The sequence below is a fragment of the Oncorhynchus clarkii genome, chromosome 16 (genome assembly GCF_045791955.1).
Source record: "Oncorhynchus clarkii lewisi isolate Uvic-CL-2024 chromosome 16, UVic_Ocla_1.0, whole genome shotgun sequence".
Taxonomy (NCBI): Eukaryota; Metazoa; Chordata; class Actinopteri; order Salmoniformes; family Salmonidae; genus Oncorhynchus; species Oncorhynchus clarkii.
Window position 1 is genome coordinate 54,853,737 of NC_092162.1, and position 142,494 is coordinate 54,996,230.

Consider the following 142,494-nt stretch of genomic DNA (forward strand, 5'->3'; position numbering starts at 1 on the left):
AAGTGGGACACAATCATGAAGTGGAACGACATTTATTGGATATTTCAAACTTTTCTAACAAATCAAAAACTGAAAAATTGGGCGTGCAAAATTATTCAGCCCCCTTAAGTTAATACTTTGTAGCGCCACCTTTTGCTGTGATTACAGCTGTAAGTCGCTTGGGGTATGTCTCTATCAGTTTTGCACATCGAGAGACTGACATTTTTTCCCATTCCTCCTTGCAAAACAGCTCGAGCTCAGTGAGGTTGGATGGAGAGCATTTGTGAACAGCAGTTTTCAGTTCTTTCCACAGATTCTCGATTGGATTCAGGTCTGGACTTTGACTTGGCCATTCTAACACCTGGATATGTTTACTTTTGAACCATTCCATTGTAGATTTTGCTTTATGTTTTGGATCATTGTCTTGTTGGAAGACAAATCTCCGTCCCAGTCTCAGGTCTTTTGCAGACTCCATCAGGTTTTCTTCCAGAATGGTCCTGTATTTGGCTCCATCCATCTTCCCATCAATTTTAACCATCTTCCCTGTCACTGCTGAAGAAAAGCAGGCCCAAACCATGATGCTGCCACCACCATGTTTGACAGTGGGGATGGTGTGTTCAGCTGTGTTGCTTTTACGCCAAACATAACGTTTTGCATTGTTGCCAAAAAGTTCAATTTTGGTTTCATCTGACCAGAGCACCTTCTTCCACATGTTTGGTGTGTCTCCCAGGTGGCTTGTGGCAAACTTTAAACAACACTTTTTATGGATATCTTTAAGAAATGGCTTTCTTCTTGCCACTCTTCCATAAAGGCCAGATTTGTGCAATATACGACTGATTGTTGTCCTATGGACAGAGTCTCCCACCTCAGCTGTAGATCTCTGCAGTTCATCCAGAGTGATCATGGGCCTCTTGGCTGCATCTCTGATCAGTCTTCTCCTTGTATGAGCTGAAAGTTTAGAGGGACGGCCAGGTCTTGGTAGATTTGCAGTGGTCTGATACTCCTTCCATTTCAATATTATCGCTTGCACAGTGCTCCTTGGGATGTTTAAAGCTTGGGAAATCTTTTTGTATCCAAATCCGGCTTTAAACTTCTTCACAACAGTATCTCGGACCTGCCTGGTGTGTTCCTTGTTCTTCATGATGCTCTCTGCGCTTTTAACGGACCTCTGAGACTATCACAGTGCAGGTGCATTTATACGGAGACTTGATTACACACAGGTGGATTGTATTTATCATCATTAGTCATTTAGGTCAACATTGGATCATTCAGAGATCCTCACTGAACTTCTGGAGAGAGTTTGCTGCACTGAAAGTAAAGGGGCTGAATAATTTTGCACGCCCAATTTTTCAGTTTTTGATTTGTTAAAAAAGTTTGAAATATCCAATAAATGTCGTTCCACTTCATGATTGTGTCCCACTTGTTGTTGATTCTTCACAACAAAAATACAGTTTTATATCTTTATGTTTGAAGCCTGAAATGTGGCAAAAGGTCGCAAAGTTCAAGGGGGCCGAATACTTTCGCAAGGCACTGTATGTACCATTCATCACAACACATGAAGTTCCCTTCCAGGAAATGAAAGTTATTTGAATTTGAACTGAATGGAACTATAATTAGAATGTACATAGAGACTTAAGACTGTTTCAACTTTCATCCTTGTTGCGTAGCCATAGTCACTGTTATTCTGTTCTGTATCCTGGCTGAGAGCAGCTCTCTGAATGACTGGAGCAATGGAAAGGGTGCTATGGAACTGTATATCATGTGCAACATTGTATGGAAACATTGTGTACTGGAAGACATGGAGACCCGCACACTGTTGAAAAAAAAAAAAAAAAAACTAAGGCTTGTTTATTTAAACATCATGGTGCCCAAAAAATTAAGAAAGTTCATAAATGAAAGGTGAAAACCAAACACCAACATTTCGGCCTCAGGCCATCATTAGTATAAATCATCATCACACACACCTGGCTTCTATTTCAAGGATCATTTTATATGTCATATGATCAAGCAAGAAAACACATCAGAAAATCGATGAATCTGGACCTAGTAGCCTCCAGAGTGCCACAGTGGTCTAAGGCACTGTAAATCAAATCAAATTTGATTTGTCACTTGCGACAAATCCAACCATGTAGACCTAACCGTGAAATGTTTACTTACAGGCCCTTAACCAACATTGCAGTTCAAGAAATACAGTTAATAAAAGATTTACTAAATAAACTATAGTAAAAAAAAAAATCTAATCAATGAAAATGTAACACAAGAAATGTACATAACAATAACGAGTCTATATACAGGGGGTACCAGTACAGAGTCAATGTGCAGGGTTACAGGTTAATCAAGGTCATTTGTAAAGTGACTGTGCATAAATAATAGACAGTGAGTAGCAGCAGTGTAAAAACAAAGGGGGAGGACTAACTTCAATAGTCCAGATGGCCATTTGATTAGTTGTTCAGCAGTTTTATGGCCTGGGGGTAGAAGCTGTTAAGGAGCCTTTTGGTCCTAGACTTGGCGCTCCGGTACAGCTTGCCGTGCAGTAGCAGAGAGAACAGTCTATGACTTGGGTGACTGTAGTCTTTGACCATTTTTTGGGCCTTCCTCTGACTCCGCCTAGTATATAGATCCTGGATGTCAGGAAGCTTGGCCGCAGTGATGTACAGGACCGTACACACTATCCTCTGTAGCGCCTTACAATCAGATGCCGAGCATTTGCCTTAACAGGCGGTGATGCAACCGGTCAGGATGCTCTCGATGGTGCAGCTGTAGAACTTTTTGAGGATCTGTGGACTCATGTCAAATATTTTCATTCTCCTGAGGGGGAAAAGGTGTTGTCATGCCCTCTTCACAACTGTCTTGGTGTGTTTGGACCATGATAGTTTGTTGGTGATGTGTCCATGATCAGCTCCTTTGTCTTGCTCACATTGAGAGAGAGGTTGTTGTCCTTGCACCACACTGCCAGGTCTCTGACCTCCTCCTTATAGGCTGTCTCATTGTTGTTGGTGATCAGGCCTATCATTGTTGTGTCGTCAGCAAATCTAATGATGGTGTTGGAGTTATGCTTGGCCACGCAGTCATGGGTGAACAGGGAGTGCCGCCCCAGTGTTGAGGATCAGCGTGGCAGATGTGATGTTGCCTACCCTCACCACCTGGGGGCGGCCCGTCAGGAAGTCCAGGATCCAATTGCAGAGTGAGGTGTTTAGTCCCAGGGTCTTTAGCATAGTGATGAGCTTTGTGGGCACTATGGTGTTGAACGCTGAGCTGTAGTCAATGAACAGCATTCTCACATAGGTGTTCCTTTTGTCCAGGTGGGAAAGGGCAGTGTGGAGTGCTACTGAGCTTTCGTCATCTGTGGATCTGTTGGGGCGGTATGCGAATTGGAGTGGGTCTAGGGTATCTTGCATGATGGTGTTGATGTGAACCATGATCAGCCTTTCAAAGCACTTCATGGCTAATGACGTGAGTGCTATGGGGCGGTAATCATTTAGGCAGGTTACCTTCGCTTTCTTGGGCACAGGGACTATGGTGGTCTGTAGGTATTACAGACTCGGGCAGGGAGAGGTTGAAAATGTCAGTGAAGACACTTGCCAGTTGGTCCACAAATGCTTTAAGTACACGTCCTGGTAATCCGTCTGGCCCTGCGGCTTTGGGAATGTTGACCTGTTTAAAGGTCTTGCTCACATCGGCTACAGAGAGTGTGATCACACGGTCTTCCGGAACAGCTGGTGCTCTCATGCATTTTTCAGCGTTGCTTAACTCCAAGCGAGCAAAAAAGGCATTTAGCTCGTCTGGTAGGCTCGTGTCACTGGGCAGCTCGTGGCTGGGTTTCCCTTTGTAGTCCGTAATAGTTTTCAAGCCCTGCCACATCAGATGAGCATCAGAGCCGGTGTAGTAGGATTCGATCTTAGTCCTGTATTGATGCTTTGCTTGTTTGATGCTTCATCTGAGGGCATAGCGGGATTTCTTATAAGCATCCAGATTAGTGTCCCGCTCCTTGAAAGCGGAAGCTCTAGCCTTTAGCTCGGTGCAGATGTTGCCTGTAATCCATGGCTTCTGGTTGGGAAATGTATGTACGGTCACTGTGGGAACGATGTTGTTGATGCACTTATTGATGAAGCCGGTGACAGAGGTGGTATACTCCTCAATACCATTGGATAAATCCCGGAACATTTTCCAGTCTAAGCTAGTAAAACAGTCTGTAGCGTAGCATCCGCGTCATCTGACCACTTCCATATTGAGCGAGTCAGTGGTACTTCCTGATTCACTTTTTGCTTGTAAGCAGGAATCAGGAGGATAGAATTATGGTCAGATTTGCCAATTGGTGTCACGTCCTAACCTTAGTTCCTTTTTGTCAATCGTTGTCTCTGATTGAGAACCATACTTAGCCAGCCTGTTTTCCCACTATGGGTTGTGGGTAGTTGTTTTCCGTTTCAGTTTTTGCACCATACGGGACTGTTTCGATTTTTATTTATTCTCTTGTTCTTTTGTATTTAGTGTTCATTTAATTAAAGGAAATATGAACAGGTACCACGCTGCGCTTTGGTCTACTCCTTCTTCCTCAGACGAACATAGTTACAATTGGAGGGCGAGGGAGAGCTTTGTATGCTTCTCTGTGTGTGGAGTAAAAGTGCTCAAGAGTTTATTTTCCTCTGGTTGCACATGTGACATGCTGGTATAAATTGGGTAAAAAGGATTTAAGTTTGACTGCATTAAAGTCCCCCAGCCACTAGGTGCGCTGCTTCCGGATGAGCATTTTCTTGTTTTCTTATGGCCTTATACAGCTCGTTGAGTGCGGTCTTAGTGCCAGCATCGGTTTGTGGTGGTAAATAGACGGCTTCGAATAATATAGTTGAGAACTCTCTTGGTAGATGTGGTGTAGTCTACAGCTTATCAGGAGTTATTCTACCTCAGGTGAGCAATACCTCGAGACTTGTTTAATATTAGACATCGCACACCAGCAGTTTTTGGAAAATAGACACACACACCTGCCCCTCATCTTACCAGATGTAGCTGCTCTGTCCTGCCTAAACACTGAGAAGCCAGCCAGCCCTATATTTTCCTTGTCGTCGTTCAGCCAAGTCTCGGTGAAACATAAGACATTACAGTTTTTAATGTCCCGTTGGTAGGATAGTCTTAATCGTAGATCATCCAGTTTGTTTTCCAATGATTGCATGTTGGCCAATAATACCGAGGGTAGTGGTGCTTTACCTACTCCTCTGCAAATTTTTACAAGGCACCGCACCCTCCTCCCCCTTTTTCTCTGTCTTTTCTTCACGCTGATGACGGGGATTTGGGCCTTGTCTTGACAAAGCAGTGTATCCTTCGCGTCGGACTCATTAAAGAAAATATCTTTGTCCAGTTCGAGGTGAGTAACCACTGTTCTGATGTCTAGAAGCTCTTTATGGTCGTATTAGACAGTAGCAGCAACATTATGTAAAAAATGAGTTACAAACAATGCGAAAAAACAAACAAAATAGCACAGTCCCCTCCAAAGCCTTGCAGTGCTAGACGCATTCCTACAGACCCGGGTTCGATTCCGGGCTGTGTCACAGCTGACCAAGACTGGGAGACCATGAGGAGGAGCACAATTGGCCCAATGTCGTCCGGGTTAGGGGAGGGTTTGGCCGGCCGGGATGTCTTTGTCCAATTGCGCTCTAGTGACTCCTGTGGTGGGCCGGGCGCATACATACTGACACGGTCGCCAGTTGTACGGTGTTTCCTCCGACACATTGGTGCAGCTGGCTTCCGGGTTAAGCGAGCAGTGTGTCAAGAAGCAGTGCAGCTTGGCAGGGTCGTGTTTCAGAGGACGCATGGGTCTCGACCTTCGCCTCTCCCGGGTCCATACGGGAGTTGAAGCGATGGGACAAGACAACTACCAATTGGATATCACAAAATTGAGGAGAAAAAGGGGCAAAAATATATATATATAAAAAAAACATTATAAATATTAATATCTGTACCTAGTAGAATAGAATGCATGATCTAGATCATATACAAAAGCGGACAGAGAAATATCATCAACTATTGCTTTTACATATACCATATGAACAATGTGTACTGTACACTGTGTGACATGTGCTCCCTATCTCCCACACTCTCTCTCTCTCTTTCTATTGCCCTTTCTCTCTTTTATCCACACTCTCTGTCTGATTCTACCTGGTTGTAAAGATGCTCCTATATGAATGTTCTGAAGATAACCAACACAATTTCACTTTCTCACTTCTCTCATTAATTATATAGACCTGCTCAGCTTTGATGCATCAAAGGTGGGAAAGGTACAGTAATGGGAAATCAACCAAGGTCCTCTTCTAAGAGACTCTAAGTAGATGACTGTCCCAGAGTAGCGGTGCTTTAACAAAAGCACCCTCACAGTAGTGGAGAGAGCTCTCAATGCTGCAGAGCAGAGAGGGATGGAGAGTGGAACAGCTCTGTGTTGTAATGTGAGCGTCCACTCAACTCTCACTCAGCTGCTCTCAACCTTCAGTACAGCAGCACCACTTCAGTCAGGTGCAGTCTTAGTATTTATTAGGATCCCCATTAGCTGTTGCCATGGACAGACCTCTCCCCATCATAGCTTCTGTTGCGTCATGACATGTTTTGACCATGTCAGTTTACAATCTCGGGAAGGGTTTTCTAAACTCGGCCCTGCGGCCTCCCAGAGGTGCACATTTTGTATCGATGATGAGTAGATTATTTGAATCAGCTATGTAGAGCTAGGGCAAACAGCAAAGCATGTACCCGTGGGAGGTCCCAGGACCAACTTTGGGAAACCCTGATCTTGGGTTACACCAAGCAGTTTAGTCTTTTCAACTTGTTCAATTGCCACATTAGTTTAGCGAATGATTTATTGCAAATACAATGATTTTAGTTTTTGATATATTTAGGACTAGCTTCTTACTTGCCACCCATTCTAAAACTGAGTGTAGCTCTTTTTTAAGTGTAGCAGTGATTTCACTTGCTGTGGTAGATGACGTGTATAGTGTTGAGTCATCCCAGGGGTACACACAGGCTTTACTCAATGCCAGTGGCAGGTCATTAGTAAAAATGTAAAAAAGTAAGGGGCCAGGACAGCTATAAGTAACTCATGATCTGTGATATGGCAGAGGATACTACTAGCCTACCTGGTTTAAATAAAAGTTAAATTATTATTATTATTATTTTAATTCTCAATTTACAGTATGTTTGCCAATAACCTGTGCAGCCAAACTTACTTGCCATTTTGCCTCGTCCGTCTGTAACATACCATTTATTTTATTCCTCATCAATCCAACTGGAAGAAACTATTTCATAAACACGTCAAGTGCGGAAAAAGGTTGCTCCTCATTACAAACAACAGACCAGCAAATATTATTTACATCTTCAACATAGGAATCACTACCCAACCCCTTGTATGATCTCGTATACACAATTTTAGGCCCAACTTAGTTTTTTCTAGATTATGCCTACTATATTATGATCACTACACCCGATGGGTGTGGATACAGCTTTAGAGCAGATTTCTGCAGCATTAGTAAAGATGTGATCAATACAGGTGGATGATTTCTTTCCTGTGCTATTTGTATATACCCTGGTAGGTTGACTGATGACATGAACCAGAATGTAGGCAGTGGTTACAGTTTGAATATTTTTCTTGAGTTGACAGCTTGATGAAAACCAGTCAATATTTAGGTCACCCAGAAAATACACCTCTGTCTTAATATCACATTTCAAGCATTTCACACATATTATCAAAATCCAGAATTTTTGCACTCGTGGTCTACAGCAAGTTCCCACAAGAGTAGGCTTTAGGTGAGGCAGGTAAACCTATGGCCATATTATTTTAAAGGTATATGACTCTGAATATATACAGCAACACCTCCCCCATTGTCGTTCCTGACTTGTCTCTAGATTTTATAACCATATGTTGGTACCACTGTATCATAGCAATTATCTAAGTGAGATTCAGCGATAACCAGAATATATGAATGTTATCTGATGTTATCTACAATTTACTGATTTCATTAACCTTGTTTCTAAGGCTACATACAGCGCCTTCAGAAAGTATTCAGACCCCTTCCCTTTTCTACATTATTTTAAGTTACATCGTTATTTGAAATTTGATTGAATTGTTTTTTTCCCTCATCAATCTACACACAATACCCCATAATGACTAAGCAAAAACTTTTTTATTTTTTATATTTAAAACAGAAATATCACATTTACATAAGTATACAGACCCTTTACTCAGTACTTTGTTGAAGCATCTTTGGCAGCAATTATGCTCTCAAGGTCTGTCAGGTTGGATGGGGAGTGTTCCTGCACAGCTATTTTCAGGTCTCTCCAGAGATGTTTGATCAGGTTCAAGTCTGGGCTCTGTCTGAGCTTCTCAAGGACATTCAGAGACTTGTCCTGAAGCCACTCCTGCTTTGTGTTAGCTGTGTGCTTTGGGTCGTTGTCCTTTTGGAAGGTGAACCTTCACCCCAGTCTGAGGTCCTGAGCGCTCTGGAGTAGGTTTTCATCAACGATCTCTCTGTACTTTGCTTCGTTCATCTTTGCCTCAATCTTGACTAGTCTCCCAGTCCCTGCCGCTGAAAAACATCCCCACAGCATGATGCTGCCATCCCCATGCTTAACCGTAGGGATGGTGCCAGGTTCCTTCCAGACGTGACACTTGGCATTCAGGTCAAAGAGTTTAATCTTGGTTTCATCAAACCAGGGAATCTTGTTACTTGTGGTCTGAGAGTCTTTAGGTGCCTTTTTGCAAACTCCAAGCGGGCTGTCTTTTACTGAGGAGTGGCTTCCGTCTGGCCACTCTACCATAAAGGTCTGATTGGTGGAGTGCTGCAGAGATGGTTGTCCTTCTGGAAGGTTCTCCCATCTCCACAGACAAACTCTAGAACTCTGTCAGAGTCACCATCGGGTTCTTAGTAACCTCCCTGACCAAGGCCCTTCTCCCCGGATTGTTCAGTTTGGCCGGGCGGCCAGCTCCAGGAAGAGTTTGGTTGTTCCAAACTTCTTTCATTTAAGAAAGACGGAGGCCACTGTGTTCTTGGGGACCTTCAATGCTGCAGACATTTTTTGGTACCTATCCCCAGATCTGTGCCTCGACACAATCCTGTCTCGGAGCTCTACAGACAATTCCTTCGACCTCATGGTTTGTTTTTTTGCTCTGACATGCCGCATAACTGTGAGACCTTATATACACAGGTCTGTACATTTCCAAATCATGTCCAATCAATTGAATTTACCACAGATGGACTCCAATCAAGTTGTAGAAACATCTCAAGGATGATCAATGGAAACAGGATGCACCTGAACTCAATTTTGAGTATCATAGCAAAGGTTCTGAATACTTATATAAATAAGTTATTTCTGTTATTTATATATGTTTTATACAAAAGTTTCTACAAACCTGTTTTCGCGATGTCATTATTGGGTATTGTGTGTAGATTGTATTTATTTAATACATTTTATAATGTAACAAAATGTGGAAAAAGTCAAGGGGTCTGAATACATTCCGAAGGCACTGCATGTTGATATGGGCTTGTACACCTGAAGGACAACATTCTCCAGGTATAGCAAACATACATGATCCACACACACACACACACACACACACACACACACACACACACACACGGCTATTAATGGGGGAGCAAAAGGTACTTGGCTTGGTTCTGAGGAGCCCCTGAGAAACACATGAGTCATTCCATTAACAGGGGGCACATCTACCCAATCTATCTCCTCTGCTGATTAACTGCAGTGTGGTGGGTGTGAAGGAGCGGGTATCTATGGAGAGGCATCACACACATGGGCAATCTTTTAGGAAGAGATTAGCTGACATTGCATCGCCATCTGATGGTCATAGAGGAAAAATGCAATCCATCACCACTTAGGCCTGTGTCAATGAACAGCAGTAGACTACCATAAGACCATTTTATAAACAGAAAGTATTACATCAAACCAGAGAATATTAAAGTGAATTGTAAATCTGCCAATCCAGTCATCATTTGCAGAGTAAAATAACATTGCTATTAGTCTGTCAGGAAGATCAAATCATGAATTATATCATCTCATGAAAATGATCTTATTTGGTGTGACAAATGAGCAGGTAATTAAACACACGCAACATCTTTCACATGAACCTTTACCTTTTGGAGCTGCTATGAATGATCACTGAAGGATGCCTAGCCTAGGGACAAGATGGCGGGTATGCCCAAATGTTTGTCGGATTAGGAGATGGAGTCAGGGGAACCCATAGAGGTTGGTAAGAAGGCGGGCAGGGAAAAAAAGGAAAAAAGTGGAACATATTATGAGTAAATATGGAGTGCTGCAGAAGGAAATTGAATTTGACGAGAGTGAGGATGAAATTAACTGCTGTGGCAGGTGTGGTGGAGACCGCTGAGTTTGAGCCTCCTCCCGATGGTGATAAATATGTTTTTTGCCCAGTGGGACTAAGATATTTGAAGAGAATGGATCCATGTCTTCTGGCTGATCCATATGTGTTGTCAGGTTGTGTGGAGAAGAGGTTGGGGAATGTTGGGTCGGTGAAAGTGACTCGAAGTGAAATCGTGTAGATTTTTTGCATTTCTGCTGTACAGAGGGAGTGTGCGCTCTGCATTACTCGACCTGGGAAAATAACTGTGAATTGCTTTCCTCTCCGGAGCAGGGCAACACTGAAAGGAGTGATAACTGAAGTGGTGTTAAGTGTTGAAAAGGTTCAACTAAAGTTGAAGATTCCCTGTGTCTGTGACGCCCTACGTTTGGTGCGAAGTAGAACCGGTGGGGAGCGTGGCGAAACAGAGGAGTCATTGTCAGTCCTTTAGAGTTTTAATTCAGAGTCTCTACCAGACAAAGTCATGTTAGGATATAGTATATCAGTTATCCTGTTAGAGCTTTTATGCTGAATCCCCTGCTCTGTTTCAGGTGCAACATTTAGAGCCAATTTATGCTTGATCTGAAAATGTGGTCGGTGGCGCCAATGGATGATGCAATTGCGGCAAATTGAGCTCTGTACAGCATCGCGGTGCATGTGCCTCTCAAATTGTACATGATTGGTTGACGGTAGGTGAAGTCGGAAGGTCCTGTGTAAACACAAACTCACTTCCTTGACAATTTCCTTCACAAAAGCTCTGCACTGCTCGGTGAAGCGCAATAAGTATGAATGCACTGACTTATGCAGAGGCCATATCACCATAAATGCTGCATTTACAGGCAATGCAGACTTTTTATGGGCAATGCAGACTTCTTACAGGCAATGCAGACTTCTTACAGGCAATGCAGACTTCTTACAGGCAATGCAGACTTCTTACGGGCAATGCAGACTTCGGATTGACCATGCAGCTTATTTTATGGTCATGTTGCAGCTGTGTGAAGGAGGGAGATTACAAGATGTGGGAAGTGTGTAGGGGGGCATGGGACAGAGGATTGTGTATTTCGATGGATAAAGTAGTGTGTGTAAACTGTAGGGGTGCGAGATAGGCAGGTTGAAGTTGCCAGAGTCAGAATAGTGGAGAGGGTGTCATATGCTGAGGCAGTGAAGAAAGTGGAGGAGGATGGGTCAAATGTGAGGGATCCTGAGAGGATCCCAGTGAGAAGTAGATTTGTGCCAGCACAGAAGGATAGGCCAACGAGTGATATATGTTTCATTAAGGTTGGCTTCTTACCGTTCATAGCATTGGTTATCTACTGTACCACAGAAATGGAACGTCAATTATAGAGAATAGATGTTGTGGTGGCAGCTGCAGAGAAGTATTTGGGTACACAAGATTTGACCAGAAGAGTTACAGGGTGTGTTAAGGAGTGGTGTCCGCCCTCCCATGCCGTTGGCATGGTGCAGGAGCAAATAGAGTCAAAGTATTGGAATGATGTAGTGGTAGTACATGGGTGTATGAGATTTTACTGCAAAGAGTTAATGGGGTGGTGATTTTTATTTCATTAAATAGTGATATATACAGTACCAGTCCAAAGTGTGGACACACCTACTCATTCAAGGGTTTTTCTTTATTCTATTATTGTAGAATAATAGTGAAGACATCAAAACTATGAAATAACACATACGGAATCATGTAGCCACCAAAAAAGTGTTTAAACAAATCAAAATATATTTTTGATTCTTCAAAAAGAAACTCTTTACCCTGATGACAGCTTTGCACACACTTGGTATTCTCTCAACCAGATTCACCTGGAATGATTTTCTTGAAGGAGTTCCCACCAATTCTGAGCACTTGTTGGCTGATTTTCCTTCACTCTACGGTCCCACTCTTCCCAACTCACACTTCCTGGAGGTGTGTTGGGTCATTGTCCTGTTGAAAAACAACTGATAGTCCCACTAAGCGCAAACCAGAGGGGATGGTGAATCGCTGCAGAATGCTGTGGTACCCATGCTGGTTAAGTGTGCCTTGAATTATAAATTAATCACAGACAGTGTCACCAGTAAAGCATCCCCACACCATCACACCTCCTCCAATCTTCACGGTGGGAATCACACATGCAGAGATCATCCGTTCACCTACTCTGCATCTCACAAAGACACGGCGGTTGGAACCAAAAATCTCAAATTTGGACTCATCAGACCAATGGACAGATTTCCACCAGTCTAATATCCATTGTTCGTGTTTCTTGGCCGAAGCAAGTCTGTTCTTCTTATTGGTGTCCTTTAGTAGTGGTTTCTTTGCAGCAATTTGACCATGAAAGCCTGATCACACAGTCTCCTCTGAACAGTTGATGTTGAGATGTGTCTGTTACTTGAACTGTGTGAAGCATTTATGTGGGCTGCAATCGGAGGTGCAGTTAACTCTAATGAACTTATCCTCTGCTACAGAGGTAAATCTCGGTCTTCCTTTCCTGTGGTGGTCCTCATGAGAGCCAGTTTCATCATAGCGCTTGATATTTTTTGCAACTGCACTTGAATAAACGTTCAAAATTTTCCAGATTGACTGACCTTCATGTCTTAAAGTAATGATGGACTGTCGTTTCTCTTTGCTTATTTAGTCACATGCGCCAAATACAACAGGTATTTTGCTTGTAAGCAGGAATCAGGACCTTATAGTGAAATGCTTACATATGAGCCCCTAACCAACAGTGCAGTAAAAAAAAAGAAAGAATAAGAAATAAAAGTAACAAGTATTTAAAGAGCAGCAGTAAAATAACAATACCGAGACTATATACAAGGGGGCTCCGGTACAGAGTCAATGTGCGGGGCCAACAGTTAGTCGAGGTAATTGAGGTACTATGTACATGTAGGTAGAGTTATTAAAGTGACTATGCATAGATGATAACAACAGAGAGTAGCAGCGGTGTAAAAGAGCATCGCAAATAGTCTGGGTAGCCATTTGATTAGATGTTCAGGAGTCTTATGGCTTGGGGGTAGAAGCTGTTTAGGACCTAGACTTGGCCTCTTGGACCTAGACTTGGCGCTCTGGTACCACTTGTCATGCAGTAGCAGAGAGAACATTCTATGACTAGGGTGACTGGAGTCTTTGACAGTTTTTAGGGCCTACCTCTGACACCGCCTGGTATAGAGGTACTGGATGGCAGGAATATTTGCCCCAGTGGTGTACTGGGCCGTATGCACTACCCGATGAATCTGAGGACCCATGCCAAATCTTTTCAGTCTCCTGAGGGGGAATGTGTTTTGTCGTGCCCTCTTCACGACTGTCTTGGTGTGTTTGGTCCATGATAGTTTGTTGGTGATGTGGACACCAAGGAAATTGAAGCCCTCAACCTGCTCCACTACAGCCCTGTCGATGAGATTGGGGGCGTGCTCGGTCCTCCTTTTCCTGTAGCCCACAATCATCTCCTTTGTCTTGATCACATTGTGGGAGAGGTTATCCTGGAACCACACGGCCAGGTCTCTGACCTCCTCCCTATAGGCTGTCTCATTGTTGTTGGTGATCAGACCGACCACTGTTGTGTCGTCAGCAAACTTAATGATGGTGTTGGAGTCATACCTGGCCATGCAGTCATGGGTGAACAAGGAGTACAGGAGCAGACTGAGCATGCACCCCTGAGGGGACCCCGTGTTGAGAATCAGCATGGCAGATGTGTTTTTACCCACCCTTACCACCTGGGGTTGGCCCGTCAGGAATCCAGGATCCAGATGCAGAATGAGGTGTTTCGTCCCAGGGTGCTTAGCTTATTGATGAGTTTTGAGAGCACTATAGTGTTGAACGCTGAGCTGTAGTCAATGAATAGCATTCTCACATAGATGTTCCTTTTGTCCAGGTGGGAAAGGGCAATGTGGAGTGCGATTGAGATTGCATCATCTGTGGATCTGTTAGGGCGATATGCAAATTGGAGTGGGTCTAGGGTTTCTGGGATGATGGTGTTGATGTAAGCCATGACCAGCCTTTCAAAGCACTTCATGGCTACATACGTGAGTGCTACGGGTCAGTAGTCATTTAGGCAGGTTACCTTAGTGTTATTGGGTACAAGGACTATGGTGGTCTGCTTGAAATATGTTGGTATTACAGACTCAGTCAGGGCAGGTTGAAAATGTCAGTGAAGACACTTGCCAGTTGGTAGCACATGATCGGAGTATACGTCCTGGTAATCGATCTGGCCCTGCGGCCTTGTGAATGTTGACCTGTTTAAAGGTCTTACTGACATCGGCTACGAGAGCGTGATCACACAGTCATCCAGAACAGCTAGTGCTCTCATGCATGCTTCAGTGTTACTTGCCTCGAAGCGAGCATAGAAGTAATTTAGCTTGTCTGGTAGGTTAGTGTCACTGGGCAGCTTGTGACTGTGCTTCCCTTTGTAGTCTGTAATAGTTTGCAAGCCCTGACACATCTGACGAGCGTCAGAGTCGATGTAGTAGGATACAATCTTAATCCTGTATTGACACTTTGCCTGTTTGATGGTTCGTCTGAGGGCATAGCAGGATTTCTTATAAGCATCCGGGTTAGAGTCCCGCTCCTTGAAAGCGGCAGCTCTACCGTTTAGCTCAGTGCGGATGTTTTCTGTAATCCATTGCTTCTGTTTGGGGTATGTACGTACGGTCCTTATGTGGATGATGTCATCGATGCACTTATTGATGAAGCCAGTGACTGATGTGGTGTACTCCTCAATGCTGTCAGAAGAATCCTGGAACATATTCCAGTCTGTGCTAGCAAAACAGTCCTGTAGCTTAGCATCTGCGTCATCTGACCACTTCTTTTATTGACCGAGTCACTGATGCTTCCTGCTTTAGTTTTTGCAAGCAGGAATCAGGAGGATATAATTATGGTCAGATTTGCCAAATGGAGGGTGAGGGAGAGCGTTGTATATGTCTCTGTGTGTGGAGTAAAGGTGGTCTAGAGGTTTATTTTCATCTGGTTGCACAATTAACATGCTGGTAGAAATGAGGTAAAACAGATTTAAGTTTCCCTGCCTTAAAGTCCACGGCCACTAGGACTTATACAGCTCATTGAGTGCAGACTTAGTGCCAGCATAGGTTTGCGGTGGTAAATAGAGAGCTACGAAAAATATAGACAAAAACTCTCTTGGTAAATAGTGTGGTCTGCAGGTTATCATGAGGTACTCTTCCTCAGGCGAGCAAAACCTTGAGACTACCATAATATTAGATTTCGTGCACCAGCTGCTGTTTACAAATATACACAGACCGCCACCCCTTGTCTTACCGGAGGTAGCTGTTCTATCTTGCCGATACAGCGTAAATCCCGACTAGCAAGATTTTATCCATGTCGACGTTCAGCCACGACTCTGTGAAACATAAGATATTATAGTTTTTAATTTCTCATTGGTAGGTTATTTGTGATCGTAGCGCCTCTATTTTGTTATCCAATGATTGTACATTGGCTAACAGGACTGATGGTAGAGGCAGATTACCCACTCGCCGTCGGATCCTTACAAGGCACCCAAACCTACGTCCTCGATATCTCCCTCTCTTTCTCATGCGAATGACAGGGATGTGGGCCTTATTGGGTGTCTGAAGTAAATCTTTCGCTTCCGACTCGTTAAAGAAAAAAACGTTGTCCAATACGAGGTGTGTAGTTGCGGATTAGGAGACAGCAGCTTGCAATTAAATATTAGGTCAACCTACAGGGACATGCGGTGTCTCCTCCTGCAAAAGCGATTTTACAGGCATGCTGGGAACATGAGTGAGGACAGAACACAAGCTTTGGGTGGATGGGTAATACTCAGACGAGGGAGATGGGACTGTATGGAAGGGAGTGTAGTTCAACAGTAGCTATTCCTGTAAACCCACCATGGCTACTCTTGCCTCCAGTAGTTGATCTAAAAGTGTTGGAGAGACTACGGAAAGATAGGGAGGGTGTTGATCCATCTGATTTTTTAAATAGACGTTTGGATTCTGTGTATCAGGATTTTGTGGCCCTTTACACAGATAATTAAGAAGATTCAAGGACATGGCGTACTAGGTAAGCATTTGTAGTGCAGGAATGTGGGGTGGCAATCAGGAAACATATTCCAAATCATCTGGCTGTAGATACGGCGGAGCTGATGGCCACACTGTTGGCCTTCCAGTGGGCGGAGAAAGTCAAGCCAGACAGAGTAGTTATTTGCTCTGATTCATGTGCAGTGTTGATGAGTCTGCAGTCCTTTAGCTCATGATGTACTAAAAACCCATGGCAGGATTAGACGAATGGGTATACAGAGAAGAGTTACTTGGGTCCCAGCCCATGTGGGAGTGGAGGGGAACGAGGCAGTTGAAGTACTGTACTGGCTAAACAAGCACTTAGTCATGCGGATGTTGATGTTGTCGTTTCAATGAGCAAAGCAGAGGCAAAAAGCCTAATATGGACAGTGAGTGTACAGAGATGGCAAGAGCTGTGGAATAGAGATACCAATCTCAGACATTTATTTCAAGTACAGAAGAAAGTCGGGGAGGACAGTAGGAATGGACAGAAAAAAAGGAGACTATTTTTACAAAAATGAAGGGTCAGACACAGCCGGTTGAATAAGACTTTGTGATAGGAAAGCATCCAACAGGAAAGTGATTATTACCAGAAAACAGAGATAGTGGAGCATGTATTGATACAGTACGGGCAGCATGAGAGGGAAAGAGAGAGGTTGAGAACAAAATATTTGAGTCTGTATTTTTTAAGAGAAATTGGGCTGGCAGGTAGGATTTAGTTTCTCCCTCCAGTGCAGTAGGTGACGGCAATGAACCATAATTGTGGATGCCAACCGCCGATAAACCCCACCGAAGAAGAAGAAGAAGAAGGAAATTCCGGTCAACTTTCAGAGTTTCGCGCGCGTTCGAATGTCAAACAAAGAACTGCGGGTACATTCAGCTATCAACATTTTCGATTAAATCAATACATTTGCATAACTTCAGAAATGACAACTGCTGATTACGACCAGGCTTCTCTACCGGACTTATTGCCTCTGTACTACCGCCGACTTTTCCCTTTCTCTCAATACCACCGGTGGCTGAACTATGGAGGAGGTGAGTACAGTAAGCTAGCTACTGCTAGCCTCTACGCTTCCGAGTGGGAAGTTCTCTCTCCCCACTCGAACAGTTATTTTATTCAGAATGTTCAAAACTATCGGTTGGTTGTCAGTTAACGTTATGTTGCTAGAAATGAGACAAACATCAACAGCAAAGTTTTTTTTAACGGCAGTACCAGCAAAGGACAGTATAATATGAATATAGGCTAAAACTCTAGTGTAGGTAGCAGAATCGCTGGAGTAACTATTTTATTGGACGTATCAAGAGAAGTGGGAGGATCAGGCGTAACATGGTTTCTCCACAGGTAGAGAATCGCGGTCCAAACACGTAAAAGAAACACCCTATCCCCTCAGCCCCCAAATTAAATGGGCACTTCTGATGACGTCTCATGACTTCTGAAGAATATACACTTGCAGGGCAAGGGAGGAAATAATCATTTTTAAATGGACCACCCTTAGCCTGAAATTCGTCACTTGTTCATCCCGCGATGATTGTGTTTTCAGCCACCGTAAACTTGTGGGTGCTTTATATGCGCTGCAGTCAATTGAGTGCATGTCTACGTATATTAAATATATAATTATTAATATATGCCTACAGTATGATAGGTAGCAAATTAATTAGCTAACTAACGTTAGCCTGCCTAGCTGGAACTTCTGAAGGAAACATTTGTATTTCTACAATTTCCAAAAGATACCCAAACAAAAATATTTAGTTTGTACATAGTAGCGAAATTTCTAACTTATTTGCATTCGTTGTTACTTACACTTGTATGTTGATTTCTCCATTGATGTTTTTAATTTTTCGCTGGCTTTTCTTAGCGGATGTACAATCTTCGCGAATTGAATTATGGGGCGTTTCAGACCAGGAGTGAACATAATTGGTAACTCGCAAAGCCGACTAAAAACGAGGGCTGATGGGCTTACGTTGCCAACTTCCCTTGCTTGACTAATCATTTGGACCCCCCTCCAAGGTGGTGAGGTGGATTACGCCAAGGGCATAAGGCGAGGGTAAGTGGACAAGGGTGTCTCTTAAGTGTTTGGACCGCAGTGGGAGTAGATGGATTTTGTTCCAAAAACTATAATCTGTTATGAAAGGGAAAGGGGGATACCTAGTCAGTTGTACAACTGAATGCATTCAACTGAAATGTGTCTACAGCATTTAACCCAACCCCTCTGAATCAGAGAGATGTGGGGGGGCTGCCATAATCCATATAAATTTAGGAAATGTATTAAAAAAATACTAAATTGATATCACATTTACATAAGTATTCAGACCCTTTACTCAGTACTTTGTTTAAGCACCTTCGGCATCGAGTGTAATTGGGTATGACGCTACAAGCTTGGCACACCTGTATTTGGGGAGTCTCTCCAATTCTTCTCTGCAGATCCTCTCGAGCTCTGTTAGGTTGTTGATTGGGAGCGTTGCTGCACAGCTATTTTCAGGTCTCTCCAGAAATGTTGGATCGGGTTCAAGTCTGGGCTCTGGCTGGGCCACTCAAGGACATTCAGAGACTTGTCCCGAAGCCACTCCTAAGTTGTCCTGGCTGTGTGCTTAGGGTCGTTGTCCTGTTGGAAGGTGAACCTTCGCCCCCAGTCTGGGGTCCTGAGCGCTCTGGAGGAGGTTTTCATCAAGGATCTCTCTGTACTTTGCTTCGTTCATCTTTCCCTCGATCCTGATTAGTCTCCCAGTCCCTGCCACTGGAAACATCCCCACAGCATGCTGTCACCACCATGCTTCACCATAGGGATGGTGCCAGGTTTCCTCCAGATGTGACGTTTGGCATTCGGGCTTCATCAGACCAGAGAATCTTGTTTCTCATGGTCTGAGATTCCTTTAGGTGCCTTTTGGCAAACTCCAAGCGGGCTGCTGTGCATTTTACTGAGGAGTGGCTTCTGTCTGGCCACTCTACCATAAATGCCTGATTTGGTGGAGTGCAACAGAGATGGTTGTCCTCCTGGAAGATTCTCGCATCTCCACAGAAGAACTCTGGAGCTCTGTCAGAGTGACCATCGGGTTCTTGGTCACCTCCCTGACCAAGGCCCGTCTCCCCTGATTTCTCTGTTTGGCCAGGCGGCCAGCTCGAGGAAGAGTCCTGGTGGTTCCAAACTTCTTCCGTTTAAGAATGATGCAGGCCACGGTGTTCTTGGGGATCGTCAATGCTGCAGACATTTTTTGGTACTCTCCCCAGATCTGTACCTCGACACAGTCCTGTTTCGGGGCTCTACTGACAATTCCTTTGACCTCATGGCTTGTTTTTTGACATGCCGCATAACTGTGGGACCTATAATTGACCGCTCTGTGCCTTTCCAAATCATGTCTATTCAATTTAATAAAAAAAGTGCTGTTTGAATGAATATTTACGCGCCTGCTTCTGCCTACCACCGCTCAGTCAGATACACGCTAGATAATATCTAGTAATATCATCAACCATGTATAGATAACTAGTGATTGTGATTGTTTTTTATAAGATACGTTTAATGCTATCTAGCAACTTACCTTTGCCTGTTACGCGAATGCAGTAAGCCGTCTCCTTGTGGAGTGCAACGAGAGAGAGGCAGGTCGTTATTGCGTTGGACTAGTTAACTGTAAGGTTGCAAGATTGGCTTCCCCGAGCTGACAAGGTGAAAATCTGTCGTTCTGCCCCTGAACAAGGCAGTTAACCCACAGTTCCTAGGCCGTCATTGAAAATAATGTGTTCTTAACTGACTTGCTCGTTAAATAAAGGTATAAAAACAAAACAATTTTTTTTAAACAAATCGGTGCCCAAAAATAACGATTTCCGGTTGTTAAGAGAACTTGAAATCGGCCCTAATTAATCGGCCATTCTGATTAATCGGTCGACCTCTACTCCACATGCTTAATTACATCACTTTTGTTTTGAGCCGCGTTCACAGTTGGCTTTGAACAGGGCACCTTCCAAAACAAATGCAATCAACTTTCACCCAGTGCAAAACACGCCTAATAGAATCTCCTCACTAGATTACTGGGGATATTTTGTCTCAAATTTCCAACAGCATAGGGCATTGTAAGGATTTTAACAGCTTTGCAGACAATGACATTGTGCCCCATGCCTCTGGCATTTTTTGACTGAAACAGTTTTGCCCCTCCAACAACACACTTGCTATCTAGTTCACAACCAGTCAAGTTTAATGGTTGAGGACAACTTCTTTTGCAACCCCTCAGTGACAAAGAACTACTTCCAGAATCGAGAGTTCTCCTTCACGTTGAAGGATGACATCTACGTACGATATCAGTCGTTCAGCACACAGAACGAGCTGGAGAAGGAGATGCAGAAGATGAACCCGTACAAGATTGACATTGGAGCAGTCTACAGTCACAGGGTGAGGATCCATTACCCACTGTCTGGATCTGACCACCACTTACTCACATACTCTTGTTCTCTTCTCCCTTTATCTCTCTCTCTCACACACACACACCTCTCTCTTGTCACTCAAGTGTCCATTCTATTTTTTTTCTTCTGCCACCCTCAGCCCAATCAGCACAACACAGTCAAGTCTGGATCCTTCCAGGCTCTGGAGAAGGAGCTGGTGTTTGATATTGATATGACAGACTATGATGACGTCAGAAGCTGTTGCAGGTACTTGATCACATTAGCCAGAAAGTGTCTGTAGTTCAACCATCTTTATGATTGTAAAGTTGTGGAGTATGTTTGAATGTACAACAGATTATAATTTGGAGATGATAATTTTTGAAGTTTTGGGGATCTGGGACCGTTCATCAGCTGTCTTGTCTTGCAGTGGTGCAGACATCTGCCCAAAGTGCTGGACTCTGATGACCATTGCCATCCGTATATTGGACCGAGCCCTTCGAGGTGAGTCAGAAAAACGGTTAATTTTCACAGGATTAAAAGAGGTTCAAGACAAGAGCTCAATCTTTCTATTGGTCATTTTACAAAATTGTCTGATGTTGATTAATTTTCATTGTTACCTGTGTTTGTTGATTTTTTTCTGGGGTGCTCCAGATGACTTCGGTTTCCGGCACTGCCTGTGGGTGTACTCTGGCAGGAGAGGGGTGCATTGCTGGGTGTGTGACGAGGCCGCCCGGAAGCTCTCTGTGGCGGCACGCTCTGCTGTGGCTGAGTACTTGAGTCTGGTCAAGGTAAGACCACTTCTCATGACATCATAACCCACTCTAGGCTAAAAGAGGTTTCCAACAATCAAGGGTTATACTCTTCTTGGCTATATTTTAATGGATTAGTAGACTCAATCACATGCAATATTTGATAGAGGTGATGCGGGAGCCTTACATTTATCGACTTCTGTTCATTTGAGTCAAGAAGTTCTGAGCAAAGAAATGCTAACAATCATAAGATCAACATCATCAAAGTGATATCAACACTGGAGATTGTCACACAAAAATTATATTCTTCAGGGTGGAGATGAGACGGTGAGGAAAGTTGTGCTGTCAGACCCAATTCATCCATTCATCACGTAAGATCACGTTTCAGAGCCATACTTGTATCCTTGTTAGCTGTTGTGGGTTCTACTAGTTGAGAAAAGGACCATTAGTTTAAGTTGTTGTTTAACTGTTAAAGGGCAGAATCATGTTGAATTTTGACTGACAAGTTGACCTCTAACCCTCATCTCCCCTCCAGGGAATCCCTGACTGTGGTGGAGCACTACTTCTCCCAGTACGCTCTGCTGGGACAGGACATACTGGGTAGCAAAGAGGCTGTAGACAAAGTGCTGGCTCTTTTACCTGAAGATATCCTTTTCCTCTGTGCCACTTTTCATATGAAATGTGGCGTGCATACAGTACATACACTCAGTGGCCAGTTTATTAGGTACCCCACCCAGTTCAAGAAAATAGATCGCTCCTACAGACGATGAGTCACATGGCCATGGCTTGCTATATAAAGCTGGCAGACAGGCATCGAGGCATTGTTACTGTTCGGTTGAACGTTAGAATGGGCTAAACGAGTGACCTAAGCGACTTTGAGCGAGGTATGATCGTCAGTGCAGGTTCCAGTGTCTCAGAAACGGCCGGCCTCCTGGGCTTTTCACGCATGTCAGTGTAGGCTTTGCCAAGAATGGTGCGGATATCATTTATTTATTCATTTTAAATTTTCCTGTTCCGACAGGTGCATGATAATGGCCCATTCTAAATACAAACACATTTTGCACATATTATTTAGTATATGTGAAGACAAGATTAATTTGAAAAAAGTGTAAATGGTGAGGATATTATCACTTGTGAATGATGCACAGCGCATGCATTTTTCAGCAACTTTTTAAAATCATAATCTCATACATCATGTTGCCTAGCCCATAGGCCTATATCTTTTGCTAACGTTTATATCACAACTAAAGTGGCCAAATAATGCCAAACGTAGCCTATAGGCAGTGGCGTGAAGTACTGAAGTAAATATACTTGAAGTACTACTTAAGTAGTTTTTTTAGGGTATCTGTACTTTACTATTTATATACTGAAAATAAATATCAACGCAACATACTACAATTTCAAAGATTTTGCTGAGTTACAGTTCATATAAGGAAATTAGTCAATTTAAATACTTTCATTAGGCCCTAAATCTATGGATTTCACATGACTGGACAGGGGCACAGCCATGGGTGGATCTGGGAGGGCATAGGCCCCACCCACTTGGGAGCCAGGCCCAGCCAATCAGGATGAGTTTTTCCCCACAAAAATACTTTATTACAGACATTAAAAACTCCTCAGCACTCCCCCTCAGACGATCCTGGAGGTGAAGAAGCCGGATGTGGAGGTCCTGGGCTGGCGTGGTTACATGTGGTCTGTGGTTGAGTCCAGTTGGACGTACTGCCAAATTCTATAAAACGGCTTATGATAGAGAAATTAACATTACATCTCTGGCTACAGCTCTGGTGGACATTCCTGCAGTCAGCATGCAAATTGCAAGCTCCCACAACTTGAGACGTTGTGTGACAAAACCTCACATTTTAGTGGCCTTTTATTTTCCCCAGCACAAGGTCCACCTGTGTAATCATCATGCTGTTTAATCAGCTTCTTGATATGCCCACCTGTCAAGTGGATCTTGGCAAAGGAGAAATGCTCAGTAACAGGAATGTAAATACGTTTGTGCACAAAATTAGAGAGAGAAAAGCTTTTGGTGCGAATGGAACATTTCTGGGCTTCTATTTCAACTCATGAAACATGGGACCAACACTTAACATGTTGAGTTTATATTTTTGTTCAGTATAAAACCAAATACTTTTTTAATTTTACTCAAGTATTTTACTGGGTGACTTTTACTTGAGTGATTTCCTATTAGGGTATCTTTTTACTTTTACTCAAGTATGACAATTGGGTACTTTTTCCACCACTGCCTACTGGCCCAAGACCCCTGGAACATGTTTGGAAAGCCCATAGTCTACAGAACCTAGTGAAACTAGACCCAGTCATTGCGCAATTGAGTGTGAAAACACTTTTTTTTTTCAATTGTATTGTTCTTACCATAGCCTCAGAAAGTAAGGGCGCTGAGGGTGCTGCATCGCCCCCTTAAAAAAAATCTGAATTTATATATACATACTGGAAGTCGGAATTTCACATACACCTTAGCCAAATGCATTTAAACTCAGTTTTTCACAATTCCTGACATTTAATCCTAGTAAAAATTCCCTGTTTTAGGTCAGTTAAGATCACCACTTTATTTTAAGAATGTGAAATGTCAGAATACTAGTAGAGAGAATGATTTATTTCAGCTTTTATTTATTTCATCACATTCCCAGTGGGTCAGAAGTTTACATACACTCAATTAGTATTTGGTAGCATTGCCTTTAAATTGTTTAACTTGGGTCAAACGTTTTGGTTAGCCTTCCACAAGCTTCCCTCAATAAGTTGGGGCCCATTCCTCTTGACAGAGATGGTGTAACTGAGTCAGGTTTGTAGACTTCCTTGTTCGCACACGCTTTTTCAGTTCTGCCCACAAATGTTCTATAGGATTGAGGTCAGGGCTTTGTGATGGCCACTCCAATACCTTGACTTTCTTGTCCTTAAGCCATTTTTTCCGCAACTTTGGAAGTATGCTTGGGGTCATTGTCCATTTGGAAGACCTATTTGCGACCAAGCTTTAACTTCCTGACTGATGTCTTGAGATGTTGCTTCAATATATCCACATAATTTCTCTTCCTCAAGATGCCATCTATTTTGTGAAGTGCACCAGTCCCTTCTGCAGCAATGCACCCCCACAACATGATGCTGCCACCCCCGTGCTACACAGTTGGTATGGTGTTCTTTGGCTTGCAAACATCCCCCTTTTTCCTCCAAACATAACAATGGTCATTATGGCCAAACAGTTCTATTTTTGTTTCATCTGACCAGAGGACATTTCTCCAAAAAGTATGATTTTTGTCCCCATGTGCAGTTGCAAACCGTAGTCTGGCTTTTTTATGGCATCTTTGGAGCAGTGGCTTCTTCCTTGCTGAGCGGCCTTTCAGGTTATGTCGATATAGGACTTGTTTTACTGTGGATATAGATACTTTTTTTTCCCGCACCAAAGCACGGTCATCTTTAGGCGACAGAACGCGTCTCATTCCTGAGCGGTATGACTGCTGTGTGGTCCCATGGTGTTTATACTTGCGTACTATTGTTTGTACAGATGAACGTGGTACCTTCAGGCGTTTGGAAATTGCTCCCAAGGATGAACAAGACTGGAGGTCTACAATTTTGTTTCTGAGGTCTTGGCTGATTTCTTTTGATTTTCCCATGATGTCAAGCAAAGAGGCACTGAGTTTGAAGGTAGGCCTTGAAATACATCCACAGGTACACCTCCAATTGACTCAAATGATGTCAATTAGCCTATCAGAAGCTTCTAAAGCCATGACATTTTCTGGAATTTTCCAAGCTGTTTAAAGGCACAGTCAACTAAGTGTATATAAACTTCTGATCCACTGGAATTGTGATACAGTGAATTATAAGTGAAATAATATGTCTGTAAAAAATTGCTTGTCATGCACAAAGTAATGTCCTAACTGACTTGCCAAAACTATAGCTTGTTAACAAGAAATTTGGAGTGATTGAAAAACGGGTTTTAATGACTCCAACCTAAGTGAATATAAACTTCCGTCTTCAACCTTATGTATGTATATATTTTATTTCCCAAAAGTTGTGCCCTGGGCCTTTACTAGTCCTGTATTTTGCAACCCCCCCTCTGAAATGGACTACATTTTCTTCATATGTTTCTTTAGACCCGTCTAAAATAAATTATGTATTTACTGTGATGGTGTAGGCTATATTAAATTGATTTATTAGACTTTTAAAAATGTAGATGTTTTAAAGGTCCACATCAGTGGCTTGGAGGCTATGCGTTGAAGCCAGAGATTATAAACATGTTTATTTTAATTAACGGTTACTGTAAGACTGGCAGTTACTTGAATGACAATCACCTACTGACAAAATGTCATGACCGCCACAGCCTTCGGTGCGACAAACAAAAAACATCCAGTCAGTGGCAGTCCTGTGGGCGAAAACAGCTCGTTGATTTAGGTTCTAAGAGTGGCAATAATCGTTCAACTTAACAGGTGGGCCACAAACCGGCAAAGGATGGCACAGTACAACAGTGGTGTGCAGAATGGCATCTCGGAACGCGCAATTTGTCAATCCCTGTCACAGATGGGCTGACGAAGCGGCTCTAGTGGGCACCCGATCACCAACACTGGACATTTGAGGAGTGGAAAAACATTACCTGGGCCAACGAATCACGGTCCTTGTTGCATCATGCTGATCGCAGACTCAGGATTTGTCCATGGCCCCATCCTGCCTAGTGTCAACAGTACAGGCTGGTGGTGTAATGTTGTGGGGAATGTTGTCCTGGCACACGTTAGGTACCTTGATACCAATTGAGCAATGTTTCCATTCCCCAAAGAATTTCAGATGTTCTGGAGGCAAAGGGGGGGTCCAACCCGGTACTAGATGGGTATACCTAAAAACTGGCCAACAGTGTTCTGTGTGTCACAGTTTAGCAGGTTTTGTGATATATCATTACATGTTGAGGGAGAACATGCCTATCCTTAGCGGAGACTTCACATGTCAGAAAGAAGCTGCTGCAGTACTTCCAGACTGAAAAGAACCCTGTGATGCGCTGGGATACACTCAGAAGTATGGCCCAAGACAAACGCGTAGGTGGCCATGATCACACAACACTGCAATAAAGAGTGACATAAGCCCTGTTTGAACACAGTACAACAATGTGGTGATGTCAATGGCAGCCAAGCATGCCCTTATGAAAACTGCTTTTTTCAACCAGACGACTGCCAAGAAGGGCCACTACTTTGAGATGGAGATCATGCTTCAGTACTGTTACCCTCGGCTGGATGTTAACGTCAGTAAAGGAGTCAACCACTTGCTGAAGAGCCCCTTCAGCGTCCATCCCAAAACAGGTGAGGAGAAACTCATGAAGTGCAAGACTAACACGTTGAACCATGACAAACATTTAACCCAAATGTTGCCTGTGAGAGAAACAGTCAGGATGCTTCTCATCCAATTGAGGGAGATAATCTTTGGATGTCAGCCCAACACGCAACACCTTTCCTCTCTATGTTCCTTACCTCCCCACAGGGCGCATCTCTGTTCCTATTGACCTGAGAGAACTGGATCGCTTTGACCCCTTTGAAGTGCCCACTATCAGGTAAGCCCACAGTCAGTTTGTCATAATAACTTTGTAAAGAGCTTTTCAAAAATGGTATTCCCAAAGGGCTAAACAGAAGGTTTGTGTTGCGTCTGTAGTGTTCTCTGTTGGTTTTCTCACCGATCCTGTTGTTATATCTCCTTGTAGTCTGATCTGTGAGGAGCTGGATCAGCCCAAGACTGAAGAGGAGCAGGAGGACACCATGGAGAATGAGAATAAAAAAGAAGCAGGAGAGCGGCGGAAGATGAGAGGTAATTCAAAGAGACCAGTGCAATTCATTACTAAGGGAGCCAAGGGATCTGATATGCGTTTGTTCATTGCACGTTGATTTGACTAACAAAAGCTTATTGGTTTCAGATTACAAACGAACAAGCTTGGCAAAGTATGTGAAACTGTTTGATAATTTCTTGGAGGGGATGGCTCACTCAAGGAAAGGGGAGGTTCTTAAAAACAGTGGTGAGTGTAATTTAAATCCTTAGTGGAAGAAGACAATTGTTAGCATGGACATTTCTAAAAGATTTGATGATCATGGCCTTATTTCTCAATTTCTTTTCAGATCTTCAAAAGGACTTCTAACCCTGTGCGGTGTCCAACAATAGTTGTCTAATCTTAAACAAGCATGTCATATTAGTTGTTAATCTGACATTTAAAAGATGAACACACATTACATATGCACTGTAAGCAAATGGTTTCAGTCTGAGAATTGTCATGCAAATATATTACTCTATGAATGATTGAAAATATCAGTTGTGCAAACTTTTATATGGCTTATTGTTTTCTCATTAAACTGACTTTGTCCTACAGTTTGTCAACCTATTTTGTGTCTTAGTATTGCTGTAGTGGAGACCAACTGGATCTAGTCAGTTCCATCATGGCACGTGCCTTGCCTAATAAATCCAACTGATACCAATCGAGTCTGAAACAAAGCACTGCAAAAACTTGGAAAGTTTCCACACAAGCCAGAATGTATAATACAATGATATTTGAATTTACTTTACCAGTTGTTTGTGAGATTGGGCCTTCAGTGGGTTGAAATCTGATACAAAGTATCCTACAGGAAAGTTATTTCCCTGACTTTTTATTTCTATCACCTGGCACATGCGCCAAATCATGAAAACACCTGCAAGACTTTGGTTAGTATGTGTGCATCGTGTTTATGTACTACCATCTTGTGCATGTGCATTAGGCCTCAAGCAAACAAATATTGATTGCCACACACAGAGACTTGTGTTTTGATGTCTGTTTATTGCCTGTGGATATTTTCTCAAATTTCAACCCACTGGAGGACCAACCCCACATGCAATCGGCAGAGTAAGATCCAATTTAAGTTCTTATATAAGACGATTCTTTGCCATGAGAGTCGAAGACAAGGTCAGAAGCATTCCCCCCCCTTAGTATATATACTCCAGCTATATTATGCAGTTCATTTAACTGTCAGAATGAAACTTTTGATAGGCCTATGTACCAGTGCCTATAACTAAAATCATTAATACCATCCAAATCAAATTTTATTGGTCGCATACACACACTATATATACAAAAGCATGTGGACACCCCTTCAAGTTAGTGGAGACAGCTATTTCGCCACACCTGTGGCTAAAAGGTGTATAACATTTAACACACCGCCATGCGATCTCCATAGACAAACATTGGCAGTAGAATGGCCTTCACTGAAGCGCTCAGTGACTTTCAACATGCCACCTTTCCAACGACGTCAGTTTGTCAAATTGCTGCCCTGGTCAACTGTAAGTGATGTTATTGTGAAGTGGAAATGTCTGGGAGCAACAACGACTATGCCGTTTAGTGGTAGGCCACAGAAACGGACCCCTGAGTGCTGAAGCGTCTAGCGCTTAAAAATCGTCTGTCCTCGGTTGCAACACACTACCGAGATCCAAACTGTCTAAAAGCAATATCGGCACAACGACTGTTTGTCGGGAGCCTCATGAAATGTATTTCAATGGCCGAGCCGCCGCATACAAGCCTATTCCTAGCGTCGGCTGGAGTGGTGTAAAGTTTGCTGCCATTGGACTCTGGAGCAGTGGAAAGGCGTTCTCTGGAGTGTTGAATCACGCATCGCCATCTAGCAGTCCAATGGCCGAATCTGGGTTTGGCGGATGCCAGGAGAACGCTACCTGCCCCAATGCATAGCGCCAACTGTAAAGCTTGGTGGAGGAGGCAGAATGGTCTGGGACTTTTTTTCATGGTTTTGGCTAGGCCCCTTAGTTTGAGTGAAGGGAAATATTAATGCTACAGCATACAATGACTTTCTAGACGATTCTGTGCTTCCAACTTTGTGGCAACAATTTGGGGAAGGTCCTTTCCTGTTTCAGCATGATAATGCCCCCATGCACAAAGCGAGGGCTGTACAGAAATGGTTTGTCGAGATCGGTGTTAAAGAACTTGACTGGCCTGCACAGAGCACTGACCCCATCGAACACCTTTGGCATGAATTATAACACTAACTGCGAGCCAGGCCTAATCGCCCAACATCAGTGCCCGACCTCACTAATGCTCTGAATGGAAGCAAGTCCCTGCAGCAATGGTCCAACATCTAGTGGAAAGCTTTATAGCAGCAAAGGGGGGGACCAGCTCCACATTAATGCCAACATCTAGTGGAGGCTGTTATAGCAGCAAAGGGGGACCAGCTCCACATTAATGCCAATGATTTTGTAATGAGATGTTTTTCTACTTTTGGTCATGTACTGTATTTAGCAGATGTTATTGCAGGTGTAGTGAAGTCCTTGTGTTCCTAGCTCCAACAGTGCAGTAATATCTAGCAATACACACATCTAAAAGTAAAATAATGGAATTAAGGTATATAGAAATATTAGGACGAACAATGTCGGAGTCCGGAGTATGTATTTTGTGTGTGTTGTGTGTGTATATACACTACCAGTCAAAAGTTTAGACACACCTACTCAAGGGATTTTCTTTATTTTTTTTACTATTTTCTACATTGTAGAATAATAGTGAAGACAAAACTATGAAATAACACATGGAATCATTTAGTAACCAAAGAAGTGTTAAACAAATAAAAATATATTTTATATATGAGATTATTCAAAGTAGCCACCTTAATGACAGCTTTGCACACACTTGGCTTTGCACACACTTGGCATTATCTCAACCAACTTCAAGAGGTAGTCCGCTCGAATGCATTTCAATTAAGGTGTGCCTTGTTAAAAGTTAATTTGTGGAATTCCTTTCCTCAATGCGTGTGAGCAAATCAGTTGTTTGGTGACAAGGTAGCGGTGGTATACAGAAGATTGCCCTATTTGGTAAAAGACTAGGTCCATATTATGGCAAGAACAGCTCAAATAAGCAAAGATAAACAACAATCCATTATTACTTTAAGACATGAAGGTCAGTCAATCTGTAAAACATAAAGAATTGTTAAAGTTTCTTCAAGTGCAGTCACAAAAACCAAGCGCTATGATGAAACTGGCTCTCATGAGGACCGCCACAGGAAAGGAAGATCCAGAGTTACCTATGCTGCAGAGGATAAGTTCATTAGAGTGACCAGCCCAGATAAATGCTTATTTGCATAAGAATTCAATCCATTGATCATCTTTGAGATGTTTCTACAACTTGATTGGAGTTCACCTGTGGTAAATTCAATTGATTGGACATGATTTGGAAAGGCACACGTCTGTCCACATAAGGTCCCACAGTTGACAGTGCATGTCAGAGTAAAAACAAAGCTATGAGGTCGAAGGAATTGGCCATAGAGCTCCGAGACAGGATTGTGTCGAGGCAAACATCTGAGGAAGAGTACCAAAACATTTCTGCAGCATTGGCGGACCCCAAGAACGCTGTGGCCTCCATTTTTAAATGGAAGCGGTTTGGAACCACCAAGACTAGGCCTAACTGAACAATCGGGGGAGAAGGTCTTTGGTCAGGGAGGTGACCAAGAACCCGATGGTCACTCTGACAGATTTCCAGAGCTCCTCTGTGGAGATGGGAGAACCTTCCAGAAGGACAGCCATCACTGCAGCACTCCATCAATCAGGCCTTTCCACCAATCAGACGGAAGCCACTCCTCAGTAAAAGACAATTAAAAAAAATATATATATTAATCTTTTATTTAACAAGGTAGGCTAGTTGAGAACAAGTTCTCATTTACTAATGCGACCTGGCCAAGATAAAGCATAGCAGTGCGACACAAACAACACAGAGTTACTCATGGAATAAACAAACATACAGTCAATAATACAATAGAAAAAGTCTATATACAATGTGCTCAAATAAGGGAGGTAAGGCAATAAATAGGCCATAGTGGCAAAATAATTTACAATATAGCAATTAAACACTGGAGTGATAGATGTGCAAATGGAGATACTGGGGTGCAAAGGAGCAAAATAAATAACAGTATGGGGATGAGGTAGTTGGATGGGCTATGTACAGATGGCTTTGTGCAGTGATCTGTGAGCTGCTCTGACAGCAGGTGCTTAAAGCTAGTAAGGGAGATGTGAGTCTCCAGCTTCAGTGATTTTTGTTGTTGTTGTTGCAGTTCGTTCCAGTCATTGGCAGCAGAGAACTGTAATGAAAGGCGGCCGAAGGAGGAATTGGCTTTGGGGGTGACCAGTGAGATATACCTGCTGTGGTGGGTGCTAGGGGTGGGTGCTGCTATGGTGATCAATGAGCTGAGATAAGGCGAGACTTTACCTAGCAAAGACTTAGAGGACAAGGAGCTAATGGTTTTGGCGACGAATATGAAGCGAGGGCCAGCCATCGAGCGCATACAGGTCGCAGTGGTGGATAGTATATGGGGCTTTGGTGACAAAACGGATGGCACTGTGATAGACTGCATCCAATTTGCTGAGTAGAGTGTTGGAGGCTATTTTGTAAAGGACATCGCCGAAGTCAAGGATCGGTAGGATAGTCAGTTTTACGAGGGTATGTTTGGCAGCATGAGTGAAGGATGCTTTGTTGCGAAATAGGAAGCCAATTCTAGATTTAATTTTGGATTAGAGGTGTTTAATGTGAGTCTGGAAGGAGAGTTTACAGTCTATCCAGACACCTAGTTATTTGTAGTTGTCCACATATTCTAAGTCAGAACCGTCCAGAGTAGTGATGCTGGATGGGCGGGCAGGTGCGGGCAGCGATCGGTTGAAGAGCATGCATTTAGTTTTACTTGCATTTAAGAGCAGTTAGAGGCACCGGAAGGAGAGTTGTATGGTATATTTAACACAGGTTAGTTAACACAGTGTCCAACGAAGGGCCAGAAGTATACAGAATGGTATCGTTTGCGTAGAGGTGGATCAGAGAATCACCAGCAGCAAGAGCGACATCATTGATGTATACAGAGTAAAGAGTCGGCCCGAGGATTGAACCCTGTGGCACACCCATAGAGACTGCCAGAGGTCCGGACAACAGGCCCTCCGATTTGACACACTGAACTCTGCCTGAGAAGTAGATGGTGAACCAGGCGAGGCAGTCGTTTGAGAAACCAAGGCTGTTTAGTCTGCTGATAAGCATGTGGTGACTGACAGAGTTGAAAGCCTTGGCCAGGTCGATGAAGATGGCTGCACAGTATTGTCTCTTATCGATGGCGGTTATGATATCGTTTAGGACCTTGAGCGTTGCTGACGTGCACCCATGACCAGCTCGTAAACCAGATTGCGTAGAGGAGAAGGAACGGTGGGATTCGAAATGTTCGGTGATCTGTTTGTTAAGTTAGCTTTTGAAGACCTTAGAAAGGCAGGGTAGGATAGATATAGGTCTGTAGCAGTTTGGGTCTAGAGTGTCTCCCCCTTGGAAGAGGGGGGTGATGCGGCAGCTTTCGAATCTTTTGAGATCTCAGACGATACGAAAGAGAGGTTGAACAGGCTAGTAATAGGGGTTGCAAAAATGTTGGTGGATAAATGTAGAAAAAAGGGTCCAGATTGTCTAGCCCAGCTGATTTGTATGGGTCCAGATGTTGCTGTTCTTTCAGAACATCAACTATCTGGATTTGGGTGAAGGAGAAATGGGGAGGCTTGGGCAAGTTGCTGTGGGGGGCGCAGGGCTGTTGACCAGGGTAGGGGTAGCCAGGTGGAAAGCATGGCCAGCCGTAGAAAAATGCTTTTGAAATTCTCAATTATTGTGGATTTATCGGTGGTGACAGTGTTTCCTAGCCTCTGAAGTTGGGAGGAGGTGCTCTTATTCTCCATGGACTTTACAGTGTCCCAGAACTTTTTTGAGTTTGTGCTACAGGATGCAAATGTATGTTTGAAAAAGCTAGTCTTTGCTTTCCTAACTGTGTATATTGGTTCCTAACTTCCCTGAAAAGTTGTATATCGTGGGGGCTATTCGATGCTAATGCAGTACGCCACAGGATGTTTTTGTGCTGGTCAAGGGCAGTCAGGTCTGGAGTGAACCAAGGGCTATATCTGTTCCTGGTTCTACATTTTTTGAATGGGGCATGCTTATTTAAGATGGTGAGGAAAGCACTTTTAAAGAATAACCAGGCATCCTCTACTGACAAAATGAGGTCAATATTCTTCCAGGATACCAGGGCCAGATCGATTAGAAAGTGATGGCCCACTTGGAGTTTGCCAAATGGCACCTAAAGAACTCAGACCATGAGAAACAAGATTCTCTGGTCTGACGAAACCAAGATTGAACTCTTTGGCCTGAATGCCAAGCGTCACGTCTGGATGAAACCTGGCACCACCCCTACGGGGAAGCATGTTAGTGGGGATGTTTTTTAGTGGCAGCGACTGGGCGACTAGTTCGGATTGAGGGAAAGATGAATGGAGCAAAGTACAGCGAAATCCTTGATGAAAACCTACTCCAGAGCGCGCAGGACCTCAGACTGGGGCAAAGGTTCACCTTCCAACAGGGCAACGACCCTAAGTACTCAGGCAAAATAAATCAGGAGTGGCTTTTGCGACAAGTATCTGGATGTCCTTGAGTGGCCCAGCCAGAGCCCGGACTTGAACCTGAGGAATATCTCTGGAGAGACCTGATAATTGCTGTGCAGTGACACTCCCCATCCAACCTGACAGCTTGAGAGGATCTGCAGAGCAGAATGGGAGACTCCACAAATACAGGTGTGCCAAGCTTGTAGTGTCATACCTAACGAGACTCGAGGCTGTAGTCGCTGCCGAAGGTGCTTCAACAAAGTACTGAGTAAAGGGACTAACTAGTTATGTAAATGTATGTTGTGTCTTTACTATCATTAACTCAAGACTTATAGTTTTTATCAAAGATTCTCTGTAATTAGTATTACGCGATTAGACTGATTAATCATATAACCGTAATTACTAGGAAGTCGGGGCACCAAGGAAAATTATTCAGATTACAAAGTTATCATTTCCTAAAATAACTTTTCAGATATTTTATCTGATCAATTAGTCTTCGAATTAATGAATTATTTACTACCTCACGTTAGTCTCATTCCAAACATCATTCCAACATAAATTGTTGGTTATCTGCACGAACCCAGTCTTCACTATGAGTCATCCATACATCAATGGTCTTAAATTATTTATTTATTACTAACTAAGTAATTCACAGAAATGCATAAACATACAGAAAATATGGTTACAAGAAATTATAGGAGAATGTGCCCTAGTGGGCTAAACCGGCATGGCGGCTTGTTAGACAAAAGGGGGAGTGGGGGTCGACTAAGAAGTCACTACAGAGTGATAATTATAACAACTGAAATGCTAGTCCTTTGCACATGAACGCTCACTCATTCGGGAACAATTGCACTCAATATATATATTTACGCTCAGTGTGTCGTCTTGATCGCTGGTGAAAAGTTTGTTTCTTTTGTAGAATTGTCCATCTCTCTCCCTCTCTCTCTCTCTGTCGTGGTTATAGTGTATAGTTCAGAGTGATATTCATTTGCTTCGTTATAGTGTGGATGTTTCGGAGGTTGTCGTGCTTCGCGTTCAATGATACCAAATTCCTAGCTGCAGACTAGTAATTAATATCAAAGACTTGTCTTATTCTGTCGGTATCGATAGTAGTTTAACCACATGGTATGGTTAAAAGATTCAGCAATGGTCAACAACCTTTGTCTCCTCCTAATGGAGAAAAACATGGTATGGTGATAATTTCTCAAAGTTGGGTTTTATTCGGAATGGCAGAAAAGGGCTGTCCCAGGACGCCTGACCCTAACTGGGCTCAGGGGCAGTCCTCTGATTTAGTTAACTCCAATCCCCTTTTTGAGTTTTCCTTCATTAAACAGTCCAAAATCATATTAGACAATTTTACAAACAGTATCATACTCACTCATTCATCTTATACAACAATTAGATGTAAACCTCATATCTGAGGCTATTATATAAACAGCATTATGGTAATGTGGCCACACCGTCTCCAATGAGCTTCCCCAAGTTGTGACAAACAGACCAGTTTGTAGCTGGATTCTTCACCGATCTTTTATACTTTCTCCAGAACATGAAATTTGTTCGTACCTCAAGTTCTGTGAGGTGGAGGAAATTCCTTTGTGCTCCATGAAAATTTCCTCTGCCTCTTATACTATGTGGCCATGTGGCAGGGTCTTCTCAGGAATTTACGACCTCTCTCTGACCACAGCAGCCTAATTGAAGGAGGAAAGGGGGAGGCAGGGAGGGGGGATGGGCTTGCTATTCCCAAAGAGGCCAACGTCATGGCAGTATTTATGTAATTTTTTTTAGTTTTTGCTTTGTCATTATGGGGTATTGTTTGTAGATTGATGAGAGGAAAAAAACAATTGACTTGATTTTAGAACATGGCTGTAACATAACAAAATGTGGAAAAATGACATGTGAAATGGGTAAAAGAGTATGTAAACAACAGCCTAGTTGAAGGAGGAAAGGGGGAGGCAGGGAGAGGGGGATGGGCTTGCTATACCCAAAGAGGCCAACGTCATGACAGCATTTATGTCATTTTTTTAGTTTTTGCTTTGTTATTATGGGGTATTGTTTGTAGATTTGATGAGATGAAAAAAACAATTGACTTAATTTTTGAATATGGCTGTAACATAACAAAATGTGGAAAAATGACATGTGAAATGGGTCAAACAGTATGTAAACATTATTAAAGTGACCAGTGCTCCATGTCAATGTACATAGGGCAGCAGCTTCTAAGGTGCAGGGCTGAGTAACCAAGTGGTAGCCAGCTAGTGACAGTGACTTAGGTCAGGGCAGGATACTGGTTGGAGGCTGGCTAGTGATGGCTATTTAACAGTCTGATGGCTTTGAGTTAAGAAGCTGTTTTTCAGTCTCTCTGCCCCAGCTTTGATGCACCTGTACTGACCTCGCCTTCTGGATAATAGCAGGGGGGGGGGGGGGGGAGAACAGGGCGTAACTCAGGTAGATGAGGTCCATGGTGATCTTATTGGCATTCCTGTGACACCAGGTGCGGTAGATGTCCTGGAGGGCAAGTAGTGTGCCCCCAGTGATGCATTGGGCGGACCACACCACCCTCTGGATAGCCATGTGGTTGTGGACGGTGCAGTTGCTGTACCAGGTGGTGATACAGTCCTTCTGTTCACCTGATTTAGAATTCCTCACAATCAAATGTCGACCGCATTATCTACCAAGGGAATTCTCTTCGATTATAATCACAGCCGTATATATTCCCCCCCAAGCAGACACATCGATGGCTCTGAACGAACTTTATTTGACTCTTTGCAAACTGGAATCCATATATCCTGAGGCTGCATTCATTGTAGCTGGGGATTTTAACAAGGCTAATCTGAAAACAAGACTCCCTAAATTGTATCAGCATATCGATTGCGCAACCAGGGCTGGAAAAACCTTGGATCATTGCTATTCTAACTTCCGCGATGCATATAAGGCCCTGCCCCGCTCTCCTTTCGGAAAAGCTGACCACGACTCCATTTTGTTGATCCCTGCCTACAGACAGAAACTAAAACAAGAAGCTCCCGCGCTGAGGTCTGTTCAACGCTGGTCCGACCAATCTGATTCCACACTCCAAATCAAATCAAATCAAATTTATTTATATAGCCCTTCGTACATCAGCTGATATCTCAAAGTGCTGTACAGAAGCCCAGCCTAAAACCCCAAACAGCAAGCAATGCAGGTGTAGAAGCACGGTGGCTAGGAAAAACTCCCTAGAAAGGCCAAAACCTAGGAAGAAACCTAGAGAAACCTGGTTTGGGCCTGCTTTTCTTCAGCAGGGACAGGGAAGATGGTTAAAATTGATGGGAAGATGGATGGAGCCAAATACAGGACCATTCTGGAAGAAAACCTGATGGAGTCTGCAAAAGACCTGAGACTGGGACGGAGATTTGTCTTCCAACAAGACAATGATCCAAAACATAAAGCAAAATCTACAATGGAATGGTTCAAAAATAAACATATCCAGGTGTTAGAATGGCCAAGTCAAAGTCCAGACCTGAATCCAATCGAGAATCTGTGGAAAGAACTGAAAACTGCTGTTCACAAATGCTCTCCATCCAACCTCACTGAGCTCGAGCTGTTTTGCAAGGAGGAATGGGAAAAAATTTCTGACTCTTGATGTGCAAAACTGATAGACATACCCCAAGTGACTTACAGCTGTAATCGCAGCAAAAGGTGGCGCTACAAAGTATTAACTTAAGGGGGCTGAATAATTTTGCACTCCCAATTTTTCCGTTTTTGATTTGTTAAAAATGTTTGAAATATCCAATAAATGTCATTCCACTTCATGATTGTGTCCCACTTGTTGTTGATTCTTCACAAAAAAATACAGTTTTATATCTTTATGTTTGAAGCCTGAAATGTGGCAAAAGGTCGCAAAGTTCAAGGGGGCCGAATACTTTCGCAAGGCACTGTAACTGTTGTGTCATCTGCAAACTTGATGGCACAACACCTGGGGGTGTCCTGTCAGACTGGTTCATGCACTTCCTGACGGGCCGTCCCCAGGTGGTAAAAGTAGACAACAACACCTCCACTACGCTGATCCTCTAACACAAGGGCCCCACAAGGGTGCTTGCTCAGCCCCCTCCTCTACTCCCTGTTCACCCATATCTGCGTGGCCATCCTGATGTCACTGAAGTTGCTAATGATTTGTACTGCCGTGTTCATTTATCGTGTTAATGAGGCCCAGACAAAGAAGCTGACCAGTGCTGAAAGATTAAAACAGACACGATCAAGTCACACACAAAAACAACAGTGCCTGCCTGAATGTCAAATGTTAAAATGTCCCACCATATAATGTCAATTTTGCAGATTTCAAATATGACGGTTCAAAATTTAGAGCTGTAACTTCACCTGAAAAACATCTGAAAGGATACGCCATAGATGTTATGGAAAAAATAGTGTAAACGCCACTTGGAAACACCGGAACAACCCGGAAGAAGAAGCTAGTGCAAAATGTGATAACACCGCGAGACAGAGGTCAGAATTTCTCTCTCACAACCATCTTGGATATAGAATCCTGACTCGGTGAGTCTCTCGCTAATCTATCTTAATCTAACCGTTTATTGTCTTTGAAAATATTTTTAACAGGGTTCCGACAGTACATGATAAATTTGTCATACACTTTATGTGGATATTAATCTATATCATTGTATGTACACATATTCACTGTTATGTAGTCGATCTCTGGTACAAAATGGGGGAACATGACTGCTCACATTCCCTATCTGGAACAGGCTAACTAGTTGATAACACAGGACGAATTTTAAATGTTACCAATTGTGGTATGTTTGTGAAGTGTTTAGTAAACGTTGTCCGTGTATGAACACGTACAATTGTCTGTCGGCTTTTTGTGACCGTGCACAGCCAGCTAGCTAACGTTAGCTTCAAGTGAAGCTTGTTCGCCAGAAAGTGAGTTTAATGTTAGCTTGCTAACTTTTTTGTTTTCTTTGTAGAGTTTAAAAGTTGATACGAGTGTTTATTCTTGCTGATATGTTATATTAAACAGCGTTTCCGTTCAGTGGCCATTTTGTATCCTGATTTGCAGTTCAACATTAACTAGTTAACGAATAATTTTAAAGTGGCTTGTTTGTGTGCTAACTAGGGCTGTAGCTAACGCTAGCTATGTAGCAACACGTGAAACACGCACATCACTTGAGTTATAATTTTAAATGGCTAACGTTAGCTACTATCCATTAGCCAGTTACCCCTCAGTCGGTAAGTTGCATAACGTTACATTTGACAGTATCAGTAGTAAAGTGATTAAAATGTTACACAAGTACAGTAGCTTGTACTTAGTATAAATGAGATCTAGCTGGGAATGATTGGTATTTGAACACAGACACGTTTAATCCAGTTCCTACTACATTACACTGAAGCCATCAGCGCTCTGCATTCGCCTAGTCAGTGAGCCATGTAAAAAATAATTAGTAAATTGGCTGTGTTTTATTCAATCCTCACTTGATTTAAATGTAAGCTATTCCTGGTGATCATCACTTGATTTCTCCTTTCAGACACAAGCATGCCTGGCGAAGCCACAGAGACGGTCCCAGTCACTGAGCAGGAGATGCAACAGCCGCAAGTTGAGACTGGTTCGTATTGCATTATTATATCACACATGCATGCTAAGATACTAAACTACAGGGCTAATGGGGTCCTGGAACTCAAACACTGCAGTAGAAGTCATATTCCCCCATGTGGAGTGGTGGCTTTTATTTCAGAGCTCTATATAGGTTTAACTCCTTTTGGGAAAGGTAACACTCGTCAGTTGACACTGAAATAATCAAGCAGGTGACACTGCTGTTGAATGACGCTAACATCTGTTGGTAACGTTGACTTGGAACTCTGGGTCGCCTGAGTCCTGCTTTACACACATTCTTAACATAAATGGGGAGGTGTGGTGTCGGGTTTATTTTAAGGGGATGGGTGGGCTGAGCAGCTGATGGATCATATAAACCATGCCCTGTCTCTATCTACTCGGTCTCTATCCACAACTTACAGACTAGAAACCTTGTTTTTATACTGGGAAGTGAGTAGCCCTCTAGTATTATGTTTGACAAGGCCGGTCATTGCCTCACTTTGCATTAATGTGGGAATAACTGTGTGTTAACAATTTGGTTGTTGTGTCCTGAAATTCACTGCAGTCCAAATGGGTTATCCAGGACCCCTTATTTACTCAAACTCACTCACAACTGCCTGTTGAATGTCACTGCACTGACAACTGGGTTGTGAAACAATTTCCAATGCATGGGTATTTATGTAGTCGCCTTGTGCATGCAACATTTTAAAGAAACAGGAATTAATTACGTGGTCAAACTAATAGCAACTTTTGGTATAAAGGAGTGGCACTGACTCATAAGGTTACAGTTGTAGGAATTACTTCTGGTTCTGTGAAATTCCAGTCCACATAAAATAAAAAATGTTATAGCTTTATTTATTTTTTATTCACACTACATTCTCATTGACCATGTTAAGTGTCCATTGCTTACTGCAATTTTCTGTTTATTTTATCTGAAATTCCAGCTTTACTTCGAATTGATGGTGATGATAGTGCTAAAGTATAGATTTTTTTCAACGACAATACCGATTTATTGGAGGACCAAAAAAAAACCAGACTGATTAATCGGCCAATTAATTTTTATATATATATATATATATATATATATATATATATATATATATACACATATACACATACAGGGCCCCCTTGAACTTTGAGACCGTTTGCCACATTTCAGGCATCAGACAGGCTTTGTAGCGCCACCTTTTGCTGCGATTACAGCTGTAAGTCGCTTGGGGTATGTCTCTATCAGTTTTGCACATCGAGAGACTGACATTTTTTCCCATTCCTCCTTGCAAAACAGCTCGAGCTCAGTGAGGTTGGATGGAGAGCATTTGTGAACAGCAGTTTTCAGTTCTTTCCACAGATTCTCGATTGGATTCAGGTCTGGACTTTGACTTGGCCATTCTAACACCTGGATATGTTTATTTTTGAACCATTCCATTGTAGATTTTGCTTTATGTTTTGGATCATTGTCTTGTTGGAAGACAAATCTCCGTCCCAGTCTCAGGTCTTTTGCAGACTCCATCAGGTTTTCTTCCAGAATGGTCCTGTATTTGGCTCCATCCATCTTCCCATCAATTTTAACCATCTTCCCTGTCCCTGCTGAAGAAAAGCAGGCCCAAACCATGATGCTGCCACCACCATGTTTGACAGTGGGGAGGGTGTGTGTTCAGGGTGATGAGCTGTGTTGCTTTTACGCCAAACATAACGTCTTGCATTGTTGCCAAAAAGTTCAATTTTGGTTTCATCTGACCAGAGCACCTTCTTCCACATGTTTGGTGTGTCTCCCAGGTGGCTTGTGGCAAACTTTAAACAACACTTTTTATGGATATCTTTAAGAAATGGCTTTCTTCTTGCCACTCTTCCATAAAGGCCAGATTTGTGCAATATACGACTGATTGTTGTCCTATGGACAGAGTCTCCCACCTCAGCTGTAGATCTCTGCAGTTCATCCAGAGTGATCATGGGCCTCTTGGCTGCATCTCTGATCAGTCTTCTCCTTGTATGAGCTGAAAGTTTAGAGGGACGGCCAGGTCTTGGTAGATTTGCAGTGGTCTGATACTCCTTCCATTTCAATATTATCGCTTGCACAGTGCTCCTTGGGATGTTTAAAGCTTGGGAAATCTTTTTGTATCCAAATCCGGCTTTAAACTTCTTCACAACAGTATCTCGGACCTGCCTGGTGTGTTCCTTGTTCTTCATGATGCTCTCTGCGCTTTTAACGGACCTCTGAGACTATCACAGTGCAGGTGCATTTATACGGAGACTTGATTACACACAGGTGGATTGTATTTATCATCATTAGTCATTTAGGTCAACATTGGATCATTCAGAGATCCTCACTGACCTTCTGGAGAGAGTTTGCTGCACTGAAAGTAAAGGGGCTGAATAATTTTGCACGCCCAATTTTTAAGTTTTTGATTTGTTAAAAAAGTTTGAAATATCCAATAAATGTCGTTCCACTTCATGATTGTGTCCCACTTGTTGTTGATTCTTCACAAAAAAAATACAGTTTTATATCTTTATGTTTGAAGCCTGAAATGTGGCAAAAGGTCAAGGGGGCCGAATACTTTCGCAATGCACTGTATATGTATGTATGTATATATATATGTGTGTGTATGTGTATATATTTGTAATAATGACAATTACAACTAGACTGAATGAACACGTTTATTTGAACTTAATACATAAATTCAATCGATTTAGTCTCAAATAAATCATGGAAAATGTTCAATTTGGTTTAAATAATGCAAAAACGCAGTTGGAGAAGAATGTAAAAGTGCAGTATGTGCCATTGTAAAAAAGCTCACGTTTAAGTTCCTTGCTCAACATGAGAACGTATGAAAGCTAGTGGTTCCTTTTAACATGAGTCTTCAATATTCCCAGTTAATAAGTTTTAGGTTGTAGTGTTTGGAATTATATGACTACTTCTCTCTACCATTTGTATTTCCATATACCTTTGACTATTGGGTGTTCTTATAGGCACTATAGTATTTCCAGCCTAATCTCAGGAGTTGATAGGCTTGAAGTGATAAAAAGCGCTGTGCTTCAAGCGTTGCGGAGAGCTGCTGGCAAACACAGGAAAGTGCTGTTTGAATGAATGCTTACAAGCCTGCTGCTGCCTACCACCAATCAGTCAGACTGCACTATCATACTTAATTATAATATAATAAACACAGATAGGTCAGTATGTTCAAATTTCGAAAACAATGTTTATTTCAGTGAACTGTTCCGTATTTTATGGAACGAGTGGCAACCCTAAATATTGCTGTTACATTGCACAGCCTTCAATGTTATGTCATAATTATGTAAAATTCTGACATGAATTATGGTCTTTGTGAGGAAGAAATATTCTTCACAGTTCGCAACGAGCCAGGTGGCTCAAACTGTTGCCTATTTCTCTGACTCTGAGAGAAGTGACCATTTCCCTAGTTAATATTGCCTGCTAACATGAATTTCTTAATTACATATGGAGGTTTACAAAAAAATATACTTGTGTATTGATTTTAAGTAAGGCATTGATGTTTATGGTTAGGCGCATTGGTGCAACGATTGTGCTTTTTTCGCGAATGCGCTTTTATTAAATCATCACCCGTTTGGCGAAGTTGGGGTAGGCTGTGATTCATTGATAAATTAACTTGCACCGCATCGATTATATGCAAAGCAGGACAAGCTAGTTAACTACACATGGTTGATATTACTAGTTTAACTAGTGATTATGCTAAGATAAGTTTAATGCTAGCTAGCAACTTACCTTGGCTCCTTGCTGCACTCGCGTAAATCGGCCTTAATTAATCGGCCAACCTTTACTATGGTAATGTACTGATGCCCTAACAAGTGCAGGCCTGTTATGGCATTGATTTGACTAAATGTTGATGTCAAATGTAAGCTACTTCTCTGAAGTAGCTTATGGCTTTTTATTTTCAAGTCATTTGAGAAACATTTGGTTTAGAAAGGAGTTAGTATTGTGGTTGGTTTTCTTAAAGCATTTTCGTGCTGTAACAAACTAAATTCTGATTAGTATGGCGAAGATGTCAATATGCTAGTGATTATAATTGGTGAAACTTTTATGGATTTCCTCAATACCAAGCCCTGTACTAGAAGCGTTATAAGCAGATGAAAGTCCATGTTTCCCCAAAGAGACTATGGGGTGGCGCTGATTAAGACCACAAATTACTTTTGAAGTCCATTGGTCATGATGGCAGCCAAAGAAGATGCATGTGCTAAACAAGTGAAGACTACCGATATTGATTGGAGAAGACATGGGTGTTCAGTACCACAGGTGCTTGTTTAATCAAGTTGCTGAGAAACTACAGTGAAGGATTTATGGAGAGAGCCCACATACTAGTGATAACTGTTTTTAGCTGAAGACCACACGTGAAGGCTTTAGGAATTAATGTTAGACTGTTGGAAGAGAAGTATTTTTTTTTTTTCCGCGTGGAAGTCGGTGGTTCAGAAAAGTGTTGAAAATCCTATTGGGGAATTGGATTGTTGCATGAAATGGGTGAAACTACAATTGAAAAGCAATTTTTTATTTGACGGTTTTTCGGGTAAGGTTATTAAATTTCCTAATTATATATAACAGAATAGGAACTTAGTAAATCTCGATTTCCTAATTCAAAAGTTTTCTAGTATTCCAGTGTGCATGATTGTCTCTGTCGCAAGACACTTCACTCTGAAATGTTGTCATTACGGTTTGTAGGTGTATTGAATGCTACTCTGTCTTCAGAGGGTTTCCTCACACTTTCGGTCTCGAGGTGTTTCCAAGTACAATCTTGTGCATTTGGGCACTGCATGGCAACTGGGACATGGGCACAAGTTTGGTTTTGTTGGTATACACATTCACCCATTTTAGGTTCAGTTATAACAAATGGAAAGCTCATGTCTGCATCCTTGAACAACCTCACAAACACCTTGGTTCAACTAAATTGGTAGATGTAGATCACAAACCCATTGCTAAAAAATGTACTCTTATTCAATTGTTTCCTCTTAATATTTTGTCACATAATCAAAACATTTTGGACCCTACCTTCATGTTTTAGTCTCTCGTATAGGGGAGTACTATTAGTGTAGCTAGATTTTCTTAAACACGGTGTTCAATCATTTTGATCATATGCTTTAAAAAAAACACGCTGTCGCTGTGACTATCCCCTGCTGCTCCTTCCGCTCCTCCTCCTTTCCTTCCTATCAGCTCCAGGGGTGTTGAGTTCCTCTGCTCCCCTTGGGATGTCTGTGCCTGACGTGACCAATGCCCCCTTGGAGAGTCCTGTGCCTCCAGAAGGCTCCACTTTTCTTCCAGAAATCAAAACCCATTCAGTGTCAGACATGGCTTTTGGAGAGGCAGCTAGTGGACAACTTAATGGTGTAAAAGCAACACCTGAAGCCACTGCGCAAACTGAAGTGCCTGGTGTCACAGAGGAAGCAGTGATCCAAGAATCTGTCTCACCAGTTGAGGCAGCTGCATCTGCCGCAGAGGAAACGCATGTTCAGGAACCAACGGCTCTTTCCGACGAACCTGATGCCTCAAATGAAGAACCAACTGTTAAAGACCTAGAAGCTGCTGCAGAAGAGCCGGTCACCCAAGCAACTGAAAATATAATCATTCAAGATTCAACTGAAGTTACAGAGGCCTCCGTGGCAGCTAGTCAAGAGACTGTGGCTGAGGAACCTATGGCTGAAGCTGAAGAACCCATTGAAGTGGTCAAAGAACCTGTGCCTGCTGCTGAAGAGCCCATCGCTGATGCTGTTGACGCGCCAATCGTAGACACTATTGATGGGATGGCACGTGGAACTCCAGAAGTCACCCCTGAGCCTGCAGTTGAGACAATCGTTGAAGATGTGAAGACTGTGAGTTTGAAGCCAGCTCCTGAAGATGCAGTACCTTGCACTGAAGTGGCCAGCTCGAACCTTGGGGCCAAAGAACCAAAATCTCTGCCTACTGATTTGACCATGGACACTGCCACACTAAACACAACTCTCGTTGAGAAAGAAGCATTTGCGGCCTTCTCTGAGGCCGACCAGCCGAAGGTGACGTCAAATCGTGCAGGCCCGACCATCTCCACCCGGCACCTGTCAGGTGGGTCATTTTGTGTGTAAAGTAAAAGCTGCTTTTACTTTCTTACAGCAGCTCCCCCTTCCAGATCTTTTGTTTCTTATATACTTGCTAACCTTTGCACCCACTTGGCCTAGATTTGCCTTGTAAATGGTATGTTTCCCCCAATTTATCTTTTTGTATTTCAATATGCTTGATGAAAAGGGCTAATGTTGAGAGAATTAAGAATGTCAAGATTTTATTTTGAGGCTTATCTCGAGGGCTCGCTATCTTTTGCATCACTGTTTTAAACTCATTGTTTCACCTTGAAACAGGCCAGTCCATTTAAGCACTTCATGTAAAGAGTTGACTTCCAGCAACTTTTTCCTCTTGTTGTCAGATGTTGACTTTTCTGTTTCTGTTGCTCTATTTTCTCTCTCAGCACTTATTGGTGTTTGTCCAGGAAGAATGCACCAAGCCAACTGTGTTCATGTGCTTTAACTGCAGTGTGTTTTCAACACTGATATTTGTTTCCAGTGAAGGTGTTTGTATCCATTTGTGGGAGTTGTAGTTCCAGTTTAAGTCTTTTTGTTCATTGTGGTACACCATTTTAATCCTCAGTATCTTTTAATCATCCTCACATCTGCTGTTGATTGCTTTAAAAAACAATTAATGGTAGTATTAAACATAGCAAATTGGTTAAATGTTTCAATGAAATACTGATTTTGTATCTATACTATAGTGAATCCCAAACCTATGGCGTTCGCTATGACGAAGGGGGGCATGAGTGAAAATGTTTGGGAGCACTGGTATAGCTTAACTTTGAAACTCTGTAAACCACAATTCATCATTCTACCTAGGGTTTAGGTCAAATGTTCTTAGTGTTATTTGTTCTGCATAGCATTGTTTATAACCTCTAAAGTGCCTTTGAATTTGACCGGTCACAAATTCATTTTGGTATAAATCGTGCCATACTTTGCGAATGCGTTTGCCACACTTTGTCTTTCCTCTGCACTGAGTGGGTCCTCAATTTGAATCTCTGGTTATGAAATTAGAGTAATGTTGTAGAAAATGTGACGTGTGTGTGTTTTTTGCCTGAATACTTGAAATTGAGTGTGCTGCCCTGCAACAAATCCTTCCATTTTGGAAAGAAGATTGGTGTGGTGTTTATTTTCCTAACCCTGGATTTCTGAGGTAACATTGCCTCCTGTGTTCCGATCTTTTAACCCGCATGGTTCAGGCTTTGACATCCTTGTCTTCCAAATGTAAAACATTTTTTTAAACAAATTTGTTTCATTCAGCTGCACCCCCTGCAAGTCTGGCTACTTCCCAGAAACCTCAGACTGCTTCTGGCCCTGCCAAGCCCAAAGGCAAAGAGGCCAAGGGTGGCTCTGCCCCAAAGGCTGTCCCTGGCAGAAGAAAACGCTCTTCTATGTCTGCCTCCTCTGCTTCTCCTACCTCCTCCACACCCCATTCCCCCCTAGCTAACTCACCTGGGGCTTCTGGAACTCCCAGCCAGGGCAGTCGTGCTGCACCCAAGGTTGTGAAGGTTGGCAAACAAAGAAAGGCTAAAAAAGAGTATTTTAAGCCTGCTGCTGACCTGCCAGCCCCAGCAGAGGCTCCTGCCCCCACAGAGGCTAAACCTATTCCTATGGAGCCTAAAGCTGCTCCTGCACGAGTAGTGGCCTCGTCAGTAACTGTTGCTCCAGAGCCTGCCTCTCCCAAACCTGTGGCGTCCCCTGTGTCCTTCAAAGTGACCTCAAAGCCTGCTGCACCAGCCCCTGTGTCATTTGCTGCCGCTATTGCCTCTAGCCCCCCTAGAGCTGCCTCTGAAATGGCCAAGCCAGAGCGTCTGCTCAAAGCTGAGGTGAAAGAGGTCAATGCAGAACCTGCCCTGGAGGATGACGATGACCTTCCCCCTCTAATTCCACCAGAGGAGCCAGTAAATATGCCAGTCTTCTCACCCCCTACAGTAGTAGGGACTCCTAAGCCTGCCCCAGTTGCTTCTCCAGCTCCCCTTAAGCCAGCTCCTGTTGAGCCCGTTGTAGCGGCGTCAGCTTCTTTTAAGGCTGTTGTGGCTACACCAGCTCCCCTAAAGCCGCCTCCAGTTGTTGCTACAACAGCTCCCTCTAAGCCAGTTCCAGTTAAGCCCATTGTTGCTACACCAGCTCCCCCGAAGTCTGCTCCAATTGTAGCTGCTCCGGCTCCTGTTAAGCCCATTGTGGCTACAATTGCGCCCCCTAAGCCAGTTCCAGTTAAGCCCATTGTTGCTACACCAGCTACCCCTAAGCCTGCTTCAATTGTAGCTGCTCCGGCTCCTGTTAAGCCCGTTGTGGCTACAATTGCGCCCCCTAAGCCAGTTCCAGTTAAGCCCATTGTTGCTACACCAGTTCCCCTTAAGCCTGCTCCAGTTGTAGCTGCACCAGCTCCCCCTAAGCCAGTTCCAGTTAAGCCCATTGTTGCTACACCAGCTACCCCTAAGCCTGCTCCAGTTGTAGCTGCATCAGCTCCCCCTAAGCCAGTTCCAGTTAAGCCCATTGTTGCTACACCAGCTCCCCCTAAACCTGCTCCAATTGTAGCTGCGCCGGCTCCTGTTAAGCCCGTTGTGGCTACAACAGCGCCCCCTAAGCCAGTTCCAGTTAAGCCCGTTGTGGCTACACCAGCTCCCCTTAAGCCTGCTCCAGTTGTAGCTGCACTAGCTTCCGTCAAGGCGTCTCCGGTTGTAGCTTCGCCAGCTCCCGTTGAGCCAGTTATAGCTGCACCAGCTTCCGTCAAGGCCTCTCCGGTTGTAGCTTCGCCAGCTCCCGTTGAGCCAGTTATAGCTGCACCAGCTTCCGTCAAGACCGTTCCCGTTGTAGCTGCTCCAACTCCTATTGAGGCCTCTCCGGTTGTAGCTGCTACCGTTGAGGCCATTGTACCAGCACCTGCTAAGCCAGCTCTTGTTGAGCCCGTTGTAGCTGCACCAGCTTCCGTCAAGGCCGCTCCCGTTGTAGCTGGACCAGCTCCCCTTAAGCCTGCTTCCTATGCAGCCGTGGTAGCTGCACCAGCTCCCCTTAAGCCTGTTCCCATCGAGCCTGTTGTAGCTTCCCCAGCTCCCCCTAAGCCTGTTGAAGTAGCCGTTGTACCAGCACCTGTTTCAAACCCTGCCCCCACCCCTGCTAAACCCCCTACCAAACCGGAGCCTGTGATCAAGAATGACAAGGGTATTTCTCCTTATTTTGTCTGTCTGTGTCCCCTCTGTTTGCCCACCAGTGTTGATTTCTGTGGCCCGTTCAAGTCTCTTTTCCCTTTTTAAGGTTTAAGCTAAAGAAAGTAGAGATTGTAGTAGTCTGTATTAGCTTTTCCTCAAATGTAACCTCTGAACTGGCCTGTTTCAAAGATCACGTGTAGTTATTGGAGCTATTGATTGGAGAAATCGGGGCTCCCATTTGAGTGCCATTTTTATTACTTGGGGTACATTTTTACTGTACTTTCAAACAAGACATTTCAGTGTTTTTCCTCCCAACAAGATAAGGTTAAAATTATGTAAATGCCCTGCTTTTATATACCGTTTTTTTCTGGGGGGGGTCTCTCAATTATAGTGAAATGAGGAGCCCTATTACAGTGCCTTCAAAGTATTCATACCCCTGGACTTATTCCACATTTTGTTAGAGCCTAACTTCAAAATGGATTTTAGAAATACACTTTTGCACCCATCTACACACTAATGTCAAAGTGAAAACGTACTTTTTTTGCAAATCTATTAAATTAAATGCAGATCTCATTTACATAAGTATTCACGAGTAAGCACCTTAGGCACACAGCTGTATCTGGGTCTCTAAGAGCTTTCCACACCTGTTTAACATATGCCCATTTTATTATTTTCAAAAGTCTTCAAGCTCTGTGAAATTGGTTCTTGAGCATTGCTAGAAAATCAAATAGATTTAAGGAAAAACTAACTCTGCCACTCGAACATTTGGCCTTGAGTTTTAGGTTATTTTCCTGCTGAAAGTTGAACTCTCCAAATGTCTGGTGGAATGCAGACTGAACCAGGTTTTCCTCTAGGATTTTGTCTGCTTAGCTCATTCTTTTTTTAAATCCTGAAACTCCACAGTCCTTAACGATTACAAGCATACACATAACATGATACACCCACCACTAGGCTTGAAAATATGGAGTGGTACTCATTAATGTGTTGTATTGTATTTACCCCAAGCATAACACTATTCCGGACAAAACATTCATTGTTTTTTGCGGTATTACTTTAGTGCCTTGATGCAAACAGGATGTTTGTTTTGGAATATGTTTTTAATTCTGTACAGGCTTCCTTTTCAGTCTGTCAATTAGGTTAGTATTGTGGAGTAACTACAATATTGATCCATCCTCAGTTTTCTCCTGTAAGCCATTAAACTCTTAACTGTTTGAAAGTCAACATTGGCCTCATGGTGAAATCCCTGGGTGGTTTCCTTCCTCTCTGGCAACTGCATTAGGAAGAATGCCTGTATCTTTGTGGTAACTGGGTGTATTGATAATTAATGACTTCACCTTGCTCAACGGGATATTTAGTGTCTGCTTTTAAATTATAATTTTTAAGTTGCCCTTTTGCTAGGCATTGGAATACCTCCCTGGTTTTTGGGGTTGACTCTGTATTTGAAATTCGCTACTCGACTGAATTCGCTACTAAACACTATTGCACACAGTCCATGCAACTTATGTGGCTTGTTAAGCACGTTTTTACTCCTGAACTTATTTGGGCTTGCCATAACAAAAGGCTTGACTATTTAAGATGTTTCAGACCTCCGTTTTGAAATGGTGTATTAAGCCTTCGATAAAATCAATTTAATCCCTTTTTTAAATTCTGTCTAACAAAATGTTGGCAAGTCAAGGGGTGTGAATACTTTCTGAAGGAGCTCTATTTCTGTCAGCCTATAAAAGTACTTTTGAGGGGAATGGCAAGGGGGGTGGCAGTTCTGTCATTGTGATACAGATTTGTCAAGTTGGGAGATTACTTTTCAAATCCATATGCAAAGGATGTGCAAGATTTTACTACTCCAGATACGAAGGGCTATATAAATAAATTTGATTTGATTTCACATTTCTAAGCAGGTCTGTTAATTTCTACACTGATGTTTTTGTTAACCTCATCCACATATACCCATTTTTATTCTGTTTCACTGCCACAAATGAATAGGTTAGATTCACCTACCACCAACCAATGTTGTGCTCATTCAACATCTCAATTTGTATCAGTCTCTGTTGTGCCTCATAGACTTTGCTCTGTTAAATACCTATACAATTACAATTCTCTTACAAAGGCTACTATAGAAGAACTGGTTTTCTGCAGCTCGTGCCAGTGACCACATGAATAATGCTTGTTTCTCTGGGGGTGGCTTACAGGGTCTGGCACTGAATCAGACAGTGATGAGTCTGTACCAGATCTGGAGGAACACGACTCTGCACAGACACAGCAAGCGCAGGTAAGACCACCTGAGAGTGATCAAGTGCCCAGATAAGACTATTCAGGCAGAGGTCTGGTAGGCCACAGAACAGATTAATTTAGCACGTTGCTTCTACGGTGTATGGGTGTGATATAGTAAACCATTATATTTCACTCCCGACATGATTAGAATAAATCCTGGACTCTTCAGTGATTGATTCAGTGACTTTTGTTCTTCTGATTCTACTGAAGCCATCCTTCCTGTTCTGAGAAGAGAAAAGGCCAAAGGGATATTTTAATATGCTTTATTTTTACCGCGCACACCATATTCTTACATATGTCATGAATTTTTGATCTCGTTCTCTAAAAATCTACATCTTGCCTGTCATTAAAGAAGGATTTATATATTTTCCTCCACAGCTTGCAGCTGCTGCAGAAATAGATGAAGAACCCGTTAGCAAAGCCAAACAGAGCCGTAGTGAAAAGAAGGCACGAAAGGTAACTAATTTGAAACGATCTAGACTTGTTTTCCTAAGGCATTCCAGTCTTAAGGATACATTGAATTATTTAAATTACTATGCCATCTATAACTGTCCATTGTTGGAGCTAGTGTTCATTTCCACTCAAAATAGAGCATGACCCATGTTTCTTTGCTTCTCTCCAGGCAATGTCTAAGCTGGGTCTCAGGCAGGTGACGGGGGTCACCAGGGTTACCATTCGCAAGTCTAAAAATATCCTTTTCGTTATCACCAAACCAGACGTCTACAAGAGCCCTGCATCAGACACGTACATTGTCTTTGGTGAGGCTAAGGTAAGATGGATACCGTTTGAATTTTGTTTTCTGATCCCTTTTTAATGTCATGTTAGTGTTATTCCATCTCATCTAAACTGCTCTTTCAGAACCAGAATTACATATTCTTAATGGTATCAGATGTCAAATGTGCATTGTAATGTCCATTCAACCAAGGTGTTGGGGTTCTTTCCAAAGGTTACAGCGCTGATGTCACGGTCTGTTTCTCTCCCTTTGTCTCAGATCGAGGATCTTTCACAACAAGCCCAGCTTGCCGCGGCAGAGAAGTTCAAGGTACAGGGAGAAGCCGTGTCGAACGTCCAGGAAAACACACAGACTCCCACTGTACAAGAGGAGAGCGAAGAGGAAGAGGTGAGGGCCTTGAGAGGGGTGAAACGGTTAACATAGATTCATCAGCAGGTCATTTCTCTTCAATGATGATTGATACAGTGACTTTCGTTCTTCTGAGTCTACTGAAGCCAACCTTTCTGTCCTGAGAAGAGCAATTGAAACTGTGATGGGGCTTAGTTTTATACATGATCAGAAACCAGACCGCTGTAAACTATGATAGGTTTTTAGTTTATACATTATCAGAAACCAGGTACCATAATTTTTGTCAATTTTAGATGGTATAACTGTTTGCCTCCATTAATTAGCTTATAGTTTGTAGTAGTCTCCCTTGTGTAATGGGGTTATTGTGGGTCCAATCCAAAACCCCCATTCCCCTTGATATCAGTGAATTGCAGTGTGAGTTAAACTGTCTGATACTAATGCTTTGTCTCGCTGCATAGGTTGACGAGACAGGGGTTGAGGTGAAGGACATTGAACTCGTGATGTCACAAGCCAACGTGTCGCGAGCGAAGGCTGTACGCGCCCTTAAAAACAACAACAATGATATTGTCAATGCTATTATGGTAAGTATATTTTACCACACAATTCCCTTGTCACCAGACAGTATTATCCAGCACAGGGTCCCTTCAATTCAAATATTTGTAGATTTGAGTTGTGACCTGTCAGTTATCGTAGGATCTACTAGCTGGAGATCCTTTCTCTTCAGTGATGATTGATACAGTGACTTTCGTTCTTCTGAGTCTACTGAAGCCAACCTTTCTGTCCTGAGAAGAGATTGGCACTTAACTATGACAGGGCTTAGTTTGTACATGTATCAACACATTGTATTCTTATATTCACAGGAATTGACGATGTAGGCTGCTGGTCGAAGGGGGTTCTGAAAGTTTGCTGGTTTAATCTACTATTGTTTGTACAATTTATACCCGAGATGGAAATAAAGTTGTGGCTTGGTAAATTGAACTAGGTTTCCCTCTGTATTAGTTTTGTGAAATTATGAATTGTACATCTCCAGGACTAGGATTGAAGAACACTTGACTCAAAGGAATTCGTCTGAACAGCGGTATGGAATACAGTTTGGTGTAAACTCTGCTCTGTTTTACTGAACTTTCAGAAGTCCCTCTGCTGAAATGGTATTGTAGGACTTTTCATTGCTGTGGTTAAATATTTTTTTGCAAACAATGTACCACAAATTTAAGACAAAGTATTGCGTTTTAGTGAGCTGGTGCTGGGAATCTTGAGCCGTTTTGTTACTATGACTAATCTAAAGACTTCCAGTGTAAACCGCACCTCTGAGTAACTGATGAAACAAGGAAACTGGAAGGCACTTGTTCTCTGAAAGATTACTGACAGTAAAGGTATTTGATATCCTAGAAATACCTGACTGATACCTGTGATATTAGACCAGACATAACCCAGAGTGCTTCAAATGTATGTTAACCACTGATGGTCTGTTTCCCCATTCTCCTAATGATAAAGGCAAGAAATTGAATAATCTTAGATCGGTGGTCAGGCCAGGTCAACTACGGAATTGGGTCAAACATGCTCCTATCTAGGGTTTCTACTAAAGGGGAGTAGTCTCCTGAACTTTAATTCCTGTGTCCTAACCAGTTCATGAGCAACTGGTGAATGCTTGAGATGCATCCAGCTGCAACCCTGCAGCAGCCTGTGATTAGACAATACTATCGACATCTACTGGCTGTGGTTAATCCCTACCAGGGGAGAGCGACTGTACCCTCTCTTGGAAGCCACGGATGTTCAAGGCCGACCGTGGTACTGCAGGCATTGACAGGAAACAGGATCCCCCATTCTAGACGGGTGGGTTGTTTGGCAACGAATCAAATCTTGTGAAATGCTTTGTAAACAGGTGTACAGTCGTGGCCAAAAGTTTTGAGAATGACTCATATATTAATTTCCACAGTTTACTGCTTCAGTGTCTTATGTGTCAGATGTTACTATGGAATACTGAAGTATAATTACAAGCATTTCATAAGTGTCAGGCTTTTATTGACAATTACATGAAGTTGATGCAAAGAGTGAATAGTTGCAGTGTTGATCCTTTTTCAAGACCTCTGCAATCCACCCTGGCATGCTGTCAATTAACTTCTGGGCCACATCCTGATTGATGGCAGCCCATTCTTGCATAATCAATGCTTGGAGTTTGTCAGAATTTGTGGGGTTTGTCCACCTGCCTCTTGAGGATTGACCACAAGTTCTCAATGGGATTAAGGTCTGGGGAGTTTCCTGGTCAAGGACCCCAAATATTGATGTTTTGTTCCCTGAGCCACTTAGTTATCACTTTTGCCTTATGGCAAGGTGCTCCATCGTGCTGGAAAAGGCATTGTTCGTCGCCAAACTGTTCCTGGATGGTTGGGAGAAGTTGCTCTCGGAGGATGTGTTGTTACCATTCTTTATTCATGGCTGTGTTTTAGGCAAAATTGTGAGTGAGCCCACTTCCTTGGCTGAGAAGCAACCCCACACATGAATGGTCTCAGGGTGCTTTACTGTTGGCATGACACAGGACTGATGGTACCGCTCACCTTGTCTTTTCCGGACAAGCTTTTTCCCGAATGCCCCAAACAATCAAAGGGGATTCATCAGAGAAAATGACTTTACCCCAGTCCTCAGCAGTCCAGTCCCTGTACCTTTTGCAGAATATCAGGCTGTCCCTGATGATTTTCCTGGAGAGAAGTGGTTTCTTTGCTGCCCTTGACACCAGGCCATCCTCCAAAAGTCTTCACCTCACTGTGCGTGCAGATGCACCTACCTGCTGCCATTCCTGAGCAAGCTCTGTACTGGTGGTGCCCCGATCCTGCAGCTGAATCAACTTTAGGGAACGGTCCTCCCGCTTTCTGGACTTTCTTGAGCGCCCTGAAGCCTTCTTCACAACAATTGAACCCCTCTTCTTGGAGTTCTTGATCCGATAAATACATTTTTGTGCAAAGCAATGATGACTGCATGTGTTTCTTTGTAGGTAACCATGGTTGACAGAGCACCACCCTCCTTTTGAAGCTTCCGTTCTGTTATTTGAACTCAATCAGCATGAGTGATCTCCAGCCTTGTCCTCGTCAACACTCACACCTGTGTTAACGAGAGAATCACTGACATGATGTCAGGTGGTCCTTTAGTGACCCAGTGGAAATGTGTTTGGAGGATTCAGTTCATTTGCATGGCAGAGGGACTTGGCAATTAATTGCAATTCATCTGATCACTCTTCATAACATTCTGGAGTATATGCAAATTACCATCATACAAACTGAGGCAGCAGACTATGTGAAAATTAATATTTGTGTCGCTCAACTTTTGGCCATGACTGTAGAACAGTGAAATACATACGGGCCCTTCCCAACAATGCAGCGAAAGAAATAATGAGGAAACAGTACACAATAGGTAATGATATCTTGGCTATAGTGTCTTTAGAATGTATTCATATCCCTGGACTTAATCCACATTGAGTTACAGCCTGAATTCAAAGTGGATTATAATGATTGATTTTCTCACTCATCTACACACTACCCCATAATGACAAAGTGAAAACATGTTTTGAGAAATGTTTGCAACTTTATTGAAAATGAAATATCTCGTTTACATAAACATTAACCAAATACATTTAAACTCAGTTTTTCATAATTCCTGACATTAATCCAAGTAAATCCTGACCCATTCTTGGGTCAGTTAGGATCACCTCTGTATTTTAAGAATGTGAAATGTCAGAATAATAGTAGAGAATGATTGAATTCAGCTTTTATTTCTTTCATCACATGCCCAGTGGGTCAAGTTTACATCCACTCAATTAGTATTTAATTGCATTTAAATTGTTTAACTTGGGTCAAACGTTGCAGGTAGCTTTCCACAAGCTTCCCACAATAAGTTGGGTGAATTTTGGCCCATTCCTCCTGACAGAGCTGGTGTAACTGAGTCATGTTTGTAGGCCTCCTTGTTCACACAAGTTTTTTTCAGTTCTGCCCACAAATGTTCTATAGATTTGAGGTCAGGGCTTTGTGATGGCCACTCCAATACCTTGACTTTGTTGTCCTTAAGGCATTTTGCCACAGCTTTGGAAATATACTTGGGGTCCATTTGGAAGACCCATTTGCGACCAAGCTTTAACTTCCTGACTGATGTCTTGAGATTTTGCTTCAATTTTCCTCCCTCATGTCATCTAGGTTGAGAAGTGCACCAGTCCCTCCTGCAGCCAAGCACCCCCACAACATGATACTGCCAACCCCATGCTTCACAGTTGGGATGGTGTTCTTCGGCTTGCAAGCCTCCCCCTTTTTCCTTTAAACATATTGATGGTCATTATGGCCAAACAGTTCTATTTTTGTTTCATCAGTCCAGAGGACATTTATCCAAAAAGTGCTATCTTTGTTCACATGTGCAGTTGCAAACTGTAGTCTAGCTTTTTATGGTGGTTTTGGAGCAGTGGCTTCTTCCTTGCTGAGCGTCCTTTCAGGTTATGTTGATATAGGACTCGTTTTACTGTGCATATAGATACTTTTGTACCGGTTTCTTCCAGCATCTTCACAAGGTCCTTTGCTGTTGTTCTGGGATTGATTTGCACTTTTTGCACCAAAGTACGTTCATCTCTAGGAGACAGAACGGGTCTCCTTCCTGAGCGGAATGAAGGCTGAAGGCTGCGTGGTCCCATGGTGTTTATGCTTGCGTGCTACGTGGTACCTTTAAGCATTTGGTTCATCCTTGGCAGCTTTTTCCCAGACTTGTGGTCTACAATTTTCTTTCTGAGATCTTGGCTGATTTCTTTTGATTTTCCCATGATGTCAAGCAAAGAAATGTGGGAAAGTATAACACATTAGATCTGGTAAAATATCATTCAAAGAAAAACACTTTTTTTTGTACCATCTTTGAAATGCAAGAGAGGCCATAATGTATTATTCCAACCCAGGCACAATTTAAATGTTGGCCACTAGATGGCAGCAGTGTATGTGCAAAGTTTTAGACTGATCCAATGAACTATTACATTTTTGTTCAAAATGTTGTATCAACACTGCCCAAATGTGCCAAATTGGTTTATTAAAAACAGTTCAAGTTCATAACTGTGCACTCTCCTCAAACAATAGCACGGGAGTCTTTCATTGTAATAGGTACTGTATATTGGACAGTGCAGTTTAACAAATGTCATTCTTCTGCCAATATCAGGTATGTCTATGTGCTGGGAAATGTTATTGTTACGTACAACCTCATGCTAATCACATTAGCCTACGTTAGCTCAGCCATACCACGGGGGACCCACCGATCCTGTAGAGGTTCATTTAATTTCACATTTTGTTTACAATCTTTCGGTTCAACCATAATGCATAATAAGCATCAACAGGGTGAACATATTGGGTGCATGCTGATAAACTGTAGAAAGAATATATTAATTTATAGACTTTTTTTATGGAAAATATAATTCTTCATAAAAAGGGCCAAAGTCAAAATTCAGACCACTAAGGGGTCAATGTTTTTAAATAAGATATCCAGTTGGCCTCCCTCTAGTTGTAGGTAGGATCTCAATGTTACCTCCTCTCCTTGGTAGAGAAATTTGATCAATCCCTGGGTATTTGAGAGAGGAGATGGGATGGTTAGCTTCAACAAAGTGAGCTGCTACTGGATAATCGGTGTTCTTACACCTGATTGAGCTGCGCTGTTCAGCTATGCATTGTTTTAATTGTTTTAATTTTTTCTATGTAGGTTTTCCCACATTAACAGGTGATGAGATAGATGACTCCCTTTGTCTTTATTTTAAAAAAATGTATAGCTTAGTTTAACCCTTAGTCAGCACCTCTACACTAAATAATCTTCTTTTATTAGACAATCAAATGAAAACCTCAATACTGGTTGTGCTTATGCCACATTAAAAGCTAATACATGTTAGAAAATATTTGTCATATCACTTTTAAGACCTACAGAGATCATATGAAATTAATAGGGTTTCTATGATCACACCAGAGGAAGCTATAGGAGGACAGGCTCATTTTAATAGCTGGAATGGAATAAAGATGGAACGGTATTGAACACATCAAACATGGAAACCATATGTTCGACTCCGTTCCATGAATTCCATTCCAGCCGTTACAATGAGCCCGTCCTCCTATAGCTCCTCCCACCAGCCTCCACTGTATTACACTAGGCTATTAATAAAATGTGTGCGCTTGGTTGTCCCTGACCTACCGGTATTTTTTAATCTACTTTCACCCGTATTGAAAACGTAAATACATTTGCACAATGAGTATTTCTTTCAAGTACATAGTTAGTTGTTGGTTAACTAACTAGCTAATTTTAGCATAGACATGACGAGCAGTGCTTGACTTGGACCAAAATAGGCGCCGGCAATAATTGTAGGTGCTAGTACTGTTTATATTTAGGTGCAGGAGAAGTTGAAAATTTGAAGTGCAGGAATTTAGCACCGGTAAGCTCCTCAAAACAAGACATTGTATCAATAACAAGATGGACCTATGATTTCCCCACATGGTAGCTTCATGTCATTGTTGCTTGCTATCTGACCATCCAGAATCATAACTACAGATGGACTTCTTCCCCATCAACGCACGTCCATAATCTTCGTGTTGTCAGCTAACCCATCTATAGTGAATGGAAAAATCTTGTGTGTAAATAATTATTTCTAATGGTAGCCTACTGTACCCCAGTCGGCCTTCAACTTCAGGTACTCAATGAGATTGGGCAGCAACACTGAGCTACCCTGCAACATCTTTTCCTGGAGTATCTCAAACTGCATGTTGTGTCTCCATGAGACACCATTTTAACTTACTTAATTTGGCTTGATTTCGCTATTTGAGTCTTCACATAGAAAATAATTGGTGTCACGTAATCGATGGCTTTATCCTTTCATATATACCGTCATTGATCCCTACCACTTACATGTGAAATCCTCTTATTTCCTAAATTAATTTCCTCCTTTTGATGCTAACTTTCCTTTCCTCTTTTCCTTGCGCCCATTTCCTCCGTTCCTAGCTTCATTTCCTAATAGACTAGCTTCCTTTTCTAACCTCCTTTCCTCCCCTATCTCCTTTCCTAGGACCCTTCCTCTTCCTAGCTCCCTTTCCTTTACTATTTTTCTTTCCTAGATTAATTTCCTTCTTTCCTTACCTCTTCCTAGCTCCATTTCTGTTCTGCCTTTCCTATTTTCCTTGCTACCTTTCCTTCCCTACTTTCCGTTCCTCTTTCCCTAATTCCTTTCTTTACTTGCTCCCTTTTCCTAGGAAGCTAGGAAAAGAAAGCAGAAAGGAATCTAGGAAAGAGAAGTTCATGTGTGTTGTAGGGATTAACCACGGCCAGTAGATGGCGATAGGATTGGTTTTAGTGACGGGCTACTTTTAGTCACAGGCTGCTCAGCTGGATACTATTACATTGTTGGAAAAGGAACCGCAAGTAATGGTGCTTTCAAGACAACTGGGAACTCGAAAAATCATGACGCCGGTGATCTTCAGGTCAGAAAGCCGGAGCTCTAGAAAGAGGCCCGAGTTCCAGACTTGGAATTCTGATTTGGATGACTGTTCAAAATCAATTTTCCCAGTTGGAACTCGTTTTTTCAGCGTTCACAGATTGCACGGAAGTCGGAGATTTCCCGAGGTCCGAGTACCCGTTTGTATTTAACGAGGCATACTAATTTCACTGTTACACCTGTTGTCTACTAAGCATGTTACAAATACAATGTTATGTTATTAGATTTATTGGAATGTTCTAGAAACGTTAAATTTGCATTAGCCGAGTCATGGCGTCATTGGTGGTGCCAAGTTCCCAGTTGTCTTGAACGCACTTAAGTCTGAGATTTTCTGAGTTTCCAGTTGTTTTGAACACGCTATCAGTCGCAATACCATACAGAGGAGGAATGACGGGGAAAAGAGAGGCAGAGGAGTTCTGAGAGAGAGCAGGAGGAAGTGGGTGAGCTTGAGTCATTAAGGGAGATGGTTTGTTAAAAAAGAATGGTATAATGTGTAAGCAGAGTGAGTTGAAGACGAGGAGAAATTGAAGTGAATGAGGGTGAAGTATTGGAGGTGTGAAGTTCTCAGAGCCCGAGGGTTGCACCGAGGGTCCGAATAAAGATGAGTCTGACAGTAGGAGGGAAGTTTTTTGAAAAAGTGATCCATTTTTGGCTGATCCATTTGTGGTTTCATAGTGGTTGTAACAGATTTGGATTCTGTGGAATTGGTGAGGGTAACCAGATGTGGTCTTGTGATAATTGTTTGTGTTTCTGTTGGTCAGAGGGAGCAGGTGCTCCATGTTAAACGAATGGGGGCAAGAGATGTGACTTGTTTTGCTCTAAAGAAAAGGCCAACATTGAATGGAGTGATTACTGGGGCAGCAGTAAATGTGAAAGCTGACCAACTAAAGGGGAAGATTGATTCCTGTTTGTGATGCTCGTAGTTTGGTGCGACGCAGACAGGGTGGGGTGAGTGGTGAAACAGAGTCATTGTCTGTTCTTTTCAGTTTTGAGGTTGAGTCTTTGCCCAACAAAGTAATGTTAGGATATATATTATCCTGTACGAGCTTTTGTGCCAAATACATTACGTTGTTACAGGTGTCAAGCTTATGGGCATGTGGCAGCAGTGTGTAGGAGGGAGGTTCCTAGGTGTGAGAAGTGTGCAGAAGGGAATGAGACAAAGGAATGTGTAGCATTGGGGAAAGTAGTGGTACGTGTTAATTGTATGGGTGCCCATGGGGCTGGGGACCAGAAATGTCCTGTGCGAGAGAGGCAGGTTGAGGTTTCCAGGGTTAGAGTAGTGCAGGAGTTGTAATATTCTGAGGCAGTGAAGAAAGTAGAGGAAGATCGGTCAAGGGGGAGGGATCATGAAAGGAGTGGTGTGTTTTTAATTGTTAAAAATTATTATTATTATTTTTTCTTCCAGCTTTATTTAACCAGGTAAGCTAGTTGAGAACATGTTCTCATTTACAACTGCGACCTGGCCAAGATAAAGCAAAGCAGTGTGACACAAACAGCAACACAGAGTTACACATAGAATAAACAAGCGCACAGTCAATAACACAATAGAAAAAAATAACTTCTATATAGTGTGTGCAAATGGTATGAGGAAGTAAGGCAATAAATAGGCCATAGTAACGAAGTAATTAGAATTTAGCAGATTAACACTGGAGTGATAGATGAGCAGATGATGATGTGCAAGTAGTGATACTGGTGTGCAAAAGAGCAGAAAAGTAAATAAAAACAATATGGGGATGAGGTAGGTAGATTGGGTGGGCTATTTACAGATGGTCTATGTACAGCTGCAGCGATCGGTTAGCTGCTCAGATGGTTGAGGTTTAAAGTTAGTGAGGGAAATATAAGTCTCCAGCCTCAGTGATTTTTGCAATTTGTTTCAGTCACTGGCAGCAGAGAACTGGAAGGAAAGGTGGCCAAAGGAGGTGCTGGCTTTGGGGATGACCAGTGAGACATACCTGCTGGAGCGGGTGATACGGGTGGGTGTTGTTATCGTGACCAGTGAGCTGAGGTAAGGCGGCGCTTTACCTAGCATAGACTTATAGATGACCTGGAGCCAGGCGGTCTGGCGACAAATATGTAGCGATTGGTGGTGGGTGGTATAAGGGGCTTTGGTAACAAAACGGATGGCACTGTGTTAGACTGCATACAGTTTGCTGAGTAGAGTATTGGAAGCTATTTTGTAGATGACATTGCCAAAGTCGAGGATCGGTAGGATAGTCAGTTTTACTAGGGTATGTTTGGCAGCGTGAGTGAAGGAGGCTTTGTTGCGAAATAGAAAGACAATTCTAGATTTGATTTTGGATTGGTGATGTTTGATATTAGTCTGGAAGGAGAGTTTACAGTCTAACCAGACACCTAGGTATTTGTAGTTGTCCACATATTCTAGGTCAGAACCGCCCAGAGTAGTGATGCTGGGCGGGCAGCGAATGGTTGAAAAGCATGCATTTGGTTTTACTAGCGTTTGCTCTTGCGTTGGAGGCCACGGAAGGAGTGTGGTATACAGTGCCTTCCACTAATATTGGCACCCTTGGTAAATATGAATAAAACGGCCTGTGAAAAAAATGTATATTTATCCTCTTGGTATTATATATATGATATATATTCATAAAACTCTAACCTTTAATTAAATATTTTAAAGGAGAAAAAAAAATCTTATCATAAAACAAATATTTTTCTCATATATGTGTGCCACAATTATTGGCACCCCTTCTTTCAATACTTTGTACAACCTCCCTTTGCCAAGATAACAGCTCTGAGTCTTCTCCTATAATGCATATTGAGGTTGGAGAACACATGGCAAGGGATCTGAGATCATTCCTCCATACAGAATCTCTCCAGATCCTTCAGATTCTGAGGTCCACGATTGTGGACTGTCCTCTTCAGCTCATCCAACAAGTTCTCTATGGGGTTTAGGTCAGGAGACTGGGACGGCCATGGCAAAACCTTGATTCTGTGATCAGTGAACCATTTTTGTGTTGATTTTGAGGTGTGCTTTGGTTCATTGTCCTGCTGGAAGATCCAACCACGGCTCAGTTTAAGATTCCTTCTAGAAGCAGTCAGGTTTTGATTTAATATCTGATGGTACTTAATTGAGTCCATGATACTATGTATCCTAACAAATTGTCCAGGGCCTTTGGAAGAAGAACAGCCCCACAATATCAAAGATCCATCACCATACTTCACAGTGGGGATGAGATACTTTCCTGTATGGCTATCTTTCTGTCTATGCCAAACCCACCTCTGGTGTTAAAAAAAAAAAAAAAAAAATCTATTTTGGTCTCATCTGACCATGGAACCCGGTCCCATTGAAAGATCCAGTAATGTTTGGCAAACTGTAGGCACTTGAGTTTGTGGTTTGATGACAGCAAAGGCTTTTTATGGCAACCCTCTTAAACAAGTTGTGGTTATGTAGGTGGCAGTAGTTAATCGTTTTGGAGACTTTCTGACCCCAAGACCCAACTGACGTCTGCAATTCTCCAGCTGTGATCCTTGGAGATTTTTTGTCCACTCAAACTATCCTCCTCACTGTGCGTGGGGTCAATATAGACATACATTCTTTTTTCAGGCCGATTGTTAACCTCTCCAGTTGCTTTAAACTTCTTAATTATTGCCCTGATTGTGGAAATGGGCATTTTCAACCGTTTGAGATATTTTCTTAAAGCCATTTCCTGATTTGTGCAGCTCAACAATCTTTTGTTGCACATCATTACTGTATTCTCTGGTCTTTCCCATAGTGATTGATGGCTATGGTAACTTGGCCTGTGTGTCACCTCATATTTATACCCCAGTGAAACACCAAGTCATGGCTTACCACTTAAGCATTCCTAATCACTCAGGTGAACTTAAAATCGTAAAATATGAATGGGAATATAGTTCAGTTAGATTTTACTCATAAGAATTTCTCGGAGTGCCAGTAATTGTGGCAGACATGTTTTGGAGAGAAATATTTATTTCACAATAATTTTTTTCAATCATTTTACTTCAAGTAAAGGTTTGATTTTTGTGAATATTTTTTTTGAATATTTTTCACCCATTTTGCTCATGTTTACCATGGGTGCCAATATTAGTGGAGGGCACTGTAGATCTGTACCAGTACAGAGGGATTAATCAGCAAGTGATATATGTTCCAGTAAGATTGGATTTTTGGCATTTATAGCAATGGTTATCAACTGTACTGCAGGGATGGAACATAAGTCGCAGAAATAAAGGTTGTGGTGGCAGCTGCAGAGAGGTATTTTGTGTGTGCAAGATTTGATGTCAGAGTTACAGGGTGTGTTAAGTGGTGGTGTCCCATTCTTTCAGGCTGTTGGACTAAATAGATTTAAATAGTGGAGTATGGTATTTATTTATTTTTAATTGTGAGTGTAGTTGGATGGTAGAGTTTATTTTTAAATTAAGCAAAGTATAAAGGTGTAATACTCCAGTGTAGTAGGTGGCGGTAATGCAACATTTATTGAATGCCAACTGCCGTTAAACCTCATCAAAGAAGAAGTCGCAATACCAGAGGTTCTTCTTGCTATCCTACCTTGATGTCTTCCTCAACCAGTGATAGATCTAGGGTTGCTTGAGAGGGTAAGAGATGTTGAGGAAGGAGTAGATTCAGTTGTAAGGGAACATTTAAGAACACAGTACTATGCTTTCTTGAAGATATTCACAGATGGATCAAGGACCCTAAAACAGGGATGACAGGAGCAACTTTTATTGTTCCTGAGTTTAAGATGGCAGTGACGAAAAGAGCAACGGATGATTTATCTGTTTACACAAGGGAGTTGTTGGCCATACTATTGGCTGCAGAGTGGGTGGAGGTGGTGAGGCCAGACAGGGTAGTCATCTGCTCTGACTCCTGTGCAGCACTGATGCGCTTAAATTCATGTATGTCTTAGAGCAGACAGGATGTATTGTATGAGATTTTGCAGTGTTTGTATAGGGTGAAACAAATGGCGGTATTTGTGACGTTCCTCTGGGTACCAGCTCATGTGGGAGTAGATGGGAATGAGAAAGTGGATATTATTGCCAAACAGGCTCTTAAACGTCCTAATGTTGAGATGGAATTTTCAATCAGTAAAGCAGAAGTCAAGGGATTAATAAGAACAGTGGTTAAAAATGAGTGGCAAGAGTTGTGGAACAGTGATAGTAAGGGAAGACACCTGTATAAGATCCAGGAGAGGGTGGGGGCAGGGAGGTCTACAGGCTGAGACTGGCACCCACAGGGCTAAATAGTACATTGAAAGTGGTGGGGAAACATCGACTGGGAGGTGTGATCATATTCAGGAGGAGATGGAGACAGTGGAACATCGTTCTATTTCAGTGCAATTGTTATTAGATTTGAGGAGTAATGGGGTTGAAGAGCCAGGATTAAATGAACTGCTGAAGACCTTTTCAGGGGATGTGGTATTTAATTATGTAATTCGTTTCCTTAGGAAGACGATATTATTTGGTAGGATTTAGACCTCCACTGTCTCTGGTCCACACTCCAGTCCAGTTGGTGGCGGTAATGCACCTTAAAGTTGGTTGCCAACCGAGATATAAAATCCACAGAAAAAGAAGATACACAGTCCGCGACTCATAGAAACGGTGGCTTTGCAGTGTATGGATATAGCACATTTTTGTACAGCCCATTGAAACGAAATCCCCTTAAGGACAGTATTGTAAATTAATTTTGTATCCCCAAGGAGAAAGCTATCACGCATCTACAACAAGACATGTAAGTTTGTGATGAATTGCGAGCTTCTGTAAAATGTAGTCCGCAAGAGCACGTTAGCGCCACTAGCTAGCTAACGTCGTTGGTTTCGTTAAGGTTATGGCAAGTTAGCTACCTAGCATACCAACGTGCTTTTACGAAAGGCGGGAGGGACGCCTAGCGACGATGGGCCTTGTTAGGTATCTGTTGGCTACCAAGCTAGCTCATTTAAATGCAAGTCATTGAATATAATCATGCGAATGTCGGTCAGTTGATTTGCTAACTAGCTAGCTAGTAACGTTAGAAAATAAATGCAAAAAAAAAAAGCTAGTACTAGTAACTAACGGCAAGGATTGAACTAGCTACTAACGTTAACCAGATTTAGAAACTGTTTAACCAAACTGAATACAACGAGGTTTCTTTCTATGCTCACATTGTTCAGTCATGGGCTAAATTCCCCTGCTAGCCAAATATACGCTAGTTATCTAACGTTAGCTAATGATGGAAGTTGGCTAGGTAATGGTCAAGTGCACCGCATGGCATGTGGTGTGCATTCCATTTCCCCCCCTGAGTTAACGTTAGCTATAAAATATATTTGCTAGTTACCTAACGCAACTGATTAATTAACTATTGTATTAGCATGTTGATCGATCCCCATGGTTGTTTCCCACATTTGAACTGAATCCAATCATGACATGTTAGTAACCTTAACACACTAGTTAGCGAAGTGCTCTGGTTATAAGTAACTAGTTTTATTCTAATGATGAATGACTGACAGTTTAAATTAACAAAATGTTTACATACATACTATGCACATAGATAATGTCCAGTTAATCTCGACAAAATGAAAGGTTGGTCATCCTACTGCCGGCTGCTAACTGTAAGGAAGCCAAGAGATGGCTAACTAGCCAATGATACATAATGCTCATTAATGGATGTCCTAAAGTAGTGAAGTGCATTTAACATCAATTGTCAGTATGGTAAGATAAATGTGATTAATCTTAGGCAGTGAGGGCAAAAGTCGTCTTAAAGCTCTGGTTTATCCCATGTCATTGACAGCCTACAATGCTTACTTTTGACTTTGAACAAGAATATGGAAGGAATGTGTAACTTTAGCTATCTAGATCACTATTTAGTCAGTCAGGCCTTAATCAAATCTTGATCATTCATTGGTGCATTGAGGCTATTTTTCACTACAGCATCACATGAGAACACTAAAGCAGGAAGTAGCTAATTTCATAAACATTTAATGTTTTTATATCAGTTGAGTTTGCACGTTTCAAGTTAATGTCTCTATCTCTGACTTCAACAATGCAGTGATAAATAATATAATACTAAAAATAAAAGGGTAGAACAAAAACAAGATGTAAAAACACAATAAAGTAAGCAAGCATACTATATACAGGGTCAGTTCCAGTACCATATTTACAATGTGCAGGGTTATGGTTTTTTATTAGCTTGTTATTTTATTTCACTTAGTCCAGCATGCTGTATCCTATAATCGTGCCTGTACATGTGACTTAAACACTTTGAATCTGAGAGGTAGATGAGTAGGCATCACAATATATGATAAACAGAGTAGCAGCAGTGTATATGTGTGTAGAGTCAGTATAAATGTGCATGATCAAATTATGGAGTGTGTTGGAGTGCCTAGTGTTTAGGGCCCTGTGAGTGTGCATAGAGAATAAAATACAAAGGTCAACTCAGTCTGTGTACCTATTTAGCGGTCTTGTGTCTTTTTTTTACATTTTATTTAACTAGGCAAGTCCGTTAAGAACAACTCCTTATTTACAATGACGGCCTAGGAACAGTTGGTTAACTGCCTTGTTTAGGGGCAGAACGACAGTTTTTTACATTGTTAGCTCAGGGTTTTGATCTAGCAACCTATCGGTTACTGGCCCAGCCTTCTAACCACTAGGATACCTGCCGTCGCATGGGGATAGAAGCTGGTCAGTAGCCTGTTAATCAGACTTGATGCACCAGTACTGCTTGCTGTGCGGAAGAAGAGAGAAGTCTATGGCTTGGGATTTTAACTTTTTTTCCCGGGCCTTTCACACCGCCTGATATACAGGTCAGGGAGCTCGGCCCCAGTGATGTAATGGGCTGTCCGCACCACCATCTGTAGCGCCATGTGATGGAGAGCAATGCTATTGCTGTTTGTAACATATTTTGTGCTGCTACCTTGTTGCTGCTACCATGCTGTGTTGTGTGTTGCTGCCTTGTCTTAAGTCTCTCTTTATGTAGTTGTGTTCTCTTGTTGTGATGTGCGTTTTGTCCTATTTATTTTTTTAAATATTTTTTTTGATCCCCTGTCTCCGCAGGATATCTTTTGCCTTTTTGGTAGGTTGTCATTGTAAATAAGAATTTGTTCTTAACTGACTTGCCTAGTTAAATAAAAAATGCCATACCAAGCAGTGATGCAGCCAGTCAAGATGTTCTCAATGGTACAGCTGTACAACTTTTTGAGGGTTCACGCCAAACCTTTTCAATCTCCTGGTGGGGAAGAGGTGCTGTCGCACCTTCACGACTGTGCATGTGTGTGGACCGTTGAGTTTTTCGTGATTTGGACATAAATGAACTTGAATCTCTTGATCCGTGGGTTAATGTGGTGGAGGTGATGTTGCCTACCCTCACCACCTGGGGCCGCTCCACCAGGAAGTCCAGGATTCAGTTGCAGAGGGAGATGATCAATCCCAGGGTTCTGAGCTTGGAGGGGACAATGGTGTTGAATGCTGAGCTGTAGTCAATGAACAGCATTCTTACATTGGTATTCCTCTTATCTAGGTGGGTGAGGAAAGTGTGGAGTGCAATTGAGGTTGTCATCTATGGATCTGTTGGGGCGGTATGCAAATTGGAGTGAGTCTAGTGTTTTGGGATGATGGAGTTGATGTGTGCCATAACCAGCCTCTCAAAGCACCTTATGATTACAGATGAGTGCTACAGAGTGGTAGTCATTGTGGCATGATGTCTAAGAGGTCTTGAGAACAAGAATGGTAGTGGTCATCTTAAAACGTGGGGATTATATCCGCCAATTATTATGCGCATGCTCAGAGAACGTGCTCAGGAATACCATCGGGCCTTGTGGAATTGATCTGATTAAAGACTTTACGTATGTCGGTCTCAGAGCGAGATCACCCAATCTTCTGGGTCAGTGACAGCCCTCACACTCGGAAGGATGTCATGGTCAAAGCGTTCATAAAATTTAATTGAGTTTGTCTGGTAGAGAGGTATCTGGGCAGATCACCGCTGGGTCTTTTGTAATTCGCAATGGATGTAGCCCCTGCCACATGCGGTGAGTGGCGGAGCCTGTGTAATATAATTCCACCTTATTCCTATATTGTCCTTTAGCTCGTTTAATGACTGCGGAGGTCATAGCGGGACTTCTTGAACTTGTTCCTGTTCTCAGCCGTAGACTCAGGGTTGTCTGCAGTAGCCCTATCCTCTAGTTTAGCGCCAACTTGTGTTAATCCAGGGCTTTTGATTGGGTAAGCGGCTAACCTTAACTGTGGGGGACAACGTTGCAGATGTCTTTCATTGAGTTTCTTCATCTGTGTTCCCAGGCATCCGGCGACTGCTAAGTGGTATGACAGGCGGGACTCCGTCTACATCGAGTTCTGCGTAGCGGACAGCAAGGATGTCAAGATCAATTTCGAGGAAGCAAAGTTTGTTTTCAGGTGAGTTATAAGTTCTGTCAGTGGAGGTTTAAAGGAGAAGTTTGGCTAACTGCTCTAGGCATTTGATAATTCCTCTGATTCAGTTTTAGTCACATTTATGCTGAATTTCCTTTCACCCCTCCCTTTACCAGTTGTCTTGGAGGAACTGATCAAGTCAAACATGAGAACGAAGTAGACCTTTTCGAAGGCATTGATCAAAATGTGAGTAACTTCATTGCATTGTCTTCCTGTCTTCAGGACAAGATGCAGATTGCATCTGACAAGATATAACTAAGGGGACTTAGGTTTGCAGCATGAAAATGTTAATGTATCTCTCTTGTACACACAGGAATCCATACACAAACGCACAGATCGGTCAGTGTTGTGCTGTTTAAGAAAAGCTGAACCTGGGAAAGCGTGGCCTAGGCTAACGAAAGAGAAGGCTAAGGTTAGTGATGGTGTATAATATTTTTTTCCATAATATATACACTAAATGGCCAAAAGTATCTTGACACCCTTTCAAATTAGTGGATTTGGCTATTTCAGCCACAGCCGTTGCTGGCGGATGTATACAATTGAGAACACCGCCATCTGATCTCCGTAGTCAAACATTGGCAGTAGAATGGCCAGTGCTGAAGAGCTCAGTGACTTTCAACATGGCACCGTCATGGAATGCCACCTTTCCAGCAAGTCAGTTGTTCAAATGTCTTCCCTGCTAGAGCTGCCCCAGTCAACTTTAAGTGCTATTTTTGTGAAGTGGTAATGTCAAGGAAGTTTTAGGCAACAAGCTCAGAGAACAGGACTGGCGAGTGCTGAAGCATGTAAAATAATTCTGTCCTCAGTTGTAATACTCACTACAGAGTTCCAGGAGAACTGCTTCCTGACAGGGATGGAAACAAATTTGTTTACAAAATTTGAGAGTAATAAGCATATTGAGAATATTGAACATTTCATGAAGCTCCCAACAGTTCTTGTGCTGATGTTGCTTTTTATTAAGGCCATTCTACTGCCAATGTTTTATGGAGATTGCATGGATGTGTGCTTGATTTCATACACCTGTCAGGAATGGGTGTGGCTGAAATGGGTGTCCACATAGGGGTGTCCACATACTTTCGTATGTAGTTATATTAGTTATCTATATGTTTAACTAATATATCTATATAGTTAATTTAAATGCACATTTTCTGTATTTGGTGCATAATTGATTTTGGAACACTGAACTCTAAATGCATGTAAGGAGCCTGGAAGATGACATCCTCCAAACGAGCATCTGCAATGCCTTTTTGTCATGTAAGATATTCCTCAACAGTTAACTTGGCTCAGCGTCGACTTTAACAACTGGAAGGACTGGGAGGGCGACTCAGACGAGGAACTAGGCAACTTCGATAATTTCCCAGAGGGGGGAGATGGGGATATGGCATTCAACACACAAGAAGCGATGGCTAAAGTAAGGGCCCTGGGGCAAACTGAACTTGCACTTGAATGCTGTATGAAAGGTTGGGCAAAGATTGTACAAGTAATATATGCCAACATGATGATATTTGTTTCCGGCTGTTCTGTGTGATTCTGATTGCAGATGATGAACAACATGGGAGGGGAAGACTGCCTACCTGATCTAGATGATGTTGATGATGTAAGAGCTTTTCTGTGGAGTTCCTTCTTTCCCTCAGTATCACTTGGCTTAATACAAAAACATGTCTCACTCTAGTCGTGTCCCTCTTGTGTATGGGTTTGCTAATGAATGATCAGTGTCTCTTCAGAATGTGTGGGACACAATATGCACTTGCAAAACCTTAATTGCAATGGTCATATATGCTTTTTTTCTATTCCTGTTTAGGACGAGTCTGCAGATAGTGACGATGAAAGTAAGCGAAATGTTTTCTGACCAGATACTGAGCTTTCAAATGAAATTTTATACCCCGACATCCCTTAACCCTGAAAATGTAATGATGCAAAATGTGCCATGAGAAGTATATTTTTTTGACCATGTTTACTTTACATTATTTTTAACTATTGGTTTTATTTTCAGAAATGCCTGATTTGGAATAAAAGGTCTCAAAATCCAGGAAGTCGGGATGGAAGGCAGGAGGAATCATCAAGACTATCTTGAAATAGAAGGCAGTGGGTAAAAACACTGTACATGAGTCAGTAGCCATATTTAAATCCAGAGCTCTTTTCCAATCAGTCCACTGAAGGTTAATGTCTATAGTGTTGTACGGACCAGCAGTCTCCACTTCCATTTGCAGTGCTGCACTCTTGGCATATCCTGTTTTACTATTAATTGTTACAAGTAAGCATTCATGATTTGTTCTGAAGTACTGTATAGTAATCATCCTCAACCTAGAAAACAATACATGTGAAGGCATTTATGAGCAGTTGACTAATGTTATGAAGTGTAATTAAACGGACAAATGTTTTACACCCCCCGCCTCATGGATCTGTGTTTGAAGTTAGTTGATCAGGTTACAATTTCTGTTTGGTTCCCTCTTGTGAGCTGCCTCCTGTGGCATATAGATAGTGATCAGAGAAACAGTTAAAAGTTTCAGTACCTTAGCCTTTAAACTTACATGTTTCCCCTTTCCTCCTCATCTGTTAAATCGCTAAAACACTATATCAATGTTCATAAGATTTGAATGTTCTGAAATTCTGTCTTAATGTTGTTCTCGGATATAAATTTTATGGTACCAGTTTTATTTTTTACTAATTCCATATTGATATTATCTAACAGCAGATCACATGAAGGCAAAATCAAAGGAGGCTTGAAGCTCGGTTTGGCAAACATCTGTTTTTCTTTTTTTTTACCTTCAAGAATCTTTCCATCTGTTTAGAGTTGTCAGAGTACATTACAATACTCCTGGGTCTTGTGTGGTGATGGGGGTTATGACATGGTAAACCTGTGTATTGACCAAATTAAACTTGCACTGTCAAGAAAATGAGGTAAATGTGTAGTTATTGGTGTGTATGTCAAACCTGTAAAGTTATCACAGGCTTAAGCACTTCAAATGATGTTGAGTTACACTGGAAAATATATATTTTTGTCTACATCGTTCTAAGAAACTAAGACTTGTGTTTCCTATGGTGCAAGTGTTTAAAGACTGGCTATGCATGTTTCATGCCAAATACGTTTTTGAAAAGACACTGCTTTCAGTGGTGTGACTTTTCATAAATTGGAAATGGGAGGACATGGCTACTGTACTTTATTAATCACTGTTTACCAAAACAAATAACCAAGAATACTGCATAGAGGTGTGTTTCTCAACCATCAGACATCTGATCAGCTTCTCACTGTAGGTAAATAGCCTAGAAATAATTCTGCTCCATGTTTGCTTTCATTTAGATTTGAGTGTCATTTTAGGAGAGAATTTAAAAAAGGGGGTGGATCCTTTATCACTCATCCACCCCTTCCCTAAAATGAATGCTCTGCGCCCCAGCACCAGAGGGGGTTGTACATACACCAGAGCTTGCGTGCGCGCTAGTTCCCTTTTATTTATAGGCTACATAACCTGGTCTAATCAACGTTTGAGTATATATTGTACCGTTGGTTATCAAAATAGGTTCTTTCAGTATGAAAAGTTGGAAATGTTCTTGTGAAATAGAGAGAATGACATCACTGACCGAGATGCAGATGACCACCTGCTACCATAGGACATAGGGAGGGTAAAATATGGCCAACAAACTGTTTGTACAAAAACATTCAATGTCAATGTAGTTAATGTACAATCATATGCCTAATTGATTACCATAACATTTGAACAGGGCCATATAATAGTATACTGTGGGGAAAAATGGCACAACATACAATTTCATTTGTCTGGCAATTTGTAATGTTTATGAATTAAACGTCACCCTCCCAACTCCGCGCCATCTCAGCATCACTTTCTGTAGCAGCATTCTGACCAGACACCTTTTGCGCTCTAATGATTCTAAGAGACATCCCATTCGGTCCTTGAGCCGGCCTTTGTCTTCGGTATTGAATGAGAATAATTAAATAGTTGTGCCTTGAAAGATGTGTAAAAAGATTAGGAACTGCGAGACAATAGGGGGTTGCGCGTTGAAAGAGCAGGTGATCACATGAGACATAAACATAAAATCCAGATGGAGCTGAATGATGATTAGTCGATTAATCAGGCTGTAATACACAAATACTTGATATGTACAGCCTGAAACTAATGTCAGCAAAATCGTGTAAATGTTCCTTACAAGCCAGAATGTTCAATAAAATTACATTTAAACTTACTCTATTGGTTGTCTATGTGGTCTGCTCTTCAGCTGCTTGAAATTTGAGACAATATATACGGTAAAGTATTGTAATATACTTTTACATGATTTTGCAGTCATTTCCCCTATTCATCTGTAATTACACTAACATGCATACCTATTTTTAAATTACATGGTATACCTGGATTTTTGTGTGTAGTCTAAAAGTACAGGTAGGCCATACATCCAATTATTTACAGTGCATTTGGAAAGTATTCAAACACCTTCACCTTTTCCACATTTTACATTACAGCCTTATTCTAAAATTGATTAAATTGTTTTTTTCCCCTCATCAATCTACACACAATACCCCATAATGACAAAGCAGAAACAGGTTTTTTGAAATGTTTGCTTTTTTACAAAAAATAAATAACTGAAATATCACAATTACATAAGTATTCAGACCCTTTACTCAGTACTTTGTTGAATAACCTTTGGTAGTGATTACAGCATCGAGTCTAATTGGTTAGGATGTTACAAGCTTGGCACACCTGTATTTGGGGAGTTTCTCCCATTCTTCTCTGCAGATCCTCTCAAGCTCTGTCAGGTTGGATGGGGAGCTTCGCTGCATAGCTATTTTCAAGTCTGGACTCTGGCTGGGCTACTCAAGGACATTCAGGGACTTGTCCCGAAGCCACTCATGCATTGTCTTGGCTGTGTGCTTAGGGTTGTTGTCCTGTTGGAAGGTGAACCTTATCCCCAGTCTAAGGTCCTGAGCGCCCTGCAGCAGGTTTTCATCCAGGATCTCTCATTTATTTTCCTGACTAGTTTTCCAGTCCCTGCCGCTGAAAAACATCCCCACAACATGATGCTGCCACCACCATGCTTCACCGTATGGTGCCAGGTTTCCTCCAGACGTGACGCTTGGCATTCAGGCCAAAGAGTTCAATCTTGGTTTCATAAGACCAGAGAATATTGTTTCTCATAGTCAGAGAGACACTCTTGGCATTTCCTCAACCAGCTTCATGAGGTAGTCACCTGGAATGCATTTCAATTAACGTGTGCCTTGTTAAAAGTACATTTGTGGAATTTCTTTCCATCTTTATGCGTTTGACCCAACCTGTTGTGTTGTGACAAGGTAAGGGGTGGTATACAGATGATAGCCCTATTTGGTAAAAGACCAAAGTCCCTATTATGGCAAGAACAGCTCAAATAAGCAAAGAGAAACAACAGTCCATCATTACTTTAAGTCATGAAGGTCAGTCAATCCAGAACATTTCAAGAACTTTGAAAGTTTCTTCAAGTGCAGTCGCAAAAACCATGAAGCGCTACCATGAAGCACTGCCACAGGAAAAGAACACCCTGAGTTACCTCTGCTGCAGAGGATAAATTCATTAGAGTTAACTGTACCTCAGATTACAGCCCAAATAAATGCTTCACACAGTTCAAGTAACAGACACATCTCAACCTCAACTGTTCAGAGGAGGCTGTGAATCAGACCTTCATGGTCAAATAGCTTTTTGGACACCAAAAAGAAGAAGAGGCTTGCTTGGGCCAAGAAACACGAGCAATGGACATTAGACTGGTGGAAATCTGTCCTTTGGTCTTATGATTCCAAATTAGATTTTTTATGGTTCCAATTGCTGTGTCTTTGTTAGACAGAGTAGATGAACGGATGATCTCTGCATGTGGGGTTCCCACTGTGAAGCATGGAGGAGGAGGTGTGATGGTGTGGGGGTGCTTTGCTGGTGACACTGTGATTTATTTAGAATTCAAAGCACACATAATCAGCATGTGTATCACATTATTCTGCAGCGATACGCCGTCCCATCTGGTTTGCGCTTAGTGGGACTATCATTTGTTTTTCAACAAGACAATGACCCAACACACCTCCAGGCTGTGTAAGGGCTATTTGACCAAGAAGGAGAGTGATGGAGTGCTGCATCAGATGACCTGGCCTCCACAATCACCTGACCTCAACCCAATTGAGATAGTTTGGGATGAGTTGGACCACAGAGTGAAGAAAAAACAGCCAACAAGTGCTCAGCTTATGTAGGAACTCCTTCAACTGTTGGAAAAGCATTCCAGGTGAAACTGGTTGAGAGAATGCCAAGAGTGTGCAAAGCTGTCATCAAGGCAAATTGTGGCTACTTTGAAGAATAAAGTATAAAAGATTAAAGTATAAAAGTATAAAATATTTGTGTAACACTTTTTTGGTTACTACATGATTCCACATGTGCTATTTTATAGTTTGATGTCTTCCCTATTGTTCTACAATGTAGAAAATTGTAAAACAAAAAAATAAAAAAATTGTAGGTGTGTCCAAACTTTGGACTGGTAATGTAGAATTTTGTCCTGTATAATTTTATTAATTCTTATGGAAGACTGCTCCAACTGGAGAGTGCCAATATGGCTGACCGGTGGCTACAAAGTCTTTTGATGGCCAATTTAACCACACCAGCCACTGCCTGCTCACCATGCTATCATCCAGAAGGCGAGGTCAGAACAGCTGCATCAATCTGGGACCGAGAGACTGAAAAACAGCTTCTATCTCAATGCCATTAAATAGCAATCCCTAGCACATTCAGAGGCTTCTGCCCTATATACATAGACTTTGAATCACTGGACACTTTAATAATGGAACACTAGTCACTTTAATAATGTTTACATCATTTGCATTACCCATCTTATATGTTTTTACTGTATTCTATTCTACTGTATTTTAGTCTATGCCGCTCCGACATTGCTCATCCAAATATGTATATATTCTTAATTCCGTTCCTTTACTTTAGATTTGTGCGTATTGTGTGAATTGCTGTGAAATTGTTAGATATTACTTGTAAGATATTGCTACACTGTTGGAGCTAGAAACACAAGCATTTCGCTACACCCACAATAACATCTGCTAAACCTGTATGTGAGCAATACAATTTGATTTGATTTACATCGTATCAGCAATCTAGGTTTTGTATCGTTGCCTACTTCAGATTACAATTATCCTAATATGGACTGTTCCGGTGCTAGGACCCAGAGCTCTCCTGGCTGCCCGCAGTGTGTAAACTCCAGAGACTGAAGAGGAAGCGAGACAACCCACTCGCTGTTTTATTTATTTTTTGTCAAATGACAGTCAATGAACTAAGTAGACCAGACACAACTGCTATTGCATTGGTGTTTATGGGAGACCCACCCCGTTAAGTCGACCGGAACTGATCATTATTTTCAATAGTAAACGGCCTGAGTGAACTATCTTAATTTATCCGTCGGTTCAACCATTCACTTCTTCTTTCGGCTCGATGTATTTATCTTCTGTGATCAGCGCTGCGCTCGAACACAAGCCATGTTTTCTCATTTGAAACCCAAAGGTTAGCGAATACTGTACCTGATTTATTTACATAGCCTGTACCTACTTCAGCCATATTTGTTCACTCGGATGATAAAAGACATCAGTGCCTTTGAAATCCAAGGATTACAAGGTTAGTCCGTTTCAATTACATTTTCTGTCAAACTTTTGATGTGTGTGTGTGTGTGTGTGAGGGAGGATGATGCGGTCTCACAATATCTCAGGTGAATAAAGCGAAAACAATGTGCGTTTATTAGCTAACTAACAAAAGACACGCTCAGAAACTTAAACGATACTCCAGGACAACTGATGTTGTTACTCTCCACGTGTTTCATCAACTAGCTATCATCGCAAAAGTTTAAAGAGTACAGACCTGCTGTGAATGTATTATAAATTAGTTTTACACTGCGTTGTAGTGAACATCTGTTGATTATTGTCAATAACCTTTAATTTAGCATGATCTTATAAGGGTCTAGAGGTGTCGAATGATATGTTGAAACTATGAGCAACTTAAATAATTTTAACCCGATTGTGTTAAATGTAGTTACATCTCACTAACGAACTCCTTGTTGGATTGTTTTTTGTTGCAGTGTACAGTAACGCTAGAAAGATATCAAATCAGATGCTAACTAGATAACGCTAGATAGGCCTAACGTTAGTTGGAAATGAAGTTAACCATTGGGTGGCGAGTTTTGAATGAAAGCTAATTTAGCTAGCTAGTCAAGAAATGGACAATAACAAAACTAAACATGTTTAGCTATGCAACTGCTCGTGCCACCTTTTAATTAAATTACACAAGCGTTTAGCCCTTTTTTGTTTTCGTTATTGACAGTTTTTTGATAAGCAACTGGATAGCGGGATCTTTTAGCTAGCAAACAACCAACTTCAATGTGACAAGTTAAATAACGTGTCATGGTTACATTAGCTCGCTATCATGAAAGACTGCAATAGCTAGTTTTCTGACAAGTTGAGTATTGGATGAGAGATTCAGGTCTATGCAGAGGGGCGATATCAGCAACAGCGCATGGTCACGTGTAGCAGAAAGCCTTGCTAGTAAGCAATGACAACCGAATCAAATTTTCTGTCGTTAGAAATTAGATAATAAATGATTAACTACGGAAGTTGTCTGTTTTCAAATTGCAATTTTAATATATTTGTGACATGGTTAATATTTGTGGCGAGCTAGCATAGCTTAATGAAACCAATGTTTTCAACTAGCTAATGTTCGCTGCTTCATGCTAATATGCGTTTATCGTGTGATGGATGTTGAAAACGCAGGTAAACATTAGGAGGAAGGAGGACCATCCTCCTCAGTGAATTTCATAAACATTTTAAAACATTTGTAAAGTTTAATTTTTTTATTTTTAGATAAAACTATACGAAATGTATTCACGTCACCAAATAATTCATTAAAACCCACTGTTTTGCAATGAAGGTCTACAGTAGCATAAACAGCACTCTGTAGGGTAGCGTCATGGTGTAGCTGGCAGGATAGCTAGTTTCCGTCCTCCTCTGGGGAGGCTTATGGTTCTCACCCCCTTCCATAGACTTGCACAGTAATTATGACAACTTCCGGAAGATGTCCTCCGAGTGATTAGAGCTCTTGCAACAAAAACTGACTTTCTTTTCTCCACCCAATCAAATGATCAGTGAATGATTCTAGTATCGAATGCATAAGCCACAGCTAGCTAGCACTGCAGTGCATAAAATGTGGTGAGTAGTTGACTCGAAGAGAGAAAGACAATAGTTGAACTAATTCATTTCTTTCAAAATGAAGGAGAAGCAAGGGAGAGAGAAAGATACTTATTTTTTTCTTGAGTTTCTCTTACTTAGCTAGGAAATGCAGCTAGCTAGTTCAGCCTACTCTAACACGTTTCTCAAACAGAGAGATGCTATGTTAGCTAGCTGGCTATGACTATCCAACACTGGAACTCTTCCAAGTCAAGGTAAGCTTTTGATTTCACAAATGTATTGCCATCAGGGCCCGCCGGTGTAAGTGCTACACTGCTCACTGACTGTATATTGTAATGTTACTGCATGATTGTAGCGAGTTTACTAATGCATTAGTTCTATTAGCTATGTTGACTGATGTTACTTTAGCTAATATGATGACAACGATGTAGGCTGTGTGTAGCAGTTATGATATATGGTTTTGCTTGGAATGTTTTTTTTTTTTGCCTGGTCACGTACAGCTGAAGTGTTGTTCATTGAAGTCCACAAGCGAAGGGAAAAGGTGAGAGGAGGAGAGCGCATAGGAATACAATGTGGCTACTATGGGCTATGTTTACACATTATCAGGCGTGTATTCATTCCGCCGGTTCTGTTGAAAAACGTTTCTTAAACGGAAGCAAATGGAACGACACAGGGATAAACACCTGAATTTGTCCAATAGAAATTGTCGTTTGCAACTGATAGACTAATGATGACTAATGATTACACCCTAGATCAGCTAGATGCAGGCAAAAGTGTGCAAAGTGGTATTGAATGTGTCACTGTCTGTCCAAAATGTTTCTCTCGACCTGTGTAAACTTTAATTCATAGGTTAGGTTGTAGCAACCTCATGATGGGTATTGGGCAAATAAGAGTATCATGTAGTAGCATAATCCTATCGCTGTTAAGATATTCAATGTAACAACGATAGGACATGATACTCTTATTTCCCCTTTACCCATCATGAGGTTGCTACAACCTAGCCTATCCACAGTCATCCAATATGCTATAATAGAAATAAGGCCATGCTCATGATGTACAAGCAAAGCTAATGTTATATTGTTTGAAAGTAGCTAGCTAATAAATGTATAACTACTGAAGTTGTCTGTTTTCTAATTGCAATTACCATCGCTTTGTTATATATGGCCAAGATTTGTGGTGAACTAGTGAGCTAGCATAGCTTAATGAAACCAATGTTTTCAGCTAGCTAGTGTTAGTTAACTCTTAATGCTAATATTATGCGTTTATCGTGGGATGGATGTTGACAAACGCAGTTAAACGTTGGGTTTACGAACAGGCAGACGTTCTGTACAATATGTAGCTACTTGTTGAAAACCACGATATACCTTTTTCAATGTATAGCCAGATTTCTTGAAAACAGACCAAAATATTGTCGTTCCCCAGCTGTCAAAACGGGTTCCCTGTGCTTTAACGTGGATCAACCCGTGGCGTATATTGCATGAGTGTGCTGGCCAGAGCATCCCTGCTTCTCTAACTGCGACATGTTGTGGAAGTGCAACGTTTGATGTCGTCCTCGACGTGTCATCATTCATAGCAATCTTCAGGCTTGCCAGCGCCTGCATTGTAACCAATACATTTTAGTGTATGGTTCTAGCTAGTTATTTTATTTATTTTAAAAAATCACATAGTATTTGTTGTTTAGTTTATACTGCTCACTTATTTTATTAATGGGAACCATCCATTGCATGTGTATTCTGCTTGTAAGAATAGACCATGAGACAGCTGCAGGGAATTTCTGTGAATTTTATTTTATGTTCAGGATCAAATATTTTTTCCTTAAATATTTACTGTTTTTCTTCATGACTTGTTGTCTTTGCTACCTGTTTTTCAGATGGAGGCGAACAACTATTTCAACTATGGCACCCACTCCTCTGTGTCTGTTAACTCAGGACTGAAACTCTCCTCAGGGGATTCTGTCTATACTAATGGGTCCTCCATGAGTTTCCCTCAGCAGGAGAAGAGTGAGTACAGACCTAATTTTCTGTGTTTACTCTGCCTCTATTTCTATGGTGAACAAAAATATAAACACTATGTAAAGTGTTGGTCCCATGTTTCATGAGCTGTAATAAAATATCCCAGAAATGTTCCATACACACTAAAATCGTATTTCTCTCATGTTGTGCACTATTTTTGTTTACATGCCTGTTAGGCAGCATTTCTCCTTGTCCAATATAATCAATCTACCTGCCAGGTGTGGCATATCAAGAAGCTGGTTAAACAGTGTGTTCATTGCACAGGTGCACCTTGTGCTGGGGACAATAAAAGGCCACTCGAAAATGTGCAGTTTTGTAACAAAACACAATGCGACAGATGTCTGAAGTTTTGAGGGAGCCAGCAATTGGCATGCTGACTGCAGGAATGTTCACCAGAGCTGTTGCAAGATAATTTAATGTTAATTTCTATACCATAAGCTGCCTCCAACGTCGTTTTAGAGAATTTGGCAGTATGTCCAACTGGCCTCACAACTGCAGACCATGTGTAGCCACGCCAGCCCAGGACCCAGACATCCGGCTTCTTTACCTGCAGGATTTCTGAGACCAGCCCACCCGGACAGCTGATGAAACTGAAACGTATATCTGTCTGTAAAAAAGCCCTTTTGTAGGGAAAAACTAACTCTGATTGGCTGGGCCTGGCTCCCGAGTGGGTGGGACCACGCCCACCCATTACTGCGCCTCTGCCCAGTCATGTGAAATCCCTAGATTAGGCCCTAATGAATTTGTTAATTGACTGATGTCCTATGAACTGTAACTCGGTAAAATTGTTTAAATTATTGCATGTTGCGTTTTACATTGTTGTTCAGTGTATATCAATAACTGATTTAAATGAATATCGCTCTGCCCCAGTCTTTTCACCCCTTTTATAATGAGCAAGAGATGGTATCTAACTCTAGAGCAGGTCTTTGGTGTATAAGCAATTAATTCATGTAACTTCACACCTCAAATTTTCTAGAGAATTTATGATTGTGCAGGATGCATGATGTGTGAATTGAACACTCTGAAAAATGAATTATCTGACCTGTCTTCTCTTACTCTTGTCCCTAACCACCTTTGCAGATATGAACGGTGAAATGAATGTGAATGGCAGCACTACTGTAATTGGGTCCAGTGTGCCTGGCTCCCAACCTCCAACAGCCCCATACCCTCATATGAGCAACCACCACCACCAGAGTAGCATGGGCTACGACTACCTGTGGGGAGGACAGCCACAATACAGCCCAGCCATGAGCTTGTCTCCTGGGCATGGCATGCACCAGAAGCAGCCTCCCACTGGGGTGATGCAGCAACAGAGCCAGCAGCATTTCCAGGGTCACGGACAGTACCAACTGAACGGGGGCATGCCTCGGTCCCGTCAGCCCCCCGTGGTGCCACCCCCAAACATGACTCTTACAGGGGGCCAGTACTGGAACAGGGTTAACCCGGGGCAACAGCAGAGCAGCGCAGCCATGGCAATGGGGTATAACTCGCACAGCGTGTACGGGGCCTACCAGAGCCAGGTGCACCCTGGGATTGCGCCCTCACAGGATCACCAGCAGCAGCCTCCACAGCCACCCCCTCAGCAGCACCAGCAGCAGCAGCAACCTCAGCACTACAGCATGGTGTCCAACGGGATTCCCTACTACCAGCATCAGCCCCAGCACCCATCTCTTCCCGCTCCACAACCTCAGGCTCAGATGATGCCCCCTACCTCCCAGAATTTCACCCCTCCACGGGGAAGCCCCCAGCACCACCAGATGGGCCGGGGGGGCACAGGCAGCCCCCTCCCCATGGCGGTGTCTTCTGTCCCCATGATGTCACCCTCGACAATGGCGGATAGTGGATCGCCCCAGAGCCAGACCAGGGAGAGGAGTCCCCATGGTGGTTCTGTAGCAATGCCAGCTGTCATGCAAGGTGAGATGCACATATTTACACAGGTTTCAAGTCTTCTGAGTAACGTAACCCCTTCTATTTTATAGCACGGAAGAAGTGTTTCATATTTCTGTGGTCGCTAGATACATGGCGCTGTTTCTACAGATACTGTATCACAAGAGTTTGAACTTCCGGTTTCAAAGCCATTTTTCAATTACTTAATTTTCTTTCAATTAGGCCTTATCTGCTAATTTAGTAATTAGTGTCTCAGCTGTCAGTAATTGAATTTGCTAAGCAGATTTAAAACCTCTACAGGATTGGTGGGTCCCCCTTGGGACTTTTGAGCTGACGTAGGCTAATGCGATTAGCATGAAGTTGTAAGTAACAAGAACATTTCCCAGGACATAGACATATCTGATATTGGCAGAAATCTTACATTCTTGTTAATCTAGCTGCACTGTCCAATTTACATTAGCTATTACAGTGAAATAATACCATGCTATTTTTTGAGTGCACCGTTATGAACTTAGTTATTAATAAACCAATTAGGCACATTTGGGCAGTCTTGCCACAAAATGTAACAAAAATGCAATGGTTCATTGGCTCAGTCTAAAACATTGCACATACACTGCTGCCATCTAGTTGCCAAAATCTAAATGTGCCTGGGCTGGAATAATAAATGGTGGCCTTTGTCTTGCATTACACAGATGATGGTGCAAAAAAAAACAGTTGGTTTTCTAATGTGTTATATTCTCCTACATTCATTTCACATTTCCACAAACTTCAAAGTGTCTCCCTTCAAATGGTATTAAGAATATGCATTTCCTTTCTTCAGGTCCTGAGCTACAGGCAGTTAGGCATTTTAGGCAAAAATTGAAAAAAAAGGGGCCGATCCGGTTTTTAATGTCAACACTATAAACTGTTTCCATGACAGAACTGAAACCGTGTTTGCATATTCTGTCATCTCAGCTTGATAAGAGACATTTTCTGACGAGAGGACATTTTTTGTGGAAAGGAATAAGGATGTGTCAACTGGATTCCTTCTAATCATGTTGTAAATCTCACCTCACATATTTCCTGATTCTCAACCACTGTAGTCGGGTGTAGCTCACCTCCAATTTAGTGTGCACCACAATACATAGCGAAAAACTCCTGGCCCTTCATACAGGCAATATATTTATTGTCATCTCACTGAAGTGGAACGCTGGCATGCATAAGATTGTCGACAAGGTGTTTTATAAAAGCTCCATCTGCTCTTCAGATTCCCTCCTTTGAATTGCCTTGCCGCTGCTGTGTTTTGTTCTTGTCATTTCTAATGGTCTGACGTGTTGTGTTCCCTAGGGCGGATGAGTGAAGCGTTTAAGGATGTGGATAAAGGCTACAATGGGATGGAGAGGGCGTCTGTCACCCAGCGGCTGCCTAAAAGCGACAGCTACCCTCCCAAGCCCCCTGGACCTCCCATGGGGCCCACCAGTGACTACTGCCAGCGCTCCAAGCAGCCAATGGCCCAGCACCATGAAATGACTACCTTAGCGAGGGAGTCTGCGCTGCCTGAGCCTCCACACTCGATGTCGTCGCCTCCCCTTGTGGTTTCCACACCTCCTTCAGCTAAGGCAGCAACCCCTCCTAGGGTCTCCGCAGCTGCACACAAGCCTAAGATCACAATACGCAATGCCAAGCGTCGGCTGGAGTGGTGTAAAGCTCGCCGCCATTGGACTCTGGAGCAGTGGAAACGTGTTCTCTGGAGTGATGAATCACGCTTCACCATCTGGCAGTCTGACGGACGAATATGGGTTTGGCGGATGCCAGGAGAACGCTACCTGCCTGAGTGCATAGTGCCAACTGTAAAGTTTGGTGGAGGAGGAATAATGGTCTGGGGCTGTTTTTCATGGTTCGGGCTAGGCCCCTTACTTCCAGTGAAGGGAAATCTCAATGATACAGCATACAATGACATTCTAGATGATTCTGTGCTTCCTACTTTGTGGCAACAGTTTGGGGAAGGCCCTTTCCTGTTTCAGCATGACAATGCCCCCGTGCACAAAGTGAGGTCCATACAGAAATGGTTTGTTGAGCTCGGTGTAGAAGAACTTGACTGGCCTGCACAGAGCCCTGACCTCAACCCAATCGAACACCTTTGGGATGAATTGGAACGCCGACTGCGAGCCAGGCCTAATCGCCCAGCATCAGTGCCTGACCTCACTAATGCTCTTGTGGCTGAATGGAAACAAGTCCCCACAGCAATGTTCCAGCATCTAGTAGAAAGCCTTCCCAGAAGAGTGGAGGCTGTTATAGCTGCAAAGGGGGGACCAACTCCATATTAATGCCCATGATTTTGTAATGAGATGTTCGACGAGCAGGTTATGTACGGATCCGCAGTCTCCACTTCCATTTGCAGTGTTGCACTCTCGGCGAGTAAGCGTTCATGATTTGATCTGATGTACTGTGTAGTAATCATTCTCAGCCTAGGAAAGGAATACAAGCAGTTGTCAAATGTAATGAAATTAAACAGAGTAATCTGCCCCCCCCCCCCCCCCCCCCCCCCAACCATTTACAGTTTTTGTTTGGTTCCCTCTTGTGAGCCCCCTCCTGTGGCATATAGATAGTGATCAGAGAAACAGTTAAAAGTTTTAGTACCTTAGCCTTTAAACTTACATGTTTCCCCTTTTCTCCTCATCTGTTAAATCGCTAAAACAGTCTATCAATGTTCATAAGATTTGAATGTTGTGAAATTCTTTCAGGCATCTGTCTTATTGTTTCTCCCAAATATACATTGTTTTACTAATTCCATATTGATATTATCTAACAGCAGATCACATGAAGGCAAATTGAAAGGAGGCTTGAAGCTCGGTTTGGCAAACATCTGGTTGTTTTTGTTTTTTACCTTCAAGAATCTTTCCATCTGTTTAGAGTTGTCAGAGTACATTACAATACTCCTGGGTCTTGTGTGGTGATGGGGGATATGACATGGTAAACCTGTGTATTGACCAAATTAAACTTGCACTGGCAAGAAAATATGAGGTAAATGTGTAGTTATTGGTGTGTATGTCAAACCTGTAAAGTTATCACAGGCTTAAGCACTTCAAATGATGTTGAGTTACACTGGAAAATATATATTTTTGTCTACATCGTTCTAAGAAACTAAGACTTGTGTTTCCTATGGTGCAAGTGTTTAAAGACTGGCTATGCATGTTTCATGCCAAATACGTTTTTGAAAAGACACTGCTTTCAGTGGTGTGACTTTTCATAAATTGGAAATGGGAGGACATGGCTACTGTACTTTATTAATCACTGTTTACCAAAACAAATAACCAAGAATACTGCATAGAGGTGTGTTTCTCAACCATCAGACATCTGATCAGCTTCTCACTGTAGGTAAATAGCCTAGAAATAATTCTGCTCCATGTTTGCTTTCATTTAGATTTGAGTGTCATTTTAGGAGAGAATTTAAAAAAGGGGGTGGATCCTTTATCACTCATCCACCCCTTCCCTAAAATGAATGCTCTGCGCCCCAGCACCAGAGGGGGTTGTACATACACCAGAGCTTGCGTGCGCGCTAGTTCCCTTTTATTTATAGGCTACATAACCTGGTCTAATCAACGTTTGAGTATATATTGTACCGTTGGTTATCAAAATAGGTTCTTTCAGTATGAAAAGTTGGAAATGTTCTTGTGAAATAGAGAGAATGACATCACTGACCGAGATGCAGATGACCACCTGCTACCATAGGACATAGGGAGGGTAAAATATGGCCAACAAACTGTTTGTACAAAAACATTCAATGTCAATGTAGTTAATGTACAATCATATGCCTAATTGATTACCATAACATTTGAACAGGGCCATATAATAGTATACTGTGGGGAAAAATGGCACAACATACAATTTCATTTGTCTGGCAATTTGTAATGTTTATGAATTAAACGTCACCCTCCCAACTCCGCGCCATCTCAGCATCACTTTCTGTAGCAGCATTCTGACCAGACACCTTTTGCGCTCTAATGATTCTAAGAGACATCCCATTCGGTCCTTGAGCCGGCCTTTGTCTTCGGTATTGAATGAGAATAATTAAATAGTTGTGCCTTGAAAGATGTGTAAAAAGATTAGGAACTGCGAGACAATAGGGGGTTGCGCGTTGAAAGAGCAGGTGATCACATGAGACATAAACATAAAATCCAGATGGAGCTGAATGATGATTAGTCGATTAATCAGGCTGTAATACACAAATACTTGATATGTACAGCCTGAAACTAATGTCAGCAAAATCGTGTAAATGTTCCTTACAAGCCAGAATGTTCAATAAAATTACATTTAAACTTACTCTATTGGTTGTCTATGTGGTCTGCTCTTCAGCTGCTTGAAATTTGAGACAATATATACGGTAAAGTATTGTAATATACTTTTACATGATTTTGCAGTCATTTCCCCTATTCATCTGTAATTACACTAACATGCATACCTATTTTTAAATTACATGGTATACCTGGATTTTTGTGTGTAGTCTAAAAGTACAGGTAGGCCATACATCCAATTATTTACAGTGCATTTGGAAAGTATTCAAACACCTTCACCTTTTCCACATTTTACATTACAGCCTTATTCTAAAATTGATTAAATTGTTTTTTTCCCCTCATCAATCTACACACAATACCCCATAATGACAAAGCAGAAACAGGTTTTTTGAAATGTTTGCTTTTTTACAAAAAATAAATAACTGAAATATCACAATTACATAAGTATTCAGACCCTTTACTCAGTACTTTGTTGAATAACCTTTGGTAGTGATTACAGCATCGAGTCTAATTGGTTAGGATGTTACAAGCTTGGCACACCTGTATTTGGGGAGTTTCTCCCATTCTTCTCTGCAGATCCTCTCAAGCTCTGTCAGGTTGGATGGGGAGCTTCGCTGCATAGCTATTTTCAAGTCTGGACTCTGGCTGGGCTACTCAAGGACATTCAGGGACTTGTCCCGAAGCCACTCATGCATTGTCTTGGCTGTGTGCTTAGGGTTGTTGTCCTGTTGGAAGGTGAACCTTATCCCCAGTCTAAGGTCCTGAGCGCCCTGCAGCAGGTTTTCATCCAGGATCTCTCATTTATTTTCCTGACTAGTTTTCCAGTCCCTGCCGCTGAAAAACATCCCCACAACATGATGCTGCCACCACCATGCTTCACCGTATGGTGCCAGGTTTCCTCCAGACGTGACGCTTGGCATTCAGGCCAAAGAGTTCAATCTTGGTTTCATAAGACCAGAGAATATTGTTTCTCATAGTCAGAGAGACACTCTTGGCATTTCCTCAACCAGCTTCATGAGGTAGTCACCTGGAATGCATTTCAATTAACGTGTGCCTTGTTAAAAGTACATTTGTGGAATTTCTTTCCATCTTTATGCGTTTGACCCAACCTGTTGTGTTGTGACAAGGTAAGGGGTGGTATACAGATGATAGCCCTATTTGGTAAAAGACCAAAGTCCCTATTATGGCAAGAACAGCTCAAATAAGCAAAGAGAAACAACAGTCCATCATTACTTTAAGTCATGAAGGTCAGTCAATCCAGAACATTTCAAGAACTTTGAAAGTTTCTTCAAGTGCAGTCGCAAAAACCATGAAGCGCTACCATGAAGCACTGCCACAGGAAAAGAACACCCTGAGTTACCTCTGCTGCAGAGGATAAATTCATTAGAGTTAACTGTACCTCAGATTACAGCCCAAATAAATGCTTCACACAGTTCAAGTAACAGACACATCTCAACCTCAACTGTTCAGAGGAGGCTGTGAATCAGACCTTCATGGTCAAATAGCTTTTTGGACACCAAAAAGAAGAAGAGGCTTGCTTGGGCCAAGAAACACGAGCAATGGACATTAGACTGGTGGAAATCTGTCCTTTGGTCTTATGATTCCAAATTAGATTTTTTATGGTTCCAATTGCTGTGTCTTTGTTAGACAGAGTAGATGAACGGATGATCTCTGCATGTGGGGTTCCCACTGTGAAGCATGGAGGAGGAGGTGTGATGGTGTGGGGGTGCTTTGCTGGTGACACTGTGATTTATTTAGAATTCAAAGCACACATAATCAGCATGTGTATCACATTATTCTGCAGCGATACGCCGTCCCATCTGGTTTGCGCTTAGTGGGACTATCATTTGTTTTTCAACAAGACAATGACCCAACACACCTCCAGGCTGTGTAAGGGCTATTTGACCAAGAAGGAGAGTGATGGAGTGCTGCATCAGATGACCTGGCCTCCACAATCACCTGACCTCAACCCAATTGAGATAGTTTGGGATGAGTTGGACCACAGAGTGAAGAAAAAACAGCCAACAAGTGCTCAGCTTATGTAGGAACTCCTTCAACTGTTGGAAAAGCATTCCAGGTGAAACTGGTTGAGAGAATGCCAAGAGTGTGCAAAGCTGTCATCAAGGCAAATTGTGGCTACTTTGAAGAATAAAGTATAAAAGATTAAAGTATAAAAGTATAAAATATTTGTGTAACACTTTTTTGGTTACTACATGATTCCACATGTGCTATTTTATAGTTTGATGTCTTCCCTATTGTTCTACAATGTAGAAAATTGTAAAACAAAAAAATAAAAAAATTGTAGGTGTGTCCAAACTTTGGACTGGTAATGTAGAATTTTGTCCTGTATAATTTTATTAATTCTTATGGAAGACTGCTCCAACTGGAGAGTGCCAATATGGCTGACCGGTGGCTACAAAGTCTTTTGATGGCCAATTTAACCACACCAGCCACTGCCTGCTCACCATGCTATCATCCAGAAGGCGAGGTCAGAACAGCTGCATCAATCTGGGACCGAGAGACTGAAAAACAGCTTCTATCTCAATGCCATTAAATAGCAATCCCTAGCACATTCAGAGGCTTCTGCCCTATATACATAGACTTTGAATCACTGGACACTTTAATAATGGAACACTAGTCACTTTAATAATGTTTACATCATTTGCATTACCCATCTTATATGTTTTTACTGTATTCTATTCTACTGTATTTTAGTCTATGCCGCTCCGACATTGCTCATCCAAATATGTATATATTCTTAATTCCGTTCCTTTACTTTAGATTTGTGCGTATTGTGTGAATTGCTGTGAAATTGTTAGATATTACTTGTAAGATATTGCTACACTGTTGGAGCTAGAAACACAAGCATTTCGCTACACCCACAATAACATCTGCTAAACCTGTATGTGAGCAATACAATTTGATTTGATTTACATCGTATCAGCAATCTAGGTTTTGTATCGTTGCCTACTTCAGATTACAATTATCCTAATATGGACTGTTCCGGTGCTAGGACCCAGAGCTCTCCTGGCTGCCCGCAGTGTGTAAACTCCAGAGACTGAAGAGGAAGCGAGACAACCCACTCGCTGTTTTATTTATTTTTTGTCAAATGACAGTCAATGAACTAAGTAGACCAGACACAACTGCTATTGCATTGGTGTTTATGGGAGACCCACCCCGTTAAGTCGACCGGAACTGATCATTATTTTCAATAGTAAACGGCCTGAGTGAACTATCTTAATTTATCCGTCGGTTCAACCATTCACTTCTTCTTTCGGCTCGATGTATTTATCTTCTGTGATCAGCGCTGCGCTCGAACACAAGCCATGTTTTCTCATTTGAAACCCAAAGGTTAGCGAATACTGTACCTGATTTATTTACATAGCCTGTACCTACTTCAGCCATATTTGTTCACTCGGATGATAAAAGACATCAGTGCCTTTGAAATCCAAGGATTACAAGGTTAGTCCGTTTCAATTACATTTTCTGTCAAACTTTTGATGTGTGTGTGTGTGTGTGTGAGGGAGGATGATGCGGTCTCACAATATCTCAGGTGAATAAAGCGAAAACAATGTGCGTTTATTAGCTAACTAACAAAAGACACGCTCAGAAACTTAAACGATACTCCAGGACAACTGATGTTGTTACTCTCCACGTGTTTCATCAACTAGCTATCATCGCAAAAGTTTAAAGAGTACAGACCTGCTGTGAATGTATTATAAATTAGTTTTACACTGCGTTGTAGTGAACATCTGTTGATTATTGTCAATAACCTTTAATTTAGCATGATCTTATAAGGGTCTAGAGGTGTCGAATGATATGTTGAAACTATGAGCAACTTAAATAATTTTAACCCGATTGTGTTAAATGTAGTTACATCTCACTAACGAACTCCTTGTTGGATTGTTTTTTGTTGCAGTGTACAGTAACGCTAGAAAGATATCAAATCAGATGCTAACTAGATAACGCTAGATAGGCCTAACGTTAGTTGGAAATGAAGTTAACCATTGGGTGGCGAGTTTTGAATGAAAGCTAATTTAGCTAGCTAGTCAAGAAATGGACAATAACAAAACTAAACATGTTTAGCTATGCAACTGCTCGTGCCACCTTTTAATTAAATTACACAAGCGTTTAGCCCTTTTTTGTTTTCGTTATTGACAGTTTTTTGATAAGCAACTGGATAGCGGGATCTTTTAGCTAGCAAACAACCAACTTCAATGTGACAAGTTAAATAACGTGTCATGGTTACATTAGCTCGCTATCATGAAAGACTGCAATAGCTAGTTTTCTGACAAGTTGAGTATTGGATGAGAGATTCAGGTCTATGCAGAGGGGCGATATCAGCAACAGCGCATGGTCACGTGTAGCAGAAAGCCTTGCTAGTAAGCAATGACAACCGAATCAAATTTTCTGTCGTTAGAAATTAGATAATAAATGATTAACTACGGAAGTTGTCTGTTTTCAAATTGCAATTTTAATATATTTGTGACATGGTTAATATTTGTGGCGAGCTAGCATAGCTTAATGAAACCAATGTTTTCAACTAGCTAATGTTCGCTGCTTCATGCTAATATGCGTTTATCGTGTGATGGATGTTGAAAACGCAGGTAAACATTAGGAGGAAGGAGGACCATCCTCCTCAGTGAATTTCATAAACATTTTAAAACATTTGTAAAGTTTAATTTTTTTATTTTTAGATAAAACTATACGAAATGTATTCACGTCACCAAATAATTCATTAAAACCCACTGTTTTGCAATGAAGGTCTACAGTAGCATAAACAGCACTCTGTAGGGTAGCGTCATGGTGTAGCTGGCAGGATAGCTAGTTTCCGTCCTCCTCTGGGGAGGCTTATGGTTCTCACCCCCTTCCATAGACTTGCACAGTAATTATGACAACTTCCGGAAGATGTCCTCCGAGTGATTAGAGCTCTTGCAACAAAAACTGACTTTCTTTTCTCCACCCAATCAAATGATCAGTGAATGATTCTAGTATCGAATGCATAAGCCACAGCTAGCTAGCACTGCAGTGCATAAAATGTGGTGAGTAGTTGACTCGAAGAGAGAAAGACAATAGTTGAACTAATTCATTTCTTTCAAAATGAAGGAGAAGCAAGGGAGAGAGAAAGATACTTATTTTTTTCTTGAGTTTCTCTTACTTAGCTAGGAAATGCAGCTAGCTAGTTCAGCCTACTCTAACACGTTTCTCAAACAGAGAGATGCTATGTTAGCTAGCTGGCTATGACTATCCAACACTGGAACTCTTCCAAGTCAAGGTAAGCTTTTGATTTCACAAATGTATTGCCATCAGGGCCCGCCGGTGTAAGTGCTACACTGCTCACTGACTGTATATTGTAATGTTACTGCATGATTGTAGCGAGTTTACTAATGCATTAGTTCTATTAGCTATGTTGACTGATGTTACTTTAGCTAATATGATGACAACGATGTAGGCTGTGTGTAGCAGTTATGATATATGGTTTTGCTTGGAATGTTTTTTTTTTTTGCCTGGTCACGTACAGCTGAAGTGTTGTTCATTGAAGTCCACAAGCGAAGGGAAAAGGTGAGAGGAGGAGAGCGCATAGGAATACAATGTGGCTACTATGGGCTATGTTTACACATTATCAGGCGTGTATTCATTCCGCCGGTTCTGTTGAAAAACGTTTCTTAAACGGAAGCAAATGGAACGACACAGGGATAAACACCTGAATTTGTCCAATAGAAATTGTCGTTTGCAACTGATAGACTAATGATGACTAATGATTACACCCTAGATCAGCTAGATGCAGGCAAAAGTGTGCAAAGTGGTATTGAATGTGTCACTGTCTGTCCAAAATGTTTCTCTCGACCTGTGTAAACTTTAATTCATAGGTTAGGTTGTAGCAACCTCATGATGGGTATTGGGCAAATAAGAGTATCATGTAGTAGCATAATCCTATCGCTGTTAAGATATTCAATGTAACAACGATAGGACATGATACTCTTATTTCCCCTTTACCCATCATGAGGTTGCTACAACCTAGCCTATCCACAGTCATCCAATATGCTATAATAGAAATAAGGCCATGCTCATGATGTACAAGCAAAGCTAATGTTATATTGTTTGAAAGTAGCTAGCTAATAAATGTATAACTACTGAAGTTGTCTGTTTTCTAATTGCAATTACCATCGCTTTGTTATATATGGCCAAGATTTGTGGTGAACTAGTGAGCTAGCATAGCTTAATGAAACCAATGTTTTCAGCTAGCTAGTGTTAGTTAACTCTTAATGCTAATATTATGCGTTTATCGTGGGATGGATGTTGACAAACGCAGTTAAACGTTGGGTTTACGAACAGGCAGACGTTCTGTACAATATGTAGCTACTTGTTGAAAACCACGATATACCTTTTTCAATGTATAGCCAGATTTCTTGAAAACAGACCAAAATATTGTCGTTCCCCAGCTGTCAAAACGGGTTCCCTGTGCTTTAACGTGGATCAACCCGTGGCGTATATTGCATGAGTGTGCTGGCCAGAGCATCCCTGCTTCTCTAACTGCGACATGTTGTGGAAGTGCAACGTTTGATGTCGTCCTCGACGTGTCATCATTCATAGCAATCTTCAGGCTTGCCAGCGCCTGCATTGTAACCAATACATTTTAGTGTATGGTTCTAGCTAGTTATTTTATTTATTTTAAAAAATCACATAGTATTTGTTGTTTAGTTTATACTGCTCACTTATTTTATTAATGGGAACCATCCATTGCATGTGTATTCTGCTTGTAAGAATAGACCATGAGACAGCTGCAGGGAATTTCTGTGAATTTTATTTTATGTTCAGGATCAAATATTTTTTCCTTAAATATTTACTGTTTTTCTTCATGACTTGTTGTCTTTGCTACCTGTTTTTCAGATGGAGGCGAACAACTATTTCAACTATGGCACCCACTCCTCTGTGTCTGTTAACTCAGGACTGAAACTCTCCTCAGGGGATTCTGTCTATACTAATGGGTCCTCCATGAGTTTCCCTCAGCAGGAGAAGAGTGAGTACAGACCTAATTTTCTGTGTTTACTCTGCCTCTATTTCTATGGTGAACAAAAATATAAACACTATGTAAAGTGTTGGTCCCATGTTTCATGAGCTGTAATAAAATATCCCAGAAATGTTCCATACACACTAAAATCGTATTTCTCTCATGTTGTGCACTATTTTTGTTTACATGCCTGTTAGGCAGCATTTCTCCTTGTCCAATATAATCAATCTACCTGCCAGGTGTGGCATATCAAGAAGCTGGTTAAACAGTGTGTTCATTGCACAGGTGCACCTTGTGCTGGGGACAATAAAAGGCCACTCGAAAATGTGCAGTTTTGTAACAAAACACAATGCGACAGATGTCTGAAGTTTTGAGGGAGCCAGCAATTGGCATGCTGACTGCAGGAATGTTCACCAGAGCTGTTGCAAGATAATTTAATGTTAATTTCTATACCATAAGCTGCCTCCAACGTCGTTTTAGAGAATTTGGCAGTATGTCCAACTGGCCTCACAACTGCAGACCATGTGTAGCCACGCCAGCCCAGGACCCAGACATCCGGCTTCTTTACCTGCAGGATTTCTGAGACCAGCCCACCCGGACAGCTGATGAAACTGAAACGTATATCTGTCTGTAAAAAAGCCCTTTTGTAGGGAAAAACTAACTCTGATTGGCTGGGCCTGGCTCCCGAGTGGGTGGGACCACGCCCACCCATTACTGCGCCTCTGCCCAGTCATGTGAAATCCCTAGATTAGGCCCTAATGAATTTGTTAATTGACTGATGTCCTATGAACTGTAACTCGGTAAAATTGTTTAAATTATTGCATGTTGCGTTTTACATTGTTGTTCAGTGTATATCAATAACTGATTTAAATGAATATCGCTCTGCCCCAGTCTTTTCACCCCTTTTATAATGAGCAAGAGATGGTATCTAACTCTAGAGCAGGTCTTTGGTGTATAAGCAATTAATTCATGTAACTTCACACCTCAAATTTTCTAGAGAATTTATGATTGTGCAGGATGCATGATGTGTGAATTGAACACTCTGAAAAATGAATTATCTGACCTGTCTTCTCTTACTCTTGTCCCTAACCACCTTTGCAGATATGAACGGTGAAATGAATGTGAATGGCAGCACTACTGTAATTGGGTCCAGTGTGCCTGGCTCCCAACCTCCAACAGCCCCATACCCTCATATGAGCAACCACCACCACCAGAGTAGCATGGGCTACGACTACCTGTGGGGAGGACAGCCACAATACAGCCCAGCCATGAGCTTGTCTCCTGGGCATGGCATGCACCAGAAGCAGCCTCCCACTGGGGTGATGCAGCAACAGAGCCAGCAGCATTTCCAGGGTCACGGACAGTACCAACTGAACGGGGGCATGCCTCGGTCCCGTCAGCCCCCCGTGGTGCCACCCCCAAACATGACTCTTACAGGGGGCCAGTACTGGAACAGGGTTAACCCGGGGCAACAGCAGAGCAGCGCAGCCATGGCAATGGGGTATAACTCGCACAGCGTGTACGGGGCCTACCAGAGCCAGGTGCACCCTGGGATTGCGCCCTCACAGGATCACCAGCAGCAGCCTCCACAGCCACCCCCTCAGCAGCACCAGCAGCAGCAGCAACCTCAGCACTACAGCATGGTGTCCAACGGGATTCCCTACTACCAGCATCAGCCCCAGCACCCATCTCTTCCCGCTCCACAACCTCAGGCTCAGATGATGCCCCCTACCTCCCAGAATTTCACCCCTCCACGGGGAAGCCCCCAGCACCACCAGATGGGCCGGGGGGGCACAGGCAGCCCCCTCCCCATGGCGGTGTCTTCTGTCCCCATGATGTCACCCTCGACAATGGCGGATAGTGGATCGCCCCAGAGCCAGACCAGGGAGAGGAGTCCCCATGGTGGTTCTGTAGCAATGCCAGCTGTCATGCAAGGTGAGATGCACATATTTACACAGGTTTCAAGTCTTCTGAGTAACGTAACCCCTTCTATTTTATAGCACGGAAGAAGTGTTTCATATTTCTGTGGTCGCTAGATACATGGCGCTGTTTCTACAGATACTGTATCACAAGAGTTTGAACTTCCGGTTTCAAAGCCATTTTTCAATTACTTAATTTTCTTTCAATTAGGCCTTATCTGCTAATTTAGTAATTAGTGTCTCAGCTGTCAGTAATTGAATTTGCTAAGCAGATTTAAAACCTCTACAGGATTGGTGGGTCCCCCTTGGGACTTTTGAGCTGACGTAGGCTAATGCGATTAGCATGAAGTTGTAAGTAACAAGAACATTTCCCAGGACATAGACATATCTGATATTGGCAGAAATCTTACATTCTTGTTAATCTAGCTGCACTGTCCAATTTACATTAGCTATTACAGTGAAATAATACCATGCTATTTTTTGAGTGCACCGTTATGAACTTAGTTATTAATAAACCAATTAGGCACATTTGGGCAGTCTTGCCACAAAATGTAACAAAAATGCAATGGTTCATTGGCTCAGTCTAAAACATTGCACATACACTGCTGCCATCTAGTTGCCAAAATCTAAATGTGCCTGGGCTGGAATAATAAATGGTGGCCTTTGTCTTGCATTACACAGATGATGGTGCAAAAAAAAACAGTTGGTTTTCTAATGTGTTATATTCTCCTACATTCATTTCACATTTCCACAAACTTCAAAGTGTCTCCCTTCAAATGGTATTAAGAATATGCATTTCCTTTCTTCAGGTCCTGAGCTACAGGCAGTTAGGCATTTTAGGCAAAAATTGAAAAAAAAGGGGCCGATCCGGTTTTTAATGTCAACACTATAAACTGTTTCCATGACAGAACTGAAACCGTGTTTGCATATTCTGTCATCTCAGCTTGATAAGAGACATTTTCTGACGAGAGGACATTTTTTGTGGAAAGGAATAAGGATGTGTCAACTGGATTCCTTCTAATCATGTTGTAAATCTCACCTCACATATTTCCTGATTCTCAACCACTGTAGTCGGGTGTAGCTCACCTCCAATTTAGTGTGCACCACAATACATAGCGAAAAACTCCTGGCCCTTCATACAGGCAATATATTTATTGTCATCTCACTGAAGTGGAACGCTGGCATGCATAAGATTGTCGACAAGGTGTTTTATAAAAGCTCCATCTGCTCTTCAGATTCCCTCCTTTGAATTGCCTTGCCGCTGCTGTGTTTTGTTCTTGTCATTTCTAATGGTCTGACGTGTTGTGTTCCCTAGGGCGGATGAGTGAAGCGTTTAAGGATGTGGATAAAGGCTACAATGGGATGGAGAGGGCGTCTGTCACCCAGCGGCTGCCTAAAAGCGACAGCTACCCTCCCAAGCCCCCTGGACCTCCCATGGGGCCCACCAGTGACTACTGCCAGCGCTCCAAGCAGCCAATGGCCCAGCACCATGAAATGACTACCTTAGCGAGGGAGTCTGCGCTGCCTGAGCCTCCACACTCGATGTCGTCGCCTCCCCTTGTGGTTTCCACACCTCCTTCAGCTAAGGCAGCAACCCCTCCTAGGGTCTCCGCAGCTGCACACAAGCCTAAGATCACAATACGCAATGCCAAGCGTCGGCTGGAGTGGTGTAAAGCTCGCCGCCATTGGACTCTGGAGCAGTGGAAACGTGTTCTCTGGAGTGATGAATCACGCTTCACCATCTGGCAGTCTGACGGACGAATATGGGTTTGGCGGATGCCAGGAGAACGCTACCTGCCTGAGTGCATAGTGCCAACTGTAAAGTTTGGTGGAGGAGGAATAATGGTCTGGGGCTGTTTTTCATGGTTCGGGCTAGGCCCCTTACTTCCAGTGAAGGGAAATCTCAATGATACAGCATACAATGACATTCTAGATGATTCTGTGCTTCCTACTTTGTGGCAACAGTTTGGGGAAGGCCCTTTCCTGTTTCAGCATGACAATGCCCCCGTGCACAAAGTGAGGTCCATACAGAAATGGTTTGTTGAGCTCGGTGTAGAAGAACTTGACTGGCCTGCACAGAGCCCTGACCTCAACCCAATCGAACACCTTTGGGATGAATTGGAACGCCGACTGCGAGCCAGGCCTAATCGCCCAGCATCAGTGCCTGACCTCACTAATGCTCTTGTGGCTGAATGGAAACAAGTCCCCACAGCAATGTTCCAGCATCTAGTAGAAAGCCTTCCCAGAAGAGTGGAGGCTGTTATAGCTGCAAAGGGGGGACCAACTCCATATTAATGCCCATGATTTTGTAATGAGATGTTCGACGAGCAGGTTATGTACGGATCCGCAGTCTCCACTTCCATTTGCAGTGTTGCACTCTCGGCGAGTAAGCGTTCATGATTTGATCTGATGTACTGTGTAGTAATCATTCTCAGCCTAGGAAAGGAATACAAGCAGTTGTCAAATGTAATGAAATTAAACAGAGTAATCTGCCCCCCCCCCCCCCCCCCCCCCAACCATTTACAGTTTTTGTTTGGTTCCCTCTTGTGAGCCCCCTCCTGTGGCATATAGATAGTGATCAGAGAAACAGTTAAAAGTTTTAGTACCTTAGCCTTTAAACTTACATGTTTCCCCTTTCCTCCTCATCTGTTAAATCGCTAAAACAGTCTATCAATGTTCATAAGATTTGAATGTTGTGAAATTCTTTCAGGCATCTGTCTTATTGTTTCTCCCAAATATACATTGTTTTACTAATTCCATATTGATATTATCTAACAGCAGATCACATGAAGGCAAATTGAAAGGAGGCTTGAAGCTCGGTTTGGCAAACATCTGGTTGTTTTTGTTTTTTACCTTCAAGAATCTTTCCATCTGTTTAGAGTTGTCAGAGTACATTACAATACTCCTGGGTCTTGTGTGGTGATGGGGGATATGACATGGTAAACCTGTGTATTGACCAAATTAAACTTGCACTGGCAAGAAAATATGAGGTAAATGTGTAGTTATTGGTGTGTATGTCAAACCTGTAAAGTTATCACAGGCTTAAGCACTTCAAATGATGTTGAGTTACACTGGAAAATATATATTTTTGTCTACATCGTTCTAAGAAACTAAGACTTGTGTTTCCTATGGTGCAAGTGTTTAAAGACTGGCTATGCATGTTTCATGCCAAATACCCATGAGGGGGCGCACAATTGGCCCAACATTGTGTTAGGTGAGGGTTTGGTCGGCCGGAATGTCCTTGTCCCATCACGCTCTAGCGACTCCTTGTGATGGGCAGGGCACCTGCAAGCTGACTTGGTTGCCAGTTTCCTCCGACATATTGGTGCGGCTGGCTTCCGGGCTAAGCGAGCAGTGTGTCAAGAAACAGTGCGTCTTGGCAGGGTCGTATTTCGGAGGACGCATGTCTCTTGACCTTCACCTCTCCTGAGTCCATACGGGAGTTGCAGCAATGGGAAAAGACTGGAACTACCCATTTAGATATCATAAAATTAAAAAGTACAAAATAATAATTCTGCTCCATGTTTACTTTAATTTAATATCACCGACCCTTCCCTATAAAGCTATTAGCGCTGCGTCCCAGCTCCAGAGGGAGCCATAAATACACTAGCACTTGCGTGTGTGCTAGTGCCCCTTACACTTATTTCTAGGCTACATAACCTGGTCTAATCAGTGTTTTTGTGGATATATTGCATCATTGGTTATCAAAATAATCTGTTATTTCAGTATGAAAGTTGGACATTTTATTTTTTATGAAATAATAGAGATTGACATCACTTCCGAGATGCGGATGACCACCTGCTACAAGAGGAAAGGCTGAAAGATGGCCACCGAGAATGATGTTTGTACAAAAACCATTCAATGTCAATAGAGTTTGTGTACAATCATTATATGCCAAATTGATTACAATAAAACGAGAACAGGTCCATATAATAAACCGCCTACTGCGTGCAGTTCCAGTGTGAATGGGGAAATGTGGTTTCTGTTACTATAATGTAATATTGTTATTGTAGTACATGGCACTACATACAATTTCATTTGTCTGGGTATTTTTTATTGTTTATTAATTAAATGACACCCTTTCAACTCAGCATCACTTCCTGTAGCTGCATTCTGACCAGACACCATTTGCGCTTTAATGATTCCAGGGGACATCCCATTGGGTCCTTGAGCCATCCTTTGTCTGCGGTATTGAATTAGAATAATTAAGCAGTTGTGCTGTGGAAAATTATTACGAATTGCGAGAAAATAAGGGTTATCATGTTGAAAGGGTTCGACAATAAAGATGATAACATGGGGCCCCATTCAATGAAAGGGCTTAATGAGGAAGCTGTTCAAACATCCTGTTCTTAGGAACAAATATTATTTTTCTCTTTAGAAAGCAACACAGAGTTTGATATTATTATTATGCTTTTTCTGAATGTGCCCATTTTATTATGAAATGAAGCTGGCAATCTGAAGACTACAGAATATGTTTAGTCTTGTGTAACTTACTTTCTCCTAAAGGGCAGTTTTTTTGCTGCTGGATTGGGATAGTCCTTATAAAAAGTGTGTTGCACAATGTTTTGCACAATGATAAGGTGTGTAGAATGCCTGTTGAGTTCAAAAGTAGACCAGCTAACAATATGTTAAGTGAAATTAATAAATAGAAACACCTGCAAACGGTTATCTTCCCATGAATTGTATTGCACTCAAATTTATATAATCCTCGAAAGCAGGTACAGTGGGGCAAAAAAAGTATTTAGTCAGCCACCAATTGTGCAAGTTCTCCCACTTAAAAAGATGAGAGAGGCCTGTAATTTTCATCATAGGTACACTTCAACTTTGACAGACAAAATTAGAAGAAAAAAATTCCAGAAAATAACATTGTAGGATTTTTTATGAATTTATTTGCAAATTATGGTGGAAAATAAGTATTTGGTCACCTACAAACAAGCAAGATTTTTAAGTGGGAGAACTTGCACAATTGGTGGCTGACTAAATACTTTTTTGCCCCACTATAGTTCTATAAGATCTTTTTCAGTATAATAGCACAGAGGCTGTCCACTTATCTGGAAAGGAACAAGTACATTGATACGTCTGTACAGAAAGCAGGCATTCCTGGTTTCTCTGGTTGCCTGGAACATACTAGTATGATTTGGCACCAGATCCAAACAGCTAAGAAGGACAAGAGAGACCTCTATGTCATCGTCCTCGACCTGGCCAATGCCTTTGGCTCAGTTCCCCATGAACTCCTCTGGGAATCCTTCAACTTTTTCCACGTACCAGAACCCATCACTACACTGGTAAAGGCCTATTTCCAAGACCTGCAATTGTGTTTCACAACACCTGACTTCACAACAACATGGCAGCGCTTGGAAGTAGGCATAATGGCAGGCTGTACAATTTCTCCTCTGGCCTTCACTATGGCCATGGAAGTCATCATCAGAGCATCGAGATGGGTGGTCGGCGGTGAGAGAACTAAGGAAGGGCTCCGTCTCCCACCTATCCGAGCATACATGGATGACATGACTACACTGACCACCACTGCAGCATGCACCAGGCGGCTACTTGCAAAACTGCAGGATAACATCAAGTGGGCCCGGATGAAAATCAAGCCAAGCAAATCTCGAAGCATTTCCATAGTCAAGGGACAGCTTAAAGATGTGAGGTTCTGCATTGGAGATGACCCGATACCAACGGTGTCTGAGCAACCCATCAAGAGCCTGGGTAGATGGTACAACGAAAGCCTCCGGGATAAAGATCAAGTGCAGCAAGTAAGGCAGGACATCGCCGACGGTCTTGAGAACATCAACAAGACCCTACTGCCTGGGAGGCTCAAGCTTTGGTGCCTACAGTTTGGACTTCTCCCCTGTGTAATGTGGCCACTCACCGTCTATGAGGTCCCAATAACAACAGTGGAGAAGATGGAGCGAACCATTACCTCATATGTGAAGAAATGGCTGGGTGTCCCACGATGCTTGAGTAACATCGGCCTCTATGGCAAAGGGGTCCTTGAACTACCTCTTACAAGTCTAACGGAGGAGTACAAGTGCTCTAAAGTAAGACTTCAGATGACATTGAAGGACTCCAAAGACCAGACCATTAGCAAGGCTGCACCTCCCCTACAAACTGGACGGAAATGGACATCATCCAAGGCTGTGCAGCAAGCAACATCAGCCCTGAGACACCAAGACATTGTGGGGAATATCCAGCATGGAAGAGGAGGCTTTGGCCTGGCAGCAAGCAAACCAACGTTCCATAAGGCAACAGCATCTGAACGTAGGAAGCTGGTGGTCGAGGAGGTGCGCAGACAGGAGGAGACTGCAAGAAGTGCAAAGGCTGTCTCTCTTGCTAAACAAGGGCAATGGACGCGGTGGGAAGGCCTGGAGAGGAGAAAGATCAACTGGAGTGAGCTTTGGCAACATCAGCTTCATCATAAGAGCTGTTTATGATGTGCTTCCATCACCAAAAAATCTACATCAATGGTATGGCGAGGACTCGACCTGCCCCCTCTGCCCAGCTCCAGCGACTCTCAGGCATATAATGACAGGTTGCAAGACCAGCCTCTCACAAGGCCGCTACACCTGGAGGCACAATCAGGTCCTCAAGAGCCTGGCTGCAGCACTTGAGACCAAGAGGAGTGCAACCAATTCATTACCTCCAAAAACAAGCAATCCCGTCAAAACAACAACATTCATCCGGGAGGGACAGAAAAGGCCCAAGTATCCTCCTACAAAGCCAGAAACTGGACACCTAGCCATGGCCCGGGACTGGAAGATGCTTGTCGATATTGGCCAGCAACTAATTTTTCCACCTGAGATTGCTTCTACCAACCTTAGGCCAGACATGGTACTCTGGTTCCCTTCACGAAAGGCTGTGTACATCATAGAGCTCACAGTCCCGTGGGAAAACTCTGTTGAAGAGGCCTACGAGCGTAAGAAACTGCGTTACACAGAGTTGGCAGCAGACGCAACTCAGCGTGGCTGGAATGCAAAAGTCTGGCCAGTTGAAGTGGGATGCAGAGGATTCGTGGCTTCTTCCACCATCAGGTTGCTGAAAGAACTTGGAATCCATGAACAGGCTCTGCGGCAGACCGTCAGAGCAGTTTCTCAAGCAGCTGAAAGAGGCAGCCAGTGGATCTGGATCAAACGGAAGGACCCTTGCTGGGCTATAACTTCATGACCCCCCACCCCCACCTGAGAACCCAATTCAGATCCCTCCAACTTGAGGAGGGCATATGAGGTATGCGGTCAGCTGTAGGACTGGCTCAGGGAAGAGGACGCCCCTGCCTTGCATAGTCCCGTGGGACATCTTAATTGGGCATGGGACACAAGCTAAGGCTTGATCACCCTTTAGCTGGCCACCTTTGATGAGAGTGTTTAGTGATTAAAGGCCGAAACACCCACTGATTCGAAGGCACACTACTGAGGATGTGTCCCAAAATTGACATCTTAACCCAGTCTAAGAAATAAACCTCCCATGCCACTCTGTCAACATCACGGCAAATCTCATGCGAGTGCATTCCATCTATTGGCACAATGGACAGTTTTTAACATCTCGTCCCGTGTTTTATGATTCTATTCCTTTCATAGAATCTGTGTTTTTAATATGAGAATTTGCCAAATGTATTGTAGGAGAGAGTATACCACAATATTACAACATCAAAACATAAATGTAATTAAGTAAACATTTTACCTTGAAATGTTAGACTTTATAACAATGAAATGGGGAATGAATAGGTTAACATTTGTGGCGGTGTAAGAGTTTTTTCAAAGTAGCAGAGCTGCTGAATTTGCACGCCCTCAACACAAGAACCATGTGATGTGAGAGACCATATCCCTAATGGTACAAACTAATATCATGATGTATCTATAATTGAGACATTCTTCAAGTTTACATTTTATTTGTCCCAGAGGGCAATTGGTTTTGCGGCAGGTGAGCTGCACATGAGATGTTAAAAAAACATAATCCAGATTAAGCTGAATGAGGGTTAGTCTGATTAATCAGGATGTAATATAAAATTCATTGGTATATAGCTTTGAAACTAATGCCTGCAAAATCGTGTAAATGTTCCTTACAAGCCAGAATGTTCAATAAAATTCTATTTAAACTTACTCTACCGGTTGTTTGCGTGGTTTGTTCTTCAGTTGGTTGAAATTTGAGACAATACAGGAAAGTATTTGCAGTAATTTCCCCCATTGATCTGTGATTGCACTCAAATTCGTGCATATTCTTTATTACATAGTATACCTGTATTTTTGTGTGTAGTCTACAAGTACATGTAGGCCCTACATCCAATTATTTATATATACACTAGATATCTTTTTTGGGGGCGCTGTCTTGAAGACACAGTCCTCCATCTTGGCACTCCCCCACTGTCGTAAAAAAAATATTTTGGAAGCTATAGAAAGGCATTTATTGTCTACATTCGTTTTTGCCACGTTTTATTATATTACAGACACCTTAATGCATAATTTTAAATAATGTGAGCTAAACATAAAATAATGATCAAAACATAAAAACATTTTATTTTAAGTATATATTTTATTAGATGATTAATGTTACTGTCCCACTACAATAACAAAAATACGTAAATACTTAATTTTGTTCTCTACAATTCCATTAATACTTTTTTTAAGACAGCTGCTTCTGGGGATTGCCAATATGTCCGACCGGTGGCTTTAAAGTATTTGAATGGCCAATACACAGCATCTGCAATCCAGGGTTTGCATAGGTCATTGCCGACATCAGATGACAATTATCCTAATATGGTGCTATTCCGGTGCTAGGACCCAGAGCTTCCCAGGCTTCCCCAGTGTGTAAACTCCAGAGACGAAAGAGGAAGCGAGACACCCCACTCTCTGTTATTTTCTGGTTAAATTAAAGTCAATGAACTAAGTAGGCCAGACCCAGCTGCTTTTGCATTGGTGTCTAAGGGAGACCCACCCCTTTAAGTAGAGAAGAACTGACCATATTTTTCAATGGTAAACGGCTTGAGTGAACTATCTTTATTTATCCGCCATCTCGTAACCATTCACTTCCTCTTTCGGCTCGATTTCTTTCTCTTCTGTGATCATGGCTGCGCTCAAACACCAGCCATGTTTGCTCATTTGAAACCCAAAGGTTAGCGAATACTGTACCTGTTTTATTTACATAGCCTGTACCTACTTCAACCATATTTGTTCACTCGGATGATCAAAGACATCAGTGTCTTTGAAATCCAAGGATTACAAGGTTAGTCAGTTTTAATTACATTCTATGTCAAACTTTTGAGTGTGTGAGGGAGGATGATGCTGCCTCACTATCTCAGGCGAATACAGCGAAAACAATGTGCGTTTATTAGCTTGGTGGCTAACAAAAGAGAAGCAGCCACTGTTTTAAGAACGTAAACAAAAACGATACTCCAAGACAACTGATGTTATTACTCTATATGTTTTAGTTATCATCACAAATGGTTATGAGCACAGACCCGCTGTGACTATTATTAACTAGTTTTACTCAGCGTTGTAGCTAATGTCTGTTGTTGATTACTAGTGACGCTATTGTCAATAACCTTGAATTTAGCATGATCTAATAAGGGCCTAGAGGTGTCAAATGATATGTTGAAACGATCAGCAAATTCTACAATCGCCCGATTGTGTTAAATGTAGTTACATCTCACTAACGAACTCATTGGATGATTGTTTTTGATGCAGTGTACAGTAACGTTAGAAAGATATCAAATCAGATGCTAACCTAGCCCCGTATTGCTAACTAGATAACGTTAGATAGCTTACAGTAGGCCTACCGTTAGTTGGATATCACGTTAACCATCTGGTGGCGAGTTTTGAATGAAAGCTAATTTAGCTAACTAGTCAATATATGAACTATAACAAAACGAAACATGTTTATGATTCCGCTCGTGCCGCTTCTTCTTCAATTCCACTACAAGCACTAACGTGGAGCCCTTTTGTTTTCGTTGAGTTTTAATAAACAACTGAATAGCGGTATGGTTTGTTTTCTAGCTAGCTCATCAACTTCAACTGGACAAGTTAAATAGCGAGCTAGTGTAACCATGACACGCTATCATGAAAGACTGCTATAGCTAGTTTGCTGACAAGTTGAGTATTGGATGAGAGATTCAGGTCTATGCAGAGGGGCGATATCAGCAACAGCGCATGGTCACGTGTAGCAGAAAGCCTTGCTAGTAAGCAATGACAACCGAATCTAATTTTCTGTCGTTAGAAATTAGCTAATAAATGATTAACTACGTAAGTTGTCTGTTTTTCAAATTGCAATTAAATATATATTTGTGACATTGCCAAGATTTGTGGTGAACTATCGAGCTAGCATAGCTTAATGAAACCAATGTTTTCAGCTAGCTAGTGTTAGTTAGCTCTTAATGCTAATATTATGCGTTTATCGTGGGATGGATGTTGACAAACGCAGTTAAACGTTGGGTTTACGAATAGGCAGACGTTCTGTACAATATGTAGCTACTTGTTGAAAACCACGATATACCTTTTTCAATGTATACCTAGATTTTTTGATAACATGTCTCGCAGACCAAAATATTGTTGTTCCCCCGCTGTCAAAACGGATTCGCTGTGCTTTAACGTGGCGTTCATTGTCCATGAGTGTGCTGGCCAGAGCATCCCATCTGCTGCTCTAACTGCGACATGTTGTAGGAGTGCAACGTTTGTGGTGTCGTCCTCAACGTGTCATCATTCATAGCCATCTTCAGGCTTGCCAACGCCTGCAGTTGTAACAATGCATGTTTGTGTATGGATCTAGATAGATGATTTATTATTTATTCAAAAAAATATTATTTATTTGATGTGCAGGGTCAAATACTTTTTCCTGGTTTATTTATTGTTTTTCTTCATGACTTGTTGTCTTTGCTACCTGTTTTTCAGATGGAGGCGAACAACCATTTCAACTATGGCACCCACTCCACTGTGTCTGTTAACTCAGGACTGAAACTCTCCTCAGGGGATTCTGTCTATACCAATGGGTCCTCCATGAGTTTCCCTCAGCAGGAGAAGAGTGAGTACAGACCCAATTTTCTGTGTTTACTCTGCCTCTATTTCTATGGTGAACAAAAATATAAACACTATGTAAAGTGTTGGTCCCATGTTTCATGAGCTGTAATAAAATATCCCAGATATGTTCCATACACACTAAAATCGCATTTATCTCAAATGTTGTGCACTATTTTTGTTTACATGCCTGTTAGGCAGCATTTATCCTTTTCCAATATAATCAATCTACCTGCCAGGTGTGGCATATCAAGAATCTGGTTAAAGTATGTTCATTGCACAGGTGCACCTTGTGCTGGGGACAATAAAAGGCCATTCGAAAATGTGCAGTTTTGTAACAAAACACAATGCGACAGATGTCTGAAGTTTTGAGGGAGCCAGTAATTGGCATGCTGACTGCAGGAATGTCCACCAGAGCTGTTGCAAGATAATTTAATGTTCATTTCTCTACCATAAGCTGCCTCCAACGTCGTTTTAGAGAATTTGGCAGTATGTCCAACTGGCCTCACAACTGGCCTCAGGACCTCTGGCTTCTTTACCTGCAGGATTTCTGAGACCCAGCCCACCGGACGGACAGCTGATGAAACTGAGGCGTATTTCTGTCTGTAAAAAAGCTGTTTTGTAGGGAAAAACTAACTCTGATTGGCTGGGCCTGGCTCCCGAGTGGGTGGGACCACGTCCACCCATGACTGCGCCCCTGCCCAGTCATGTGAAATCCACAGATTAGGGCCTAATGAATTTGTCAATTGAGTGATTTCCTATAAACTGTAACCCAGTAAAAATGTTAAAATTATTGCATGTTGCGTTTTTATATATTTAAGTGTATATCAATAACTGATTTAAATGAATATCGCTCTGCCCCAGTCTTTTCACACCTTATAATGAGCAAGAGATTGTATCTAACTCTAGAGAAGGTTTTTGGTACATAAGCAATTAATTAATGTAACCTCACACCTCAAATTTTCTAGAGAATTTATGATTGTGCAGGATGCATGATGTGTGAATTGAACACTCTGAAAAATGAATTATCTGACCTGTCTTCTCTTACTCTTGTCCCTGACCACCTTTGCAGATATGAACGGCGAAATGAATGTGAATGGCAGCACTACTGTAATTGGGTCCAGTGTGTCTGGCTCCCAAACTCCAACAGCCCCATACCCTCATATGAACAACCACCACCACCAGAGTAGCATGGGCTACGACTACCTGTGGGGAGGACAGCCACAATACAGCCCAGCCATGAGCTTGTCTCCTGGGCATGGCATGCACCAGAAGCAGCCTCCCACTGGGGTGATGCAGCAACAGAGCCAGCAGCATTTCCAGAGTCACGGACAGTACCAACTGAACGGGGGCATGCCTGGGTCCCGTCAGCCCCCCGTGGTGCCACCCCCAAACATGAATCTTACAGGGGGCCAGTACTGGAACAGGGTTAACCCGGGGCAACAGCAGAGCAGCACAGCCATGGCAATGGGGTATAACTCGCACAGCGTGTACGGGGCCTACCAGAGCCAGGTGCACCCTGGGATTGCGCCCTCACAGCATCACCAGCAGCAGCCTCCACAGCCACCCCCTCACCAACAGACACAGCAACACCACCACCAGCAGCAGCAGCAACCTCAGCACTACAGCATGGTGTCCAACGGGATTCCCTACTACCAGCATCATCCCCAGCACCCACCTCTTCCCGCTCCACAACCTCAGGCTCAAATGATGCCCCCTACCTCCCAGAATTTCACCCCTCCACGGGGAAGCCCCCAGCAACACCAGATGGGCCGGGGGGGCACAGGCAGCCCCCTCCCCATGGCGGTGTCTTCTGTCCCCATGATGTCACCCTCGACAATGGCGGATAGTGGATCGCCCCAGAGCCAGACCAGGGAGAGGAGTCCCCATGGGGGTTCTGTAGCGATGCCGGCTGTCATGCAAGGTGAGATGCACATATTTACACAGGTTTCAAGTCTTCTGAGTAACCTAACCCCTTCTATTTTTATAGCACAGAAGAAGTGTTTCATTTTCATATTTCTGTGGTCGCTAAATACAGTATCTGTAGAAACAGCGGCATGTATCACAAGTGTTTGAAATTCCTGTTTCAAAGCAATTTTTCTTTTCAATGACTCAACTCTTTCAATTAGGCCTTATCTGCTAATTTACTAATCAGTGTCTCAGCTGTCAGTAATTGAATTCACTAAGCAGATTTTTTTTAATGTCAACGCTGTCAACTGTTTCCATGACAGAACTGAAACTGTGTTTGCATATTCTGTCATCTCAGCTTGATAAGAGACATTTTCTGACGAGAGGACATTTTTTGTGGAAAGGAATAAGGATGTGTCAACTGGATTCCTTCTAACACAGGTTACAGTATGGACAAGTCCCAAAAAGTTTAGGAAAGTCACCTCTTGCAGTGGTTCGAGATGTAGGCTTATCTATAGGTCATTCATTGTTCCTGTTTGACTGTAGTTAGCTCTCCATGTCAGAGAACCTTACTTGTTTCCTGGTTTGGACCCTGGCCTGTATCTCCTGAGAGAAATCATGTTGTAAATCTCACCTCACATATTTCCTGATTCTCAACCACTGTAGTTGGGTGTAGCTCACCTCCAATTTAGTGTGCACCACAATACATAGCGAAAAACTCCTGGCCCTTCATACAGGCAATATATTTATTGTCATCTCACTGAAGTGGAATGCTGGCATGCATAAGATTGTCGACAAGGTGTTTTATAAAAGCTCCATCTGCTCTTCAGATTCCCTCCTTTGAATTGCCTTGCCGCTGCTGTGTTTTGTTCTTGTCATTTCTAATGGTCTGACGTGTTGTGTTCCCTAGGGCGGATGAGTGAAGCGTTTAAGGATGTGGATAAAGGCTACAATGGGATGGAGAGGGCGTCTGTCGCCCAGCGGCTGCCTAAAAGCGACAGCTACCCTCCCAAGCCCCCTGGACCTCCCATGGGGCCCACCAGTGACTACTGCCAGCGCTCCAAGCAGCCAATGGCCCACCACCATGAAATGACTACCTTAGCGAGGGAGTCTGCGCTGCCTGAGCCTCCACACTCGATGTCGGCGCCTCCCCCTGTGGTTTCCACACCTCCTTCAGCTAAGGCAGCAACCCCTCCTAAGGTCTCTGCACCTCCTGCAGTGTCTATGGCTCATATGAGTGCCTCAGGGCCTCCTGTTGTTTCATCTTCCTCCGTTACTTCTACGCCTCCCCGAAACTCAGCTCCTCCTGTGTCCTCTGCTCCTTCTCCCCTTGTGCTCGGGCCTCCTCCCAGGCTGTCGTCGCCTCCTCTGATGTTACAAGGCCTAAGACCTTTTCCAGTGACTGTGTCCACACTTCCATCAGTCGTATCACCTCCCTCCTCATTGTCTGCACCTCCTCCTAAGCCATCTGCTCTTTCTCCTTTACTGGACAAATCCTCTAGACCTCCATCTGTGTCTGCTCCCAATCCAGTCAGTGCTCGTCCCCCAGTGTCTGTGGCACATCAGACTGCTCACACTACATCTACACCTCCTGCAGTGGTCTCGACTTCTACCATGGTGTCTGCTCTCCCGCACTCCATGTCTGTGCCTATCCCCGCTCTTCAACAGATGGTCCAAGGATCCAGACTACCTCCTCTGACTTCTTCTCCCCCTGCTTTATTTGGAGCACTTCGAGAAATGTTTTGGACTTCGTCATCAATGTCTGCATCTGCTCCTTCCCCAGCGGTGTCTACTCCCTCGGTGGCAGTCATGGCACCTCCCTCAGCAGTGTCCAGGCCTCATTCGGCAGTCAGTTCACGTTCTATATCAGTGTCCTCCTCACTTTCTCAATCAGTGTCTACTTGTCCCCTAGCAGTTTCTGCCCCTCCCGCAGTGTCTGTGTCTGTAGTGTCCTCCTTTCCAAAGGAGGTGTCTATGCCTCCTCTAACAGTCCAAGGCCCTAGAGCTCTACCTTTGTCTGGACCTCCTCCTCTCACATCCCAAACCTCCAGAGATCCTCCATTGTCTGAGTCACCTGCCTTGATGTCTGTGCCTCTTGCAGTGATGACTGCTCCTCTTGAGGTACCTTCTGCACCTCCACTATCCGCCCCTGCTCCTCCACAAGCTCCTAAACGGATGGTTCCCCCAGAGCCAGAGGAGCGATGCATGGGGAACATGAAGTACATGGGGAACATGAAGGATCCCTCTGTAGAAACAGACAGAGTCAAAACATCATCAAAGATTGATTCCGCAGGGTCTCTGACTCGTCAATGTGAAAAACACTCAATCAAACCCCTCACGGTTATTCCTGGGACGACACTGCACCCCAAGAACCAAGAGGACTCCCCTGGGGACCAAGTTTGTGCTGAGAAAAATGACACCACCCCAATGGGTGGTGCAGACATTCCCCTGGAGAAGAGAAGTCTGGATGACATCTGTGTGACGGATGAGTCAACAGTTGATGAGTCTTTTGACGAGTCCTTGCAGGCGGAGTCCATACGCCTCGACAGCACCCATATGGAAGACCTCAGCCTCACTGAGGAAGATGACGTCAGTAACAACTCGTCATTTGACGATGTCTCTCGGTTTGACGAAACTTCTAGACTTCACGATACCTCTCGCATAAATGACACATCTCGATTGGATGACATCTCCCGCGTAGATGGTGATAACTCTCTGTTTGACGATACCTCTCACACGGATGATGACACTTCCCGCTTTGACGACAGCTCTCGCGTAGATGGCAACAAATCTCTATTTGACGACAGCGCTCGCGTGGATGACAGCGCTCGCGTGGATGACAGCGCTCGCGTGGATGACAGCGCTCGCATGGATGACAGCACTCACGTGGAGGAAACATCACATGTTGGAGACACTACAATGGATAGCAGCTTCTCCTCTGTGGAGGACTCTAGGGATGATTCCCAGACAGAGAACGTTTCTCGGGCAGAGGAGACCATGGACAGCTGCCTGAGCACCAAGGAGTCCATGCTGGAGTCCTCTCTGAACAACACCTCTAAGATGCAGGACTCCAGTGTTGACTTGTCCCAGAATGACATCTCTCAGTCAAGCTCAAATTGCCCTGCCAAACCAACCCCGGCCTACAAAGGTAAGATCCTTGCCATAGTTGATGTATGACAACCTATGTTTTTGTAATTAATTCGATTTTTATGAGTCAGAATCTCCTGTTAAGTAAGATGTGTGGCAATCTAGAACTTTGCAAGAAAGAGTTGTGGGTTAGGTCTTGGAAATTATCACAGCCAACAATGGAAATACATATTTTGTCAACAAACAGTAACTCCGTTAATTCGATGTTGCTACACATTGACCATTAACCTTATGCCCTCTTGACACGGTCTGAAGGTGACCGTGAGGCGGAGGTCTGGGATAGACCAGACTCCACTGGCACCACCAGCACCAAGGCCAGTGCTGCTACCATCATGGCACCACCTGTTATCATGGATAAAGGCAAGCACACAGCGGCGCTCAGTGCCCTGGTGGAAAGCCTGGTTGGAGCCCCGCTCCTGCCCCTAGGTGCCCCAGCCCTGCCCACGACTGGCCAAAAGACCAAAACACCAAGGAAACCCAGGAAGCCACGCACTCAAGCAGCCTCCATTCCCGGTAAACCAACTTCTCTTTATCCCTTTTTTTTATCTGTGTAACTAATTCATTTTGAAAAAGGTAGTGTACAAACAAGGATTTCTGAAATTTCTGTTGTCACTCTCCAGTTCCGCAGGCCCCTGGGAAAGCCCAGCGGAAGTCTGCTATTAAAACTCCAAAGGTAGAGAAGATAAAGGTAGAGAGGAGGAAGAAGCTTGAGGTAGGAGAGAACAAGGAAAAGGGACGACCTAGAAAGAGAAAGAAGATTGAACCAGTAGCAGCCACAGGAGAGCCTGAACATTCTGCTGAAGGCTTACTTCCTGGTCAAAGTGGACCAGTCACTACCATTGGTAAACCATGTCTGACCAGTGGCGAGACCCCACCAGTGATCAAACCCAAGAAAGTTAGAATCAAGAAAGTAAGTGTTCTGGAGCCGAAGCCACACAAAATAGCAAAAATGGACATTGACACTAAACCCAATGATGATGACAATAACGTCAACGACGGCGACGACAGTTCCACTGCGGGTAATGAATGAGCAAACTACTTTAATACTGGAAATTATTGAAAAATGGTTACATATTTTTCAACTAGATATAGTTATAACCCAATGATTATAAACTCTAAACCAATGGCATTGTTGATGGATGAGTCATTTGGTACTGATCTGATTCAACTATCTTTGTTCTTTGTACAGGTGACACTCCTAGAAGGAGGATAGCAACAGAGGAGCAGGTCTACTTCCCTCTGCTCCACGGGTAATGATACATACACTCTGATTTATACAGTTTATGGAGCGAGAAGTCCCCCTTAATTAGGCTTTCTCTGTGCCAAATACTTCTAGTGTGTGGAAAGTGCAGAAGGTTTATGTTCACCCATAAATACAAAACCCCTCAGTGTCATCCTTCTATTCTAGGCCCACTGCATGGATACTATGTGCTGCTTTTACTCTGTTGAATGTGGTTCTTAACTGACTTTCTATTGATCTGTGCTTTAGCTGGAGGAGGGAGATCCGGGTCAAGAAGAATGAGGACCGACTCAAGGGCGAGACCTGGTACTACAGCCCCTGTGGGAGGAGGATGAAGCAGTTTCCTGAAGTCATCAAGGTAAATGGCCCTGAGTTACAGTAAAACCTCACCACAGGAGCCATTTTGGCACAACATAATCTTACTGTCAATTTATTGTGTGATACACGAGAGAACTTCAGCAGCTATAAATAGCCCTTGATACAATGGGTTTTCTTTACCTCAGGGCATTTACCACATCAGACAGACACTTATTTTGGGTGAGAGATTGACTGTGACCATCTAAATTAAGAGACCATGGAGAGGCCATGTTTTTAGCATACAGGCATAACTGTAGCTGCATTTAATCAACCCATTATTTGCTCATACTGTGGGTGGATGACTTGGTGACCTATGACCTGTGTTTGTCCATGTTCTTCTGCTCTGATGCCACTGACTGACGATCCTGTTCTCCCTCAGTATCTAAACAGGCACCAGGACACTGCTGTGACCAGGGAACACTTCAGTTTCAGCCCCCGCATGCCCGTAGGAGACTTCTACGAGGAGAGGGACTCCACTGAGGTGTGTGTGAATTTATTGTATTTGCTGACAGATTTTTCATCATAAATACCTACTGTAATAACTCGACGCACACTGTCAGTAATATCATAAAACACATTTCCCATAAAACTTTTCATATGATCTCTTCCAGGGAGTGAAATGGTGCCTACTGGCCAATGAGGAGGTGCCCTCCATGATCATGGCCATCACAGGCCGACGTGGCCGACCTCCAAACCCTGACAAAGAGATGCCCCGGCCCCGAGCTCGTCGTACCAAGGGTGGGCCAGTCCGAAAGCCCGGGAGGCCGCCCAAACCCAAGATGGTGGACCTGCTGAGCAAGGTGGATGCCAGAATGCTGAAGAGGCTAGAGGCCAAGGGTGAGTGGAGGTCATAGCCTGGCGATATGAGTCTGTGTTCACTGGTTGGAAAGTAAGCTCCTGTACAGACTTATTCAATGGCACAAAATAATCAGCCATGTAATATTGTAGAATCTGTCTGCATCAAAAAGCTTCAATTAGGTTGGGGATTTTGAAGTCTCCAATGTAAACGTGTTTATCTCATTTTAGATGGTCTGACTGAGGAGGACAAGGAGAAACTTGTCAAAATCAAGAAGAAAATGAAGAGAAAGGTTCGGTATACTAAGTATCAAAATCTGAAGACGTGTTGTAACATTACATGTTGGTGGTGTATCCAGGTTGTCTCCAACACACTTAACTCAAATGGTTCCATTCCTCTCTTCTAGGCAAGGATGAAAAGAAAGGAGGATAACAAGAATAAAAAGATCCGACAGGAGAAAAAGCAAGCGAAGGTAAGGCATATTTATATATAAATATATATATTTTTGACCAAAGCAATAATCGGCCACACTCTATTTAACAAACCCCTCTTACCCTCTGTTCAGCTGGACAAGGAGACCAAGGAGGTGAAGGCTGAACCAGCCGACCAGGAGGCCTCACAGCCGGCCCCACCACAGCCACCCGCCCCTGAGCCCAAGAAGCGCGGCCCTAGGAAGAAGGTTGAGGTGCCGCCACCGGTTGTGGAGACTGACCAGGAGAGGTTGGCCAAGGGGAAAAGGGTGCTGGGCGCCAGGAGTAAGGCCAAAGCCCTGGCTGCTGCCCAGGCAGAGGCGGAGGCTGCGGCCCAGGCAGCCCTGGCAGCTAAGAAGCAGGTGGAGAGGAGGGCCCAGGCCCAGAGACGGCTGGAGGAGAGGAGGAGACAGCAGATGATCCTGGAGGAGCTGAAGAAGCCCACTGAGGACATGTGTCTCACAGACCACCAGCCCCTTCCGGAGCTGTCTCGGATCCCTGGCTTGGTTCTTTCTGGTGTGGCCTTCTCCCACTGCCTGACTGTGGTGGAGTTCCTGTACAGCTATGGCAAGGTGCTGGGCCTCCACATCCCCACTGATGTGCCTAGCCTCAGCACCCTGCAGGAGGGCCTCCTGGGCCTGGGAGACAGTCAAAGCGAGGTCCAGGATCTGCTCATAAAGCTGGTGGAGGCCGCACTACACGACCCAGGCCTGCCACCCTACTACCAGGTGTGTGTTGTTGACTGTATGGAGATGGTTGTTCATGAATATTTGTTTGACAAAGCGCTGTCTCCATGTAGACATTTTACTGTTAGCTATAGTTTACCAATTAAAAAATGTATTTAGCTGTATGTTACATGTAAACTCTAGTTCAACAGATTTACCTAGTTCAATTTCTTCAATCCCCCTCTTTCTCTCCCTCTAGTCGGTGAAGATCCTAGGGGAGAAGCTGGTGGACCTGGAGCTGACTCGCAGCACAGTGTCTGAGGGCCTGAGGATCTTCCTGGAGTCCCATGGCTTTGACATGGAGGTGTGCAACGTGCTGCGGACCAAGACCTTCCTCACCCTCAACCCCGACACCAAGGCTGCCATCCTGGGCTTCCTGGTGGAGGAGCTCAATGGCAGCAACATTGTCATAAGGTCAGGATGACAATACACAGTTTCTCCCTAAGGAGTTAATAACAACCATATCCTAAGTATGATGCAAATATATTTTACAGCAAAAATGTGTCAAAAGAAACCCCTTCTGGAAAGGATATCCCACATTTAAAGTAAACCCTGTTTGTATTGTTTTGCATTGCAGTGAGATTGACAACACACTGGAAAACAGGGCTACTTACAGAAAGAACAAGTGGATCATCGAGGGGAAATTGCGCAAGTAAGACCAGTCATAGCTCCTTGAATTTAGATTTATTTTAGTTTGTGGAAGGAGAGTGTTATATCACTGGGGCTTTATGTGTGTGATCTCCCAGACTGAAGGCAGCTCTAGCACGGCGTACGGGGCGGTCTGAGGAGGAGCTCTATCTAGAGGAGAGGAGGCGCAGTGCCAGGGTGGCAGAGGAGGAGAACCTCAGTCTGGAAGAGAGCGGCGGCCCCATGGAGAGGGGCAGCCGCCGCCGCACACCCAAGGAGGAGCCCAAACTGAGTGAAGTGCGTGTGTGTGTTTGTGTCAATCTCAATGTGTTGGTGAGGATGTCTGTATTATACTCACCAAATGTCCTTTCCACAGACTGACAGCCCCACCAACGCCAGCATTCCAGAGTTGGAGAGGCAGATCGATAAGCTAACCAAGGTAAGGCATTAATTGTGTTCTTCTGTAGTGTCTTTTCTATCAGTGTAACTAAATTGTGTTCACAGTTCTGAGTTGTTTTGTTTGAGGAAAATGTTACCCTACATGACCAAAAGTATGTGGACACCTGCACGTCGTTGGTCCCCTCTATAACAGTCTCCACTCTTCTGGAAAGGCTTTCCACTACATGGTGTAACATTGCTGCGGGGATGTTCAGCCGCAATGGAAGCAAGTCGACTGGCAGGCCAGTCAAGTTCTTCCACACCGATCTCGACAAACCGAGATCTGGACCTCGCTTTGTGCACGGGGACATTGTCATGCCGTAACAGGGAAGGGCCTTCCCCAAACTGTTGCAACAATCGTCTGGAATGTCATTGTATGCTGTAGCATTAATATTTCCCTTCACTCTAACTAAGGGGCCTAGCGCGAATCATGAAAAAACAGCCCCAGACCATTATTTATCCTCCACCAAACTTTACAGTTGGCACTGTGCATTAGGGTAGGTAGCGTTCTCCTGGCATCCGCCAAACCCAGATTTGTCCGTCAGACTGCCATATGGTGAAGCTTGATCACTCCAGAGAACGCCTTTCCATTGCTCCAGAGTCCAATGGCGGCGAGCTTTATGCCACTCCAGCAGACGCTTAACGTAGGGATAGGCGTCCCGTCAACAGGACAGTTATAAATCAGATTTTAGAGAAACAACAAATGTCGGTACATGTGTGTCTTATATCGGCTGAAAGCTTAAATTCTTGTTAATATAACTGCACTGTCCAATTTACAGTAGCTATTACTTCGAATAAATGCCATGCTATTGTTTGAGAGCTCCTAACAACAAAACACATTTTTTCACCGCGATAGGTTTGATAAATTCACCGCTGAAGGTGAAATGTGTACTTAAATCAGAACTAGATTTCAGAATTGTATCATCCAAAGGGTCCCAAACATAACATGGAAGTGTCATTTTGTTAGATAAAATACATTTTCATATCCTGCACGTTTGATTTTGTATTTCCACTCGTTCAATTTGCAAAGAAAGAAATCTGTGAAAATCTAACCCGAAATGTTGTTTCAACCAGTCAAATCACATTCGTATTTATTCCTCCGAGATCCTAGAACGTAACCCGACTTCACTATATAATTAGGAGTGTACTATATCCTATAGGACACCAAATTTGGTCAGATAGCGACACCTTCATGGCGCGCCGGTTATGTGGTTGGTCTTCACTTGATTGACTGTAACTTTGTCAAATAAGCACCAACAACGCTAGCTAGATAGCCAACGAGCTGGGCTTTACGGGAGTATGCGGAAACCCCAACTCTGTCGCCAAGTTCTGCTGCTAACCTTGTGCGACAGCAAGCCTTTTCCTTTTGGACAAAAATTACAAGAATATGGAGAGTTATGAAAACAGGGTGTTTTGCAAATGTTGAATTTACGATATGGCTACTAATACTGGAAAGCTAAATCAAAGTCCAAGTATACAGATTTGACGATATTCTTGCAGAAAAATGTAAATGTCTCCTTTACGATTTGCCCAAATGTACCTGGGTGACTTCACACTAAATGTCATGTAGTTTGCTCATACTTCAAGTTATCCGTCTGAAACTTTGCACATACACTGCTGCCATCTTGTGGACACCATCGTAATTACATCCAGAGTGATGGCCAAATTTGGGACCTTCCTGTTGCATTTCGAAGATAGTGGTAGAAAAAACGTTTTTGTTTTGTTTTTTTGTAGTCTACCAGATCTATTGTGTTGGTTTTTGTCTTTTGTATTTTCTTCGACCAGATCGATTGTGTTATATACTCCTCCATTCAATTCACATTTCCACAAACCTCAGTGTTTCCTTTCAAATGGTACCAAGAATATGCATATCCTTGCTTCAGGCCCTGAGCTACAGCCAGTTAGATTTGGGTATGTCATTTTAGGTGAAAATTGAAAACGCGCTTCATCACTCGGCGGTCCCGTTCTGTGATCTTGTGTGACCTACCATTTTGCGGTTGAGCCGTTGTTGCTCCTAGGTGGTTCCACTTCACAATAACAGCACTTACAGTTGACCGGGGCAGCGCTAGCAGGGCAGAAATTTGACGAATTGACTTGTTGGAAAGGTGGCATCCTGTGACGGTGCCACAATGAACTGCGCTCTTGAGTAAGGCCATTCTACTGCCAAGGTTTGTCTATGGAGATTGCATGGCTGTGTGCTTGATTTTTATACACCTGTCAGTAACGGGTGTGGCTGAAATAAACAAATCCACTCATTTGAAAGGGTGTCCACATACTTTTGTGTGTATGTGTGTGATATATATGTATGTTTGTTTATTTTTTCCTCCACAGCGACAGGTGTTTTTCCGTAAGAAGCTGCTCCAGTCCTCCCACTCCCTGCGGGCGGTGTCTCTGGGCCAGGACCGGTTCCGCCGGCGATACTTGCTCCTGCCCCACCTGGGAGGGGTGCTGGTGGAGGGGCCTGAGGAGATCCTAGGTGAGTTGCAGAGCAACTGCTCTCAACCCTCTGCTAGCCATCTTTTTATTGACTCTAAACATATCCATCCTCTGTCTGTTAGCGACAGAAGATATCCTGGTGAAGGAGGTGCCCGTCACTCTTCTGAAGAGGGAACCCAAAGTGGAGGAGAAGCCCACAACCACCCCTGCCCCCCCCGCCTCCCCTCCCCAGTCCCAGACCTCCTTGCCCCCTAAAGAGGACCCTCTCCCCGGCACCGCCTCTCTTATGAGCAGTCCCAGGGCCCGGGGTCGCCCCCGCAAGATCAAACCAGAGGTGGAGCTACACCTCCGCACCGCCAAGTGTCGCCGCCGTCGCCGTAGCAGCAAGTCCGGCGGGGATGAGTCGGGGCCAGGCGTTTCCCAGGACACCACCACCACCAATGGAACAGAAGACCTCACTCAGTCCACTTTCAGTAACTGTCTCAGCCAATTGCAAGGCGCCTTAACCAACGGGACGGAGCCAATAACAGGGACGGCACCTAAAGGCAGACTACCAGAGGATAGCATGAAAGAGATGGCGGAGAAACAGGGGCAGTGGTTCAACCTGCTGCCAAAACAGCCTTGTGACAAAACCTCTCTGACAGAACCTCAGACCCCCCCCAGCAAGCCGCCCAAACGCCTCCCTCTGACCCCCAGCACCCTGCCCGCCCTTGCTGCTCCACTGCTGCAGGTGATTCCCCCTCAGCCCCCTGCACACACTTCAAGACCCTCATGGGAGAGAACACTCAACATAAGTTACTACTGTTGAACATGTTTTCTTCATCAAAGAAGATTTGTATCTCTTATTAAACTATCTTTCTCCCTCTCTCCAGTCTGTACCAGACCCCACACCCCAGGTGACCCCCAGCCCAGCCAAACCAGGGCGCAGGCGGAGGAGGGGCGGCAGTCCCGCCCGCAGGGTTGGCGCTAGAGCGGCTGCAGCGAAGCGTCGTGGCCGCCCTTCTTCCACACTCTTCCAGGAGATAGAGCAACAGTACTTCACTCAGCTCGTGGTCAAGCCCATTCCAGCATGTAAGCCATTCAGTTCAATCCTTTAAAACATTTTTTTTTTAACACATGCTATTGAAAACTACCTACGGATTATCCAATATCATCTGTAGTGTCTGACGATGACACTTGTCAGCAATGTAAACATAATGCAATTTGAGCTGCGGATTTGGCTTACATGATTATGTATGGTTATCCGAAGTAGCAAAACTACAAGATCTAATCATATGCTTATGTGTGGTTAGCCGATTATGGCTAGCATGCTTTGCTAACATGCTAAGGTGTGATGCTGGTGTCATGCTGGTGTCAAGTGTGTGTGTTGCTGTTGTTTTGTTAGCAATGGTGCGTGGCTGGTGGTGGATAAAGGAGCCTGAAGACCTGACGGCCACCCTGCAGGCCCTGCACCCACGAGGCATCCGGGAGAAGGTGCTCCACAAACACTTGGCCAAACACATGGAGTACCTGGCTGAGGTCTGCACACGGCCCATCAACGGTGAGTCAGTGAGCACTGGTCAGGAAAAGATGGGGATATGAAAAGTCATAGTGTGTCAGATTTGGTTGTTTCATAGTGAAGCTGCTTTGGACATCAATGGGACTTTAAAGAAGTATGTTGTTGTAATGAATGGAAATGGGATGATGACACTTTCCTTGTCCTTTTTTCTCTTCTATCTCTATCCCCTTCCCCTTGCATCTCCCTTCTCTCCGTCCCCCCGTCAGACCCTATATTCCAGGTGAAGGTGAAGGAGGGAGAGGCCCTGCTAGAGTCCCTGCAGCAGCCATGGCAGGTCCAGGAGCGGGCCCTGGAGACAGACGTCGGAGCCCTCCGCTGGGTGGAGGACCTGGAGCAGAGGGTCATTGCCGCCGACCTGCACCTCAAGGTGAGACGCCAGGGGGACAGAGGGGCCCTGTCTCAATAGTCTAAAGTTTCTTTCTGTCCCTACTGACATCCCTCATCTGCACTGCTCTGGAAACACAGATAGTGGAGAGTTGATCCTGAAATACCTTTCCGTCATATCATCCCCAAATTTACCGCCTTTTCAGATCTGTGCAGACCAAGGCAAGGAGGACACTTTAGACTGTTGAGATGCACACAGGGATGCATGGGTAGGGTGGGTGCCTGGTAGTTTGTAAAGTAAGTTGGGTTTGAAATGTCTAGAGCTTGTCAGTTTATATTTTGTCGTTTTTTTTCTGTTTATTTTTTACTATGGCTGCAGTTGCACTGAATGTCCAGAGGGTGGCGTAGGTGGCATGTGCTGCTGCAGTTTGTACAGTGACCATGTCCCCCTCCTGGCATTGTCATACAAAAACAGGGAAACTTTTCACACATCACATCATATGTCCATTACTTATATTTCAAGATGGCTCCTCAGAATGGAAGGAGCGACTCTGACAATAACACGGAAACGCCAGCCGCAGGATTCCAGGTACAAACCAGGTTTTCGATCTACAATTCACACATCCTCACCCTTCTTTTGGATCTACACTCTTTCACAAGTCTTCATGTTTCCCTTTTTAAGAATTATTTTTGTCACCTCCTAAAATTTTAAAAGGAGACGCTGTGTCTGAAATCTGTCTTGTCTACTACTTAAACTGCATACTGTGTACTACATACTATTTGGAACATACTTTTAAGTAAAAGCGGATACAGTAGTCAACGACTAGGCTCATCCTACTGAGAATACGTTATCAATGTGCAATTATGTTGATTTCTGCCATTTGTTAATTTTGGTACAGCGCGATTCTCAGCTGTTGTCACACACGCGTGTCTGGAAAGACAATTCTCTTCAGCGAATTCTACTAAATGAAAAGCCAAAATGAGTATGACATCCTGTCATTTAATGCATACATTTTTTTTTTTAAATGTCACATACTATAAAAAAAAAAAATGTGTATGCCTACTATTTAGATTGCAAGTACAGGTATTCGGACACAGCCAGTATGTCTAGAGTTGTCACGTCAACACTCCTGCTCCTAACACTGTTTGAAATAAGCGCTCTCTGTGTTTTTAGGGGCCTGCTTTTATATTTTGAAAATAGTTGTGGCTTAAAAAATGTATCATTTGATGTCTGCACTCACTTACCTTACCTAACCTCGCCCACCTTACCTTACCCAACTTACCTCACCTCGCTTACCTTACCTCACCTCGCCCACCTTACCTTACCCAACTTACCTCACCTCGCTTACCTCACCTCGCTTACCTCACCTCGCCCACCTTACCTCGCCCACCTTACCTCGCCCACCTTACCTCGCCCACCTTACCTCGCCCACCTTACCTTACCCACCTTACCTTACCTCGCCCACCTTACCTCACCCACCTTACCTTGCCCACCTTACCTACCTTACCTCACCTTGCCCACCTTACCTTACCCCACCTCGCCCACCTTACCTTACCCAACTTACCTTACCTCACCTCACCCAACTTACCTTACCTACCTTACCTCGCCCACCTTACCTTACCTCACTTCACCTTACCCACCTTACCTTACCTCACCTCGCCCACCTTACCTTGCCCACCTTACCTTGCCCACCTTACCTTGCCCACCTTACCTTGCCCACCTTACCTTGCCCACCTTACCTTGCCCACCTCACCTCGCCCACCTTACCTTACCTCACCTCGCCCACCTTACCTTGCCCACCTTACCTCACCTTGCCTACCTTACCTTACCTCGCCCACCTTACCTTACCCACCTTACCTTACCTCACCTCGCCCACCTTACCTTACCCACCTTACCTTACCTCGCCCACCTTACCTCACCTCGCTTACCTCACCTCGCCCACCTTACCTCACCTCGCCCACCTTACCTTGCCCACCTTACCTTACCTCACCTCACCTCGCTTACCTCACCTCGCTTACCTCACCTCGCTTACCTTACCTTACCTTATCTTGCCCACCTTATCTTGCCCACCTTATCTTGCCCACCTTATCTTGCCCACCTTATCTTGCCCACCTTATCTTGCCCACCTTATCTTGCCCACCTTATCTTGCCCACCTTATCTTGCCCACCTTATCTTGCCCACCTTATCTTGCCCACCTTATCTTGCCCACCTTATCTTGCCCACCTTATCTTGCCCACCTTATCTTGCCCACCTTATCTTGCCCACCTTATCTTGCCCACCTTACCTTTCCCACCTTACCTTGCCCACCTTACCTTGCCCACCTTACCTTACCTCACCTCGCCCACCTTACCTTGCCCACCTTACCTCACCTCGCCCACCTTACCTTACCCACCTCACCTCGCCCACCTTACCTTACCTTACCTCACCTTGCCCACTTTACCTCACCCATCTTACCTTACCTCACCTCGCCCACCTTACCTCACCTCGCCCACCTTACCTTACCCACTTCACCTCGCTTACCTTACCTCACCCACCTTACCATACCTCACCTCGCCAACCTTACCTCACCCACCTTACCTAACTCCAGTGGCGTGTATTCATGGATGCCAGAGGAAGCCAGGGTTCCCCAAAAAATGTACCAAGTAAAAAAGCAAACATACATTTATTTTGTCTCTCCGTTTGAAAATTGTCTTTAAATTTGCAAGAGGCTGAATGTATCTCATCGGAGAAAGTATCTGAGCAAGTGAAACAGCACCCATCTGTCTCTGTGTAGGCCATCAATCTGATGCTGTCTGGTCCAAAAGAGTATGACATGTTTGCCACCCGTAGCATTGAATGCAAGGGAAGCCAGCGAGCATTTAGCCTCCCTTGATTAAAATAATAGCCAATCAGCATTGAGCTAAACTGAGTGGGCTCAGCTGTGAATGGTCCTGGCGCACCAAAAAAAAGTGTCAAGGGAAGCCAGTTTGGATTTGGCGTCACTCCTATCAAATCGCATTGAGAGCATACATCATTGACTGAAACAACTTGAATTGTTGCATCCCGTTGTGTTGTCCTCCAGTGGCTGGCTAGCTCGCCTAAATTGTCCCTTTCCTAAATTAGCCATGGCTGCAAATGGGGATTTGGACTTGTGGTTTTACTTAATTCTCTGTACTGGCCAATGATTATTACTGTGATTCTGTTCCAACTATTAATTCATACATTCTGCCCCTGGCCTGAGAGGATGGAAGTTCAATATGTAGTTAGATGTAGAAGGCCCATGAAAGGAAGTTAGGCTTGCGCGTAAGGATTTTAGCCAGGTAGCCTGACCATTTCGTCGACATGAGAGGATGGCGGCATTGGCGTATCTCTACAAGTAGGGTGAGTCAACATGTTTTTATACTTCCGCTCACAGAAATCAGTACCATGGACAGCCACATCATATTTCGCTTACGTTTGACTAAATCGTTTTTGGTATCTTTTAGTTGTCACCTGTATTAGACTAAGCATAGGTGATTTGATAGGTGAAGTTGAATTGGTTCTGGAATAGTGGAAGCAGCTCCTGTTTTCTTTGCGACTTGCGGTAACTCTCTGGTTCAAAATGTAATAGTTGTTTAGTGGTCTGAAAATGCCGGAAACGTTAACTTACTTAACCGTGCTGTAGGTCACGTAACTGTTTGTTACATACAATATGCTTTGTAGACTTCTCCGGACAGAGTTAACAGTTAATTTGCTCTCCCGTTTTGTGATGAACAGAGGTGTGGTTGGATTTATTGTTATATAGGTCTAAAGGCAGAGACAATATCACCGTCGCAAGGCATTTAAACTAACAGGTTATAGAGCAAACAATGCAATTATCACAACACAGGTTGTAATATTTCTTTTTCCCCCAGTGATTTTACCCACGTACTGCTTACCTCGCCCGCCGTACCTCACAACCCTTTTAAGTCTTGCTCTTGCTTCAAAGTCCTTTGCTTCACTGCTTTTTGATTGTCGAGAACTATAATATTCTATTTTCTGTCATTCTCCCTCCTCCCCACCTCAGCCCTACACAGTTCCAGAGGTGGACTCCACGCGTGACGACCTGCAATACTACGAGCATGATGTGGACCCCCGGGACGACTGGATCGTGCGGACCAAGAAGGAGTGGTCAGACCTGCCCCGTGTGGCCAGCCACCCGCTGGACCTGGCCGTCCTGCGCCTGGCCAACCTGGAGAGAAACATCGACCGGCGCTACCTGAAGGAGCCCCTCTGGAACCTGGCCGAGGTGGTGCGTCTCGCCCCCCTCACCCCCGAGGAGAGCCAGATGGGCCAGATGGACGTCATGAGGTGGGAGGGACAGGGTTGGGGTCAGAGGTTGGAAAGGGTGGAGTGGAGCGTGATTTAATAATATCATGGATTAGATTTGTGTGGTATTTGGTCAAATTGCTCAAAGCTCTTCAGAGTGATTTAAACCTTCGTCTCACTTCAGCCCTTAATTGTGTTGAGACCTATTTTTATAATCTCTTTCCCACAGTCTGGAGAGTGAGATCACCCCCAGATTGCGGACATGGCGCCAGGCCCTGGACCGCTGTCGGAGCGCCCCCCAGCTATGTCTGTGTCTGCTGCAGCTGGAGAAGGCCATCGCCTGGGAGAGATCTGTGGTCAAAGTGGTGGGGACAAGCCCAGTAGCAATACTCTATGTACACTGAGAATAGAAACCATTATTATGAAGGGAATAATATTATGGATGTAAGTGAAACAAGGAATATAGAACATTCCTATGGCAAATATCATAGTAGTGACATGCTGATGACATCATTGAGAAGACCCTTTGATCCAAAGCAACTTACAGTAAACACATGTAGTATTGCACTGTAGTCTGAAAGAAGGCAACAGAGCATTTCCCTTAAAAACTACCTGTGTCCCTGTCTGTGTGGTGTTGTAGACGTGTCAGGTGTGCAGGAAGGGGGATAATGATGAGTACCTGCTGTTGTGTGACGGCTGTGACCGTGGCTGCCACATGTACTGCCTGAGGCCAAAGGTCACCCAGGTGCCAGAGGGGGACTGGTTCTGTCCCACCTGCGTCTCCAAGGTGAGGACTGACTGGGGCTGCACTCTGCTTGGCTACCCTTATGGACCACAACAGGGGTCACTGCTCATCTAACCAGGGGGGAGTTCAGAAGGGTGAACTGTTCAGACCATTCAACTTGGCTTAGATTAAGAAACTATACGCTGATATACCAAAAAGCCACGATGGTGCAACATAATTACAATAGTAATATATGGTGATACAACATGAACACATACACACATATTTTTGTCCCCAGTGTATTAAACCATAATATTGTCAGAACCTACTTCAAAAACCTGCCACAGCAGTACCCTCTGTGATTTCTGCTCCCCTTGGCCTCCTTAACCTTTCTCCCAGGGCTGTTATTTCATCCCTGTCTCACTGTGTCTTGTTGTTTATAAGGCTAGTGACGGTGAGTCACCACGTAGCAACCATCGCTCCTCCAAGCAGAGGACCCGGGTGAAGAAGAGGAGGTACGAAGACGACAGTTCTGACGAAGAGGCGGTGCCCAGCAAACGCAGCGGTGGTGGTGCTAATATGGCAACACGGCATAAGGACGGTGGCCCTGCCTTATCCTCCCGTTACTCTGGAGATGGAGGACGCACAGCGGGCTTCTCACCTGCCAAGCGCCGCCGCATGACCACCCGCAACCAGCCCGACCTCACCTACTGCGAGTGAGTCTGACCTCAGATAAGTTGTAGTGTCACAATGTTGCAGTGGTTATAGAACATGATATTAAATGACTCCCCTCAAATGAGTTATCGTGTCCCGTTGCTCCAGTGGTTTCTATAAGACCATTAGATTCATGTTCTCACTATTGTGATGATAGTCCAGTTCTAACTGACGTGTGTTTTGTGTGTAGAATCATCCTGATGGAAATGGAGTCTCATGCTGACGCCTGGCCCTTCCTGGAGCCCGTCAACCCCCGCATGGTGCCCGGCTACCGACGCATCATCAAGAACCCCATGGACTTCCTCACCATGAGGGAGAGGCTGCTGCAGGGAGGGTATGGGGGCCACTCATTCTCTCTCTCTGTCTGTGTGTTGGCTTGTATTACTATGCTTGTGGGTACCGGAAGTGCCCTCAAGGATAGTGAAACAACGAAAAATCTCCCTTGTGGGGACATTTCCTTCATCCCCACAAAGACAAAGGCTATTTTAAGCTTAGGGGTTAGTTTAGGGTTATCTTTAGGGGTTAGAGAAAATAGGATTTTAGGTCCCCACAGTGTTGTGTTCAAGATCACATAAGGCGAGACCGATTCAAGACTGGAGGGGGGGCAAGACTGAATCGAGACCGAGACCAGAAACATGCGAGTCCAATTCAAGACCATGATTGTAATTTTGTCAAAACACCACCATAATAAGAGTTCAAAATGTCCAGTATTTCTGGCTTCATATTTCAGAACAACATATGGATTCTTTAGACATTCAGAATAGTGAAAAAATACATGCTGAGGGAAAATAGAGCCACAAAAATGATTACTAACCCAAACAGTGGGGAATAATGGTCCTTCAGAGAAGGGCTAAGGATATATGAAATAATATTATTTTCAATGATGTTCGGATTTAATTGCTTCAGTTTTTGTTGGAAAGGGTTAACGCTGAAGAGAAAAAAAGATCCAATCAGGATTTTTCTTTGCTGGTTTTTGTGGAGATAAATCTAGCTAGCTACGTCAGCTGTTGACTAGGCCATCAGAAGTTAAAGGCAACTGCCGTTCAACTGTATTAGGCAGCATTTTGGAGTGACAGTGGAATCAACCAGTCACATTTTGACTTGTAGTGGGTGGGACCGTTTGTATAAAAACATATGGTAACTTCTGCCTATCAAAGAGGATGTTGTTGCTAATTTATTAGTTTATAACTTTCAACAAGAAGTTAAGTTTCAAATTAACATCTGGTGAGTGGAACTGTTTGTTATTGTGGCACGCTTGTTGTTAGCCATCTCTTTGAAAAAACATTATTGCATTTAAAGTAGAACTGACAGCATTTTAGCTGTCATTTAATGAGAAAAAATGTTCATTTACACCCCCCAGGAAGAATATTGCACTTTTTAAAATTTTCTGACAATCTACCACATTATCATACATTCTTAGAATGTTTGGGAAGTACATATACTATGGCATTTGTGAAAATTCTATAGCAATATAGAGTGGGAAAGCTGTGAGTTTGGACAATTAATAGACACTGCAGTAAATAAAACCAAATAAAAACATCTGTCTTGTCCAGGACCTATAGCCAATCAGAGCTACATTAGGCCTTTATACAAACAAGCCATTTGACACATGGAATTGTAGCCTCCTCATCCTTCTGTAGCTTGCTTGCCAATGCATTCTTGTCCCAAACAAGCACCCAAGCTAACTGGCTAAAGTTGGCTACCTAGCTACTTCCCGACGCAAATGAGAGAAACTCACTCTGACCATTTTACTTGCCGTAGCAGAGCTGGTTGTCTAGAGCGTTGTTGACTAAATATTATATTTCTTGCCTACGTTTACTGACACCGGTCATATTCAGCTGGTGTTGCACGTTTGTAAATTCATAGTTTGTTCTGCGCTCTGGCACACTCCGATCCATCTATTCTGACAACAATGCCTTGGTGTATGTCATGGAACGTTGAGTTAAATGGAATCTATTTTTAAAACCTCTTATAAAGTTGGGTTTGTAGCATAAACTGGGAATTAAAAATGTGATTTTTATCATGGTCTGTTTCATATCTGCACTTTAAACGTTAGTGGAGTGCTGCAGAGGTGGTTGTCCTTCTGGATGGTTCTCCCATCTCCACAGAGGAGCTCTGTCAGTGACCATCGGGTTCTTGGTCACCTCCCTGACCAAGGCCCATCTCCCCCGATTGCTCAGTTTGGCCAGACAGCCAGCTCTATGAAGAGTTGGTGGTTCCAAACTTCTTTCTTTTAAGAATGATTGAGGCCACTGTGTTCTTGGGGACCTTCAATGCTGCAGAAATGTTTTGGTACCCTTCCCCAAATCTGTGCTTCAACACAATCCTGTCTCGGAGCATCTACGGACAATTCCTTCAACCTCATGGCTTGTTTTTTTTTCTGACATGCACTAACAACCGTGTGACCTTATATAGATAGTTGTGTGCCTTTCCAAATCATGTCCAATCAATTGAATTTACCACAGTTGGACTCCAATCAAGTTAAATAAACATCTCAAGGATGAAAAATGGAAACAGGATGCACCTGAGCTCAATTTAGAGTCTCATAGCAAAGGGTCTGAATACTTACTTAAATAAGTTATTTCTGTTTTGTATTTTTAATACATTTGTTAAAATTTCTAAACTGTTTTCACTTTGTCATTATGGGGTATTGTGTGTAGATTGCTGAGGATGTAAAAAATATATATCATCCATTTTAGAGGCTGTAACAAAATGTGAAAAAAGTCAAGGGGTCTGAATAATTTTCCACGGCACTGCATTTCAATTGGGAAATTCTTAATGGTTGTGTTTTTGTATTCTTCTGATTGGGACCTACTGGTTATGTCCGTTTATGGACTGATTATCCTTTGACATCATGCTGTGTGTGACTGCTGTCTTACTGGAGGCCTATAGGTTCACCACTCTACTAACCTGTCACACACTGAAGACCTACAGTACTTTGCGAAAGTATTCGGCCCCCTTGAACTTTGCGACCTTTTGCCACATTTCAGGCTTCAAACATAAAGATATAATACTGTATTTTTTTGTGAAGAATCAACAACAAGTGGGACACAATCATGAAGTGGAACGACATTTATTGGATATTTCAAACTTTTTTAACAAATCAAAAACTGAAAAATTGGGCGTGCAAAATTATTCAGCCCCCTTAAGTTAATACTTTGTAGCGACACCTTTTGCTGCGATTACAGCTGTAAGTCGCTTGGGGTATGTCTCTATCAGTTTTGCACATCGAGAGACTGAAATGTTTTCCCATTCCTCCTTGCAAAACAGCTCGAGCTCAGTGAGTTTGGATGGAGAGCATTTGTGAACAGCAGTTTTCAGTTCTTTCCACAGATTCTCGATTGGATTCAGGTCTGGACTTTGACTTGGCCATTCTAACACCTGGATATGTTTATTTTTGAACCATTCCATTGTAGATTTTGCTTTATGTTTTGGATCATTGTCTTGTTGAAAGACAAATCTCCGTCCCAGTCTCAGGTCTTTTGCAGACTCCATCAGGTTTTCTTCCAGAATGGTCCTGTATTTGGCTCCATCCATCTTCCCATCAATTTTAACCATCTTCCCTGTCCCTGCTGAAGAAAAGCAGGCCCAAACCATGATGCTGCCACCACCATGTTTGACAGTGGGGATGGTGTGTTCAGGGTGATGAGCTGTGTTGCTTTTACGCCAAACATAACGTCTTGCATTGTTGCCAAAAAGTTCAATTTTGGTTTCATCTGACCAGAGCACCTTCTTCCACATGTTTGGTGTGTCTCCCAGGTGGCTTGTGGCAAACTTTAAACAACACTTTTTATGGATATCTTTAAGAAATGGCTTTCTTCTTGCCACTCTTCCATAAAGGCCAGATTTGTGCAATATACGACTGATTGTTGTCCTATGGATAGTCTCCCACCTCAGCTGTAGATCTCTGCAGTTCATCCAGAGTGATCATGGGCCTCTTGGCTGCATCTCTGATCAGTCTTCTCCTTGTATGAGCTGAAAGTTTAGAGGGACGGCCAGGTCTTGGTAGATTTGCAGTGGTCTGATACTCCTTCCATTTCAATATTATCGCTTGCACAGTGCTCCTTGGGATGTTTAAAGCTTGGGAAATATTTTTGTATCCAAATCCGGCTTTAAACTTCTTCACAACAGTATCTCGGACCTGCCTGGTGTGTTCCTTGTTCTTCATGATGCTCTCTGCGCTTTTAACGGACCTCTGAGACTATCACAGTGCAGGTGCATTTATACGGAGACTTGATTACACACAGGTGGATTGTATTTATCATCATTAGTCATTTAGGTCAACATTGGATCATTCAGAGATCCTCACTGAACTTCTGGAGAGAGTTTGCTGCACTGAAAGTAAAGGGGCTGAATAATTTTGCACGCCCAATTTTTCAGTTTTTGATTTGTTAAAAAAGTTTGAAATATCCAATAAATGTCGTTCCACTTCATGATTGTGTCCCACTTGTTGTTGATTCTTCACAACAAAAATACAGTATTATATCTTTATGTTTGAAGCCTGAAATGTGGCAAAAGGTCGCAAAGTTCAAGGGGGGCGAATACTTTCGCAAGGCACTGTATAGGTTCACTACCTGTCACACACTGGAGGCCTATAGGTTCACCACTTCGCAAACCTGTCTATAATAGATGTAAAGGCTGTTCAGATATTGTTTCAAGAAAGGAGTGTATATATTTGGCCCCAGGAAGCAGTTTTATGCGCTGAATGAATGGAAGCTGTTAATTATGATTTTTCTTTACTCCACTGGTTTTGGCTGTTTTCAAAGAAATTACGAGTCCTCACTATCCCGAGACCAAGTCAAGACAGAGATGCAAATAACACCGAGACAAGACAGAGACACTCAATATGTGGTCTTGACTACTACAACACTGGGTCCCCACAAGGATAGTAAAACTGTGTGTCTACAACATGACCCAAACTTCCATAATGAGGCCGGTTCCTTTCATTTTCAACAATGTTACGGAAAATGTGTACGCTTATATTTGACCGGTTGTTCTCTTCTCTCCAGGTACTGCAGCTGTGAGGAGTTTGCAGCAGACGCCCATCTGGTGTTCAACAACTGCGAGCTGTTCAACGAGGACACGTCTGAGGTGGGCATGGCTGGACACTCCATGAAGCGCTTCTTCGAGAACCGCTGGGCTGAGTTCTACGCGAGCAAAGACCAATAGGACTCTTGTGCTGGGGGCAGGGTCACCCATTGGCTGATGCTTACGCTCCCCGTTACTACGAAGACTGTCTGGGCCGGAGTATCCTCCGGCTCGCTGTATACATATATGTATAGATCTATGTATAGATTTGGATATTTGTCTGTTCTTGTTTTTCCCTTTCTCTGCTTCACCTTTTTTAAAACCTCGAACGTTGGCTTGAAATTCTCTCGACGACAGAGGGGGATGTTTGAGCTCTCTTCTTCCCTCTGCACCCTCCCTTCTGTACCTAGCCACCTGTTTGGAATTTTCCTGTTGTCATGTTCTCTCCTAAGCCACACCCCTTGTCTCATAAGGCCACAGTATTCGTCCATCCCTTCCTCTGGGGGCGGGAGGAGGGTCTGAGGCCCTGAGCGGATTGGGTTCTCAAACTCTACCCTCTGACCGCGACAGGAGGTCTGCCAGACCAATGCGTCACTGCAGACCGGACATGCTCTGACCTCGTTTCCACCATATAGATCAAAACCCTAAGGTCCTCTCTGAACTCAAACACTTTGGGATTGGACCCTCTTTTAACTGTTCAATGGAAATGTAGTATGGTCTTATGCCTGAAGCAATTTTTCTCACTATATTTTTATTATATATTCTATATATGTGTATATATATATAGAGTACAATAGCTGGGATTATTTAATAGCAATAGCTTGTAGTGAATGTGTACAGACTATATAGTTGAGATGTCTAGACGATTTATGAAAAGGCCAGTAAAACAAAATGGAAAGGAGTGTTTTTTGTTTGTTTTTTTCCCCCTGAAGACTTACATTGTGTAACGCAACCCCTGACCTAACTCATACACACCCACACTCCTGCTGCTTTGTGAAGGTCACTGGTTTCAGAAACTGGAGGCTTTAGTGTCTTTTCTTTTCTGTCCTGTTTTTAGACCTTTTTTTTCTGCTCCATAATGACAACTAAGACCGGTAGTCACAGCAACGGGAATTGTCAGGTGTGGTGTGTTCATAGATGGTGTCAATAGAACTGAAATGATGCTACCGCCATTATTAAATGCGGTTTGCTTTGTGTTGCAGCTCTTTACCATATTGGTCAAATTGTGCAGAAAGCTAGCAGGCTGCTGAAATCTTATTGGTTAACTGTTCGCAAACAAAATGATGTCACGTTTTTTAGCGACACCCGTTCATGGGATGAATTGTTTTGATTTGACAGAAAATTGTCACTCAATATTTCTTACAATGCATTTTCTTTCTCACTAAATTTAAAGGACCTTCATAGGAATTTGTTTAACACTGGAAATGTTCAGTCTCATCAATTTCAAATGAACGTAGAAACATACACCCCCCCCCCCCCAAAAAATAAAAGCTTGATAACTTTATTTAACCGTTTAAAATTGGGGAGAAGCTATAACTCTTATTTTTATGAATACTGCAGAATAACAGTAAATATGCATTGAGAGGTTTCTTCTGCTTGTGGGTTTCTGAATCTTGACAGTTAAGCGCAGGAACAGGTATCACTTGTGTGTTAAAAGAGAAACATTTTGTTCTAGACACCTACTGATTAAAAGCCTTCAAAACAAGTATGTCCACATTTTGCTAAGCTCATGTTCCATTTATGAATCTTTTTTTTTTTAAGTGGCCACTGTGCTCTATAGAGCCCCACAGTGGAGGAGTCATAATACCCATTAAATACTAGCGGTCAAACAGGGAAATGGTTCCAATTGTTTTTCCACCGTAAATTGTTCCAATATGGGGAAAAACACTTAAAATAAGGGTTGTGTTTCGTGTAGGCTTACCCAGGTGTGGCATTTTGATAACCATGTAAATCTCTCAGACAAGGTGACTTTTTTTATCAATATATTTTTCTCTTTTTACTCTGATTTGAAAATGCTAATTAGTATCAAAGTAGACATGCAAAACGACAAAGCCCTGCAAGCTCCTGCATGTCATCTCTAGCTGACACCTTTAGTAACAGGTGTTGTTAATTTTAAACTTGCCCGAGACAGTTCACAGAATTGTCCATTTTTAGAGTAATGTAGCCAATTTACACAATACCACATTTAGAAAACATTAGTTAATCCAGGTTTTCTTACCTTTGCCTCAATTCGTCAGTCTCGTCCAGATCATCATGGCATTTGTAGTTATTTTTGATAGCCTTATTCGCAATTCATTTTGGGGGGTAAATACAAGCGAATACATTGATAAAAGTCACCTTGTCTGAGAGAGATTTTAGAAGGTAATTGAAATGTCACCCCAGGGTAAGCCTAAATGAAACACAGCATTTTAGAAACACAGTTTTAGAAATACAGTTTCTAAAATCCCCTATGGGGATATTAATGGTGGAAAAATGATTGGAACCATTTCCCTGTTTGACCGCTAGGTTTTCTGGGTATTATGACTCCTACTGTGGTACTCTAGCGTGGCATGGTTGGTGTGTTATGGGAAAGGTATGAAGGCGGCATGACGATACTTCACAGTCCGGGTTTTATTTAAAGCGTGGTTTCTTACACTGAACTCAAACTGGTCGATAGGAAATTCATTTTTGTGTTCCTTTCTACACAAAAGGGACATTCCTTTTTCTATATAAAAAAACTAACTAAAAGACATGAATAAAACCAAATCTGGTGTTAAGTGAATTTTTCATAATGTACAGTTTTTGTGACTACATTTGTTCCTTTCTATATTTTTAGGACCAATATAATTTTTAAGAGGTATTACAAGACCATGTTGTATCTTGGTGATGTAACACGTGTGCATCTGTAGAATGTACTGTTAGTTGAATAAAAACCACATCTAGTAGAGACTACACTCTGGAACTGTCCCTGGGTCCTCATTTCATTCTCCTTTTTATTAAATCACAGAAGTAGGACATCCAATAAGAATTATAGGAACCAGCAAGCTAGTACAGTAAGTAGCCTGAATGGAGAGCGGTGCTGTACACCCATTCACAGACAACCCTATATATGGTGCATTCGGAAAGTATTCAGACCCCTTCACATTTTGTTACGTTACAGTCTTATTCTAAAATGGATTAACTCGTTTTTTCCCCCCTCATCATTCTACACACAGTACCCAATAATGACAAAGCAAAACACGGTTTTAAGACACCTGTGGACAGTTATCTTCCGGGTGACTCTCAAAAAACTTGTCTTGACCACAAACCCAAGGTCTCTTTTAAATGTAACCATTGCAACCATTGCAGTAATATGGCACAGAAGAAGTATTTTGTTGACACAGCTTCCAAAATGGAGTATTACGTCAAGCATTTCATTAACTGTAAAACCACTCATGCCATCTATAGATTGGAATGTCCACAGTGCAAGGTGTTCTACATTGGACGGACAAAGAGACGCCTTCAAGACCGCTTAGCGGAACACAAGTACGCCATACGGGTAGGTAATAAAGACCACCCCATGGCAAGGCACTACAAATCCCTACACCATGGCAAGGCACTACAAGTCCCTACACCATGGCAAGGCACTACAAGTCCCTACACCATGGCAAGGCACTACAAGTCCTTACACCATGGCAAGGCACTACAAGTCCTTACGCCATGGCAAGGCACTACAAATCCCTACACCATGGCAAGGCACTACAAGTCCCTACACCATGGCAAGGCACTACAAGTCCTTACACCATGGCAAGGCACTACAAGTCCCTACACCATGGCAAGGCACTACAAGTCCCTACACCATGGCAAGGCACTACAAGTCCCTACACCATGGCAAGGCACTACAAATCCTTACACCATGGCAACCCTGCCTCCCTACAAGCTATGGGTATTGATCATATTCCAGCCTCTATTAGAAAAGTGGACCGTCTTAAACAGTTAAACCAAAGGGAAAGTTTTGGGATTTACAAACTACAGGCCACTAAATACCCTGGTTTAATGAAGATATGGATTTCTCACCCTTCCTGTAGGGTTGTGATGGGTCTATTTGCTGTCATCTAGTGGATATTTTGCTCTATTGCCCTCAGCTATGTTTAGACTGTTGTTGTTCATGTTTTGCTGTGTTCTAGTGTTCTATGGAATATATTGCTTTCTTATTCTTGACACTTCTCCCAGTCATATTTAAGGTTAGAACTACCTTTTAGTGTTCTGATACTTCTAGCTTGGAGTTGTATTTCTATGATAACATAGCCACAGTATTTCACCTTTTAATGTGTATAGTATTGCTTACTAGGTGTGTCCAATCAATTGTGTTACCATTCCCTCTTCCAATTAGGGCTAATTGGAAAAGCTGTTCAAAAGAGGACATTGTATTCCTTTTTTTTTTGTACTCCCTGATGAAGGCCATGCAGCCGAAACTCGTTGTTTAAAAAAAAACTTTGTTTCTATTGAACATGCCATACCAAAAAAGGCATATTAATTATATGAAGAGTGCCTTGGTCCTCCTTTCTTTTTGATGACCAACTTACCCCTTTTACCAAAGAGCACCTTCTATCTACCAAAAATTACTATTGTGTACCTTAGTAGCGCTTCCCTTCCTCCTCTTTCTACTACCTATGGACATTTATTTGAAAACTAACCCTAGAAATATCACATTTACATAAGTATTCAGACCCTCAGTACTTTGTTGAAGCACCTTTGGCAGCGATTACAGCCTCCAGTCTTCTTGGGTATGACGCTTCAAGCTTCGCACACCTGTATTTGGGGAGTTTCTCCTGTTCTCTGCAGACCCTCTCAAGCTCTGTCAGGTTGGATGGGGAGTGTCGCTGCAAAGCTATTTTCAGGTCTCTCCAAATATTTTTGATCAGGTTTTGGCTGGGCCACTCAAGGATATTCAGATACTTGTCTTGAAGCCAATCCTGCGTTGTGTTGGCTGTGTGCTTAGGGTCGTTGTCCTGTTGCAAGGTAAACTTTCACCTCAGTCTGAGGTGCTGAGCACTCTGGAGCAGGTTTTCACCAAGGATCTCTCTATACTTTGCTCTGTTCGTCTTTCCCTCCATCCTGACTAGTATCCCAGTCTCTGCCACTGAAAAACATCCCCACAACATGATGCTGCCACCACCATGCTTCACCGTAGGGATGGTGCCAGATTTCCTCCAGATGTGACGCTTGGCATTTAGGCCAAAGTGTTCAATCTTGGTTTCATCAGACCAGAGAAACTTATTTTATTTTATTTTATTGAATATCCAAAACATACAATATACTTTCAGTGAAGCCGCTCAACAACTACATCACACCAGTCATGCAACCGATTGCCACTCAGAGCGACACACAGAAGAATCCAGGGTCAATGCCCTGCTCAAGGGCACGTCAACTGATCTCCCACAAGGCCAAAAACAGGGACCCGAACCCTCCAAGATCCCCCCACAGTTCCCCAAGAGCTGCCCGTCAACCATCCGAGACCCCTCCCACAGTCCCCCCCCCCAAGAAGAAATAATAATGAAATGTTAAAATAATTCCATTCCCCACCCCCAATAACCCCCCCAATCACCAACAACCAAGAAAATGAACTAAAGAGAAAAAAGAGAAAGGCAAAGAAAAACAGAAAACAACAATGCAAAAAACAAAGGACATCAAGGACAACTAAAAGCATAACGGCAAGTCAACTGTATGTTTGAGTGCATGCCTGGCACTATTTATATGTATGTGTGTCCGTGTATGTGTGCATTTGAATGAGAGTGTATATGCATGTGTACAAACATCTGCACGGCATCAGCCTCAGGCAAACAGGCATTTGCTGTAAAAACACTGGCCCTCAGTGTCATTCAAACATACTTTTTATTATGTTTTATTTTTACTTTATTTTTTACACTTTTATCTTTGACCATCATTCTATCCCCGCCCAGCAACTCCACTCCCACATGTCTCCAATTCCACATCCCAACCCTCAGCTTCCCTCAGCCCATCCCTCCGACAGTTGAAGTCGGAAGTTACATACACTTAGGCTGGAGTCTTTAAAACTCTTTTTTTTCAACCACTCCACAAATGTCTTGTTAACAAACTATTGTTTTGTCAAGTCGGTTAGGACATCTACTTTGTGCATGACACAAGTCATTTTTCCAACAATTGTTTACAATTCCAGTGGGTCAGAAGTGTACATACACTAAGTTGACTGTGTCTTTAAACAGCTTGGAAAATTCCAGAAAATTATGTCATGGATTTAGAAGCTTCTGATAGGCTAATTGACATCATTTGAGTCAATTGGAGGTGTGCCTGGATCTATTTCAAGGCCTACCTTCAAACTCAGTACGTCTTTGCTTGACATCATGGGAAAATCAGCCCCCCAAAAGTCTGGTTCATCCTTGGGAGCAATTTCGAAACGTCTGAAGGTACCACGTTCATCTGTACAAACAATAGTACGCAAGTATAAACACCATGGAACCACGCAGCAGTCATACTGCTCAGGAATGAGACGCATTCTGTCTCCTAGAGATGAACGTACTTTTGTGCGAAAAGTGCAAATCAATCCCAGAACAACAGCAAAGGACCTTGTGAAGATGCTGGAGGAAACAGGAACAAAAGCATCTATATCCACAGTAAAAACGAGTCCAATATCGACATAACCTGAAAGGCCACTCAGCAAGGAAGAAGCCACTGCTCCAAAACCGCTACCAAAAAGCCAGACTACGGTTTGCAACTGCACATGTGGACAAAGATCGTACTTTTTGGAGAAATGTCCTCTGATCTGATGAAACAAAAATAGAACTGTTTGGCCATAATGACCATCATTATGTTTGGAGGAAAAAGGGGAGGCTTGCAAGCTAAAGAACACCATCCCAACCGTGAAGCACGGGGGTGGCAGCATCATGTTGTGGGGGTGCTTTGCTGCAGGAGGGACTGGTGCACTTCACAAAATAGATGGCATCATGAGGAAGTCAAATTATGTGGATATATTAAAGAAACATCACAAGACATCAGTCAGGAAGTTAAATCTTGGTCACAAATGGGTCTTCCAAATGGACAATGACCCCAAGCATACTTCCAAAGTTGTGGCAAAATGGCTTGAGGACAACAAAGTGAAGGTATTGGAGTGGCCATCACAAAGCCCTGACCTCAATCCTATGGAATATGTTTGGGCAGAACTGAAAAAGCGTGTGCGAGCAAGGAAGTCTACAAACCTGACTCAGTTACACCAACTCTGTCAGGAGGAATGGGCCAAAATTCACCCAATTTATTGTGGGAAGCTTGTGGAAGGCTACCTGAAACATTTGACCCAAGTTAAACAATTTAAAGGCAATGCTACCAAATACTAATTGAGTGTATGTAAACTTCTGACCCACTGGGAATGTGATGAAAGAAATAAAAGCTGAAATAAATCATTCTCTCTACTATTATTCTGACATTTCACTTTCTTAAAAAAAGTGGTAATCCTAACTGACCTAAAACAGGGAGTTTTACTAGGATTAAATGTCAGGAATTGTGAAAAACTGAGTTTAAATGTATTTGGCTAAGGTGTATGTAAACTTCCAACTTTACCTTCAGAGGTCATTCAATTCAATATTCATCAATAATAAAAAAAAGCAGTTTCAGGCTGAAGAGAAGACTAACAAGGGAAATCAATGAACCAGTAGTACAGGTAGATACAAATAAAAACGATACTACAGAGATACAAAATAAGCTAGAGGAAAAACAAAAAGAACTTGAGGAACTTATTCAAGAACGATCTAATATAATCTATTACAAAAATAAAGCAAACTGGAGGAATGTGAAGAAAAATCCACAAAATTCTTCCTGAATATCCAACCCAGGAACGCTAACAAAAATAATTTGCAGAAACTCGCTAGTGAAGACTGAGCCATCTATGGTTCTCTGAATTAAATTTTAAAAGAGGAAACTAAATATTTTAAGCAGGTGTTCTCTTTTCCATCTCATCCTCTCCCGCAGAATGAAGATTGCAGTAACGAATTATTTTCAAATAATACAAAAATGGAAAATTAACAAATGTGGAGAAAGATCAGTGCGAGGGCCAAATTACAGAGGAATAACTTTCTGAGGATATTAAATCCTTTCAGTCTGGAAAAACCCCAGGGCTTGATGGCATACCGGTAGAGGTATATCAAGCCTTTTTTGATATACTAAAGATTGTTTTAACTACTCCTATAGAAATGGTAGTCTGTCAGGTACTCAGCAGGAAAGTATGATTTCAATATATCAATAAAACAAGACCCAGATGGCAAATATAAAGATCCAGTCTATGTAAAACACTGGAGGCCCCTTACACTTCAATGTTGTGATGCAGAAAATACTAGCAGAATGCATAGTAGTCACAATTAAAAAGATTTTAGCAGGTATTGTTCACCCTGATCAGACAGGTTTTTTTACATGGACGATACATTGGAGATAATATACGACAACTACTAGAAATAATAGAACATCTAAAAAGCCAGGCCTGGTATTTATATTGGATTTTGAAAAGGCCTTTGATAAAGTAAGACTGGATTTTATTTATAAATGCCTGGATTTTTTCAATTTCGGTGATTCTCTTATAAAATGGGTAAAAATAATGTACAGCAACCCCAGGTGTAAAATAGTAAAGAGCGGCTACTTCTCAGAGAGTTTTAAATTATCAACAGGAGTTAAACAAGTCTGTCCACTGTCACCAATCTATTTGTTATGGATATCGAAATGCTAGCTATTAAACTCAGATCCTATAACAACATTAGAGGATTTGAAATCCAAGGTTTAAAAACAAAGGTGTCTGTCACGCCCTGGTCTTAGTATTTTGTGTTTTCTTTATTATTTTGGTCAGGCCAGGGTGTGATATGGGTTATTTATGTGGTGTGTTTTGTCTTGGGGTTTTTGTAGGTTATGGGATTGTGGTGTAGTAGAGTTGTCTAGGTAAGTCTATGGTTGCCTAGAGTGGTTCTCAATCAGAGGCAGGTGTTTATCGTTGTCTCTGATTGGGAACCATATTTAGGCAGCCATATTCTTTGAGTGTTTCGTGGGTGATTGTTCCTGTCTCTGTGTTTGTTTGCACCAGGTAGGGCTGGTTTGGTTTTCCACGTTATGTTTAGTGTTTGTATTGTTCGTTATTATCTTTATTAAAGATGTATCAAAATAACCACGCTGCATTTTGGTCCGATCCCTGCTACACCTCCTCTTCAGAGGAAGAAGAAAACCTTAACAGTGTCCATGTATGCCGATGACTCAAGTTTTATATTAAGTCCGCAAGTTAGATCCCTGCAATGTCTCATTGACAATCTAGATAGGTTTTAGTCCAGAATCCAGAAAAGTTCATTATGATAAGTGTACAATATTATGTATTGGATCTTTTAAAAAATTCAACTTTTACATTACCCTGCAGTTTACCTATACAATGGACTGACGGTGAAGTAGACATGCTTGGTATTCAAATCACTAAAGATATAAAAGAGCTTTCCACAATGAATTTCAATAGAAAACTTAAAATAGAAAAGATCCTGCAACCATGAAAGGGAAAAATACCTGTCTATTATTGGAAAAATTGCCCTGATTAACTCCTTAGTCAAATCTCAGTTTACTCACCTCCTTATGGAGCTGCCTACTCCTGATGAATAGGAATTGGGTGGGCTGAGATTATTAAATACAAATGCACTAAACCTCTCTAAAAGTTTAACTTATTCAAAAGTTTGTCTTGAACCCTAAATGGTTCTCAAGTAGATTACTAAGAAAAGCTCATCCATTGTTTAAAAATGGCTGTGTTTGCCTTTGTGCAGATTGCCATGTCTCATTTTAGATTAATTGTAAATGATACTGTTTTCAAAGCATCTATTTTTCAAGCAAGCATTGCAGAGCTGGCTACAGTTTCAATTTCCTCCCCCTGAAAAGAGAACAAATATTATAATAAATATTATGGCTGAACTCAAATGAGCTGGTTGATAAAATACCTGTATTTATGAGAGATGTTTGAAAAGGGTATTTTGTTCTTATTATAAATTGGAATGGTAGAGTTTTGTCTTTCATGGAGTTACAATAATTGTACCGGAAGGTCTGCATTACCCCAAAAATGGAGGAGACAGGTGGCAGCGGGAGGAGGTAGGGAACTGGTCTGTCTGCCCAATATAAAGGATCAAAACTGGCAGAGGAATAAAAATAGCATAAATAGGAAAGTATACCAGTTTCATTTGAGGACCAGGATGTTGACAACTGTGCCATACAGATTGAAAAAGAGTTGGGAAGAGATTTTTGATGTACCAATTCCATGGTGTATGAGTTGATATATAAAACGATGCAAGATTCAGGACTTAATAAATTATTATGTCGAATTCTTGCCACCAACAATATGTTGAATATTTGGGGCATAAAATCATCAAAGCTCTGCAGATTTCGTTGTGAGGATACAGAATCAATAAACCACTTAATTTGGTATTGCCTTCTGGTCTCAGTTTCAGGATTTTTTTCAATTTGACCTTTATTTAACTAGGCAAGTCAGTTAAGAACAAATTCTTATTTTCAATGACGGCCTAGGAACAGTGGGTTAACTGCCTGTTCAGGGCAGAATGACCGATATGTACCTTGTCAGCTCAGGGGTTTGAACTTGCAACCATTCCGGTTACTAGTCCAACACTCTAACCACTAGGGTACCCTGCCACCCCAATGTGTCACAGCTGATGAAAGGAGAGGACCAAGGTGCAGCATGGGTAGCGTACATTGTCTTTTAATGATCAAAATGACGCCGACAAAACAATAAACAAAACAATAAACAATACAAAACCATACAGTGAAGCTCAACGGCAAAGTGCCATAAAGAAAGTCAACCTCCCACAAACACAGGTGGGAAAAAGGGTACCTAAGTATGGTTCCCAATCAGAGACAACGATAGACAGCTGTCCCTGATTGAGAACCATACCCGGCCAAACACCAAAAAATTGAAAATATTGAACACAAAACATAGAATGCCCACCCCAACTCACCCCAACTCACGCTCTGACCAAACCAAAATAGAGGCATAAAAAGGATCTCTAAGGTCAGGGCGTGACAGAATGGCTGAAAATGCCATTTGATAACATTGATCTAAAATTGACCCTAGAAATAGTACTGATGGTAGATCTGGAGAGACCGGGTCAGTCAATTGCTAATATACTAACACTCTTAGTAAAAGTATTTATCTTCAACTCACAATCTGTGGATTTTATTTGATTAAATAGATTGAAATTGTACGTTAAATCAATCAAATCAATCAAATGTATTTATAAAGCCCTTCTTACATCAGCTGATGTAAAGTGCTCACAAAGTGCTGTACAGAAACCCAGCCTAAAACCTCAAACAGCAAGCAATGCAGGTGTAGAAGCACGGTGGCTAGGAAAAACTCCCTAGAAAGGCCAGAACCTAGGAAGAAACCCAGAGAGGAACCAGGCTATAAGGGGTGGCCAGTCCTCCTCTGGCTGTGCCAGGTGGAGATTATATCACAGTATAGTTGAAAGATATGTTGCATAGAAATCCAGAAGAGAGTGGCCAGCAGAGATACAGTTGAAGTCAGAAGTTTACATACACCTTAGCCAAATACATTTAAACTCAGTTTTTCACAATTCCTGACATTTAATCCTATTAGATATTCTCTGTTTTAGGTCAG

General features: G+C 42.8%; 6 protein-coding genes, 1 long non-coding RNA gene and 3 other non-coding genes across 21 annotated transcripts; all 10 read left to right on the plus strand.

Moving 5' to 3' along the window:
• Window positions 1-17,079: 17,079 nt before the first annotated feature.
• LOC139368761 (DNA primase subunit 1) lies at window positions 17,080-27,796 on the plus strand. Its single transcript, XM_071108078.1, has 13 exons — window positions 17,080-17,365; window positions 20,552-20,709; window positions 20,860-20,966; window positions 21,127-21,200; window positions 21,351-21,487; window positions 21,761-21,819; window positions 21,984-22,093; window positions 26,393-26,484; window positions 26,613-26,745; window positions 26,924-26,993; window positions 27,141-27,244; window positions 27,351-27,449; window positions 27,550-27,796. Exons 1-13 carry the CDS (start codon window positions 17,080-17,082, stop codon window positions 27,567-27,569), a joined length of 1,449 nt encoding a protein of 482 aa, XP_070964179.1. The 3' UTR covers window positions 27,570-27,796.
• A 10,349-nt stretch (window positions 27,797-38,145) lies between these two features.
• LOC139368762 (nascent polypeptide-associated complex subunit alpha-like) lies at window positions 38,146-52,943 on the plus strand. Of its 2 annotated transcripts, XM_071108079.1 has the most exons (9): window positions 38,146-38,359; window positions 39,346-39,423; window positions 46,728-48,629; window positions 50,803-50,882; window positions 51,263-51,340; window positions 51,507-51,653; window positions 51,876-52,004; window positions 52,424-52,546; window positions 52,826-52,943. In XM_071108079.1, the coding sequence occupies exons 2-9, from the start codon at window positions 39,354-39,356 to the stop codon at window positions 52,838-52,840; spliced, it is 2,544 nt and encodes an 847-aa protein (XP_070964180.1). In that variant the 5' UTR covers window positions 38,146-38,359; window positions 39,346-39,353; the 3' UTR covers window positions 52,841-52,943. The 2 variants fall into 2 exon arrangements, with proteins under 2 accessions (XP_070964180.1, XP_070964181.1); XM_071108080.1 differs by lacking the exon at window positions 46,728-48,629 and having other exon boundaries at window positions 38,162-38,359.
• Window positions 51,047-51,117, plus strand: LOC139369035 (small nucleolar RNA SNORD59). Its single transcript, XR_011627037.1, has one exon. It is a non-coding gene; the product is annotated as a small nucleolar RNA SNORD59 (small nucleolar RNA).
• Window positions 52,061-52,134, plus strand: LOC139369032 (small nucleolar RNA SNORD59). The gene has a single exon (XR_011627035.1). It is a non-coding gene; the product is annotated as a small nucleolar RNA SNORD59 (small nucleolar RNA).
• LOC139369034 (small nucleolar RNA SNORD59) lies at window positions 52,683-52,756 on the plus strand. The gene has a single exon (XR_011627036.1). It is a non-coding gene; the product is annotated as a small nucleolar RNA SNORD59 (small nucleolar RNA).
• A 648-nt stretch (window positions 52,944-53,591) lies between the features above and the next one.
• On the plus strand, window positions 53,592-57,055 carry LOC139368763 (uncharacterized). Its single transcript, XR_011627014.1, has 2 exons — window positions 53,592-53,798; window positions 56,147-57,055. It is a non-coding gene; the product is annotated as an uncharacterized lncRNA (long non-coding RNA).
• A 7,907-nt stretch (window positions 57,056-64,962) lies between these two features.
• LOC139368764 (prostaglandin E synthase 3-like) lies at window positions 64,963-71,708 on the plus strand. The gene is made up of 8 exons (XM_071108081.1): window positions 64,963-65,146; window positions 68,683-68,796; window positions 68,928-68,997; window positions 69,125-69,223; window positions 70,085-70,222; window positions 70,352-70,408; window positions 70,613-70,640; window positions 70,805-71,708. Coding segments are annotated over exons 1-8 (528 nt in total). The 5' UTR covers window positions 64,963-65,144; the 3' UTR covers window positions 70,825-71,708.
• A 4,535-nt stretch (window positions 71,709-76,243) lies between these two features.
• Window positions 76,244-84,406, plus strand: LOC139367714 (ataxin-2 homolog). 5 transcript variants are annotated; one of them, XM_071106015.1, is made up of 4 exons: window positions 76,244-76,445; window positions 79,875-80,004; window positions 81,097-81,930; window positions 83,230-84,406. In XM_071106015.1, exons 2-4 carry the CDS (start codon window positions 79,875-79,877, stop codon window positions 84,207-84,209), a joined length of 1,944 nt encoding a protein of 647 aa, XP_070962116.1. In that variant the 5' UTR covers window positions 76,244-76,445; the 3' UTR covers window positions 84,210-84,406. The 5 variants fall into 5 exon arrangements, with proteins under 5 accessions (XP_070962116.1, XP_070962115.1, XP_070962114.1 ...); XM_071106014.1 differs by having other exon boundaries at window positions 76,252-76,334; XM_071106013.1 differs by lacking the exon at window positions 76,244-76,445 and adding an exon at window positions 77,845-78,258.
• Window positions 84,407-89,378: 4,972 nt separating this feature from the next.
• Window positions 89,379-98,103, plus strand: LOC139367715 (ataxin-2 homolog). 5 transcript variants are annotated; one of them, XM_071106021.1, is made up of 4 exons: window positions 89,379-89,528; window positions 93,069-93,198; window positions 94,291-95,124; window positions 96,424-98,103. In XM_071106021.1, exons 2-4 carry the CDS (start codon window positions 93,069-93,071, stop codon window positions 97,401-97,403), a joined length of 1,944 nt encoding a protein of 647 aa, XP_070962122.1. In that variant the 5' UTR covers window positions 89,379-89,528; the 3' UTR covers window positions 97,404-98,103. The 5 variants fall into 5 exon arrangements, with proteins under 5 accessions (XP_070962122.1, XP_070962121.1, XP_070962120.1 ...); XM_071106020.1 differs by having other exon boundaries at window positions 89,388-89,639; XM_071106019.1 differs by lacking the exon at window positions 89,379-89,528 and adding an exon at window positions 91,039-91,452.
• A 5,990-nt stretch (window positions 98,104-104,093) lies between these two features.
• LOC139368765 (bromodomain adjacent to zinc finger domain protein 2A-like) lies at window positions 104,094-132,352 on the plus strand. Of its 3 annotated transcripts, none has more exons than XM_071108082.1 (29): window positions 104,094-104,324; window positions 105,986-106,115; window positions 107,181-108,032; window positions 108,927-111,164; window positions 111,419-111,676; window positions 111,784-112,182; window positions 112,353-112,413; window positions 112,653-112,761; window positions 113,140-113,241; window positions 113,372-113,597; window positions 113,787-113,848; window positions 113,963-114,028; window positions 114,122-114,754; window positions 114,951-115,165; window positions 115,329-115,403; window positions 115,498-115,675; window positions 115,755-115,817; window positions 118,148-118,292; window positions 118,375-118,982; window positions 119,125-119,323; window positions 119,637-119,792; window positions 120,017-120,177; window positions 120,658-120,723; window positions 124,161-124,444; window positions 124,632-124,767; window positions 125,043-125,189; window positions 125,571-125,842; window positions 126,031-126,174; window positions 130,850-132,352. In XM_071108082.1, exons 2-29 carry the CDS (start codon window positions 105,986-105,988, stop codon window positions 131,007-131,009), a joined length of 8,145 nt encoding a protein of 2,714 aa, XP_070964183.1. In that variant the 5' UTR covers window positions 104,094-104,324; the 3' UTR covers window positions 131,010-132,352. The 3 variants fall into 3 exon arrangements, with proteins under 3 accessions (XP_070964183.1, XP_070964185.1, XP_070964184.1); XM_071108083.1 differs by having other exon boundaries at window positions 104,195-104,213; XM_071108084.1 differs by lacking the exon at window positions 120,658-120,723.
• The last annotated feature ends 10,142 nt before the right edge of the window (window positions 132,353-142,494 follow it).

What these genes read in the sequence shown, in the direction of transcription:
- LOC139367714 (XM_071106015.1), top strand. Translation starts at nt 79,875, where the DNA reads ATGGAGGCGAACAACTATTTCAACTATGGCACCCACTCCTCTGTGTCT. An exon ending in TTTCCCTCAGCAGGAGAAGA is followed by an intron (nt 80,005 to 81,096) that starts GTGAGTACAGAC and finishes CCACCTTTGCAG; the next exon opens with ATATGAACGGTGAAATGAAT. An exon ending in AATGCCAGCTGTCATGCAAG is followed by an intron (nt 81,931 to 83,229) that starts GTGAGATGCACA and finishes TGTGTTCCCTAG; the next exon opens with GGCGGATGAGTGAAGCGTTT.
- LOC139368764 (XM_071108081.1), top strand. An exon ending in GAAGCAAAGTTTGTTTTCAG is followed by an intron (nt 68,797 to 68,927) that starts GTGAGTTATAAG and finishes TCCCTTTACCAG; the next exon opens with TTGTCTTGGAGGAACTGATC. An exon ending in TCGAAGGCATTGATCAAAAT is followed by an intron (nt 68,998 to 69,124) that starts GTGAGTAACTTC and finishes TTGTACACACAG; the next exon opens with GAATCCATACACAAACGCAC.
- LOC139368765 (XM_071108082.1), top strand. Translation starts at nt 105,986, where the DNA reads ATGGAGGCGAACAACCATTTCAACTATGGCACCCACTCCACTGTGTCT. An exon ending in AGTTTCCTGAAGTCATCAAG is followed by an intron (nt 112,762 to 113,139) that starts GTAAATGGCCCT and finishes GTTCTCCCTCAG; the next exon opens with TATCTAAACAGGCACCAGGA. An exon ending in TTGCTGCTCCACTGCTGCAG is followed by an intron (nt 118,983 to 119,124) that starts GTGATTCCCCCT and finishes CCCTCTCTCCAG; the next exon opens with TCTGTACCAGACCCCACACC.
- LOC139368761 (XM_071108078.1), top strand. Translation starts at nt 17,080, where the DNA reads ATGAACCATAATTGTGGATGCCAACCGCCGATAAACCCCACCGAAGAA. An exon ending in CCAATTCATCCATTCATCAC is followed by an intron (nt 21,820 to 21,983) that starts GTAAGATCACGT and finishes TCTCCCCTCCAG; the next exon opens with GGAATCCCTGACTGTGGTGG. An exon ending in GTATGGCCCAAGACAAACGC is followed by an intron (nt 26,485 to 26,612) that starts GTAGGTGGCCAT and finishes TTTTTCAACCAG; the next exon opens with ACGACTGCCAAGAAGGGCCA.
- LOC139367715 (XM_071106021.1), top strand. Translation starts at nt 93,069, where the DNA reads ATGGAGGCGAACAACTATTTCAACTATGGCACCCACTCCTCTGTGTCT. An exon ending in TTTCCCTCAGCAGGAGAAGA is followed by an intron (nt 93,199 to 94,290) that starts GTGAGTACAGAC and finishes CCACCTTTGCAG; the next exon opens with ATATGAACGGTGAAATGAAT. An exon ending in AATGCCAGCTGTCATGCAAG is followed by an intron (nt 95,125 to 96,423) that starts GTGAGATGCACA and finishes TGTGTTCCCTAG; the next exon opens with GGCGGATGAGTGAAGCGTTT.
- LOC139368762 (XM_071108079.1), top strand. Translation starts at nt 39,354, where the DNA reads ATGCCTGGCGAAGCCACAGAGACGGTCCCAGTCACTGAGCAGGAGATG. An exon ending in ACAGCCGCAAGTTGAGACTG is followed by an intron (nt 39,424 to 46,727) that starts GTTCGTATTGCA and finishes TGTTTCATTCAG; the next exon opens with CTGCACCCCCTGCAAGTCTG. An exon ending in TGTGATCAAGAATGACAAGG is followed by an intron (nt 48,630 to 50,802) that starts GTATTTCTCCTT and finishes GGTGGCTTACAG; the next exon opens with GGTCTGGCACTGAATCAGAC.